Source organism: Canis lupus, chromosome 30 (assembly GCF_011100685.1).
Source record: "Canis lupus familiaris isolate Mischka breed German Shepherd chromosome 30, alternate assembly UU_Cfam_GSD_1.0, whole genome shotgun sequence".
Lineage (NCBI taxonomy): Eukaryota > Metazoa > Chordata > Mammalia > Carnivora > Canidae > Canis > Canis lupus.
The window spans coordinates 39,255,942-39,400,120 of NC_049251.1; the positions used below are offsets into that span (position 1 = coordinate 39,255,942).

The following is a 144,179-nucleotide window of genomic DNA, read 5'->3' on the forward strand; positions in this document are numbered from 1 at the left end:
ATGCACAGTCCTTCTGTCCCATTGCCGGGCATGTTAGCTCGTAACACGTGGCCAGGATGCTGTCTGCCAGGCTTCTTCCCTGTTAATTAAGAAGTTTAATGCACTTACCAATTTATAAATGATTAATATTTTGCGAGGAGGAGAGAGTTCGAGATTGTGTAAATATCCTCTTCCTCATGAAAACCTCAGCATCCGTTGGTGATTCTTCCCTGAATCAAATATTTCTGCAATGATTGCAAACTAGTGCTTTTCAGATTCCATGACCTCGTCCCTATTTTTCAGTCGGCATTCTATTCTAAGGAAGGGCTTTCTGTTTTTCCCGTGTGTCTATTCATTTACTTCTTTTTTTAAAAAAAGATGTTGTTTTTAAGTAACCTCTACACCCAACGTGGGGCTCGAACTCACAACCCGAGATCAAGAGTCACACGCTCCATCAACTGAGTCAGCCGGGTGCCTGTATTTATTTTTTATTTTTTATTATTTTTTTAAAGTCATTTTTTTTACTTTAAAGATTATTTATGATAAACAGAGAGACAGAGACACAGGAGGAGGGAGAAGCAGGCCCATGCCGGGAGCCTGACGTGGGACTCGATCCCGGGACTCCAGGATCGCGCCCTGGGCCAAAGGCAGACGCTCAACCGCTGAGCCACCCAGGGATCCCCGTGCCTGTATTTATTTACTTTTTTATGTTAATATGGAGTCATGGATTCTATCACTACTTATCTCGATGCTCAGATTGTCCCAGATTTGGCCATCAGAAGGCTTTCGAGTTGACGTCTGTGCCCTTTAAAAACCTATTTTTAATTGTAATAAAATACACATAACACAAAATTTATCATCTTAAACATTTCAGTGTGCAGGTTTGGTGGCATCGAGGGCATTCGCATTGTTGTGATACTATCACCACCATTCATCCCCTCACAAAATTGAAGCTCCGTACCCTTTAAACAATAATTCCCTATTTGTCACTTCCTCGGTCCCTTGGCAACCACCGTTCTACTTTCTGTGTCTATGAATTTGACCTCGCATAAGTGAAGTCACCCAGTATTTGTCCTTTTGTGACTAACCTATTTCACTTAGCATAACGTCTTTGAGGTTTATCCACGTTATAGCTTGTGTCAGAATGTCCTTCCTTTTTAAGGCTGAATAATATCCAATTATATGTAGAGGCCTCATTTTCCATCGATGGCCACTGGGGTTGCTTCCACCTTTTGGCTGTTGTGAACAGTGTTGCTATGAACACGAGCATACTCTGAGCTTCTTCGAGTTCTGCTTTTAATGCGTTTGGGTATCTACCCAGAAGTGAAAATGCTGGATCATACAGTAACTCTATTTTCAAGTTTTTGAGGAACCACCATGCTGCTCTCCATAGTGACAGCACCAACAGTGAATAAAAGCTCCAATTTCTTCACGTCCTTGCCAACATTTGTTATTTCCTGTTTTTTTTCTTTTTTTGATGATACTCATCGTAATTCATGTAAGGTGGTATCTCATTGTGGTTGTGATTTGCATTTCCCTAATGATTACTGATGTTGAACATTTTTTCATGTGCTTATTGACCATTTGTATATCTTCTTTTCTTTTTTCTTTTTTTTTTTAAGATTTTATTTATTTATTCATGAGAGACACAGAGAGAGAGAGAGAGGCAGAGACACAGGCAGAGGTAGAAGCAGGCTCCATGCAGGGAGTCCGATGCGGGACTCGATCCCAGGACCCCGGGGTCACGCCCTGGGCCGAAGGCAGGCGCCAAACCACTGAGCCACCCAGGTGTCCCTCTCTATGTCTATATATTGAAGAAAACCATAAGTCCTATGGATATCTCTATTTCCAACCCACCTCCACAGGATTCATTGTAGCTTCTTTTCTCAGTGAGAAATCTGGCTCCCACCATTCTCAATGCTCCATCCCTTTGTAAGTAGCCAATCTCCTGATCTCTTGGCCACCACTTCTTGGCCGTCTCCCCGCTCCACGCCAACCTTCTTGCTGCCTCAACATGTACTGGGGAAGGGGAAGGAGTCCTGATGGCTTTGGAGTGAATTACTCCATTATTCAGGAAGGAAGGAAGGAAGGAAGGAAGCAAGGGCAGTGCTGCCTTTTGGAGAGTGTGTGGGCAGCTTCTCCGCATTTCTGCCCCAGGTAACTGGCTGAAAGCTCAGACTTGCCTCTAAGCCCCTGGGGCTGTGACTTGTGCCTCTGCCTCGGTGTTCCCGGGAAGCTCCTGGCAGGCCCCGGCGCAGGGAGGCACACCGGACCACACAAGGAGCCAGTCTGCTCCTGCTCTACCCTTGTAAGGCAAGGCGCCTGCTGGCAGCTGCTGGAGGCGGCGACCCCACGCCGGGCCTGCCCAGCACTTGATCGCAACCCAGACACCAGGCACCTGACAGGCTCAGGCATGATGCGGGCCCTTGGGCCTCCCCACGCCAGCCCAGGGAACCCCGGCAGGGCCGTCCAGGGAGGTCAGGCTGGGAATTGGAACAGATTCATAACTGACGTGGAGCCTCTTATCTAAGAGCAACCTCCTTACCCGCAGCACGTTTAAGTTGCACTTTACCGAATGATTCAGAGGTTTCCCTTCCTCGCAGCCCCTGGACTAGGACGTGTGTTCCAGCCTTTCCACTGACACAGGGACACCCAAGAAGGGGACCAGCATCTCTGTCGGAAAGAAGCCGTGGCTTAGGCAAGGCACCAGGCCAACAAGTGCCAGGGGCGGCCTGGTGAGGGTGGAGGCTAATGTGCCTCCCTGCTTCTCCCACTTGTGCACATAACCCCACCCTCTCTTAGAATAATCTGCCCCCCTGCGGGTCTCTGGTGACCGAGGTCAACCCAGTTCAGAATACTTGAACAGAGGCGTCCTGAGTGGCTACTGCCTGGGTGGGCCTGGCTTGGATGCTGGGGGCGAGACCGATCCCTACCCTGGGCTCCAGCTGTCGCACTCGCCCTCGGGAGAGGGCCCGGCCGCAGGGGGCCCAGGTGGAGGAGGAGGGAGTAATCCTGCCGGGTCATGGGATGGCTTCCTGTCGAAGGAGGTGGAGAGGAAGACAGCCTCTGGCTCTTGGAGGTGAGGCGCACAGCCCTGTACGGTCTACAAGGCATGTCGGCGTGCGTACCCATCCCCCCAAGAGTGGATAGGGGAGTGGACGTTGCCATATCCCCATGCAGGGCTCAGGCCGGCAGAGAGAAGGCACACGGGTCACCTGTGCCAAGTGGACAAAGGGGCCTAGAGGCCGGGAAGCGGCTCCTCCCCGCGGGCCCGGGAGCCAGGCTGGGCAGGGGGCGATGGAGAGCTTTACTCAGGGCCTGAAGTCTGGAAAAGAATAAAGGTGCCCCCCACCCCCACTTCCTATGTTCACATTAAAATAAAGCTGCTCCTAAACCACAAAATAATAGAGTAAGGAAGTCCTCCCCTGGTCTGAGTTTTTCCATTATGACTCTAAAATGATTTTTTTGAAATGAATAATTCTTCCCAAACTTCTCATTTGGGTGTGTCCTGCTTTGGTGGTGCCAAGGCCTAGACCGGGCCTGGCCCGTCCTGGCTGGTGCCCCTCCCCCCGGGACTGCAGCGCGGAGCCGGTCACAGGACCTCAGAGGCGGGAGGATGTGGGCGGGGGGACGGCCAGCGAGCTCCAAGGTGACGCGGCCACTGAGCGGCTTGGCCGTCCCTTCAGATCCCACGGTCGGGTCTCCCCTGAGTAAAGGGCTGGGCAGCTTCACTGAGGGCCGTGGGGTAGGGGTGCGGGGTGGGGGTGCGAGGTAGGAATGTGGGTAGGGATGCGGGCTAGGGGTGCAGGGTAGGGGTGTGGGGTAGAGGTGCGGGGAGGGGTGTGGGGTAGGGTCATGGGGTAGGGCCACAGGGTAGGGCCGCGGGGTAGGGGTGTGGGGTAGGGATGCAGGCTAGGGGTGCAAGGTAGGGCCGCGGGGTAGGGGTGAGAGGTAGGGGTGTAGGGTAGGGGTGCAGGGTAGGGGTGTGGGGTAAGGGTGCAGGGTAGGGGGCGGGGTAGGGGTGCGGGGTAGGGGTGTGAGGTAGGGCCGTGGGGTAGGGCCACAGGGTAGGGCCACGGGGTAGAGATGCAGGCTAGAGGTGCAGGGTAGGGGTGCGGGGTAGGGCCACGGGAGAGCCTGGGGTGGCCTTGGCTTTTGCGGGGTCACCAGCCGGCACCTGGGCAGTGGAGGGCCGGCGCCGTGAGGCTGGGCGGCGGGCCCTGGGTCGGGTTGGCACCTGCCGCCGCACGACGGCCTTGTTCCTGCGGTGACACGGTGAGACGCAGAGGACTGGAGGCGGCGGCAGCACCAGGGGCACCTGCTGCGTTTCTCGGGAAGCTTTCTCCCGAGGGAGCTCAGACTCCAAGGGGAGCTTTGGGCGCCCCGAAGTCCTCGGCCCGCCCCCCCATCTGCCAGCGGGAGCCCACGTCCTCCTCCTCCCGCTGGTGTCTTCTCCGCGGAGGGCGCCCCGTGAATCCCGTCCGCCACCCCTCGCTCAGCCGCCACGGCCGCGGCCCCGGGAAGGCGGCCTTCTGGAGGGGCCCGTGCACCTGCCGCCTGGCCGCTGTGCCCCCGGGGTGGGGGCCGGGGCTCTGCAGCCTGGAGGGGAGCTGCCCCCGCTTCCCGCCGCACAGTGTGCACGAACACACGCCCGCCCGGAACGCCTGCAACAGCTCGGCTTCAGCAGAGCGCTCCGTGTGCGTGTGCGAGCCCCCGGCGGCGCGTGCAGCGGGCACACCCGTGTGCAGGTGTGGAGTCCGCCCCCGCGGGGGCCGGCCACGTGCAGCCCTGGCGCACCGGCCCTTCTCAAAGCCTTGGCCCCCTGCCCCCAGCTCCCGCTCTGGGGGGAGGAGGACAATACACTGTCCTAGATGTTCGGCAACAAAGGCCAAGCGGCTGAGCGGCCGCCGCCGCCCGGGGAGCCGGGGAGAGGACCTGACGCCCTGCCCGCACCCCGGCCCCTGGCGCCCAGGGAGGGGATCCTGCAGGCGGGGCTCGGGGCTGCCCCGTGAAGACACCCTGAACCACACTCGGGCCCCTGGGGCGTCCCTGGGCCTCCTCCGGCCCTTTGCAGAGGGGGCGCAGCCAGGACGGGCGGCGGGGTGTGCATGGGGCTCCTGGAGAAAATGCAGGACCCCCGGTTAGGTTTGAAGCTCAGAAAGCAACGGAGAATGTTGTCAGTGTAAGCTTGTCCCCACTATTGCATAGGATGTACTTACACTAAAAAATTACTGTTTATCTGAAGTTCAAACTTAACTGGGTGTCCTGTATTTATTAATTAACTAATCCTTTTTTTTTTTTTTTTGGCTAAATCTAGCAAAATGGTTGAAGAAATGGGACATTTATCCTGGCAGCTGGCAGACGCTGGGGACAGGTGCACTGGCTTTTCATTGCAGAAGAGGTGTCCGGGGAGTGAGTTAGCTTCTGTGCACCCCCGGTTCCGCCCCTGAGCCTCGGTCCCCGTGCGTCCTCCACGGCTGTGGCCCTGACCCCATAGGCCCCGGGGCCCACGGCAGCCTGCCCACTATCCCTATTCCCGCCGTGTTTGTCTGCCTGGTGAATCCCGGGTCGCCGTCCTGAGTTTCTGGAACAGCGGCCTGTTGGGGTGCGGTGCGCCTCTGGCCCCCCGGGTGCGGAAGAAGGGGTGCCCCCCCAGGGCCATGCACAGCGGCGTCCAGGCCCTCCCCCGTCCCTGCCCGAGGCGTCACCCTGGAAGGCTCTTGCAGGACCAAGAGGACCAAGCCCAGGAGCAGGCGCTGCAGCCTGGGCCTCGCTCGCTGCCCCGGGCTCCGCGCACACGGCCCAAGCCTCGGCGTCCGCGCACCGTGCCTGGCACCCCACGAACGCCCCGGCCTCACGCAACTGGCTTCAGGGAGGCTCCCAGGGCTGCAGGTCCAGCAGGTGTGCCGCTCCTGGGCCCGCCTGGACGCCCAGCGCCGAGCTGCCAGCCGAGCCGCCCCGCCGAGCGCCCGCGCAGAAGCCCTCCCCTGCGCCTGCCTCCTGGCGCCCTGCAGCGCCGCGCTGGCAGCTCCTGTGGATCCCAGCCCCCCCCCATTACGTCCTGTTGCCCCCCCAGCCGAGACTCCTGTGGGAGCCCCCGAGCCCCCCGCAGTTCCCCGGGAGGCCGGCAGCACCAAGCGCAGGCCCCTGCAGGGTGTCGGGCTCTCCCAGGCAGGCGCCGGCCGCACAACCTGGGCTGTGGAGGGGGCCCTGCGCACCCACTGCCCCGGGGCCTGGGGAACCAGGGGCACAGCTGCTGTCCTCTCGTTCCTCCGGGCCCCACAGGCCAGCGGGTCACCCGTGCGGCGCCCCCACCCCTGCACACACCTGTCCCTGTGTCTGCTGCGGACCCCTGGCCGGACGAGGCTCCTGATCCAGTTTCTCTTTCGTAAGTCTTTCCTGATCGGCCTTTCTCCGGATCCCAGGGACCATGGGCCCCGAGTGGAGGTTTTTGTTGCAAAGCCCTGGCTTAGCGTAGAGAACACTGTACTTTGAGCCAAAAACCTAAATTTGAGTCCCGGCTCTGCTGCCTTTGAGTCGCGTGCATGTCAGGGCTGCCATAGACAGCTGCACAGGCTGTGCACTACCTTGCTGTTTGCAGTGGGGTCCAGAGACCAGCAGCATCTATATCATTTGGGAGCTGGTTTAAAATACAGAATTTGGGCCCCATCTCAGACGGGCTGAATCAAAATCTGTTTTAGCAAGATCCGCAGGTGATTCAAACACGAAAGCTGGAGATTCGCTGATGTGTAAGGATGCCACGGAGCCCCACTCACACAGGCCATGGCGTGACCGGCACTCCCAGGACCGTGACCACCGGCCCTGCTCAGGCGACTCCTCTTTGGTGTCCTCTCCTGGCCTCCAAATGGTGACAAGGATGTCTGGTGCCCGAGTGGGCCTGGCTCAGGCTGGCACGGCCGCGTCTCCTGGCACGTGAGGCGCACTGACGGCTTTTAGGAGAAACAGGATCCTTATGTTTGGGAGCTAAAAAGGATTTCGGGGAATTCTCTGTTCTCGCAGATGTCCAATTTTCAGCCTATTTTCTAGACGATGACGCGGATGAAGGAGAGGTGGAATAGTGGAATGGAGGGTAGATGAGGGTGCCGGGACTGGAGCCGGGGCCTGTGCGCCCGCTGCCCCCAGCTACACCCCGCCTCCCAGCATCGATGCCCAGGCCACTACCCTGTCTTCAGCACCTCCTGGAGATACACTAGAGGGAACTTAGATAAAATCTGCATCTTCTGGGGATCACTGGGTGGCTCAGTGGTTTGACGCCTGCCTTTGGCCCAGGGCGTGACCCTGGAGTCCCAGGATCGAGTCCCACGTCGGGCTCCCGGTGCATGGAGCCTGCTTCTCCCTTCTGCCTGTGTCTCTGCCTCTCTCTCTCTCTCTCTCTCTCTATGTCTATCATAAATAAATAAATAAATCTTTTTTTTTTAAATCTGCATCTTCCTTCAAATTGAACACCTAAGTAGATACACGGCTCTTTCACAGGCTTGGACACAGGTTGTCAGGTAGATGAGACCATCGGGAAGGAGCATGTCGACCCCGACACCTACCTTCTAACCGCCGACAGTGTTGCCAGGCCGTGCCCTGGGCCCCGGAGGCAAGATGAGGACACACTGACCCGTCCTCACCTCCCTCCCAGGCTGGAGCGGACACATGACCTGCACTCCAGAAAAGCTAACCGTGAGGACAAGGCCCTGGGTGTGAGGTCCACTAACTGTATTCCTGGAGGGGTTAAGAGCAGAGTGAGAAGTCACCGGGTGAAGTAGACGTGGAAGCTTCTAGAAGACGCTCTATTGGAAAGGCCTGAGGGCAGGTAGGATTTGATAGAGAATAGAGAGCAGTGAGGACAAAATTGGAAAGTGCAAGGTATGTTTAAGAGAAGGGGAATGGCTTGATTCATCCAGAACCGGGGTATAACCCACTGGGGCTGCTGGAACAAAGTTCCACAGTCGAGGGAGCTTCTAAGCAGCAGAAATGTGTTTCTCACGGTTCTGGTGATGGGAAAATTCAAGATCAAGCCACTGGCAGATTCTGTGTCTGATGAAAGCCAGCTTCCTAATTCAGAAACGGGCTTTTCCCACTGTGTCCACACAGGGCAGAAGGGCTGAGAGATCTTCTCTGAAGTCCCTTATAAAGATACTAATCCCGGGTTTTAGAACAACAATAACAAAAAAAAAAAAAGGCATTAATTCCGTTCATGGGGGCTCCGCTCTCATGACCTGATTACCTCCCAAAGGCCCCATCTTCTAATATCATCACAGTGGGGGGTTAGGATTTCTGCATATGAATTTTTTTTTGGGGGGGGGCGGGGATATAAACATTCAGACTATAGCAAGAGGTCAGCGGTCTTCTTCTGTAGAAGTCCAGGGAAGAACTATTTTAGGCTTCGCAGGTCATATGTTCCCTGTTCCAAGTCCCCGACGGTGCCTTCGTAGCTGGAGAGCAGCCATAGATGATAAGTACACCAAGGCACATGGCTTGTGTCCCGCTACAACTTTGAACGTTGCATTTCATATAATTTCCATGGGTCACAAAATATCATCCTTCTCTTGATTTTTTCGCAACCATTTAAGGATATGAAGAACCATCCTTTGCTTGTAGGCTGTACGAAAGCACATGGCGGGGCAGATTTGGCTGGTGGACCATAGTTGGCCCATCTCTGGTCTCAGGGTGGGATGAGAGGCAGGCCGGGGCCAGGTCGTGGTGGGCATCGGATGCCGGGTTGAGGAATCGCTTTCCAAACCCTAGTCAGATGCAGGAAACCATGATATTTAGACTTCCCAGGTTGGAGCCCTCTTCCGAGGCACTTTCTTCCTAGATAAGTTGCTCCCAAGATCCCAGGAAGGGGACCCATGATGTTGTGCCTTTTACGGAAAGGAGCAGGACTGAGGGAGGAAAGTTTTGGCAGAGGAGACCGAGGACCTCTGTTAGCCTTTGAAAGCCCTGGTCGCTAAGCAGCGACTAAGTGCTTAACTGAAAGCACATAGGTTGTTCGATATTTGCATCCGGAGCCAGGAGCTGGACCTGGAGGTAATAGTTTAGACCCTGGGAAATGACACGCCCAGTCGGGAATGGGATGGAGAGAGGGAAGGGAAGGGAGCCAAGGACGGCGCCCAGGGCACTCGGTTCCTGGGGGTCCGCTGGGGACTCTGGGGATGCTGGGGACCGCAGGGCCTGGAGAGGCCCGGGAAGGCAGACTTCCCCGCCAGAAGCCACGGGGAGGAGGGACTAAGCGGTGCTAAAAGCCAGGGAGGGCGAGCCCAGAGCGTGGCTGGGGTCTGGTCACAGGCAGGGCTCTGGGGACCCTGGTAAGAGCGGTTCAGTGTGCAGCTGGGCGTGAAGACCAGGGAGCAGAGGGGACGCAAACCAGCCTTAGGAGACGTTCTAACCTTTGCAAAAGGGACGAAATGGAGCATGAGTCACAGGAAGGGTGAGGATTGAGGGTTGTACACCCGCCTCTGTGCCCCGGATGATGCCAGGCACTGAGGATGCGGAGCAGCACGGGGCGAGGCCTGCATAACCACACTCCAGTGTGACCCATGTCCAGATGGACGCAAACAACGAGCGGTGTTGGCGAAAGGGACGTTGGGGCCAGGGATTCTGTGTTCGGGGATCCGGAGAAGCATCCCAGGGGAGGTGTTCTCGGGCCTGGTGCTTGCACACGAGGAAATGTAAAGAGAAGAGGCCTGCCAAGTGGTGGGAAAGGGGATTTCAAAAAGGCACAGTCAGGAAGGGACGGGGGTCTGGGGGGCAGCCAGTGACCCCATGTGGCCTGATGGGTGGTGGGAGCAACAGGACACGGGCAGGGGCAGGGGACGCTTTGGGGACATGGGCCGGCCGTGATGGAAGGTCCCTTGCATCCTGCGGAGGAGACTGAAGTTGGTAGGAGGAGGAGTGAAGGGGCAGCAGTGGTCCCCCTTCCGTGTGCCAGGACCGAGCTAGCCTCCCTTTTGAAAAAACACAGGCTTTGCGGCATAGACCTGGGTTCAGATCCTGATTTTGAGCAAGGCCTAAGAGCTACGTGGCCCCGAGCCCGCCAAGCTAGCCAATCTCCGTTTCAACTGGAAAATGGGGAGGAAGGTGCTCATCGTACGGAGCCATCCGAAAGCTGCGGTAGGGCATCAAAGCAAAGGCAGCTGCCGGCAGGATGGTTTAGGCAGAATGATAGTCGCAAGCCCAGACTTGCTTTCTAGAAGCGGCGGCAGGCAGGACAGACCGGCCCAGGGTGAGGCCCAGGGTGAGGCCCAGGGGAGGCTGGAGCTGCGGCCCTGGGAGCTGCTGCAGAGGCGACCGTGGGGAGGGCTGCTCCAGGCCAGCTGAGCGCTGAGGGTGTCGCATGGGGCTGAGGTGGCCGGTGGGGCAGGATGTGGGGGCAGAGTGGGGGGGGGGGAAGCGGGCCAGGAGACAGGAGCCATGGGGAGGGCTAGGCCTGGGACGAGGGGGATGAGCCAAGGTCCACAGGGGGGCGGGGAGCAGGGCTGCTCTGGGGGGTCCCTAAGCTCCCGGGTTTCAGGTCGGGTGGGGACAGCCTGAGCCCGAGGACTTAAAGCCCGTGGGGTGCAGCCTGGGCCTCCAGCCCTGGAAGGGGCGGCTGCGAACCCCCTTGCACAGCGAGGAAAGCGTGGGCCTGCGGACGAGCAGGGCTGGGTGGGCCACCAGGGCCACCAGGGCCAGCCAGTGGCCACGGGGGGGGGGGGGGGGGGGGCGGGCGTCTTCCTGGAAGGTGAGGGCTGCTGCTGCTATTTTTAGACCCGCTGGAGCAGCACTCTGGGCCCAGGAGGCCCCGGGAATGCAGCCCGGAATTCAGACGCTCTTTATCGTATTTCCTTTTATCAGTCAAATGATTTTCCTATTTCCCACATAGATAAAGATCTCCGCTTAGAGCTCCAGCCCGTCGACCTTGTCAGGACCACTGTGCGGCTTGGAAATTGGTCCCAGAGAGGGAAGGGCTCGCAGTGAGGGGTTCTGTTCCGTGGGTTGGGTTTTTCTTCTCCCGGCAGGGAGGAGATTGGCCTGCGGTGAATGAATGAATGAATGAATGAATGAATGAATGAATAAAATTTAAAATCTCCCCCCACCAAAAAAAAAACCCAAGAGCTGATTGCTTTGTGCCTTTTTGCAAAACTGCAAGGTCGTCCAAGCAGTTTTTTGATTCTCCAGAGCCCCCACATTCCCACCTGAATACGCCCAGCATCTCCCTCTCTCTCCCTCTGTCCCTCCCTCCCTCCCTCCGTCCCTCCGTCCCTCGTCCCTCTGTCCCTGGCTCCCCCGCAGCAGCAAGCACAGCCCTGGAGCCAGCCTGGAGCCCACAGCCACTGCCGTGTCGCCGTGTGCCGTGTCGCCGTCCGGGCAGGCGCCCGCCCCGAGGCCCCAGGTGCCGGATGCTGAGCGGGAGCAGGTGCGGCTTCCCTGGGCCGGCAGCCGAGGGAGCCTGCGGGGCCTGGGCGGGGGCAGCCGCCTCCCTAGGCCGGGTGTGTCCCTGTCCCAGGCTGCCCTCACCGCCTGCCCCTGCCCGGCCTGAGACCAGCTTCCCAGGCTGCCCCCTCTGGGTCCCCGGGGGCCCGAGGACGCCCTGGGATCCTGGGGTTTCAGTATGAAGCCTTCAGGCTCGTTGACACCCCCAAACCTCGGGGAGCCCCGAGCCCGAGGGAGCCGGGCCGCACTCCCGGCGCGGTGCTCCTGACCCGACGGCAGAGGGCAGCGGCTCTCGGGCCGCACATCACACACCGGGAGCCGGGCCAGACCCGCCTCGCACGCACGCCCGGAGCTCCCGCCTCCTTGGCTCCTTGCTCCCGGGCCGGCTGCTGGACGGGGCGGCACGGAGTGGGGGGGGGCAGCCTGAGCGCAGTGCTCCCGGGATCACCTTGGTCTGAAGCCCTTGGCCTTGCCTCCCACGCCGAGGGCAAGAGAACAGGAGAGCCGGGCCTCCCACACCTTCCCCAGGGGACGGAAGCTAAAGACGCTGGGCGGCCGCGGGCTTCCCCGAGACACTGCCCGCCGGTGGGAAGCACATCTGACCCTAGGGAGGCAGCTCCCCAGCCTGCAGGCGTGACCCTGCAAGCAGCGGAGCTGGAGAGGAGAGGCGGGAGAGGACAGGGTGGCCAGGGAGAGGCTGGCAGGAGGAGGCCAGAGCCAGAGGCAGGAGGGCCCTGGCTACTGTTCCCAGATGCTCCCTCGGGGCCGCGAGCCGCGAGCCTCTACAGGCCCGATCCCCGCAGCAGCCGCAACAGCCACACCCCGGACGTCCTGGCCAAGCACACGTCAGTGTGGGTCAGTGCGGGGCGGCGTGCGGGAAGGCGCCGCGCTCCCCTATGCACAGAGCGTCACCACCACCTGGAATCAGTGTTTCTGTCCAGGACCACCACAGCCTGGCTTGTCTGCGCTGCTGCAGGTTTAAGAAAGGGACTTGGAGGGGGGGTGTCTGGGGGTTCCCCTTGCTCCTACCCAGAAAGGCAGGCCTCAGGGGCAGCCAAAGCGCCTGGCCTCGGAGCCCGCTGCGCCCTTCCTGCCCCGCTGCCCGGGCCCCTGGGCCTGCAGAGGAAGCCGCAGCCACAGCTGCAGCCGCGGTGGGGCAGGAGGCAGGACCCGGGCAGGGCGGAGCGGCGAGTGGTGTCCTGTCCACCAGGCATCCTGGCGCCTGCAGAGTGGAAGCTCACAAGACTCAGCAGCAAGTCCTTAGACAGAGACTTGGGGGCTGAGATGACACTTCTGGTGTCACAGTGGTGATGTGCTCCTGGCCAGGCAGTTACCCTCATCTGAGACAGCCGCGGGGACAGATGGGAGCCACGTCTCTTCTCAGAATGCTATACATTCCTCGGAGGTTTTTGGGAAAGTCCATGGAGCTCCTTAGGGTGTTTTTTTTTTTTTTTCCCCCCTTACTGCTATTTTTATTTGACTGCCTTTAGAAGCCAGTGGGGCTGCGGCCTGGAGTCCTCACCTTGCTTCTTACGTGCCAAATCCTCGCTTAATTATGAAAACCAAACCAAACACCTTTCTCCCTTACCCGGAAGAGTGCATTTTTGCCTGCACCAGGATCATCGGAAAACGTGAGCGACCCCTCCGCCTCCTGAACTGAACTGGGGCCTCATTTTGCAGAGCAAGCAGGCCCACTGCATCTCCAGCTTAGATGCTGAAGGGTTCCCCTCTCACAATAGCACTTGTCTCTCATTAAATGCCGAGCGTTTGTTACGGCATTACCTGCAGACAGGTCTCCACTGCCCTAATAGGCATGATCTTTAGGAAAGATCCTTTGGCTTCTGTATAAGACCAAAGACGTGATTAATATTGGCCCCATTTAGCTGTGGGTCTAAATGAGGCTACAGTGAACTCTTCTTTGCATGATCACAATTTATAATTTCCTAAAATTTATGGCCCTTTCTCCTGTGTTGTTAACATGTCTGGTTGTTGCAATTCACTCGGTCTGTCCTGTTTTTTTGTTTGTTTGTTTGTTTAAATCTGGTTCTAAGAAACAATCAGTAAATATCCCAATCATATTTGCTATAAAATCAGCAGTGATAAATAGACAATAATATTTCACTGGAAGGCACAAGGATGTTTATTTAGCATCTTTATAGATGCAAAGCTCCCCCTGCAGAAATCCTACGAGAGAAACCTGTGCTCTGAACACCTTTAGACATGCTGCCTCCTTTAAGAAGACGGGAAAGTTGCTCCCGGGCCCAGATGCTGTTCTGGTGTCAAGGACGGAACAAAAGAATAGTCAAAGCAGAGAGTAGGGCCAAGAATCCAGGAGTGAAATCTTTAACCAGGATGGAAAGGTTGGCGGGTCTGACCTTGTGCCCGCAGAGCAGTGCCAGGATCTGAGAGGGAGGGGCCTGACACTAGGGGCTCCTTAGGGATCTTTAGTAAGTGTCACCCCAAGTCCAGACTTTTCTTTAAGCTTTAGAATTGTTGCTGCAGATGCTTTTTTTTTTTTAAAAAAGATTTATTTATTTATTTATTTTTGATGGACAGAGAGAGAGAGAGAGAGAGAAAGAGAGGCAGAGACACAGGCAGAGGGAGAAGCAGGCTCCATGCAGGGAGCCCGATGTGGGACTCGATCCCGGGACTCCAGGATCACACCCTGGGCCAAAGGCAGGCGCTAAACCTCTGAGCCACCCAGGGATCCCCTACAGATGCTGATTTCACACCTACGCTCCCGCATCTCAGCCGCGCGTGCCTACCACGACCTCTGATGGTGGGCACCTGCCTGCCCGTCTGCTCCCCCAGACTTCCCATCCCAACAGTGGCACCTCTAGAGCCTTCTGAAGCCCGGGATCTGAGAGGTGCGAGCTGCCCCGTCCTTGCCCTTCCCCTCTGGCTGTCACTCACCTTGTTGATTCTCCAGCCCCCCCAGCTGTCCTGCACCCCCCCCCCCAGTCCTCTGTTGGGCCCCAGTGGGAGCTCCAGCACCAGCATCGCGTCCCTCCCTGTTTCCACGCTTGCTCCCTGCAGCCCACCCAGAGAGCCGCCGGGAGAACGGGAAACCACATCGGATTCTATCGCTTCCCTCTTCGATACCTTTGGCGGTGCCTCCCGAGTGCTCGGGGTGCTCGGGGTGCCCAGGACACCTGCAGGGGTCCCCTGTCTGCCCGTGGCTGCGCCCTGTGCTTTCTCTGGTCCCCCCGACTTTCCGTGAGCTCCTCCAGCGCTGGCTTCACGCTCTTTCCCTGACTCCTTCCCTAAGTCCTACTACTGTTCTAGGCTCATCTTAAGGGCCACTTCCTTGGAGAGGCCTTCCCTGACCCCATGATCTAAAATATGTCCCCACTCCTTGTCACCGGCTCTCCAGAGCCTCCTCTCTCTCCTGCACTGGAGCCCAGCGGTGAGCCTATTGACCTAGGCCTGCTCAATCCTGCTTCCCCCTCGAGACAGCACGCTCCGTGCGCCTCCCACCCAGGGCCATCAACACCACTGGGGCCAGTGACCGAGACCGTCTGGCCACCTGGACAGCTGCGTGAGGGTTGGCGTTAAAGGGCAAGCCTTCCTGAAGCTGTCGGGCCAGACCACATGAGCCCACACTCGTCCTCGAGGAGGCCCTCGCTGAGGTTGGGAGGAACCGAGTCAAATTCCCAAGTGTCTCCCCAATCCGCTCCTTCACCATCCCCCACCGCAGGTGCTTCTGCTTCCCGTCCCCACTGTTTTACCAGCCCCGTCACCAGGTGTCTCTCCGCTGCTTTGGATTCAGGAGTCCGGCAAGGACTGTGAACTGTGAACATGAACAGCGGGGAAAAGTTGCTTCCTGATTTTCATAAACCTCTGAAAGTTTGCACCTTTCTTTCATTATTTTACTTTCTTTTAATTTTTGAAAAGGTTTTATTTATTTATTCATGAGAGAGGCAGAGACACAGGCAGAGGGAGAAGCAGGCTCCATGCTGGGAGCCCGATGCGGGACTCGATCCCGGGACCCTGGGGTCATGACTTGAGCCGAAGTCACACTCTCAACCACTGAGCCACCAGGGGGTCCCAACTTTTTGGATTTTATATGTTGGCAATGGACCCAGTAGTACTGGCAGGCCCTGTGATTTTGCTGTGGGCAGAGTCCCAGATATTTTACCCCCACGTGTTGTCATTTATGCCATTTATGATCATTACTACTTTAAAATTGTGGTAGTTATTAAAGCTGCTGCTAGATTATGCTACTTAATCCTGTAAGAAACACAAATATTCCTGTGTGACTCATTTTTAATATTCTGGTAGCTATATTTCAATATAATTGGTTTTCCTTTGTAATCCCTTTTTTCTTACTTTTTTAAAATTTAAATTCAATTTACCGACAGATAATACCCAGTGTTCATCTCATCAAGTGCCCCCCTCAGTGCCCGTCACCCAGTCACCGCATGCCCCCTCCTTTGTAATCCTATGTATTTTATTTTCTGTGCTTAAAAACATTATTCTGAGAAGCGTCCACAGGCTTTACAAGATTGCAAAAAAGGGTTCATAACAGAAAAAATGTTAAGAACTTCTGGTCTATTATTTGTTCATCTCACATCACTGCCTTGCAAAAACAGCCTTGATGCCTTGCCCTGGGCAAGTAAAAGCTAAATCCCATAGAATGTCATTCAAGGCCCATTTATAGTCTACACTCAAAAAATCTTGCTGTCTTTATTATTATTATTATTTTCAAAGATTTTATTTATTCATGAAAGACAGAGACAGAGAGGCAGAGACGCAGGCAGAGGGAGAAGCAGGCTCCATGCAGGGAGCCTGATGTGGGACTCGATCCCGAGACCAAGGATCACACCCTGAGCCAAGGGCAGGTGCTCAACCGCTGAGCTACCCAGCCGTCCCTATCTTTATTATTTTTTTATCAATACCCTGGATTCCTGTGTTCCAGGAACTACTTGAGTACAGCAAAAATGTACTCATGTCTCTAGCTCTATTTTTAGCTTCTCTTAAAGAACTACAGTTGACCGTTGAACAATGTCAGGGGTGAGGGATACCCACCCGGTGCAGTTGGAAATTCACACACTGTGACTTCCCAAAAACTTCACTAATAGCCTATTGACTTGAAGCCTTATAACCAATAACATAGTCAATGAACACATTTTTTCTTTTAAAGATTTTATTTATTTATCCATGAGACACACACACACACACACACACACACACACAGAGGCAGAGACACAGGCAGAGGGAGAAGCAGGCTCCATGCACCGGGAGCCCGACTTGGGATTCGATCCCGGGTCTCCAGGATCGCGCCCTGGGCCAAAGGCAGGCACCAAACCGCTGCGCCACCCAGGGATCCCCTCATTTGTATTTTCCAGAACAGTTTGCTTACAGCCATTTGATAATTTATCAGGTCTTACTGTAGTTACCTTCCAGTTTTTTTCTTTGTTAAATTGTGAACTTCTCTTGAGGAGACGGACGTCCTCAGCTTTATACTCAAAACACACAGTATGTTTTTGGAAAATGTTTGAATGAATGACAATATCTAAAATATTTATTCTCCTAAGGGGTGACTGAAATCCACACTGACCACACTAGTTTGTCCTTAAAAGCAAGATCTTTTTCTGATAAAAAGATCCACTTAAAAAAAAAGTCTACTTAAACACAGCAGCCCCAAGAGTACGCGGTTGGTTCAGTTGGCAGATCGTGCGACTCTTGATCTCGGGGTTGTGAGTTTGAGTCCCATGTTGGGTGTAGAGATTACTTAAAAAGAAAATCTTTTTTATTTTTTTTAAACCCAATTAAAAAAAAAAAGAAAAAAAGCAGCCCCAAGGAAAAATAGATCATCTTACCATCCCAGAGCCTGGCCCCAGCTCCCTCTAGTTGATTTCTACCCTTGAAGATAGCACAAGCACCCCTGGCAGGAGCCCATTTGCTGATTCCATGAACCTTTTGGCTGAATCACCGAGGTCTTCTCACGTTACCCTTCTTTGAATCACGCCAAATATACCCGCCAGTCTCCTTCGTGCAGACACTTTCCATTACTTGCCCCAGGATTTTCTAGCCATTAGGTTACGGTATGATTTTTATATCCTTGAACATTTAGCTACTTTATGCCAACCTTCAACAAATGCAAATGCAAGGTTTGGAGAATTCCTTTCCTAAGGAGACTGAAGAATTAAAAAAGAGAGCCCATTCCTTAATTTCACAGTCCAACAAACAGCTTGAGTGGCTGGCCCTTGGTGCGTGCGCGCGTGCTGAGGCCGGAAGGCCTGTTCGCGAGCACTGACCTGAAGTTACTCTCCCAGAACCAGACTTACGAGCTGAAAGGGAACAGTCAGGGGCTAGCGGAGGGATCCCAGGGTCTTGTAGCTCATCTGCTGGCTGACTCTCAGATTTAGCAAAGCCCCACACAGAACTTTTTCTTTTTCCATCCTTAAGTCTATTCCATCTTCAGTAGTAGCATAACCCAGTTGCTAAAGCCAGAAAGATCTAGGGAGTTACTCTTAAAAAAAAAAAAAAAAAAGATTTTATTTACTCGAGAGAAAGAGAACGTGAGCGGGGTGGCGGGTGGGGAGGGGGATAGGGAGAGAATCCCAAGCAGACTGCGTGCCCAGCACAGAGCCTGACTCGGGGCTCAGTCCCACAACCCCGGGATCACGACCTGAGTGAGAGCGGGAGCTGGGTGCTCAACCTGCTGAGCACCCGGGGCCCCTCCTACGGAGTTACTCTCAGTTCCTTCCTTACATTCCCCACGTCCTCCTTACACCTTCTGTCCTTTATACTTTGGAAATATATTGTGATTTGCTCTTTTCTCTCCCCTCTGCCACCACTCTAGGGCAAACTACGGTCTCTTCTGTCTTGGACTCTTGCGCCAATATTCTTTTTTTGTTTGTTTGTTTCTTAGGATTTATTTATTTTGAGTGAGAGAGCGAGCACGTGGAGCAGGGAGGGCCAGAGCGTCTCCAACAGACTCCGTGCTCGGCGCAGGGCCCGACGTGGGGCTCACGACCTCGAGGTCCCGGCCTGCGCCCACCGGGCGCCCCCACGCCAACCTCCCCTGGGCCTTTGGGATTCCGCTCCTGCCTCCCCAGGTCTGTGAACAGCAGCCAGAATGGGGCGTGAGCAAACTGAATCCGCTCTCGCTGCTTGCTTGTGTAGGGCCCTCGGCACGCTGCGCTTCGAGTACAACTGAGTCTCTACCACAGCTTACAAGGCGCTGCGCGATCCGGTTCGTGCCTACCTGGCAACTTCGCAGCCCCTCGGCCTCTCTGGTCTCTGTCCAGCCTGATGGGTGGGGTTTCTTTTTCTTCTTTCCTTTGCTCTTGAAATCCCAGAGCTCATCCTGCCTCAGGATTTTGGCCTTGCTAGTCTCGAAGTCCTCACAGGCCTGGCCTCTTGGAGTCAGCCTGGTCCGTCTTTAAACGGTTACTTGTTCAGAGAAGCCTTTCCTCTACCTTAGTTGCCTCGTAGCATCTCATCCGGCCTGGGCAACTAGCCGGAGGGAGTTTGTTAGGATGTTTACGGTCTCTTTTCCCCTAGCAGGATACGAACTCCATTGGGACAGGGGTCCAGGATATCTCCTGACACAAGAAAGACAGTCAGCAAATATTGTTGGATGATTAGGTCCGGTTCTGGTTCTCAGGCCACCACACTATGCCGCTGCTCTGAACTCACGCTGGTCCCATCAAGTATCTCTAAGACGGTCCGGCTACAGAGGACTGCGGAAGCAGAATCATCCCGGTATAGATTTTTTTCTTTGTCTCTTCCCAGGTGCAAACTGCTTATCATCCTCGAGTCTTAATTTGCCTACCTGTAAAGTGGGTACAGTAGTCCTACTCTCTAAGGTTGTGGGAAGAATTAAATGACATAATTTGCATAAAAAAAGCAGGGTGCTTGGCCTATAGTATGCTGAGTGTTCTCATTTCTCGAGTCTTTCACGAATTACACTAGTGAACATCTAGGTGTCTATTCTGTGATAGGTACGTGTCACGTGGATTAGCTAATGTGATCCATATACAACTCTACACAACAGAAACTATAAACATCCCTGTGTAACAGATAAGACAGTTGACTGGTTTAAGCAACTTGCCTACAGTCTTGTAGTAGAAAACTGCGGACTCTGGCAAACTTGACTTCCACAGCTCCAAACTAACTCAGAGGTAGTGAAACATCGCTGGTAAGAAACATATTTTACATTCTAACCCAGCACATGTGTATGAACTAAAGTGGGAAAAAAAAGTTCCACAAAACAATACCCTTACAATATATATATATTTAAAAAGATCTTATTTATTCATGAGAGACCCAGAGAGAGGCAGAGACACAGGCAGAGGGAGAAGCAGGCTCCCTGCTGGGAGCCCGATGCGGGACTCGATCCCAGGACCCCAGGACCACGCTGTGGGCTGAAGGTAGAGGCTCAACCACTGAGCCACCCAGGCGTCCCTATATGTAGTGTATCCTGACAGTTTCTCTTCATTTTAATTAACTAATTAAATGCAGGGCTTGAACTCATGACCCTGAGATCAAGACCTGAGCTGATATCAAGAGTCAGATGCTCAACCTACTGAGTCACTCAGGTGCCCCTCTCTTCATTTATTAAAAAAAAAAAAAGTTTTTGATTTGATTTAATGGCTTATTAGGAAGTCAAAAGCACACTTTGAAAACCATTTGTCTAAGTTACAATTAACCCAACCACTCTTATTTTCCACTAACTCAACCTCTACTAGAACAACTGTGATGGTTATCAGCTAGACTTTTATATTTGTCAGATAAGGGTTTTGTTAGTTAAGGTGCGGATCTCTCAGGGCTCAGATCTACCCACTGCCAACCCTCCTGCAATTGTGGAAAAGTCACCTGTCAGGTGAGATCCAAGCAATTCTTTTACTCTCCAGGAATTATTTACTTGTATCAAAGCTTACTACAAGGTGCCCTGTGTTAGAACTTTTTACGTGGTTCCCTCCCGTAGACACACGTTCCCTACACTGAAATGGTTTCTGGACAAAGGGATGAACGCACATTGACGTTGTATCTGCTCTCAGTCCAGAGCTGGCACACGAGCTAGTGCTTACAGACACTCTGAGTGCACGGTCTGTATCAAAAGGCAAATAAATGGAACAAAGAAAAAGCCCTTGACTTGGAACCCTCAGTTGCAAGGCAGGAAATTCTTTTGGAGGGCAGGAAGTAGCTGCGAGCTTTTCCGCCGAGCGATGCTTCGATTCCCTGACCCTCAGGGAAAGTTTATCCCGGTGTTGTTTTAATCCAGCAGATGCTGAGCAGTTAGAGGAAGGGAGCGAACAACTGGGGGAAATATTACCAACTGTTTGTGTTGACTTTTACCAAACCGGACCGGCCACCAGCTGTTGGGGGGCTCAGGAGAAGCTGTGGTGGGAACAGGAAAGGTGAGCTCAGACTGGAGCTAGTTTTCGGCTTTCTCGTTGTTTGGAGGGGGAAAGTCCCAAGGAAGCATATGCCAACTGCCAGATGGCCAAGAGGCGCAGGCGCCCGGATACAGCAGGGCTGGCTGGGGCGCGCCCACGGGGTAATAAGTGACCGTCGGTTGCTTACTCCGAACTCATTTTCTCCTTCTTTAGTGACTGTGACTCGTGGACCACTGGGGGAAGGAACGTCCAAGGAGAGGGGACATTTCTTGGCCTCCTTTAGAGCGAGCTGCTGTCACGCGAGCGAGTTCTGGAGACGGGTGATTTCCAGGGAAGGCTCTTTAAAGGGTGCGGCCTCAGCGGGGTCTGCCCGTCCGGTCCTCGCCCTCTCCTCATGTTGCCAGGAATTCCAAATGGTGGCTGGCGGTCAAGTGGCTATTTTGGACCGAGAGGTGACCCGAGAGAGGAACCGTGTCGCGGTGCACACAGGAGCCACTACGCTGGGCGTGGACCGCCGGCCCTCGGGACACTCTCCCCTGACGGAGACACAGTTCTCGGTTAAGTTTTTGCTGATCTGGGTTTCTGTTAAGTGAATCGTCAAGCCCCTCCTAATGGAGTTGGCTCGGTAATTCTCGGCACTCACGTAACAAAACCTCGGTGTCCTCCAAGGGACGGTCAATTCTGTTCCCTCATTCTACCTTCCAGCAACGGTGCAAGGGAGCTGTGAGGCCTGGGTGCTGCCAGGGGGAGACCGCAGTGGAACACGGCAGGGCCTGCCCAGTGCAAAGCCCGGAGAGCAGCGGGCTTTGAAAGCCAGCTTACCTCACCCCTAGGATTTTATTTTATTTTATTTATTTTATTTAATTTTAATTTTATTTACCCCTAGGATTTTAAAACCATGGTGGAAATAGGTCACTGATTTCCTTTAAAAATGATTTTGATTGGTTAAATAGTGGTTATTTATAAAAGCAAGCATCTCCTAAAAAGAAAAAAAATAAAAATAAAAGCAAGCATCTAAGGACATCTAATTTCCTCTGTCAAAAGGAAGAACATCAGACTTCTTTCAAGTTGCTTCCAGAATACTACTGCTACATTAAAATGAATTACAACTCACTGTATTGTTATAACATACATTAAAAGAGTTGAACTCTCAAACAGGCTGAGACACATTTTGAATAAGCAATTAGTAAAATGAATGTGTTACTGTTTTAAAAGCATTACAGTCTTGATGATTAATGTAGAGTTGACAAAGTCTTTAAGATGAAAAGGCAGAGGTAGGACTTTTTTTTATTACAATGCAGGGAAAATTGAATGAGGTGGATTCAACATAGAAAAGTTTTAATGAGGCAAGTGTCAAGCAAGCATATCAACTTCTTCAAAAACAAAGAAAATCTAAAAGTTTAATTACAAAAAACACTTGTACAGAAAACTTGGCATTTCAACAGTTCCAAACACATACACACAAATTGTTTTCTTAAAATTTAATGTCAGAAATAAAACACTTTGTCTTACTTTCCTCAGCTGCTGCTTGTGTTTTAATGAAAGAAAAAAAAAAAAAAAGAAATCTGTAACACTGAATAGGCAACAATTTATTTCTTGAGACAAATCTGTTAAGTGTGCAGGAATATCTACAAGTTTACTGGGAAACATGAATTAGGTACAGTGTTAGCCTGTAACCTCACTTACCACCTCCTGGTTGAGCAACACAGACCTGCTTTACAGAATGTGACAGTTTTGTGGCAGCTAAATCCCAGCCACCAGAGTCAGGTGTGCAGCTACTGGGAGAGGTAGTATCTCAAAAGTAGGCTGTGTTATTTTGTGAAAATGGTTTTAGATTGTAGCCTCTTGCTAGATCTTGGGCTTTCCTGAATACGCAAATGTTTCACGTCAGTGTCAGATGGACCAGCTAGAGTCTGGAGAATGACAACCTCTGGACCAAGTTACAGCCTTTCTTGGTCAACAGCACTGCTAACAAAGGTGCACAAAACCGACACAAAGGATATCAGGAGGAAAGAAGAGGGAGACAAAGTGTCTGGCAGACAGTGGATACAAACTTCCAGAACTGGCTTGGCTGTCCTTCTGCCACACACAGGGTGTTCTAGCTTGGACTGAGCAGGCAAGGAGTCTGAGCGAAGTGACAGGAACAGCAGGTGAGGGCAGGAAAACAGGAAAATACAGAACAAAGCAGGCCAGGCTTATGGCGACAGATAATGATGGGCTCCTATTCTAAGAAGTTGCCAGGCAGTGGTGTGTGGGCTTCAGTGCATGGAAACTTGACATGTGCTCACATAACATTTTTTAAAAGGGTTGTTTGTTGTTATTTTATTTCCTTTGGGCTAATAAAGAAATCAGGTAAGGAGATGCTGGGAAGACAGGACGGTGCAGCAACACGACGGGGGTTTCTGGCTTGTACCCTGGCTCATGAGCAGATTGTGAGGGGACACACTTCCACCTGCCTCCGTGGCGTGGTGCCTAGACAATGGGCTCAGCAGGCCCCACTTTGGTTCCAAAGATCTCAGCTGCAACTGTCAGCCTTGTGCTCTAGAGCATCAAAACAAAAGAAAACAAAACCCTGAGGTGAGAATCAGAAACATTTCTTCCCTTTCGGTGTTAAAAAATATCACTTCCTAAGAGGAGAAAAGGAAGGGAAGCCTGTCCTTTCGACATCGATTTTGCGGTGATGACTACAGAGGGAGGACGAAGACAAACTCCTCCATGCCCTTGTTTGTCAGCTCAAGAGACGATTTTGAACGTTTCTCCCTATCCCTATCCCTGCATCAGTATACCTCAAGCAGACAAGGATTCCCTCAGTTCCCACTCATGATAAACTTTGGGTTTTTTTTTTTTCTCTTCAATGCCAAATGAGAAGCTACTTTTCCCATTCTTTCCTGTTTACCAATGACCTTTTCCTTAGCAAAAATGCTCCACAAGACATTGCCAACAGATGGGAACAGAAGAGCCTTGCTGGGGCTGGGACATGGTGTCTGTGCAGGAGCAATGCTTAGGAAACAGCAGGCAGTAGCAAGGGGGAAGGAAAGAGCATTCTCCTTCAGGGCAGCAATCACAAAGCCTCAGTGAGGGCCGGCACCCACTGCGCACCGTGTAGGGTAGGAAACACAGCCTTGCTCCACAGGACACTGTCAACAAGAAGCTCCTTTCTTTGGAGTCACAGCAGGACAATGATGGGAGAAGCCTGGGCCTGTCCAATGAAAGAAGCTCTCCTTCAGAGCCCTGCTGCACAACAGAGCCCAGAGGTCAGAAAATGGAGATGTCGAACTTGGTGGGGGTGAAGGAAAGAAAAAAAAAAAATCACCCCCAAAAGGTTTTAAGAAAAAAAGTGACAGCTAGGTAAGAAAACTGGAGCCATGATAAAAGGGTCCCATGTGGAGCGGAGCAATGAGAAGGCTTCCCTTCTGCTGCAGGAGATGTCAGTGTCAGGGCGGCCCGGTGGGCGGAATTTGTGGCAGACCCACTTTATCAGAAAGAAATGCGGGTGACAGGAAACTGAAGACCCGGGAGAGTAGCTGTACGCTTCCAAAGCTGCACAGGGACGGTTCCACAGGAAGTTTGTATCCATGGTCCTCTAGCTGCTCTCTCCTACGGCTTCCCAGGGTGAAGGCATTGAACTCCTAACTGACAGTCCTTTCCCAAGCACAGCAATCTGTACCCCCTCTCTTTCTCCACTCAGTTCAAATTTCCACGGATGGCTTCTCATTCCTCACAAGTAAAACCACTTACAGAACATCACGGAGCTCTAAGACCTGCAGGATTGGGAGCGAGAAAAACAATGGAGATACCAAAAAAGTAAGCACTGATCAGAAAGGGTAGGGCTATGAGTTGAAAACAAACAAAAACAAAAAAACTCTTCTATTTCCGGTAGGGTTACGGTGAGGAGCACGGTGGGTGTAAAGAAAAGAGCTCCTAAAGCTGCAAGCAGACAAGCTCGCTGAGATGTTTCAGATAACATTTCAACCAGCAACATGGCCCAGCTCCAGTTCAGCAACAATGGGGAGGTAGGGGAGGTAGGAAAATCGTCAGCTGAACACGGAAAAGCAACTATCAGGGCCAAATCTGATGATGGAAAATTAGTACTCCACTTTAGTCCAAAGAATGTATGATCAATCAAAACCACTTTTCTTCGAGTATAAATCTCAGAATCTTGGCATGTATATAGAAATGTATTGTGTGCACAGGATCAATAAATTTTCTTACATTGCTAAAAACGTAATCGCACAAGAGAGGGTTTTTAAAAATTTTCCAATTCCTCAAAGAGCCAAATATTTTTCATTTGGTTAAAGTGAAATCAAGCAACATATGGATTTTGACAGTTTATGTAACATGGTCACCTCTCAATGTGACACTGCCCCCATGGTTTCCTTCCAGCCCCACTCTTTAACTAGGTATCAGTCAGATACAGAGAAAGGTGACAGGTAGGGCAAGTCTTTCATTGCATGTCCAAAAGAAAAAATGCTTTCTAAACGGGCTGACCAAAATTTTATAACGTTATAATTATTGGATTGTAAGGTTTTCTATTTATCTCAATGCTCACCTTCCAAAGATTTTCAGTGCTTTCTCCTTACACTCGGTCCCTCCTTACAGAAATGTTTTAGAAACCCCCCTGAACCAGAATTTAGGCATATTTGTTCTAGAGTCTGTATTCATCTACGTATTTTTTGGGTAAGAAATTTCACTTCTTTGGGACCCAGTTTCTTCCCTATGTACAATGTTGGGATTTCTAAAGTTCCCTTCCAGCTCTAATATGCTCCTAAAACTGTAGAACACCGGCTTTCCTTCACTCATTGGCTCCTGACAGTGGATGAAACCTTTGCCAAGCTCACGTCAGAGTAATTAATTGCACCACGAATGTTGGGACGTCAGGCCTAGCTGTCTGTACATATTTGTATAATGAGGCCAACCTAGTATTAATCACAGTCTTTATAACTGTTTCATTTGACAGTTTTGAGGGGTGTGGGGAACTATCTACTTTTAGTTACGTCTGGATGGCTAAGATTCTAAGAATCTGTAGTAATAAAATTGTTCCAAATTCAGGTATTTATTTTTGAGCAGCAAAATGTAGGTTAAAATCAAGGATGATGGTAACATTTTAGGTTTTGGAAGACACTTCTGAAAGCTGATACTACAGTTCACATCCTGAGATAGGTAAAGCTTTGGGAGAGTTTTACTGGCAAAATGCTCAAAATAGAAAACCATTTTGGGCTCAAAACTTGCAGTAACTGCCTTATACCTACGTGAGGAGACACCATGTTATCAATTACTGTATTTTTTCACAATCTTCCACAGGTTTTCCCCGTTCTCTCTTTTCAAGCCTACAAGAGTGCTAATTGAAAACACTGTGTGAAAATGAGAAGGATGATGAGCTCCTGAAAATTCCAGGCCTAGATTTACAAGCTGTTCCCTTCATAAACAGCAGTAGTAATGCCACTTCTTTATTCTGTAGGGAGTCCAGCCATCTCTTAGAAGTATGGTCTGTTCCATCTGGCTACCCACTAGAAGGACAGTAATCCTTTCCCCATCAGAACATGGCTGAGGCTCAAGTATGGTGAATGGTCTTGCAGAGTTACCATCCGGTGGCATGGCCAAGAAGGACAGACACTATTGCTTTTGTCTCTGCTAGCAGATGTTGCCTCCTTACACAAAGAATCATGGGTTTTATTTATTCTCATACATTTTGCTTTACATGCTAGAATATGAGTATGTTTATGAGTGTGCTCGTGTACCTGCAGGACAAATAAATATTCAAACCCACGACTAGCCACTGTAAGGAGCATATCCTGTTGTCTACTTTTGTTTTTCCACCCTCACCATACGGTGCTAGGATTTCCACAGTGTGCTGGCATTGACCTAAAGACGAAGGGTTGCCAATTTGGTGGGATATGGCACATTACAGGGCACCCTAGCTCTAGGAATTTAAGTGAACACATACGAATTCTATTTAAGAAATGACACTTGATGACTATTAGTATTAAAAAATTTCTGGGATCCCCGGGTGGCGCAGCGGTATGGCGCCTGCCTTTGGCCCAGGGCGCGATCCTGGAGACCCGGGATCGAATCCCACATCGGGCTCCCGGTGCATGGAGCCTGCTTCTCCCTCTGCCTATGTCTCTGCCTCTCTCTCTTTCTCTCTCTGTGACTATCATAAATAAATAAATAAAAAAAAATTAAAAAAAAAATTAAAAAAAAAATTTCTATGGGCAGAGACTTTCTGGAAATGTACTTTCTTCCTATTCTATGAGGATATGACATGTACTACTAGTCATTTGTTGAATTTATTTTAGAAGGCTTATTTTCTCGCTCCTCTCTTTTTTGCTTACTGAGAGTTTATTTTTAAAATCGGTTTAAAGTCTTTTTATTTTTTATTTTATTTAAGTAAACCAACGTGGGGCTGGAACTCACAACCCTAAGATCAAGAGCTGTATGTTCTTCTGACTGACCCAGCCAGGTGCCCCCACCACCCCCTTTTTAAAAGTCTTAATCTCTTTAAATAGGGCAATAGCTGTTTCACTGTAAGGATAGTCCACATTAACATTTAACATACAATAGTTGCTCTGATATTGAGTGCTGAATGAAAAGCTTCTTACTTCCGTAGGTTTAGATACATACAATGTCTCAGTGACTGCTGTTGTAAGTTATCATTAGTATTTTCCAGGGAAAAGGAAGCTTAACAATTAAGTGATATTTATTTTGTTCTAAGTGCTGTTTTGGGGGTGATTTCCCTAAACTTCTCATCCACTCTTCCATTTTTTTTTTTTTTTAAGATTTTATTTATTCATGGGAGACACAGAGAGAAGTAGAGACACAGGCAGAGGGAGAAGCAAGCTCCCTGCAGAGAGCCTGATATGGGACTCGATCCCAGGACCCCAGGATCACGACCTGAGCCAAAGGCAGGCGCTCAACCACTGAGCCACCCCACTGCTCCCTCATTCACTCTTGAAAACCCTTTGGGAAACTAACCCTGGAGAATACAGCTAATAGCTAACAATGCTGGAATGGAGGTTCAACCACAAAAAAATCATGCTCTTTCCATTAAACCATGCTGAGGCATGCATTAGAAAGAAGTCTTTTCTAACATTATTTACTACATTTAGTAACCATGTAAAAGTAATTTTAATCAAGCCTCCAACTCATTTACTTGATGTAATGCCAGGGTTTTAGTAGCATTGAGAAAGTCTACTGTCTTCTAATTTTTGATGATGTGTTGGCACATACATATTGCATCAGTGAACACTCACCATTCCCTAACGATCAAGCCTGTTCACAACTTCTCGAACTGTAGCTATGAAATTTTCATTGTCTTGGGGATTAGCTAAAATAATACTGTGCAGTCTGTTCATATATGAGTCAATGGTGTCCACCGTAGGTGTCTCTCCACTTCCTGAAGTGAGATAAGGAGAGAAAGTAAGAAAATCCTCCCTCTTCAGTTCGACCAAAGCACACTTAAGTGACTCCAGAGTAAACCACTCTAATGTGGTCTGTTCCACAGATAAGATTTTCATTTCAGAAGAGAGACTTTTAGACCTCAAAGAAATGAAATTAATCCACATATCCTGAATAAAAAGATGGGCTATATAACTGTTCTACAGTATATATGAGTAGCTGCATATAACAAAAAGTTAGAGATGCTGTGATTATCCTTAACATGAGAGAGGATATAAAAAATACCAGTGTCTGTTTTCCTCTTCCTTCCTTTTAAAACAAAATTATAAAGCTATCAAACATATATAAGAAAAATGCTCTACTCAGGATTTATTACTCAGTTTCTACCATTCTGAATATCAAATTAACTTAAGAGAAAGATAAGTAAATTATATTAAAATATAATTAGAGAAAAATTTAAATGATCAGAGAGCCTGAAAATTTGGATGATTGTAACCAATACCGAGATACTATTCGAAGACCCACAGAAACCTCTGAGGAAAGAAAACCCTTATTTTATTGATTTTCCTCTTGGTGGGGAGACTTCAGCCTCACCCCACTAATCCCGAGCGACACAAGACAGCACCTGCTCCTTTCCCCAGCACCGAATGCTCACTCATGTGAGGGTGACATTACCAGGCAAGGGCATGCTGGCAAAGCTGCTGGTCAACACCTGCCGCAAGGTCTCCAGGTGCTGTTGCAAGACGGTGTTGCGGCTCCGCTCCTGGATCACGTCCACCTCCAGCTTCTCCACGGCTGTGCGCATGCTCTCCACGTGCTTTTGCAGGGCTGCATTCCTCTCCTCAAACTCCATGTTGGATTTCCGGAGCTGGCGGAGCTCGGCCTCCCGAGCTGGGGACACCCCCCCCGCACACGATACATGTAGCGCCGGGAGTCTCCGAGAGTCCCAAAGGCGCGTGCAAGGAAGTTCTGCTTAGCTGTCTAATTAGCTACCCCACCGCATCTCCCTATTCTCATTACAGCCTTCCAGATAGCAATTTCAGCAATAAAATGCCTGGTTCCCCAGAGCTATTTTAATTCTTAAAGCTGGTCATATTCCTACTTAAGATTGCAAGGAACAGTTGCAATTCTTGGTATTTGTTTATTTTGTTTTTAAAACCGCGCGGGGAGAAGCCTGAGGGGCTTCACAGGCGGACCCTGGGAGACGGAGCGAGCACAGCTGCGGGTCTCTATCTTTACTGCAGTGGGGTCAGCTTTGCTCTTCCTTATTTTGTATTCTGGATGCCCATGTAAGCTTTCATTTGTACAAAGGGTTTCAGGCTAAGAGTCTGAAAGCAACTGAATTAGTGATGCACATTTACTCCCTTTGATCCAGAGATTAAAGTAGCTTTGACAAAACTGGCCTGGCTTGCTTTCCTTCCCTAGTTTTTGAGTAGCTACCTTTACTACAAAGTGAAATAGAAACAGTTTTCTCCTTTCAGAACAGTCCTAGGGTCAAGAATATCACTACCACCAATTTTGAGCAATGAATCCCTCTGAGAATGAAATCTCACCCCCCCACCCCCCCCAAACCTGAGAAACACAAAATGACACTTTGGCAATTACCTTTGCTGTGGTTCAGGAATTCCTCTGTAAATATAGGAATGTCAAAAACAGACCGTTCCTTTACCTCTGTTTCTTTCTGAGAATCAAGAGTAACAAAACAGTTAATTCTTTTTCCCCCTTTACTCTCTTATTGAGGTAGAGTAGACAAACAATGTTACATTAGTATCAGGTGTACAATGTAGTGATTCCATACGTCTATATATTACACTGGGCTCACCACTAGGGTAGCTATCACCCCTCACCATTCAATACCATTACAATACCACCGACTACATTCCCATGCTGTATCTTTTATCCCTATGACTTATTCATTCCATAACTGGAAGATTGTGCCTCCTACTTCCCTTTACCCATTTTGCCCATCCCCCTACCCCCATCCCCTCTGGCAATCACCAGTTTACTCTATTTATGGGTCTGTTTCTGCTTTTTTCTTTTTTAGATTCTACATATAAATGAGATTATATGGTATTTATCTGGCTTATTTTACTTAGCACAATACCTTCCAGAGCATACGTCTTGTCACATATGGCAAAACTTCATTATTTTTTATGGCTAAGTAATATGTCACTGTATATGCATGTGTGTGTGTATCTTTTCTATCCATTCATCTACTAATGAACAGTTGGGTTGTTTCCGTATTTTGGCTATTGTAAACAATGTTGCAATAAACACAGGAGTACATATATCTTTTCAAGTTAGTGTTTCCACAAACAAGTTTTTTTTGTTGTTGTTTTTTAGTCATCACTAAGCCTAATGTGGGTCTCAAACTCATGACCCTGAGATTAAGACTCTCATGCTCCATTGACTGAGCCAGCCAGGCACTCTATACAACAGTTAATTCTTAAAGGAGCAGCTGGGTGGCTTAGTCCATTGAGAATGCAGCTCCTGATTTTGGCTCAGGTCATTATCTCAGGATCCTGAGAGAGAACCCGGCTTTGGGCTTGGTGCTCAATGTGCAGTCTGCCTGTCTCACTCTCTCTGTTGCTCCTTATGCTCCAGCTCTCTCTTTCATAGATAAAAATCCTTAAAAAAAAAAAAAATAAAAAAAAAACCTACATAAATTTCCGTAGTGGAGAATTTGGAAGCCATTTTTCAGCTCTGTGCTTTGAACAGTAAACAGTATATAGCTGTTAAAGTAGCTAAGTAGGAATAGAGAAAGGGAATTGCTAGGTGTTTTTTCAGTTGCTTCTGTTGGTTATGCATGTAAAATGCTGAGATTGGACTGTCCATTCTAAATTTGCAGAACAGACAGTAAGAACTTTCAGCAGAGATCTGTCAATCATGAGCAATAATAATCGCATTCTATCAGTACCAACAGTACCATCACTTCACTTACTTAGAGGGGCAGTCTATAATTGGGGATCTTTTAGATTTTCTTCAAACACAGGGAAAAACAAAACAAATCAAGAAGTCAGAAATAAGTAGGCTCTAAAAATGGGAAAAGTGAAGGATTATGTGAGACAAAAGAATTATGTGAGACAGAAAGCCTAAAATTAGTTCACCAATTTGGTAAATTTAAAAATAAAATTTAAGAAATAAGGTCTCACAAAATTATTGCAAAATATATCCCACAATGACCCTTAAAAATAAAGTCAATTTCAAGATGCTTTGGCTGCCAATGAATCTGAAGTTGAAAGCATTAGGAATATAAATCACGAGCATATTGGCACAATATTTAAAATCTTGCATGATATAAAGATGCTAAGGACGACAGTGGGAAATGAGTACTGAGAAATTATTAGTGAAATCTGGAGATTGAAAAAATATCTAAAGGCATTCCTATAAAAATATGTTTAAAGCCAGAGATGGAATATATCTTTCCTACTCTTGCCACCACTAGTCTTTTATCTTTTAACACAAATATGATCTGGTGCCCAGGAGAAAGCTAAGTAGTTAACAGTCTATGAGGGGATTCCGACGGCCAAGCTCCTATTTTCATATTGGCGTCTGCCTTGAAAGGAGGCTGGGCTGTGTGAACAGCCTGCCAATGGCAGCTGATCAAGACAGCCATCTAAGATGTTAAGTCTGAAAAATTATGTATTTACCTGAAGAAATTTTCAGAGCACTTGATTTTTATCTTTTAAAGAAGGCAAGCAATGTTTCCCAGAGCAATTTAAAAATAAACAACAAAATTATCAGTGAAAGTCCCAATTTCAACATGCAAAGCTCTACTTTGGGCCAGTTCCTTGTGGTTTCAAAGAGAACCAAAGTATGGGCAAGAAAAGTTGGCTGCAGAAGGGATCCTAGACATATTTCAGGGTGGCTTTCTCTTGGCTCTGCAGGGCTTACATATACTTTAACCCTGTTACTGGGTTGCTATAGAAAAACAGAAAACTTATGACATACAATTTCAATATGAACAAAGTATAACAGATAGAAGTCCACAAATGACTTAGTATAGCCTTATGACCTTATCATTCTACCTTGTTCAGTCTCCTGCTTAACTGCACAAGCTCATATGAGATCAGTCACCTAGTCACAGTTCTAAATAATCTGCCACTTTTAGATGGGTAGGGATGGATGCTTGGCTCCCGTTACCATGGTACCAAGAGCCCTCTCCAAGGCCCCCGATTCTCCTCACACTGGTAATTCTTTTCTTCTCTTTGCCAGAGTGGCCCAAACCAAGCTAACTTACATAAGCGCAGAGCACAGCACCTTATAGGTGCATTAACACACTGCCCCTTGGTACAGATTCTTAGAGTGCAAAATAAGAAACACAAAAGCAATTAAATCAAACGGTTCAGTCTCTGAAAGTCAACAGAGATTCTACTTAACGGAAGAGTGGTAATAAAAACCATCAGCACTCTCCCATTACTGAGTACATTACTCGGCATGGAGAGGATCCTCCTGGGGGCTCAGATAGACTTAAGCTGTTCCAAGGATCGCTCAAGGGATTAAAATCATAAGGATTTCATTACCTCTTCAATGAAAGGGTCTAATTTGTTCAGGCTGAGTGTCATTTTGTCATTTCTCATAAATTAAAGGAGAAACAGAATTATTGTTTCTATCTTAGTCCTCACACGGGATGCAGACACTTTCTTGAGTGTAACACTAGTTGACCCCTGTGTCTTGTGGGCTGGCTTTTGATCTGAGAGGAGCAAAAATGCTCTTCACTTTGGTTTTTCATTCTATATATTGAGTGGAGGGTAAGAGAACAAAGGCTCTTTTCAACTGAATCTATTTTGCTATGATCTAGGTTCAGGGCCAGAATTTCATAGAATGTGACATGCTTCTCTGAAGTACACTTTACCTTAGGGAGCACTCTTAATACCATGTACTGGGCTGAGTGCCCCACTGCTATGCCAAACACGCCAGCAGCGTTCAGGTCAGAATTTCTCTAGCTCTGGCATGTGCATATCTGCCATGGTAACAATGTCTTAGGAATCCAAGTTCCAGTGAGGAATGTAATAGGTTTCTTTACTGTGTGCAAACGAAATAATTTGTCTTACCTGGCAAATTTGGTGATGTTCCCAGTAACCAGGCCCATTTACACTTTCAACACTAGTTTGTTTCATGTGGCCTGGTATGTGGGGCCGAGAACGCCAGCCTGGGGTACAGAGACCTTCACTTATACTCTGCCTCTGATTCAGTAAGTGGTTCTGGGGATGTTCTTTCCTGTCTTAGGCAAGTCACTTTTCTCACCGGTAAAATGGGGGGATGGGGGGCTGGTTGAGAGAGTTTCTGAAGTTCTTAGTATTTTTGAAATAAGCTGGAAGACTGTCCCACTACATTTACCATTTTACCCCTAATAGGATAAGTAAAGGGAAATGAGCATGTATTTAGAATCTATGATGTTTTAGGCACTTTGCAAGGTACTTGCTCTTTTATTAACTTACTCATAACTGCTCAAGCCATTTCACCCACCTCAAGGTGTCCCTCACAAAACCTGGGGCATCTTTAAGGCTTGATTTAGTTCCTCCTTTCCATGGGCTTCCTGGTGGCTCCTTTTCACTCACAGAGCTTTCTTATTTTTCAGAACCATTATGCTAAGAATTTATATAGAAGGAAATCACTGTGTAACTATGTTTAAGAACTCAAACTAGTTTTTTTCTTATTTCAATTGTTTTGAAAGTACCTAGTTTAGGAAGCATAATATTCAATAAAAAGTAAAAACTGATAAAAGTGAAGGACATTATTTGGGTCAATAACCTTGCTAAGAGAACTTGATCTTGATGTAGGCATAGCAACAGACAGATTTCCAAAGCCTACTGTATACACAGTTGAGAAACTACTGCTGGCTCTCCATCTACTCTCCTTGTTTTCCTTTGATTTAACATAGGTCTAATCCTAAGACAGGGAAATCACATAGAGACTTATTCCTTTTCGTAAATCACAGAAATTCATACCATGCTAAATCATGTAAATAAAAATAAGATGCTTCATTTAATAAATAAAAAGCCTCATTTAATAAAAAGCTTCATTTCTCATAGCAGCAGCAGCAGCTTCTGTGACTGAGTAAATGTACTAAATCTTTCTTGACTAAAACTATCAACCTTACTGAAGACAAAATGCCACATATAACTTGGCCAGCAAAATTTGTAGTGATGAAAGGAGTTAGCTGTTGACTAGAAAGTGTGAGATCTACTATTTTAGACTATTGTCCAAATTCTCTTTTGTAACCATTAAGGATAGAGAAATTATAAAGGATGCCTGATATGAGAAAAAAGAAGTATGGAAATCTCATGATATTGGTAGGAGGGCACAGACAAATAAAGGGAGAAATAAGTAATTATACAAATATCTGTCAATATGGAAATCTTGAAATACTATTCAATTAGAATTTTACATATAAAGCATACATACATTTCTTAAATTTAAAAAATCTTAATATTTCACCCTAATTAGAGCACAGAGATGTCATAGATCTAACATTACATAGAATCTATTTGAAGAATAAAATGCTTTTATTGTGCTTCTTCTAATTCATGGACTGTAATCAATCTATTTTGTGAATCTAAATGTTTTCTCTATGTTTTAAAGGTCACCAAAGCTAAATTACAGACTGAAGATAAATAATTATTTTGAAGAAATTATTTCTTAAAAAACTAAATGCACACAAAAGTAGATCAGAAAATTCTTTTTTGTAACTTTCCACTGTTATTTCAACAAATGGGTTTTGTGTAAAAATAAGTATTTATGGAAGACTTCCCAATGCAAGGGCATCATGCTAGGTGGTATGGGGCGGTTCAAGATGGAAACTATAATCCTTCAAAGAGATTATAATCCGAGAGTGTGAATGACGGAAGCACTTCAATAACCTCAACACCTTAGCTATATCAGCTAAGTATGTATGCGAAATATACAGAGTTGTTGAGGGTTAAAGGAAGCTGGAGGACACAGGAAAAGCTTGAAGGAGGAAATGGAACTTGCAACAGGGCTGGATGGACGGATAGAATTTTGTGAGGTGGAATGGGATGATAGGGGAGAGGTGGTGGAAAAAATGAATGAGAGTGTTTTTGTGAAAGAAAGAATATGAGTGCAAACATGAGGCAGAAATGGAGGGGGCATGTGGAAGGCAGCAGTAAAGGTTTTTAAGCACATAAGATATACGTGGGAAATGTGGGAGTTAAGGTGTTTGGAAAGGGAATCTGGACTCAACTACAGAAGACTCAGACTTCTCGGGATTTGGTATGCGATGAAAAGTCACTGAGCATTTTAAAGCATAGAATTACCAAATATTTTATTTTCTTATAACCATATGTGAACCTTGGACTACATGTATACTTAAAGCTCTCTGCCGCAAAGCCAAGACACACAGGCCTAAATCCTATGGATGACAGGCTAAACCAAATGGAGGGGACAAGGCCAGGAAACGAGTAAATGCCAGTGAGCTAGGAACCAAGATACTGTCACTTGTGCTTGGCTGACACTGACACTGAATAGTTCATTTTATATTGGATTCCCTAAATCACAACTTTCTGAAAGTCAGAGTGATTATGACACACTATGACCAAGTTATGGCTTTCAGCTGGTCTTCATTTCTATACTTCACTCCAAATTCCAGCCATCTTTAGCATGTCAAGGCAATAAAATTCTTGAATCACAAAAAAGGACTGGAGCCCTATAGGGGCTATAGTTCAAGGACAGACTCATGATAAGTGTCTGTCATATAGTAAGAATCTTTGAGCAAAAAAAAAAAAAAAAAAAAAAAAAGAATCTTTGAGCAAAGGAACTCACCCCATCTAAATTATGGGATAGGAAATAGTCTGTCATTCATTAAAAAATGGTCCAATAATATGACAAACAGCAACACTATTCTATTTCTTTTTTAAATGAAAGAGCAAAAAATTTTTTTTAGATTTTATTTATTTGAGAGGAGAGAGAGAGAGAAAATGAATGGGGGAGGAGGTAGAGGGAGAAAGGGAGAAGCAGACTCCCTGCTGAGCAGGGAGCCTAAGTTGGGACTCAATACCAGGACCCGGAGATCATGATCTGAGCTGAAGGCAGATGCTTAACTCTTGGAGCCACCCAGGCACCCCTAGCAACATTATTCTACATAGATAAATGATACATAGACAGAAAGCTAATTACCTCATGATCATGAGTGGCCTGCCGGGCTGCATCTAAAAATATGAAGGAGTAAGAGAACATTAATTTGAAGAACAAAACAATAACAAAACCCAAGCAAATCAACTGTGCTACACTACAGTTAGTCTGACACAAGAGAAATAGCAGATGTAGATCCTACTTCTGAAGAGAGAAGAGTGGGAGAGCAGACAGGAGCACGCCACTGGCTGTTTGCACAACATCATAGTTTAGCAGGCGAGATGTCCGACTGTGGAGATGCAATGGCTAAGGCACGGCAGACTAGCTGTGGGTTGGGGCTGCTTTGTCAATGTCCCCTGAAGAAAGGGAACTTGAAGCAATACTTGAAGGGTGTGATGAACAATTTTAACAGAGGACCAAAGATCCACAGAGACTGAGGTCCTGTCTCTCTTGCTCACTGGGGCATCCTTAATGCCTGGGTGAAAACTTGATGTGTTCCAGGAGGTGCTCACTATGTACTGTTTGAGTACAGGAATACGTGAATGGATGGAAGAGAAGGATGTTCACTGTGGGCTGGTACAAATGGTGCATGAAGGTGTTTGAGAAAGGCAGGTATGTAGTTGAGTAGACAGACTTGTTTAGAGGCAGAGAAACGCCTAAACTGAGAATTAGAAGGAAAAAAAGCACAGGCAACTAAAAAGGGTCTTGGAACACAAGTCAAATTACTGATACTGGATATGGAAACCCAACTGAAATATTAAAATGAGCGCAATGTGATTTTAATAAACTTCCAAGGTGTTATTTGTAAGTGAATGTAGCATAATAGAGAAATGATGGAAACTTATCTTTTATATTTATCTCTCTAACAGTAGGCTTTGTGACACTCTATCATGCACAACAAACTACAAAAATGTGTTGTTCTGGTTCTGGTACCTTGCCTATGAGATTTTCCTTTCTGACGGTCCTGGGTTTTCCTGCTGAAGACCTTGTAGGCTTCAGTTTTCTGATACTGCTCCAGTTCCTTCATGTAACGCTCCTTATCTCGGTCAGCTTCATCAAGGTAGCGCTAGGAAAGAAATGTGCAATTATCTTCCAGAAACAGATGTTGTTTCGGTAAAATAGCAGTGAATTCCTTGAAGAAAATAGAGGACAATTAGAACGTGGGAAGAAAGTTTGTAAGGGAAGCTTTAAGGGAGAATCAAGAAATCATACGGATAGAATAAAATACAACCTCTCATTTGTAAAGAAAATAGGTGGTTGTGATTCTTTAGACTACTTATTGCCTTTTCTAACTTAATGAAGACAAGTTCTATTGAGATCATTCTCATAAAATATTCACAAGAAGGTATTACAGTTATTCCTCTAATCTGCACGTGGCCACTAGAGTCCTCAAGAGGACTGAAGACCATATAGGCACACTCAGTCTTCACAGGAGAAAGGATGGAATATTACTTTGTTTCTCTATCCCTAACCCACTGTAAGAGAATGATCTCATACATCAATTGGCCTTTTAAGAGCCAGAAGAGTAGAGCACTAAAGTCGAGAGGCATAAAGAACATAAAAAGGAATGACCTCATCCTATGGACCTAAAATGCACTACTATGAGAGAGCCTATATCTACACACTTTGTGCTATTAATTATTTAAACAAAGTCATTGATCTACCAGGATAATTTTGTTTACTGCCTTGTCCTTTTCATTCATCAACTCATTTAAGAAATACAGTATAAAAATAGTGCTTTTAAATGGACACAAACTAGAACCAGATACTATGTTAAAAACCTTGTCTTTCTCAAGAGCCAGACAAAAGGGACACCCAACTGGCCAAATCTGGGACAATTTAAGTACTCAAATACTAAAATAGAGTAATAAAATCATTAACCATTGGGAAAAAAGAAACTAATATGTTCATACCAACAATAAATAAGTAATAAATACATAAATTGGGGGGGGGAGGCCTTGGAGGAAAAAAGTGCTTAGATTAGAAGGCCAAGCACCAACTGGTAAATATGGAGGGAGGGCTGGAAGGGCCGGAGTTGGAACATTACCATTTTGCAACCCTCATGGTAAAAATTAGATCAAGCAAAAGTCATCCATTAGGATGCTCCATCTAAGGGGAAATCTGATATGGAACATACTTGCATGTTCTTAAAATGTTTCTCCACAGATTGCTTATTAATTATAAGGGAGAATTAAAAAAAAAAAACCTTATCAAGTTAGCAAAATTAACATTACCAAAGAGGAATAAAAGGACATTGTGCATCTGCACATGTGATACCTGGAGAAGGACACAACACTATATATGCAGTATTCTAAGAATGCATATCTCAATCTAATCACAAGGAAACATTAGACAAGTACAAAATGAGGAATGTTTGGTTAGAAGGAAACAAAAAGGAGGTGGATGAAGAGAGAGGGACTGCATTCTTAAAAAATACTGATGTCGTAAGAGACAAAGAAAGGCAGTGGAAATATTCCAGATTAAAGGAATCCAGAGATCTGACTACTAATTACTACAGTGTTAAAATAAAATCATTAGGTTGATGACGAAACTATAGTTGTGTAAGAGAATATGCCTATTTTTAGGAAATATACACTAAAAAAATTAGGGGTAAAGGACCATGAAGTATATAATTTACCCTCAAACGATTTCGAAAAAAAGTGTGTGTGTGAGAGAGCAAGCACATGAGTAGGAGTATGTAGGTACGTGTGTCAGTGAGAGAGCATGCGTGAGCATGAGTGCATATGCCAGTGAGAGAGCATGAGCATACATGCATGTGTGCGTCAGTGGGTGAGAGAGAGAGAGAGAGAGTGCATGCGTGTGAGCATGAGTGTATGCATCTGCACGTGCAGCTTGCCCAGGAGAGTGTGAGAGCATATATGAATGGGAGAAGTAGGGTAAAATGTGTTAATTATAGGTGAATATGGGTAAAGGCAAAGGATATTTGGGTGTTCTTTTTACTATTCTGTTTATAACTTTTTGTACATTGAAAAATTTTCAAAATAAAAAGTTAAAAGCAAAAACACAAAAACCCTTGCCCTACCTACCTAACAGCGGTTAGTTAATTCTGGAGAGGACTGCTGTTACTTTTGCTTTTTTTCTTTATGCACTTCTGCATTATCTAAAAAAATTTTAAACAATGAGCATGTACTAATTTTGAAATTAAGAAATTAAAAAGAAAAGAGTATGTACAGCTCAGGATCCCTTTATACATTAGAGCTGAAATAATGGAACTATACGCACTGCTTTCTACTTGTTTGCCACCACAAAGAGCTTCAAGTTGCAACTTAATATAATCTCCTCCAAATTTTCTGAATTCAGTTAATTCCCGAGAGTATTTTTCAATTTGGTTTTAGTCTGTTGGGAATCCTTTTTAAAGAGTCGGAGACATAAACGAGATATAGCTATCTTGTAGATGCTGCAAATTCTGGGAACTTTTAACCTCAAGCCACTCTCACAATCATTACAATTGCTTGGCTTTTGTGGCATTTCAACCAATTTGTGGCTATCTTGTCCTTAATTCCTCTCAACTGTAACAAATAGATTTGTTTCAGTTTGACAGTAGTGTTAGTTTCTGTCTTAGAAAAGAATTCAGATAGTTCTTGCTTTATTTTTCATAGGTTAGATTTGCCAGAACTCTAGTTAAAAAAATTTAAATAAAAATCTTACGTGAACAGGAGAATTTTATCAAATGACCTTTTCTCATTCAACTCATGACTTTTAATTTAATTTGGTGGAATAAATTATGTTGATATATTTTTTAATTTTGTAATATTGAATCAGTTTTTACAAAATTCTTATATGAGCACATAAATCAAATAAAAGCGGAGCTGCTTTAGGTTGGGGGTGGGGGTGGGGGTGGCGCCTAGAGTCCCTCCTGTTTGTGTCCCTGCAGCAGATCCTGAAACAGTATAAAAACCAATGTGCTAGAGAAAAGAACTATGGTGAATTCTGCTATTCTGTTCTCCTGGGCCCCATGACAAAACTGAAGAACCAATCATTCATCCTCTTTGCTTTTCTGATAGAAGTATTTATTTATTTATTTAATTTATTTATGATAGTCACACACACACACAGAGAGAGAGAGAGAAAGGCAGAGACATAGGCAGAGGCAGAAGCAGGCTCCATGCACCGGGAGCCCGACGTGGGACTTGACCCCGGGTCTCCAGGATCGCGCCCTGGGCCAAAGGCAGGCGCCAAACCGCTGCGCCACCCAGGGATCCCTAGAAGCTGTCTTTGAAGTAAAATCAAAACCAAGCAAAGATCAGGAATAGGAACAATTACCTGTTTTTCCTCAGGAGGCAGTTTACTCCATTCATTGCCTAACATCCTTGTGATTTCTGGAAATGGGACTTCTGGTCTCTTTGCTCGAAGCTGTTCTCGACGCTCGTTCATGAACCGAACATATCCTGTAAGGGGGGATTTGGGTGCGTTGCTGTCTCGAAGAGGTTTCTTCCTCTTTCTTCCTTTGGACCAACCTCCTCGCTTACTTCTTTGCTACAAGACAAAACAAAAAACCAAACACCAAATATAAAATATGGCCAAATAACAACAATAAAACAAACGAACTAAACAGGATACGAGTTGAATTTTCCTACTATTGAGGGACTGGATTTTCAAAGTTCTCCAAATCTGTCATAGGTATAAATGACTGCCATGCAGTCTTCAAGAAGGAATTCCAAATAGTTCACCTGCACACCCTTTTATGTACCACACTACAAACTGTTACATTAAGGGGCTAATCCTAATTGAGGAGAACAAGGGGTACCATGATCACTTAAGCTTTGGCCTTCATATGCACTTAACAAGTCCTGACTCCTGACAGGAGATATTCTAAATGAGAAATGCTGTGCATACATAGCACTGTGCCAGAGAAGCAGAATCTGTCACAGTAAATCAGAATAAGATGACATACGCACTGAGCAAACAAAGAGATTAGTTGTAGTACAGGGATTAAAAATCATTCATGAAGGATGTTTTTCATTGATACCATTCAAACACCAGTTCATTTCTTACAGCAGATAGCATATAGATTTTTATAAAGTCAGAGATCTTTATATGTTATTAGTTAAATCAAAAGATGAAATCACCTCAAAAAAGTTTAAAGAAAGGCCTGAGGTACTACTGATGTTTTACCACAACCCTTTCTCTCTGTCCCTTTTAATGAGATGCAAACTGCACCACACTTCTGTTTCATGATTTTACAAATACACACAACCTATCAGTTAATAGTGTTATGGATACAAGAATTCTTATTTCAGGGACGAGAAAGATAAGCAAAATGAGACAAAAACATCTAAATATTAATTACAGTACTGTACTCCTCAAAATATATATAAAATGGTGCAATAATTCATCATTGAGCAATTAGAGTATTTGGTATCAGCTTTTCCCCCCGTTTTTGTCTTGTAAACTTAGTAACATTAAAACTACTAAGGATTTTAAGATGTTTAAGAAGCTTCAAGCATTCATTATAATCTTTAAGGATGCTAACATGAAAAACATCAGCTCTTTCAAAATAAGAAAAAAGACAAAATTAACGGTGCTACTCTTTTATGGCTAAAAAAAAAAAGAGTGCCTTAAAACGTGGACAATATAATCAATCATTTGCAAGGAACACTGAAAGTTCAGAAAGGCCATGACTGCCTAGGGCCTAATGGACCTTGGGTGAATTAGGAAAGATGCTCTCTAGGGGAGGGTGAACATCTTGGGTAAATGGTGCGAGTCTTTTCAGTACATATGATTCCCTGCTGCAGGGCTTGGTGTGCAATGTGTGGCCTTGAACAAGTGCACAAGGCCTTGTCATTAATTACCTATTTAAGTCTTCATTCATTCAACAAGTATTTGTTGAACATCTAGTATGATGTAGGTGTAAATTTATTAAATAGGAGGGAAATAGAGTCTACTTGTCTCTAGGTCATTAAAACCGTTAGTATGGTTCTATGTGAAACCATTAATATAGTTCTATGAAGAAAATTCTGCAGAATGTAAGAAGGCCAGAGGATGAACACTTTGATAAAGTCCCTTGCTGACAGCTGATTTAGACATTTCAGAGACTGGTAACAGGAAGACCTGTTTCAGCTTACCTCATCTTCATGTCTCTGTTCAGGGCCTTCTGTTGTATTTGAAGCCTCATTCTGAAGCAACTGACCTTGGGAGAGATCCTCCACAAAATCTGGATTGTTGGTGGATGATGTGGCTCCACTGCTATATGGAACATCTGGGTGGGTTAACCTTAAAAATAATAGGCAGATGTGCCATCATTAAATTATCAACAGCATCAAAAATTCCTGTTTACCAAGATTCAAGACAAATTTCCCTGCCAGCAGAAGCAGAAGCCAGATTTAATTCCCCACCTCATTTGTGTAAATGTAAACAATGTCTCCAGAACAGTTAGAATTAAAAAAAAAATAGTTTCAGGGCTTGATTGACCTAGATATCAAATAAGATAGGCTAAATAGTACCTCCTAAATTTGAAGACCTGAAGATTGTTGGCAATTTTAGGGAGTACACTTTTAGTGGAATTATGGGAATAAAAACCAGATTATAGTGGGCTGAGAAATGAATGAAAGCCGCTGCAGACTGTACTGGAAATGAAAGAAATTATACTTTTCTGACCCTTTCTAGAAAATATAATAGACGATTTTAAGCAGGAGTTTCCTACATTTTTGAGGTCTTTGAGGTCCTCTGAAAAAGGCTAAGAGATCTATGAACTCAATGCCAATCATGTTCTCTGAAAAGAGGTGACATAAGAGACCCAGTTTGATCTCGGGAGCTTTGCTTCCCGGATATTTCAATCATTTGGGATGTCTTTGGCAACTTGTTCTCTCACTGTCATTCTTGTTTCAACAGTGCTATCAATTTTTAAGTTACTAATTCTTGTACATTCCTTACTTCAGTAAAATAGGAGAATGAGGTTAGGGAAAATGTACTGATCCTACGAACCCTGACTGAAATGAACAGGAACCAGAGGGGAGTGGTCACAGGTGTCAAATGCCTTGGAAATGGCAAGTTGGATTAAGACGGGAGGGGAAAAAAAGGGCCTTTTGTTCTTATGAATTGGCACACCCTTCCACTTGTGCCATGGACTCCACAGTGTCTAGCCCACTCAAAAACAGGTTCTCAGTGACTCTGTCTTCTCTGGCATTACCAATTCTTCCCTGTCTATCGGATCAGCCTACTAGGCCTACTAATGTGGCATTTTTACTCTTGTCTTAAAACAAAACAAAATGAAACAAAAAGCACTCTCTTGATCCCACTTCATTTGTCTCCCTTCCTTTGTAGAATTATTTATACATACAGTCCCCCCAAGTTAGGATGGTATGATTTATGATTTTTCAACTTTATGATGGTGCAAAAGTGAAACACACTCAGTAGACACCACACTTGGATTTTTGAATCTGGATCTTTTCCTGGGCTTAGCGATTTGCAGTATGACACTCTCCCATGATGCTGGGCAGCAGCAGTGAGCCTCATGATCACCAGGAAAATAACAGATACCCTTATGACTATTCTGTACCCATACAACTATTGTTTTTTCACTTTCAGTACAATACTCAACAAATAACGAGATGTTCAACACTTTATTATACAATAGGTTTTGTGTTAGATGATTTCGCGCTAATGTGGCTACTCATCTGGTCTTTCAGGCAGATCTTACTTGATTTATCTTCAAAATACACGTAGAATTCTACATTTATCATCAAGCCCCATCCCATGATCTTTGCAACCCTCTCCACTGAGGCTTCGCCCCTACTACTCTACCAAAAATACTCTTGTCAAAGTCACTAGTGACGTTCTTTAAGTCATCATTTCTTGCTTGAATTATTTTAGGAGCTTAACTCATCTCCTTGCTTCAGCCACTGTTCCCTTTATTCTCAATATAACAGGCATGGGGATCCTATTAAAAAGTTAGATCATATCATTCTACTTGAAATCCTCCAATACTTTCCCACCTCACTTGGAGTGTGAGTTAAAGTGCTTACTCTGATCTCTAAGATCCTACACAATCTAGTCCCTTGTTATGGGCCTCACACCAGTGGCATTTTGTTTTTGTTTTTATTTTTTAATTTTTTATTTTTTTATAATAAATTTATTTTTTATTGGTGTTCAATTTGCCAACATACAGAATAACACCCAGTGCTCATCCCCTCAAGTGCCCCCCTCAGTGCCCGTCACCCATTCACCCCCACCCCCCGCCCTCCTCCCCTTCCACCACCCCTAGTTCGTTTCCCAGAGTTAGGAGTCTCTATGTTCTGTCTCCCTTTCTGATATTTCCTACACATTTCTTCTCCCTTCCCTTATATTCCCTTTCACTATTATTTATATTCCCCAAATGAATGAGAACATATAATGTTTGTCCTTCTCCGATTGACTTATTTCACTCAGCATAATACCCTCCAGTTCCATCCACGTTGAAGCAAATGGTACACCAGCAGCATTGATATCAGCTGGGAACTCACTAAAATGTAGAACCTCTGGCCCTCACTCAGACTTTCTGACTCAGAAAGTACTGATGTAGCTCTCTATTACCTTTCCCGTGGTATACTCTGCTCCAGCCACACTGGCCTCGTGGCTATTTCTAAAAGGTAGAAACACTCCGAACTCAGGGTAATTTTTACATTCACTCCTCCCTCTGCCTCAAATAATCTTCCCCAAAGAACTACACACTAGCTACCTTACTTCCTTCAGGTCTTTATTCAAGCCACTTTTATTTATTTATTTTACATTTAAAAAAATTTAAATTCAATTTGCCAACATACAGTATAACATCCAGTGCTCATCCATCCCATCAAGTGTCCTCCTCAGTGCCCATCACCCAGTTACCCCATCCCCCCTACCCACCTCCCCTTCCACAACCCTTTTGTTTGTTTCCCAGAGTTAGGAGTCTCTCATCGTTTGTCCCCCTCATTTTTCCCACTCAGTTCCCCTCCTTTCCCTTATAATCCCTTTCACTGTTTCTTATATTGCACGTATGAGTGAAACCTTATGATGATTGTCCTTCTCTGATTGACTTATTTCATTCAGCATCATACCCTCCAGTTCCATCCACGTCGAAACAAATGGTAGGTATTTGTCTCTTCAGATGGCTGAGTAACATTCCATTTTGTGTGTGTGTGTGTGTGTGTGTGTGTGTGTGTGTGTGTATCATATCTTCTTTATCCATTCATCTGTTGGAGGACATCATGCTCCTTCCACAGTTTTTCAAGTCACTTTCAAAGCCTTTCTGAGGCCATCGTATCTAAAACTATACCCCAAGGCCTTCCTATCCCTCTTCCCTGCTGTATTTGTTAATCCACGGTTCTTAACAACATAGTATGTATTTTACTTATTTATCCTGCTTATTGCCTGGTGTCCCCAGTAGAATTTAAACTCTGCGGGGCTGGTATTTTATCTGTTTTATTCATTTCTTAGTACCCAGGATCTAGAACAGTGTATGGCATACAGGAGACACTCAGAAAAGTTTTCTTGAATGAATTGGATTTAGCACCTAGGCAGCTTTTAGAAAAGTCTTGGAGAGCTGTTTTATCTGAATAATAATGTCGGAAGGCAGGTATTAATGAGAAAAGAAATAAATCTGAAGGAAGGAAACAGAATTACAAAGTGTAGTCTATATTTAAAGAGCTCTATAGAATATTAAAATACTTCATCATAGGGATTAGCTAGCACTTCAATCTATTAGTGAATACATTTCTTCCATGGCAAATAACTTCTAAATAGAAAAGATAAAAATTCAAGTGGAACAGAGATTTTCAAGGGAAGAGGGACTATTGCTTTTAGCCCTTTTTTATATCACTTTACATATCTGTCCACAAATACCAAAGAAAGGAGGTGGAGGCAGAAAAGGAACAGAAGTTAGTCAGAGCTCCAGGCATCTTGAATAAAAGAGCCATATTAAACAAATCTGATCTAAAAAAAAAAATCTGACCTTTGGGGAAAAAATTATTTCAGTATCTGTGGGAACTCAAAAAGAAAATGAACTTGATTTTCAGAGCTAGCCCTGTGGCAGGTATGTGTTTAATTGTGACTATGTAATTCTCCTAACCGGGAGGAACCGACGATACTTCCCAGGTCCACATACTGTTGCTCCAGTTCACAGGAACCAGAGCACCACAAATGATAGGTGAATGCAGATCACAAAGCAGCTTACAATGGCTCTTGCTCTCTTTGTAAAGCATAACAAACATACCTTCTATTTTTATGGTATAAAAAGGTCTCTTTAGCACCTCACACATTGTCAGAGGCTGTGTTGTGAAGCCTAGGCAGACAGGCCCAGTGTCCCGAAGCAGCTGCTTACCCAGTTGCAGCCAGATCATTACTCTCCTTGGAGCCATCTTCATCTGCAAAAAGGGGTGGCAGGGTGGAGCTAGTCATCAAGGTTTCCATCTCTCTAAAAGGAAGAGGGAATAAGAAAATAATGATAATGTCTTAATTACTTCCAGTTGAAGTTCCATTAATTTAAGAGCCAGCCTTCCTTAAATTTATTACCTCAGCAGCAGAATTGAAAATGACCTAAATATTTATTTTCTTGACTTGGACATATCGATTTAAATTCTGGTTACTGGGTTCTTGACTTTGTTCTTACTGACGGACCAGACTAAAAACAGTCAGATTTTTATAAATGGGACCCAGTTTGGAAATTCTTTTTTGTTCATTCAGAATATCTTCAAAAGCATTCTTCATTTTCTGTAAAAATCGTTAAGTAGCATTGTAACCCTGAACAAGTTTTCAATGTCTTTGAGATACAGTCTCACCAGCTTAAACACAGTCAAAATTGCTGACTTGACCCACAGGGTTATTGTGAGGATTAAGCTGAAAGAGCTTCATAAACAGAGAAAGGCTAAGATCGTAAGTGCTTTGGGTATTATTAAAGCAAGGTATTGTTATTATAGCATTATCGGGTCTCTGTCCCAGATGAATCATCCTTAGATTAAATGGTAACAAACTGAGCCCTCCAAAAGGAAATAATGCACAGGAAGTGGAGGCTGGAAGGCATACTGATGTGGTGCAGAGTTAAAGAAACCACATTTCCAGGTCAGAAATATGCTTTTCATCCCCATGATGACCAACGGAAATAGCATGCACCTGGGTGCAGGAAACAACTGAGCTTAATTGAAGGAAACCAAATAAATCACAAGAACTTGAGGTTATCAGACTGAAAGGATAAAAGGACAAAGTGACAAAGAGAGTAATTTCATTTAGCACATCACTACAGAGAAAGATTTTTCCCTTTCAAGGCTTACCACGAAGGGCTTCACCCCACAGAGCTAAAAGCAGCAGCCTCCCATTCATCATTTAAGTGATATTCAAACAAAACATTCAATAGTGACCCCAAATAGTAGCCACTTCAGGGGAACTGTAAACCACTCAAGAGAAAGAGGGCCTCAATCAAACAGGGAGAATTGAGAAGCAAATTATGAGAATTCACTCAGGAGCTGCCTCAGCAGTTATTTCAGGGGCTGCTGCTAAGGAGACCTAGGAAACAGCAATGAAGGGGAAGGCACAGCAGCCCAGGATTCATCCCACAGAGGAGGAGACACCAAGCAGGTGCACATGACTCTGACACCAAATTCTACATGTGTAGTAGAGTCATTTACTTCCAAATTTTTACTTATTTTCTTGTTTTCCCCTCTAAATTTGTTGGTTAGCAGACTAAGTTTCATACACAGCTTAATGTGAAAACAACGCATCTCTGTATGTCTCTTACCCATTGCGGTGGGTAGAGCGTGGAAAGTAGACAGGAATTTTAGGCTCAATCAAAAGTTTATTCCACGTGCAGAGATGCTTGCTAACCCTTCTCAATCCCTTCAAGACATGGGGGCTTCTGAGGGGGCTCTTCACCTTACCCTGATACTCACCTAACCAAAACAAAACAAAACAACAAACAAACAAACCTCTAATCAATTAGATGTTATCCAGCCTAACTGTAAATCATGAGCAAACATTCAAACTGCCAGATATTTACTCCCAAACTTTATAAGGAAGGACTCTGGCTTCTTTCTAAAAGTCTCCCTAAACCTACAAGGCCTTTCAAGAACTTTAAGATTCAGCATCTGAAGCTCCTTGCATCCCTTACATCTCAAAGGCAGGGGGTGAATGAAGTGTCTTGGGATTCACGATGCCAATATGCCCCTTTTAGGGTGCTGCCCAGTTATCTGTAGTCATTGCTGAGATACTGGGAGGAAGCTGGACAGCACAACCTTAGCAACATATAAACAGATCATATAAACAAAGGAAGTTGAGAGAACACAAATTTCTTGCTTTTTTCCCCTTAAGTTTGTTTTACCTCAACCCATATGGCTTCAGATATATTTTCTCTAATGTTATTGAGTAGTCAGGCCCCTAAGAAATGAGTAATAAAGTGGGTGGAAGGTTAAAGGGCCAAGATCAACAAAAGGAAGGAAATGAGGAAAAAGTCCAGTGAAACCCAAAGGCCTCTAAACTAGTCCAGTAAATTGGAAAAGAAAATGATTCCCAAGAACACGGCTGGGATCCTGCAAGAATCTGCTTTCATATGGTCTGTGAGGGGGTGATTCAAACTGAATCACAGCTACTAAGCCACTGATTGCCAAAAAGCCTTTCAGTGTAGCATCTGTGTCTGATAATGTCCCAGTACAGAGGTCACACTGAACTCTGGAATTCTATGTGAAGCACTTAAGAAATGTAATGAATGCTGAGCTGGAAGGGGAGAGAGGAGAAATATGCACAAAGACAAAGCAATATACAAATCTGCAGTTTACATAAGTAAGCATTTCATGCAGATGTTTCCTTGCAGAAGGGACCTCCCAGTGAAGGACCTCTACCTAGAAGTCTCAAAAAACACTATTACCTTGGGGCTTACACTTCGAATGAGGGTCTAGACTGTAGCTTTGAAAATCCAAAAATTCCCTCTAACACTAGCCACTCACCAAAAAAAAAAAGAAAAAAAAAAAAAAAAAAAAAAAGAAAGTATAAAACATGGTGCCAGTTTAAGATATTTTCATGACAATTATAAAAATTGTAATAATTATATTAAGCACACTAGGTATTGGCCAATCAACACATTTTCTCCCTGTAGTAAACATGGGGAGCTAAATCACATTCAGAATATTGCTTTGGGGGACACCCGGGTGGCTCAGTGGGTGAGCGTCTGCCCTTGGCTCAGAGCGTGATCCCGGACACCTGGGATCGAGTCCCACGTCGGGCTCCCTGCATGGAGCCTGCTTCTCCCTCTGCCTGGGTCTCTGCCTTTCTCTCTGTGTCTCTTGTGAATGAATAAATAAAATCTTAAAAAAAGAAAGAATATTGCTTTAGTCAACACAGGTGGAGTTTAAGAACTGTTCCCAGGTAAGATTTTCCTACTAGCCCTCCTGACAATAGGGATGACGTCAATGGTGAGACTACCTTATCCCAAACGTGCTGGATGGTGCTGGGAGTCTGATTTGTACTGAGGTCCTCTGGGGTTGGCTCGTTTCAAGCGCCCCTTCCTTACTCTCACAGGTTCAGCCCACGTCCCGGAGTTCTCCTTGGAGACGCTCCACCTTCACTCTTCACCACACACCTCCAGAGCTGACGGATTCTGTCCCTCATTTTCCACGCTGAGAGTCTTATGTAAAACTTCCAGTTCTTTTAAAAATCATGCCGTTTGTCCAACCAACCTCAAATTCAAATATTTCTGACCACCATTCCCTACCATTTCAGCTCTCTCAATTACTTCTACTACCCATGACCTCTAACCACAGAAACCTCTATTCCCTGACCCTTGGTTTTCCCTTCTCTTCCAGCTTAGATTCCATGGCCACATTTCAAATATTCTTTTGTCAACACTCTCAAGTTCTTTGCCTTGCTACCCCTTCTACACCTCGGATGTAGATCAATTCTGAGTTTTAACTCAAGATGGTGTTGTGGAAAAAAGAAATCACAAAGTAAAGGGTGCTCTTGTAAATTTGTCCATCCACAACTAGCTCCTCAACGTTCTCAGCAATCACGTTACATTTTCTCAGGACCTTCTCCAACTGCCATATCAGCGCTGTCAAACTTTCCCAACCAACTCAAACCTAAGTCACCCAAACCCTCCCACTTACTCTCCTCTCTTATACTCCCTATCCCTGACTCAGATCAAGGGCCATCCTAAAGTTGCTTTATTTTTTTTCAAAATACCATAAAACTCACTCCTTAAAGAATACAATTCAGTGGCTTTTATATATTTACAAGGCTATACAACCAACAGCATAATTGACTTTAGAACATTTTCATCACCCCCAAAAGATACTTGGTATCCATAGCAGTTACTCCTCATTCTCCCCTTCCCCTAGGCCCGGGTAACCACTAATCTCCTTTCCGTCTCTATGGCTATTCCTATTCTGAATTATCTCATATAAATGGAATACACAATGTGGCCTTTTGTGTCTGGCTTCTTTCATTTAGCATAAAATTCTTCCAGCTTCATCAAACTGTAGCATATGTCAGCATTTCATTCTTTTCTATGTATGAATAATATTCCATTGCATGGCTATACTACATTTTGCTTTTGCATTTACCAGCTGATAGACCTAGGTTGTTTCTACTTTTGGTCTCTGTGAATAATGGTGTTTATGAACATTTGTGTACAAGTTTTCTTATGGACATGTTTTCAATTCTCTTGGGCATATACCTGGGAATGGAAATTACTGGGTTATATGGTAACTCCATATTTAACATTTTGAGGAATGCTGTTTTCCAAAGCATCTGTACCATTTTACATTCCTACTAACAATATGTGAGAATTCCAAGTTCTCCATATCCTTACCACACTTTTTAGGAATGCTGGGGAAATACCGACTCTAACTGTTCAGCTTTCCACATGGGCTAAGGGAAACCTACAACTCCAGCTCCTTCCAGCCATTCGGTCTTACCTAAAGGGAAAAAAACCTGAGAAACACTGGAGGTTATACTCCACAGGCACAGGCTCACCAAAAGACTGAGACCTAATTATAAGGTTATGAAATGCTTCTCCCTTTATGCCTTATCACTACATCACTGAAGGTATCACGAAATACCTATGTACCACAATTCCTTTTATCTAGTACCCTATGTCTATTTTTCAACAAAAAACTTTAAGGCATGCTAGAAGACAAAAACCCTGGTTTGAAGAGACTGACCAAGTAATATATAGCATGAATACTAAAGTTCTCAGACCGGAATATTTTTAAATTATACGTTAAGGGCTTTAATGGAAAAAGTAGACAACATGCAGGAACAGAGAGTTAATATAATATATAAATAGAGAGACAGACATTCTAAGACTTAATCAAAAAGAAATGTCGGAAATAAAAACCACTGTAACATAAATGAGTATTTTTGATGGGCTTAGTTGACTGTAAAACAGTGGAGGAAAGACTCTCTGAGCTTGATACTACGACAAGAGAAATTTCTATAACGGAAAAGCAAAGAAAAAATGGACTGGAGTAAAAAAAGGACAGATTATCCAAAAATCATGGAATAAATATAAAAGGTGTAAGATACATGTAATAGGAATAGCAGTAGAAGAGAGAAAGGAACAAAAGCAGTACTTGAAGCAACAATGACTGAGAATTCCTCCAAATTAATGTCACACAACAGAGTTCATAGATCCAAGAGGCTCAGAGATTATCAACAGTAAAAGAATAAAGAATAAAGTAAAAAACATACAAAAAAACTATACTAAAAACCTCTTAAACTTCAAAAAGTCAAAGATAAAAAAATCTTGAAGGAAGTCGGACCAGAGGGGAGGCGGAAAGAGGGCAGTGTAAGGGGACCTTCAGCTCACCTTGTCCACCCCCCTCCCCCGCCCCAGACTTGCAGAACAAACTCCACGACTAACCTAATGACTATCGATAGAGCACAGGCCACACTGAAGAGGGTAGGAGAGGCAGAGGTGTGGTATGGAGCCAAACAACTGAAGCTGTCTGCTGGGCGGATGGGAGGAAGGGGGTTTGCAGCTACAAGAGGGAAACAAACCATCACCCTGGGAAGCCTGCACGAGGAAGAGCAATCCCTACAACATTTGGCTTTCAAAGTGAGAGGGGCCAAATTTCCTGAGTTCTTAAAACCAGTGGGACTTGAAGCACAGAATTTAAAAAATCAATGGGCTCAGTTCTGGGAGAGCCCAGAGGGCAATAGGAAGCTGAGTCCCTGCCCTTAAAGAGACATCAAGACAAACAGCCAGAGGAAATATAGCACAGAAGCAGCAGTTTAACTTGTGGCATATGAGTAGGAGAGTAATTTACTCATTCCTAAGTGTGTTCTAGAGGGGCAAGGATCACTGTGGGACTTTTGGAGGAATAAAGGAGCTGGCAGGCACTGCAAGGCCACCTGCAGGAACCAGCATTGGCAGTCATACTCACTACTCACTACCTAACTTGCTTATACCAAACCCTACCTCCTTGTGCTTTGGTGGATCCACCCTTTCCAGTCAAGTTTGCCTCAGTCCCAGTATTGCAAGTCCCCTCCCCAAGGAGACGATGCCAACATTGTATCTTCTAACTCACCTCCTAAGCTGTGTGTTTTGTGGGGCCTCAGTCCTGGTGGCAGTGAAGGGCCTTGCAAGCCCTAGGTGCACCTTGGGTGCATACCGTCTGTAGACAAAACAGGCAAAGAGAGCCTCTGTAGACAACTGAACTGAAGAAAATAGTGGCCAGGACACAACAGAAAGATGCATGCACACAGGAGACACCCTTTAAAGCACCAGGTTCTGGTAAAGAGGACACTGCACTGCAGGGCACCACAGGACCTCGTCTTCATAAGGCCATTACTTTTGGGAGCAGAAGACATATAGCTGACTTTCCTAACACACAGAAACAGAAACAGAGCATTAGACAAAATGAGAGGAATATGTCCCAAATGAAAGAAGAGGACAAAATCACAGCAAGACACCAAAGCTAAATGAATTTAACTAATATGCCTGACAGAGAACTTATTTTATTTTTTTCAAGATTTTATTTATTTATTTATTCATGAGAGAGAGAGATGCAGAGACACAGGCAGAGGGAGAAGCAGGCTCCATGCAGGGAGCCCGATGTGGGACTTGATTCTGGGACTCCAGGATCATGCCCTGGGCCAAAGGCAGACACCCAACCACCGAGCCACCCAGGCATCCCCTGATAGAGAATTTAAAGTAATGATCATAAAGATACTCACTGTACCTGAGAAGAGTGGAGAACATCAGGGAGACTCTTAACAAAGAGATACAAAGAATCACTCAGAGATGAAGAGCACAATCAATGAAATTAAAAGTGCACTAGATGGAATAAATTGCAGGCTAGAAAAAAAAACAGAGGAATAAATTAACGATCTGGAAGACAGAGTAATGGAAAGTTATCAAGCTGAGCAGGTGAGAGAAAAAATATGCAAAATGAGAACAGACTTAGGGAACTCAGTGACTCCATCAAGTGTAACAACATTCGTGTTATATTCTCCCAGGAGAAGAAGAAAGAGACGAGGGGGCAGAACATTTATTTGAAGAAATAATTGCTGAAAATTTCCCTAACTTGGGGGGAAAAAGATATCCAGGTCCAATAGGCTGAGAGACTTGCCCCCATAAAATCAATCCAAGGAGGTCCACACCAAGACACATAGTAACTAAGATGTGAAAAAGTAGTGATGAAAAGAGAATTTTAAGAGCATCAAGAGAAAAGAAGACCGTTATATACAAGGGAAACCCTATAGGGCTATAAGTGGATTTTTCAGCAGAAACTTTGTAGGCCGGAAGAAAATGGCATAATACATTCAAAGTATCAAAAGGAAAAAATCTGCAGCCAAGAATACACTATCCAGCAAGGCTATCATTTAGAATAGAAGGAGAGATAAAGACTTTCTCAGACAAACAAAAGCTAAATGAGTTCATAATAACTAAACCAGCCCCACAAGAAATGTTAAAGGGCAATCTCTGAGTGAAAAGGAAAGGCCATAAGTAAGAGTAAGAAAGGTAGGAAATACAAAAGTAGTAAAAATAAGTCTATCTGTAAAAAAGAGATTAAAAAAATTAAAGAATGTAAAATATGATATCATATACCTAAAACATGGGGGAGGAAAAGGAGAAAAGACTGGGTTCAAACTTAAGCAACCATCAACTTAATATAGATTGCTTTATGCAGAAGATGTTATTATATATAGACCTAATGGTAATGACAAATAAAAAAACATAGATATGCAAAGAAGAAAGAGAAAGGAATCCAAGTATATCACTAAAGAAAGCCAACAAACTGTGAAAGAGAGCAAGAGAAGGATCAGAGAAGAACTACATAACCAATCACAAAAAAGTATCAAAATAGCAATAAATACATAGCTATCAATAATTACTTTGAGTGTAAATGGACTGAAGGCTCCAATCAAAAGACACAGGATGATAGAATGTATAAAAAACAAGACCCATTTGCATGCTGCCTACAAGGGACTCACTTCAGACCTAAAGACACATGCACATTGAAAATGAGGGGATAGAGAATCATATATCATGGAAATGGATGTCAAAAGAAAGTTAGGTAGCAATTCCTGTAAGGGACAAAATAGACTTTAAAACAAAGACTGTAACGAGACAAAGAAGGACATGCATATAATTATTAAGGGGACAGTCCAACAGGAAGGTATAACAATTGTATTATTTATGCACCAAACATCGGAGCACTCAAATACATAGAACAGTTAATGACAAACCTAAAGGAACAACTCATAGTAATATAATAAGACTAGGAGACTTTAACACTCCACTTACATCAATGGACAGATTATCCAAAGAGAAAATCAAGGAAACAGTGACACACTAGACCAGAGGGATATAACACATGTATTCAGAAATTCCATCTGAAAACAGCAGAATACACATTCTTCTGAAGTACACATGGAACAATCTCCAGAATAGATCATATATTAAGTCACAAAACAAGTCTCAACAAATTAAAAAATACCCAGCTCATACCATGCATCTTTTCTGACCACTATGAAACTAAAAATCAACCATAAGAAAAACATCTAGAAAAAGCACAAATATATGGAGGCTAAGTAACATGCTACTAAATAATGAATGAGTCAATGAAGAAATCAAAGAAGAAATAAAAAATTACAGAGAGAAATGAAAATGAAAATACAATGCTCCAAAAATTTTGGAATGCAGGAAAAGGAGCTCTAAGAAGGAAGTTTATAGCAATATAGGCCTACCCCAAGAAACAAGAAAAATCTCAAATACACAACCTAACCTTATACCTAAAGGATTTAGAGAAAGAACAACAAACAAAACCCCAAACCAGAAGGAAGGTAATAATAAAGATTAGAGCAGAAATAAATGATATAGAAACCAAAAAGACAATAGATCACTGAAACTAGAAGCTGGTTCTCTGAAAAGATCAATAAAATTGATACATCTCTGCAGCCTCAAAAAAGAGAGAGGCCTCAAACAAAATCACAAATGAAAGAGGAGACATAATAACCAATACCACAGAAATACAAATGATTTTAAGAGAATACTGTGACAAATTATATGTCAACAAATCACACAAATCTAAAAGAAATGGGTAAATTCCTAGAAACATATAACCTACCAAAACAGAATCAGGAAGAAATAGAAAATGTGAGCTACCAAATTGAGATTGACTACCAGGAATGAAATTGAATCAGTAATTAAAAAAACTCCCAAACAAAAGTCCAGAATCAGCTTCACAGGGGAATTCTATCAAACATTTGAAGAAAAGTTCATTCTTACTCATCTCAAACTTTTCCAAAAAATATTAGAGGAAAGAAAACTTCCAAATTCTTTCTGAAAACCAGTATTACCTGATGCCAAAATCAGATAAAGATACCACAAAAAAGAACTACAGGATGGTATCTTTGATGAGCACAGATGCAGATATCCTCAACAAAATACTACCAAACTGAACCCAAAAATACATTTAAAAAAGTTGTTTACCACAGTCAACTGGGTTTACTTCTGGGATGCAAGAGTGGTTCAATATTCACAAATCAATCATAACAATAAGAAGAAGGGTAAGGGTGCCTGGCCTGACTCAATTGGTAGAGGATGTGATTGATTTCGGGGTTGTGAGTTGCACCCCCTTCTTGGGTGTAGAGATTACTAAAAAATAAAATCTTAATGAAAAGTAAGAGAACAGATTAAAAAAAGGTCATTTCGGGCAGCCCAGGTGGCTCAGCGGTTTAGCGCTGCCTTTGGCCCAGGGCCTGATCCTGGAGACACAGGATCGAGTCCCACATTGGGCTCCCTCCTGCATGAAGCCTGCTTCTCCCTCTGCCTGTGTCTCTGCCTCTCTCTCTCTCTCTCTCTCTGTGTCTCTCATGAATGAAAAAAAAAAAAAGAAAGAAAAAAAAAGAAAAAAACCCCAATCATTTCAATAAATGCAGAAAAAGCATTTGATAACGTACGACATTCACTTATGATAAAAACTCTCAACAGGAAATATACCTCAATGTAATAAAGGCCTGATATGAAAAATCCACACCTAACATCTTACTCAATGGGAAAAATTGAAAGCTTTTCTCCTAAGGTCAGGAACAAAAAGAGGATGTCTATTTTTACCTCTTTTATTCAATATAGTACTGGAAGATCTGGCCACAGCAGTCAGACAAGAGAAAGAAATAAAATACATCCAAATTGATGAGGAAGAAGTAAAACTTTTACAAGTTGCAGATGACTCCACCAAAAAACAAAAATTGAACTGACAAATGAATTCAATGAAGTCACAGGATACAAAATCAAGAACTCTGTTGTATTTCTATACAACTAATAATGAAGCAGCATTTACAACTGCACCCCAAATAATAAGATACCTAGGAATAAACTTAACTAAAGAGGTGAAAGGCCTATACTTTGAAAAACATAAAACAGTAATGAAAGAAACTGAAGTTGATATAAAGAAATGGAAAGATATTCCATGCTCATGGATTGGTATATGTGCTGCTGAAGTGAGCACTGCTCATGGACTGGAAGAACAAATACTGTTAAAATGTTTATACCACCCAAAGCAATCTATACATGCAATATAATCTCTATCAAAATAGCAACAGTATTCTTCATAGAACTAGGACAATGCTAAAATATATATAGAATCACAAAAGACCTCAAATAGCCAAAGCAATCTTGCAAAAGAAAAACAAAACTGGAAGTATCTGAATTCCAGACTTCAAGTTATATTACAGAGCTACTGTAATCAAAACAGTATGGTACTGGAACAGAAATAGAACAGAATAGAAAGCTCAGAAATAAACCCACAATTATATGGTCAATTCATCTTTTATAAAGTGGCAAGAACATGAAATGAGAAGAAGACAGTCTTTTCAACAAATAGTCTTGGGAAAACTGGACAGCTACATTAAAAGGAATGAAACTGAACCACTTTCTTACAATATACACAAAAATAAACTCAAAATGGATTAAGGATCTAAATATGTGATCCGAAAAACATAAAAATCCTAAGAGAGATAGCCTTCTAGATATGTCTCCTGAGGCAAGGGAAACAAAAAAATAAATTTTGGGGGGGACTACATCAAAATAAAAAGCTTCTGCATAGTGAAGGAAACAACAAAACTAAAAGACAACCTATTCAATGAGAGGAAGTATTTGCAAATGACATATCTGACAAAGTGTTAGTATCCAAAATATATAAAGATCTGATATAACTCAACACCAAAAACCCCAAATAATCTAATTTAAAAATGAGCAGGGGATGTCTGGGTGGCTCAGTGGTTGAGCTTCTGCCTTCGGCTCAGGGCACGATCCTGGGGTCTGGGATCGAGTCCCACATCGGGCTCCCTGCATGGAGCCTGCTTCTCCCTCTACCTGTGTCTCTGCCTCTCTCTCTCTGTGTCTCTCATGAATAAATAAATAAAATCTTTAAAAAAAAATGAGCAGAAGACATGAACAGACATTTCTCCAAAGAAGACATCCAGATGGCCAAGAGACATACGAAAATTTGGTCAACATCAATCATCATCAGTGAGATGTAAATCAAAACCACAATGAGATACCACCCGGCATCTACCAGAATGGCTAAAATACAAAATTCAAACAAGTGTTGGTGAGGATGTGGAGAAAAAGAAACACCTGTGCACTCCTGGTGGGAATGCAAACTGGTGCGGCCATTATGGAAAACTATTGTTTTCCAATAATGGAAAACATTTGGAGGTTCCTCAAAATGTTAAAAGTAGAACTACCCTGTGATCTAATAATCACACTACTGGGTATTAACGAATGTGAAAACAGAAATTTGAAGGGATATATGCATCCCTATGTTTACTGCAGCATTATTTACAATTGCCAAACTATGGAAGTGGCTCAAGGTCCATCAATAGATAAATGGATAAAGAAGATGTGGTGTATATATACACAAAGGAGTATTATTCAGGTATAAAAAGAACAAAATCTCATCATTTGCAACAACATGGATGGATTTAGACAGTATAATGCTAAGCAAAATTAGCTAGAGAAAGAAATATATATGATTTCATTAATGCAGAATTTAAGAAACAAAACAAGCAAAGAAAAGAAGAGAGAGAGAGGCCAACCAAGAAACAGACTCTTAACTATACAGAAAAACTGATGGTTACCAGAGGGGGTGGGGGTGGGAGGGTTGGTGAAATAGTTGAAGGGGATTAGGAGTGCACTTGTCTTGATGAGTACAGAGTAATGTATGAAAGGTTGGGTCCCTACACTGTATACCTAAAACTAATAGAGCACTACATGCTAAGTACACTGGAATTAAAAAAATAAAATTGATCCTCTCACATCTCCTGAGGGGGAAGAAGGAAAGCCAGGCCCCTAAAAATATCTAACCTATAGAAGCAAATATAAGAATTATATCTAATCTCTCCTTAGAAAGTATGGAATGAAGAGAGTGGAGTGAAATACTTGAAGTGTTGAGAGGAATAAAAAAATAGCCTAAATTTCTATACCCTGTCATATCAACTTACAAAAGGGAGAAATAGACTTTCACAAAGAAAAATTAAAGGAATTTGTTTCCAGTATACCTGTCTTGAAAGCAGAGTTGAAAGCAGTACTTGAAAGTAAAGAAAAATAAAGTTCTTTAGAAAGAAGAAAAATGACACCAGTCAGAAACTTGGATCCACATATGGAAAGGAAGACCACTGGAGAATGAATAAGTGAGGGTAAAATAAGATCCTTTTTCTTTTCTTTTCTTTTCTTTTCTTTTCTTTTCTTTCTTTTCTTTTCTTTTCTTTCTTTTCTTTTCTTTTCTCTTTTCTTTTTTCTTTCTTTCTTTCTTTCTTTCTTTCTTTCTTTCTTTCTTTCTTTCTTTCTTTCTTTTTTCTTTCTTTTTCTTTCTTTCTTTCTCTTTCCTTTTTCTTTCTTTCTTCTTCTTTTTTTTTTACTAATGAGAGACAGAGAGAGAGAGGCAAAGACACCGGCAGAGGGAGAAGCAGGCCCCATGCAGGGAGCCTGATGTGGGACTCGAACCCAGGTCTCCAGTATCATGCCCTGGGCTGAAGGCAGCACTAAACCGCTGAGCCTCTCGGGCTGCCTTATTTTTTTTATTTGTAACTGATCTAACAGATAATAGCTTGTTTAAAGTAATAACAGCAACAGTGTATCTGATTACGTATGCTTACACACAAGCACACACACACACAGACACCTACGTACAATAAATGGCAGCAATGATAGAAGGGATGAGAGAAAAGAATTAGGAGTATTTTGCTATTATAAGGCATTTGAACTACCCATGAATGGTAAAAACCCTAGAATTAAACACCATGACCAAGTAAGACTTATCCTGGGTATGTAATGCTGGTTCAACATTCAAGAATCAATTAATGTAATCCATCATATCAAAGGATATAGAAGAAGAAGCACATGATCAGATACAGAGAAGTGTTTGATAAAAATCCAAAACCATTTATGCTAAAAATTCTCAGTAAACTAGGAATAGAACTTCTTCAAGTTGATAAAAAACAATAGCTAACACCATATTCATGTTGAGAAACTCAAAGCTTCTCCTCTAAGATCAGGGACAAGGGAAAGATGTCCACCCCTCACCTCAAAAGCTTTCCAACATCATAGTGTAAGTCCTAGTTAATGCAATAAGACACGAAAAGGAAATAAAAGGTATATTGGTTGGGAAGGAAGAAATAACTCTGTTCACAAATGACATGATTGTTCATATAGAAAATCTGAACAAATTGACAAAACCTCCTCAAACTAATAAGTAAGTATAGCAACACTGCAAGATATAAGGTTAATATCTAAAAAGTAATGCCTTCCGGGGTGCTTGGCTGGCTCAATTAGTTAAGGTCTTACTTTTGGTTTCAGCTCAGGTCATGATCTCAGGGTCATGAGATCAAGTCTCACATTGGACCTATGCTCAGCTTGGAGTCTGCTCTCTCTTTCTGCCCCTCCCCTTGTGCATGTTCTCCCTTTCTCTCAATAATAATAAAAAAAAAGACCTAAAAAAAAAAAAGTTAATTGCTTTCCTATATACCAGCAATGAATGAGTGGGATTTGGAATTAAAAACATTACGGGGCACCCCCGGTGGCGCAGCGGTTTAGCGCCGCCTGCAGCCCGGGGTCTGATCCTGGAGACCCAGGATCGAGTCCCGCGTCAGGCTCCCTGCATGGAGCCTGCTTCTCCCTCTGCCTGTGTCTCTGCCTCTCAGTCTCTCTCTCTCTCTGAATAAATAAATTAAAAAAAAACAAAACTTAAAAACATTACGATTTATATTAGCATCATACTTAGGATAAATTTAACAAAATATCTGTAAGACCTATATGAGAAAAACTATAAAACCCCAATGAAAGATATCAAAGAAATAATAAGTGGAGAAATATTCTATTTTAATGAACAGGAAGACTCAATAGTGTCAAGATGCCAGTTCTTCCCAGCTTGAGCTATGGATTCAACTCAATTCCAGTAAAAATCCCAGCAAGTTATTTCGTGGATATAAAAAAGGTGATTGTAAAGTTTACATGGAGAGGCAAAAGACCCAGAATAGCCAACTCAATATTGAAGGAGAAGAACAAAGCTGGGAGACCAGCATTACCTAACTTAAAGATTTCCTTTTAAGTTACAATAATCAAGATAGTGTGGTATTGGTAAAAGATCAGTGGAACAGAATAGAGGGCCCAGAAATAAATCCATATAAATACATTCAACCCATCTTTGACAAAGGAGCAAAGGCAATACAGTGAAGCAAAGATGATCTCTTTACAAATGGTGCTGGAAAAAACAAACATCCACATGAAAAAAAAATCTAAACAGACCTTATACCCTTCACAAAAATTAACTGAAAATGGATCAGAAACCTATATGTAAAGTACAGAACTATAAAGTTCCTATAGGCTAACACAGGAGAAAATCTAGATGACCTTGGGTATGGCAATTATTTTTTTAGAACAACAAAGGCATGATCCATGAAATATAGAATAGATAAGCTGGACTTCATTATTATGAAAAACTGTTCTTCTAAAAAAGACAATGTCAAGACAATGAGATGACAAGCAGACAAGCCACAGATTTGGAGAGAGTACTTAAAGAAGCCACATCTGATAAAAAACTATTATCAAAAATATACAAAGAACTCTTAAAGCTTAACAGTAAGAAATAAACAACTCATTTAAAAAATGGGCAAAAGACTTGAACAGACTTCTCACCAAAGAAGATATACAGATGGCAAGTATGCATATGAAAACATGTTCAATATTACATGTCACTAAGGAACTGAAAATTAAAAAACAACAATGAGATAATACATAGCTACTAAAATGATTAAAATCTATAACACTTGACAACACCAAATGCTGATGTGGATTTAGAACAAGAACTCTATCCAAATGAATGCAAAAATGGCATAGCCACTACGGAAGACTGGCAGTTTCATATAAAACTATTCTCACCAGCAATTGAGTTCCTTGGTTGTATGTATGTATGTATGTATGTATTTATTTTATTTTAATTTTTATTTATTTTTTAAAAGATTTTATTTACTTATTCATGAGAGACACACACAGAGAGGCAGAGATACAGGCAGAGGGAGAAGCAGGCTCCATGCAGGGAGCCTGATGCGGAACTTGATCCCGTGACTCCAGGATCACACCCTGGGCCGAAGGCAGGGGCTAAACCGCTGAAAGCCACCCAGGGATCCCCTCCTTGGTATTTATCTAAAGGAACTGAAAACTTATATCCACTAAAAATCTGCACATGAATGTTTAGGGCAGTTTTATTCATAACATCAAAATTGGGATGTAATCAAATGGATAAGCAAACTGTAGTAAATCCAGATAATGGAATATTATTCAGTGCTAAAAATCAATGAGTTATCAGGGTGCCTGGGTGGCTCAGTTCGTTAAGTGTCTGCCTTTGGTTCAGGTCATGATCCCAGGGTCTTGGGAAGGAGCCCCGCGTGCTCAGGGGGGAGTCTGCTTCCCCTTCTGACCTTCCCCCTGCTCATGCTCTTTACACACTCTCTCTCAAATAAATAAAATAAAATCTTAAAAAAAATAAATGAGTTATCAAACCATGAAAAGACATGGAATAAACTTAAATGAGTATTACTAAGTGAAAAGGCTACATACCATAGGATTCCAACCTTATGACATCCAGATTACACAAAATATGGAACAGTAAAAAGATGGGTGACTGCCACATTAGAGGGGAAGTAGGGACAAAGAGGCAGAACACAAAGGATTTTTAGGGTAGTGAAACTACTCTGCACAATACAACAATGGTGGATATGTATCATACGTTTGTCAAATCCCATAGAAGGTACAACACCAAGAGTGAACTCTAATGTAAACTACGGCTTTGCAGCTTCACTGCAAGACCGCAGTGAAGCTCACTGAGTGTACAAATGCATGACATTGGTTGGGGATGTTGATGGTGGAGGAGACTGTGGCATGTGTGAGGACAGGGAATATATGGGGATTCTTGTACTTTCTGCTTGAGTTTGTTGTGAACCAAAAACTGCTATAAAATACAAAGTTTATTAATTTAAAAATTACCATAAATATTATAGATTTAATATGTTATAATTATATAATTTATAATAAGATAGTCCTGCTATAAACATGTTTAAGAATAAATACAACTGATTTTTTTTTAATTTTTTATTTATTTATGATAGTCACACAGAGAGAGAGAGAGGGAGGCAGAGACACAGGTGGAGGGAGAAGCAGGCTCCATGCACCGGGAGCCCGATGTGGGATTCGATCCCGGGTCTCCAGGATCGCGCCCTGGGCCAAAGGCAGGCGCTAAACCGCTGCGCCACCCAGAGATCCCACAACTGATTTTTATATGCATGCAATTTAACCAGAGTAAGGTGGAAGCACAAAGACTTACTAGAGAGCTTACTAGACTTACTACCAGCTGTGAACATTAAGCTAAGAGCAGTCAGTAGGCTGTAGGCATTAATCAGTATGTTTTACAGAGGGAATAAGAACACTGGCTAATCCCATCAGGCAGTTAACTGGGGTTCAGTTAAGTGAAATTCAGTTAAGAACTCTTTCACTGTAGGTTTTGATATGGAAGACAAGAAGGAAAAAGATAAACACTTTTTTGGGGGATGGGGAAGTTAGTATGGAGCAGGTAACTGCAGTATACATATAAAGCTTAGGGTTACTTCAATCCCACGACCCCAGGATCATGACCTGAGCCAAAGGCAGAGGCTCAACCGCTGAGCTATTCAGGCGCCCCTCTATTCCTAAAATCTAGAGCCTAGGCTCCTGTAAGTATAAATATTACTTATAAATATATAGATACATATATATACCCCCACACATATATGTATATATACATATATTTAAAATTTATTTACTTTAGGGAGAGAGAGCGAGCGAGTGAGCGAGCGAGCAGGGGGAGGGGCAGAGGGAGAGGGATATTCTCCAATAGACTCCCTGATGAGTGTGGAGCTGCATCTCAAGACCCTGAGATCATGACCTGAGTGGAAATCAAGAGTCAGATGCTTAACCAACTGAGCCACCCAGGCACCCCTATTATTAATTTTTAAAAATGCTGGTAGGGTAGTGTAAGAATTAAACAATAAAGAAATGGATTCATTCACTCAACAAATATTTATTGAATATCTAACATTCTAGGCACTTTCTACGTATGGGGGATACAAGCAGTGATCAAAAGAGGCAAAAATCTCTGCCCTCACACAGCTCAGAGTATACTGGGACAGAGAGACAAAAAACAAGATTAAAAAAAAGTAAAATGAGTAATGCCACATAGTGGTAAGTACTAAGAAAAAATATATAGCCAGTAAAAAGGCCAGTAAGAGTGCAAGGGAAGAGTTTAATTGGAATTTTATTTTATTGTACTACTTTTAAAATAAGATTTTATTTATTTATTAGAGAGAGAGAGAGAGAGAGGCAGAGGGAGAAGCAGGCTTCCTGTGGATATGGGACTCAATCTCAGGTTCCCAGGATCATGACCCAAGCCGAAGACAGATGCCTAGCTACTTAGCCACCCAGGCGCCCCTTAACTGGAATTTTAGAAACCAGGAAAGACTTCACTGAAGCCCAAAGGAGATGAAGGAGAGAGCTACACGTGTATGTGAGGATAGAGTGGTCAGGGCAGGGGGAACTAAAGTGAAGGAGGATCCTGAGTGTGGCTAAAGGAGGCAAATGTAGCTGGACTGAAATAGAGGCAAAGATAGCAGATAGAGGTCTGAGAGCTGACTGGGGACCAGAGTGCATAGGGCTTTGTAAGTCATAGTAAGGACTTTGGCTTTTTACTCTGAGATGAGAAGTCACTAGAGGTGAGTAAATAAGATGTGGTATACAACATTTTTATAGGATCACTTTGGCTGCTGTTTTGAGAACAGAATGAAGAGTGGAGAGGGTCAAGCGTGGAAGTAATGAGTTCATTTGAAAATCTACTGCAAAAATCCATCTCAAAGATGATGGTGGCTTGGATCACAGTGGCAGTAGCGCAGGTGGTGAGAAGTGGTTAGATTCTTTTTTTTTTCTTTTTAAGATTTTATTTATTCATGAGAGACACACACACAGAGAGAGAGAGAGAGAGAGAGAGAAAGAGAGAAGCAGGCTCCACGCAGGGAGCCTGATGTGGGACTGGATCCCGGGACTCCAGGATCACACCCTGGGCCAAAGGCAGGCGTTAAACCACTGAGCCACCTGGGGATCCGCTATATTCTTGATATAGTTTGAAGGTAGAACCAATTTCTCAGTTCAAATAACTGAAAAAAAAAAAAAGGAATAAAGCCTAAAAGCTGTGGCCTGCATATATTTCAACTGTAGACTCATAACCTGTTTAGTGATAAAGGGTGGGCTATGCCAACAATATACTACTTGCAATTTTTATGAGTTAAATATTGTAGTGTTTTTTGGGGCCACAAAAGAAATAATCCGCCCTCATTTAATGCAAATGCTTGTAGAGTTTATATTTCACCAACAAATATTTGTGGAGCACCCTTACTGTGTGATCAAGATTGTGCTTGGCGTCAAGCGGTACGTAGATTTGCTTTACATAATTTTATAATCTGTTATGGTCCGTGGCCTAGAGATACTGTTCTTTTTTTTTTTTTTTTTTTTTTTTTAGTATTTTATTTATCTATTCATGGAGAGAGAGAGAGAGAGAAAGAGAGAGGCAGAGACCCAGGCAGAGGGAGAAGCAGGCTCCATGCAGGGAGCCCGATATGGGACTCGATCCCGGGTCTCCAGGACCAGGCCCTGGGCTGAAGTCGGCGCTAAAACGCTGAGCCACCTGGGCTGCCCAAGATACTATTTTCAAAACAACAAGAAGTGGAAGAAGAGGCCAAAAGTAGAAATAAATATAAATCTTCATCTTTGTGACTTTTGAGGTAAAAGTTTTACAAACTTCTGAGTCAGATATTTTCTTTTAAAAACACAGAAGTATTAGATCATCAAAGAAACCACTGTTTAGATTTCCTTCTAGACAGTTTGATTACTGTATATGAATTTTTCCCTTGCAACGGAATTTTGATGGAGAATTGTTATCATTAGGACACAGAATGTGTTGTGAGAAAAAAGAAGAAAACCCAAACATCTAGAAATAGTGTTTCCTAACAGGTGTAAAGCACTGCAATAATATAGGGAAAATAAACACTTACCTCTGCCAAAGCAAAAATCTGTCATTTTATAAGCAGGGTGTTGTCTTTTGAGTTCACAGTCCACCTACCCGGCTTTTTCATAGTGACTGTGGGTCTCAAGTGGCCCTTCCTACACAGACTACCTAAACACTGGTTTTATTTTATTTTTTTAAAGATTTTATTTATTTATTCACGAGAGACACACAGAGAAAGAGGCAGAAACAGAAACAGAGGCAGAGGGAGAAGCAGGCTCCCCGTGGGGAGCCCGATTTGGGACTCGATCCCAGGACCCCGGGATCACGCCCTGAGCCAAAGGCAACCACTCCACCCAGATGCCCCTAGGCACTGCTTTTATTTTTAGTAAAAAAGGAGGTAAATGCCCAAGACAGACAACTTCCAGCCCAGTACTGGAACTAAGAGTTAAAGTAATCCAATAAAACTTGGCATTACTTTCTCTGGGTAGAGTAGTTTGCCAAACAATCTCCTGGGACACTTGCGTACTTTGAAACAGTAAAAAAAGTAGGTGTGTATGAGGTGGGGGGGGGGGGGTTGGAGGGATAGAAGGAAGGTGGGGAAATGGAACACCATAATGGACATACTCCCGCTAAAAGGCTGTATGATATACAAAAAGGTATTTCCAACAATATGGAATGGCATTATCTAACTTTACATTTGGAAAACCAAAGCGATCAAGTATATAAAGTGCAGAAGATTAATGTTCCTGTTTGGTGAAGATACATATGTATATTTTTTCACTTACTTCTTGGTGATACTCATGGAGGGTGTATTAGAGGAATTTTATGTTTATCAAGAAGGGAAATGGGTTTTAAATGAGTTTGAAATCAGTTTTAGAGATGAAAAATAAGGCTTTCACGGTTTATAATAGGTAACTATGATATGCATTGAAGACACAGAGCTAAATAAGATTGACAAGAAATTCTTGTCCTTTTACAGTTCCTGACGTAGTGGGGGACAGATGGACAAACAGTAGAAAAAAATTAAAGGTTGTAGCTGATGTGTGTAAAGATATTTATTTAAATCTGTAGGAAAAACAGGGAAGAGACAAATGAATTGAACAGATGGAGTGACCAGCTAACTGCTCATTATCATAATAAATTCACAGATGCACTGGAGATCTGAAGGCAACAGAAAATACCAGCTGAGTAAACTCCTGGGAAGGAACACTTAGCGCAGAGTACTCACATGTTTGGAATCCAGTTTCATATCAGGGAGGTAGATAGGATTCCTTTCTTGCTCTAAAACAAAATGGTTCAAGCCTAGAATCTGAGGAAAGCAGTATATGACAGAGCAGGAGACACAAAGGTCCCTAGTATTTTGACCCAAACAAAAAACTTACTAGTTAACAGTTCTAGTGGAAGGGTCCTTGTTGGTTCAAGGAACAGTGCTCCTCTATTTTCTTATATCTTACACTGTTTTCTTCAGCTCAAACCTGCAGCTGTGAAACAAGACTGCAGAGAAAAGATGGAAAGAATGTTCCTTTCTATTACAGGCAACAACTCCCAAACCTTTCACCCTTTCAAAGCCGATGAATACTAACAGATGACATGTTTTGAGAAGGAAAATTGGAGATCATTTATAAAAACTACAGTGTAAAAAGAGGAAAGAGACTCCACCAAAGTGTTCTTCATTTTTAATCAACCCACAAATTAAATTCTCTTCCTAGGAAGAATTCCTAAAAGGAAAACAGAGAACTTTGGGTAGTAGGGAATTCTTCAGCCAAAAGTTGAAGGCAAAAACCAAACCAAAACAAAAATCCAAAACACTTTAGTTGTTGGGAGGCCAAGGAATAATAGTCTTCACTACTTTGAATAGTAAAATGAAATTCTGTTTTCCTCGCAAAACAAGTAAGACAATTGTAATGTGTTTAACAGAACAGTTTAATCTGAAAGGCAGAAAATTTGACAGAATTATATTTCTAGAATTTGATTTTAAATCTTAAATCTTCGCAATGCTTAAGACTTCAGAAAATAAACCAAATGGTGGGCACCAAATTCAACTTTGACATAGTCAATGCTCCAGAGGTACAGTTTCCTAGGGACACTGTTCCTTTAAATACACTACCTAAAATGATAAGGCTTTGCCTTTCAAACAACAGAGCCTCTAGGCTCTCACCCACCAAGGCAAGTCAGACCAAGTAGTTGGTCTGATAACCAAGTAGTTATCTTCCTGGTTTATTATAAGCTATTCATTTGTTTCCTTTGTTTTTAGTTAGAAAAACAAAAGGTTTAAAACCACATTATCTGTAACTCTGAGGAGTAACCAGACTAATTAAATCACCTTAAATAGGGGAGGAGGGCGGGGGGTGGGAGTGAATGGGTGACGGGCACTGGGGGTTATTCTGTATGTTAGTAAATTGAACACCAATAAAAAAATAAATTAAAAAAAAATCTTTAAAAAAATAAATAAATAAAATTAAAAAAAAATCACCTCAAATATTTGTGGTGTGTATTTACTAAAAATCTGATGAAATCTGTTTCCAGAGTTGCCTATTGGTGTTCAAGTACTCACTTGTCCAGTAAGGTGGGACTAGGTCCCAGGGAATAAAAATGTGCAGAATGATTTATTTTGCTCTTCTTTCTGCATTAAATGTACCCACCTGTTGTGTTACTGCAAGTTACTTCTGTCAAGAACAGAAATATACTATATTAGCAAGCAGAGGAATTATATGATTATCTGCTTTCAATACCTTTCAAAGTAAAACGCGGCTAATACTTCTCCATTTAACTCAAAGAGATGTGGTGAAGATGAAATAAATATTTCTTTAACTGCTCTACAAACAATAAAAGAATGTATAAAGTTGTTTTTGCCAATCATGTTACAAAGTTTTCAATGAAATATTTATGAGAAAGTATTCTATAGACTATAATTATATTAAAAGACTAGATACAAAGGAAAAAAAAAGATTGGAAGGAAACACACCACTCAAAGTAATTGTTAGGGTGGTGGAATTATGAGTAATTCTACTTTCTACTTCTGTTTTAACTCCCCAACATCTAGTCATATGGTTATGTTACTGTAAAGAAAGAAGTGCCAACAAGAATCATAGGCTTTTTAAATTTCAATTTTAATTTCACACACAATACTTCAGTATACTTTCTTTTTTTAAAGTTTGACTACACATAAAGCTAAAATTCTCTTTGACCTGATTTCCCGTTCCCCTCCCCACTCCAGAAAATATACTATTAGAGGAGTTAATAGCTTATTACTGAAAGGAGCCTTAGAGAGTTTCTAGTGATACAGTCATTCTCTCTCTCAAATCAGAATTAGCCCTACAGGGCAGAGAAGAGTAAACATGTCTAGCAGGAAGAGCATGAGGGCACAGTTTATGAGCTTAGCATTTTATATTAAAAAATTCATTTAAATTCTGCATTCAATTTTATAGAGCAATGTTTATTTCAACACATGAATGTTTGAAACTGCAGGAGACCAGGGGAAAGCAACTTGTACTCCTAAAACAATAATATATTCCCTTATGAGTGCAATACCACATAGCACAGATAGGCTCACTTTCCTGGCAGGTAACAGACACATTTTGATACTGAGAAAAAGAAGTGTTGTCACTTTCTATTCCTTCTCTACTATATAGCAATATGATGAGAAATTTCTACTATTGGCTAGGGATGTATGGTTAACTCAATTTATACTGTTATTTTTCCAGATAAAATTACATGATAACACACTGCAATTATCATATAAAAATCCCATTTAGTAATGGGAAAATAGCCCGTGACCATGAGTTTAATATGGCTTGGCATTTCCTTGAAAGGTTTAATTCTGAAAATTACAGTGTATCCGAGGTTGATCAATGTATATTCTTATGTTGCTGGTAGAAAAAGTAACAAGCTTTTTATAAAAAAGTTATTTTACTTCTAATATATCTTGAAATATACTTCAAACAGAATATACTTAATCCAGCTCTAATTCTACTGTCATCTCTTTCCCTTAGACTCCAAATTTGGTTAGATGAGAAAAAGCTCATCATTACAGTGGTTTTCCACAGAAGCATCTTCTCTGGAGGCATTTATTCTTATTACAAAGTCTCTCCAAATAACTATTTTGGCTCTGGGTGTTTAGTAACATTAGCATATTTAAAAGACAAAATTGATAACTTAAAATCAATGTGAACTATGAGGAAATTCTACAAATTCACTCACAATTTTGGAGTTGGAGAGGGGAGAAACCAAAGCACCTCAAAATTTTGAGGAAGGATTACGTGCTATGTGAACTCCTGGCAGGCAACCTGAGGCAGCAGAAATTGCTCTGGAGTCAGGGAGCCTGGCTCTGAGTTCAGGCTATGTCACCAAGTAGCTGTGTCTTCTGGAATCACTAGACTCCTCTGGCCCAAGTTCCTTCATCCACTAATGAAGGACAAAATGAATTCTAATTTGTTTGTCACACCATGAAACAGTACATTCAGTAAAATGATATGAATTAAAAACAATTCTACAAACTAGCAGAAAATAGGTATATGAAAAATTCAACATAAAATCACAACCATGAACATATATGCACATACATAAACACAAAGTTCTCTAATCACAGCATGCATTTCTGAATTCTTCTGTTAGTATTTATTTGCTATCTGGAAGTGAACCATGGTTAATCACAGTTAAACTGAAGGCTCTGAGATCAGACTGCCTGGATTCAAATCCCATCTTTTATTTTTCAGCTACGGAAGTTGGGCAAGTTAATATCTCTGAATCTGTCCTCTCATCTGTAAGTGAGGATAATAATAGTACCTACTGTAGAAGTTATTTGAAGAACTAATCCATGTACAGCAGGTAGTTTGCTGTCTATACATGGTAAGAGCCCAATAACAATAATGATAACAGTAATAGTAGCAACCATTCATTGAGTGCTTACTAAGTAACAGGCACTAGTCTAAGAGTTTTACAAGTATTATCCCATTCAATCCTCACAACTACCATGAGGTAGATACTATCATTAGCCTTTATTTTATAGTGAACAAACTGATCCATATAGAGAATAAGTAATGTAACCAAGTTAACCGTGGTAGTCATTATAGTTATTGACAAACATTTTTAGTTTTCCTTTCAGGAACACAGTAAGATCACACCATGCAACTCAGAGGGTCAACTAATAGTAGCAAGGATCCAAAAGCAATTTTCCATGTTTCCTTCCTCCATTGCAGTGATCACAAAAGTATATATTACAATGGAGTTTATATCAGCCTCCTTGCCTAACCAAAAAGTAGCATAGCCCCCTACCCCAACCCACTTTGGACAGCATGAGTGAGCAAAAAAAGCCACTGAGAGCCCGTAGTGGTCTTGTTATCATAGCAATAACCAAGTCTATCCTGAGAGTGAATTTCAGATTTGGTAGCATCATAATTACCCATTTATTCACAGCTAATGCTGAAAGTTTAAGAATTAAATTGTAGGAGAAAATTACACAATTCTATGCATTTCTTTCTTTTTTTGATGTGTGAACCAATGAAAGTTTACCATTATCTAATTCAGTATCAGAATTTAAGAATTATTGGTCAAAATGTCTTCGTAATCTTGGGCTAGGCAAAGATTTTAAAGAGGAAGCAAAAAGCACTAACAAGAGAAGAGAAAAATAATGAACTGGAGTTCACCAAAGTTAAGAACATCTGTTCATCAAAGGTCATGTTAAAAGAGTGAAAATGTAAGCCACAGACTGGAAAATAATATTTGTAACACATATATTCCCTAAGGACTCATATTCTGAATGGATAAAGAACTCCTACACATAGATGACCCATTTTTTTCTTTCAAAAGGGGATAAAAATAAAGCAAGTGCTTCATAAAAGAGACCATCCAAATGATCAACAACCATAGAAAAAAAATTATTCACCAAAATGGCTAAAATAAAAGACTGACAATACACAGTGTTGACAACATGAGGAGCAACTGCAATTCTCATATGTTGCTGCTAAGAATTTAAATATGCCCTATCACTCTGGAAAACAGTTTGGCAATAACTGCTAAAATAAACCTATCCTATGAACCAGCAACTGCATTCCTAGCAATATTACCTAGAAAAATGTATGATATTCACTAAAAGACATGTAATAAGGATGTGCATAGCCCCTTTATTAACAACAGCCTCAAAATGGAACCAACCCATGTTTTCATCAACAATGGCAAGGATACATTATGATATAATCCTACAGTGAAATCAGTGAAACACCTGCACAGATTGAACTACTGCTACATGCAACATGGATGAACTCACAGACATAACGATGTCAAAAGAAGTCAGGCCCAGAGAGTAAATATTCCTTGAATTCATTTAGGTGATGTTTAAGTACAGGTAGAACTACTCTTTGGTTACAGAAATCAGCATAGCAGTTATCTACAGTAGGGAGAGAGAGGGTAGTGACTGGAGAGTCTCTTGCAGTGCTGGAAATATTCACAGATACATATATGTGTATATATGCGTGTGTGCATGTGTGTGCGTGTGTGTGTGCACGTGTGTGTATGTATGTATATATGCACAAATTCATTGACTTGTTCACTGAAGATTTATGTGCTTTACTGTAAATACTGCAGTTTTAAAAAGTTAAAAGGAAAAAAGGAAACACTGGTTTAGATAAGAATTCCAAGGCTGAAAGTTTCAACAAAGATCACCAGGTCCAATAATACATTCAAGGCTCACATCCCAGCCTGAATGTTTCTCTTGGGAATGTATGAATAGCCCTGACCATTAGGTTTTTCTTGATTATGAACCTCAAACCTATTCCCAAGGAGCTTCCGCCCTTGGGTTCTCATTCTACTCTTGGGGACAAAGTACTCTTCTAAATCATATTCCCTCAGTTATCCCAAGACTAACTGATGAGACTCCCTTTCAAGTCTAAAAATTCTAGAATTCTGTATTTTTATTAGTTCACATTTCTTTCATTTGTTCTTTCTCTACATCTCTGTTGAACTTTACTCTTCTAACCAAAGTATTCTAAAGTTAAGCTTCAACCTGAGTAGATAACCAGCTTGTAGATTTTTACTCAAAATGTGAACTTCAAATGTAGGTCAATATTTACAGTATGTAGCTGGCCACATCTGTATGCTAGTGAGAGCAGGAAGGAACATCTCTCAATGCTTAATACATTAGAATACCAGAGTCCTTTATGAAAGATACTTAGCTCATTTGGATTTGGAGAAGGTTTACTATTAAATGTTTAAGATGGGAAGATAAGTATCTTTCTTTCTTTTCTTTTTTTTTTTTTTTTTTGGAAAAGTATATTTCTTAGACAAAGCATAAGTCAAGTCAATTTTGGTCAGTATATACCAAGTAAGGATGAATATATAGAAAACACTGGTTGTGCCTAAAGTGATGAATCAGAGTGTGCTTCATGAACAAACATAAAAGCATTTCTCTAATCTCAAAGAGCCAATTGAAGCATTCATGGAATTGTGTATTTTAAGGTATTCAAAAGTCTTTGTAAAGTTTAGGAGATAAATGTAAAACTGGAAAGAGATTTTTCTCATACTTCAGACATTCTGTTTAAAAAGTGAAAGGCCAAAAATTTTGCCTGTTTTATCATTTCACACCTATGATTGACCTTTTACAATGCTACAATCTTATATTCTTACCATTTTGTCCTTTATTACACAGACTAGAACAATAATCAAGACAGACTCAAGATTATCTACAGATAATCCGCAACATGAATTATGCAAAATAAAATGTATTCATTTCATGATGTTTTGAGGCAAAATATAAAGTAAGAACAAGAAGGAAAATTTACTAACAGTAATGCCTTATTGTAATCTGGGAGAGAAATTCTTGCATGGCTGTGCTCTCCAAGACAAAATGTGCCCTGAAATTGATGGTTTTATGGAGCTGGCTGAGAAATATGGATGGAATAAAAACCTGAAGACAGTAAAGGTCATGTATCAGCCTGAACCAGGGAAATCCTAAACACAACTATAGAGTCTCATCAGCAACAACTAACTGAAGGCTTAAGCTGCACAATGTTCAATGATGTACTGATCTACAAAGGAGAAAACTAAATGTGCCAGGATATCAAACTCACACTTTTCTGAACTCCTCTGGAGCTGCCAACTTTTTATTCCTCAAACGCTTGGCACTTAAACTCTATTATCAGGAATCTTCCCTTGCATGTGCTACAGGCAATTCACACTTCACAGCTAGAAAACTGAAGCCATAATCTTTTCCCCAAGATCTGTTCCATCCCACATGTTCTCCATGCTGAGAGTACTCTACTGTCACGAAGGCTAAGAACTTGGAGTCCTTTTCAGCATTTCCCCTGCTCTTCCTGCCACAATGAATCCCTTGCCAAGCCCAGTTGATTCTGTCCTCTTCTGTGTTCCTGTTTTTACTGTCTCAGTTAAAGCCTTTAGTTTTTTTTGGCCTGAGTACTCCAACTGCCTCTACCTGTCCCTCCTGACTCCAATCGGTTTCCACATAACTACCAGTGATCATTCTAGAATAAAAATCTGATCATGCATATCATTCCTTGCTTAAAATCATTCAAGAGGCTACCCACTATCTTCAGTTGATTTTTTACTTTTTTCATTTAAAAATTCTGTTGAAAGCATAAAAGTCATACTTGTTTTGAGTCTTTAAAGCTCAAATGTTTTACAATAAGGATATATTATTTTATCATTAGAATAAACAACACTTGGCCCCATAATAGCGAACAATCACCTTACACCAGTTTCAGGATCAGGAAAAGGAACCTTGACACTTTTAAATGAAAGAGAATATAAAAAATTTATAGGGCGCCTGGGCGGCTCAGACAGTTGAGTGTCCGACTCGATTTTGGCTCACATTTTGATCTCAGGGTTGTGAGATGGAGGCCCTCGTCAGGTTCTGTATTCAGTGGGGATTTGGCTTGAGGATTCTCTCCCTCTGCCCCTTTCCCTACTTGCACTCTCTACCTTTCTAAAATAGAAATAAATAAACCTTTAAAAAATGTATTAAAAACAACTATATCTTCCTTATATTGAATTTACATCTTTAGTACCCTCTATTTGTTCTTGCATGAAATATTTTACAAATTTATCCCCTAGGGTGTAAGATGCATCTGGCTTGCTAATAAGGGCTATTATATAGAGCTGGCAAATATTTGGTAAAAAAAAAAAATTGCAGCCCTGACCTTCTCTTTAAGTAAAAGAACAATAAAATCTATCAAATAGCTTGTGTCCAGGAAATAAACATAATTACAAAAAGATAAAATAAATGAGTATCATAAGATTTAATGCTCAATATGCATCCTTAGTCTTCTACCTGTGATGGAGTTAACTATTAGTTTTTCAACTGGGAAGATTATTTTCCGCAGTATCATATTTAAATACACGGTTTAGCTCTTCAAATTAACAAATTATTCAGACAGAGTAATTTCTAGTCTCTCCCATAACCCTTTTAATTACAGTGTCTATGTTATTTCCTGCAATACATTTCTGTTGCTATCAACTCCAAAATCTCTTGAGAGCAAATGCCATTCAGTTTTATTATACATGCATTACCAAGTAAGGCAGGAGAAGCTGTTGAACCAACTGAGATCCCATGATGCCAGTTTAATTTCAATCTGCCTTCCAGGCTCCCAAAACATGTCAGCACTATTGTAGTAAAGTAGGTTATAAGTTCTGGGTGATGTGATTTTCATTGAAAGACAAAGAGCAGAGTGTAGAGCAGACTATTATAGGTCATAGCAAAGTAAGTTCAGATCTGTAGCTATGATATATTTTTTTAGTATGCATATTTACTAAGTACTGAACAATAAACCTGAAAATCCCAGCTAACAGTTAAATATACCAGGTTAAACACATGCTTTTCCTACCTTCTAAGAGGGCACAGCTTCAAATTAAACAAAACAAAAAAACAAAACAAAACAAAAAAAAAAACAAAAAAAAAAGAAAGAAAGAAAAAGAGAAGGATGTAAATAACAGTGTGGTGTTTAGGAGGAAAGAAGCTCTCACAATCATTTTACTATACTCATAAAATGATGCACCGCTAAACTTAAATCCATTTAATGTATTTGAAAAACAGCATTTTGAATTTCAAATCTTTTAACTCAAGCCTTTCATCAGATGATCAACTGATAACAGGAGAGTGTCCTTGATACAAATATGGTTGCTGTATCATTGGCTAAGCATTTTCTACTTTTTAATAAGAAGGATGCAATCACACCAATTCATCCTTAGTCTTCCACCCAGTCCCACTGGAGCAGCAACACTCACCTGTAGGGTAACACTCTAAAACAGGATGCAGATAGAAATCAATTCCAATTCCATGCACCAGAATTATTTTATTACAGGAGAGACACACAAAAACTGAGCTGTAATTTCTAGTGTGGCAAGGCTTTACTTACCCCCCCCCCCCAAAAAAAAATATTAAGTCTTTTGCAGAAATAAACTCTAGAAACAGTGACATAGGGATAAAAGGGAAAGGCTGTAAATAATATATCTACTCTACTCCTTACCAATGATAGTGCTGAACAAATCAGAAAAGACACATAATCAGGAATGGCTGAAAGCTAGAAAGATATACTTGCCCAAGTTTTTCTTGGTACAATAAATCAATCTGTATACTATCCTCAGTATCATGTACTGCTGGAGAAAGATTTTAATTAAAACGCCAGGGAGAAGAAATCTGCCAATTAGAATTTTGCAAGTAGTTTGTTTTGCAAGGAAATAAATGGCTAGCAGCTGACATTGTCTTTCTGGCAAAATAAAGCTGCTCTTTCCCCTTTTTTTGAAATAAACATAAAAACCATTATGTTTATTTAATATACTCCTTAAACTGGTAATTAGCTTGAAAAGAGTGTTTTTACATACGGCAGAGTTCCCTCTACTTAAATCTCCCCACCTCCTCTATAACCATAGTGTACCATATTTGTATATTGCTATAGTACTACAAAAAGAAATGAAATATTCTTTTAATATATTATATCACTAGCTCTAAAGTCAGTGATCTACATTTTAAAAATCTGAAAAAGCCAGCAGTAGCAACCAGAGGATTATGAAATTCAGAAACGTATTTAGTCATACTCAAGAGCAGACATTTTAAAACTTCTATGAGCCCTAATTTCATTGATACGAAAATAGCTATGAATGTCTGGTAAATATGCAAATATCAATAAATAGATGAAGCTTTAAAAATTATTTCACCAAGAGAGAATTAACAATTTTGCTAAAGGTAGAATAATGATGATGTTGATGGTGATGCTGTTAGAAACTTGGATTTTCAAAAGCATTCAAAATTCTCATTCTTGTTTTACTCCCCTTCCCCACCACAGCCCTGAATCTGCTTATATTTACAAAAAACATCTGGCATGTTTTTTCAATTTATCAGAAAATTCTAGGCATGGTATCTAGACTTCAGAAATTAAGAATGTCTCATTTACTATACATTAAGAAATATGATGAATCCCTAAAATTGTTCCTCTTGAAATTTACTTAGTCTAAAGTTGGTACTAAACAGGCATTTTTAAATGTTCATGCTATTGACCTAAAAACTGTTTCAAGTTGTTGGACTTACCATTTTCTACCAAACATACAATGAAACATCTCATTTTACTGAAATTAACTTAAAAAAATTAAAATTTTAATTAAAAACTCAGTCTAAGATTAAGAAAAATACAAGCTCTTAAGAAAACGTAGAATATTTTGTAATATCAGATCATAACTCTGTACTGTTTATGAAACATATATGAAGACATTAGTGTTATGAAATGTTATTTTTGCCTGTTGTGATTAAAAGGGATGTCATATACTTATTGTGGTGGCATACCTATGTGACTGAATTAGCTTATAATCTTTACACAAACAATACTGTCAATCTCAGTAGTAAGCAAATGCAATTAGACCACCTGTCCATCCTTCTTAGTGCCCTATTAAAAAAATAAAAAAAAAAAAGAAGTTCTAGAAAAGACGACAAATTACTTAGCCAAGATTGCCACTGAGAACATCCTGTCTCTAGTTTTTTAGAGCTTCAATCTAAGAAATGTGGGTAGGTGTATTCTTCTTTGGGGGCTTAAATAAAATTTGCCCAAAAGTGACAGTTCAGCTTAGCATACAAACTATACATCACTGAGAAGGCTGACTTATCATCAAAAATGGTCTCCAGGCATTACAATGATTATGTGGTGCCTTTCTCAGAGAGCAATTCTGAAGAAATAAAAGACTAAACCCGAGGAAACAAATAACCCCTTCATGCTCCCAGGGCATAGGCACACATATGAAATGGTTCCTGACCTATAATTTACCTTAGGTGGCACGCTATCTTGTCTCATTTACCATATATTTACTAAACATAAAATAGGCATTTAGTTAAGATACCAGAACTATAACAGGGAGCAAAACAGTCGCTGTTGTCATGAAAGTTATGATTTGAGGTGAAAGACATCAAGCAAATATACCAATAAACAAAATTTAAAATCAATAAATTCTACGAAGGAAAACAAGACACTATAGAACGACAGTGGGAGTTGTCATTTAGATAGGGCACTTTTTGGGATGCCTGGGTGGCTCAGCGGTTGAGCTTGTGCCTTGGGCTCAGGGTGTGATCCGGAGTCCCAGGATCGAGTCCCACATCAGGCTCTTTGCAGCGAGCCTGCATCTCCCTCTGCCTCTGTTTCTGCCTCTCTGTGTCTCTCATGAATAAAGTCTTAAAAAAAAAAAATGACAGGGCACTTCTCTAAGAAGTGAGTTGAATGTTAAATAGGTACATTCCATGCTGAATAACTAGCTTATCAGGCCTTGAGGTGAGAAATAACTTGGTGCTTCAGAGGAAGTGAGAGAAGGCTAGGGCGGGCTGTAGAAAATGGTCAGGAGAGCAATAAAGAGGTAGGCAAGAGCTACATCCTGCAGAGACATGGGGACACATTAAAGGTTTGAGTTTTCTCCAAAGTCGGAGAACAAATCTTTGAAGAATTTTTTAAGGCACGATATATTTATGCTTTTGAAGGATTCTAACTTCTGTGTGAAGAATGGAGTGATGAATAGTAAGAATGGATCCAGAAGGACCAGTTGAGAAGCTACAGCTAGTCCACCACAGCAAGATGGTGGCTTGAAATAGCATAGTGGGGTAGAGATATAGCAGAGAGTGATCCAAGATGTATTCAGGAAGCAGGACTGATAGAATCTGGTAGTGGTCTGGATGAGTGTGTGTGTGTGTGTGTGTGTGTGTGTGCCTGTGCCATGTGCCATGTGTAAGGTAATGAGAGGTCTCTAGAGTGATTAAAGATGTCTAATTCGGAAGTTAGTAAATATTTATAGAGGTCACGAAGCCCAAAGATGATGGGGAAATAGAGAAAGAGCAACAGCTTAAGATTGAATATGTTCATTAAGATGCCTTTGAGACAAATATCAAGTTGGAAGCTGAATACCAGACCCTAGAGCTCAGAAGTCTGGGCTGGTGATAGAAATTTAGGAATTTTTAGCACATATGGTGGCTGGTATTTTAAGTCAAGAATGTAAGAGATATCCTGGGGAGAGATGGGAGAGTAAGGAAAGAGGACTGAGTCCTGAGGAATTCAATAGATGAACAGGAGTTTGCAAACCCTAAGAATCTTATGATACTGAGAAGACGTGAACAGAGGCCGCCAGAAAAGCAGGAGTGAGTGGTGTCAAAGGGTATTTGAAGAAATAAATCCAAATGTTGCTGAGAGATTAAACGAGAATGTGAAAGATGTCCATTTTTTGGCAACATGGAAGTTATCAGTTGATCTGGCAAGATGCTTCTGATGGAGTGGTAGTTGTAGATAAGCATATCATCTACATGGTTTGTGGCAGGGGGTATCTAGAAAAATAGCCTTTAAAGTAATTTGGAGGAGGTTCAGTAAACTCAATTAGAAAAAAAAAATATACAAATTATAAGTCCGTAGCTTGTGAAAAAGTATGACTTTCTCCCTTCCATTCACTATCCCCATGAAAGTCACTGGTGTGATTTCCCACATCATAAATTTGTTTTGCTTGTTTTCAAACTTTATCCATATACTACATACTCATTGGTGTCTGGCTTCTTTTGCTCAGTATTATGCTTGATGATCATCCATGTTGTTAATAGAATTTACTCACCCTTTCTACTTTGATGGATGTTAAGGCTACTAATAATTCTACTATGAATACTCTTGTTCTTTCTTATCTTTTGGTGAACATATGTATAGATTTCTGTGGGCCGTACACCCCAGAATAGCTAGGTTAGAGGGTATACACGTTCGCTTTTAGAATATACAGCCAAACGGATTTTCAAAATACTTTTAACGATTTGCATACACGCCTACCAGTAGCATATAAGTTTTCAGTTGTTCCACGACAACATACTTGATATTGTCAGTCTTTTAAAATCTCAGATATTTCTTAGGGTATGTAGTGCTATCTCACTGTGGTTTTGATTTGAATTTATTCAAGGACTAACGATAATTAGATACATATGTCTTTGGATGAACATAAGTTCTTGATTCTAATAAAAGTCCAGTTTAGCAATCTTCTTCCTTTTTGGATCCTCACCTTTTCCAATTGAAGGTGTCTTTTCCGTAAAGTTTTATCTTTAACATTTAGATCTATGATCTAACTGGAAGTGATTCTTGTGAGGTAGGAATCAAGACTCATTTTTTTCCTCTTCTCATGACCTAGCACTATTCACTGAAAAATCTGTTCTTTCTCTACTGTGCTGCAGTACCTTTGCTGTTGTAAATCAAGTAAACACATATGTGTTAGACTGTTTCTGGGCTCTTTATTCTGTTCCATATATCCATTTATCTATCCTTGTGTGAATATGACACTAATTACTGCAGCTTTTTTTTTTTGTTTTTTTTTGTTTGTTTTTTTTTACTGCAGCTTTTTAATAGATCCTGCTACCTGGCAATGAAAGTCCTCCAGTTTTGTTAAGATTGTCTTGACTACTCTTAGTCCTTTTCATGTCCATGTGGATGTTAAAACTAATTTGACATTTTATTAGGATTCTATTTAATCTATAGACCAATTTGGGAAGAAGTCAACCTTCATAGTATTGAGTTTCCCAATCTGACTAGATTATTAGCTCTTAATTTCTGTTAGTTTTCTGTTGAAAGGTCTTGCAAGACTTGTGTGATTTTTTTGGATTCCATTATAAATGGTATTGTTTTCATAAATTTCATTTTCTAACTTATGGTTGCTTTATACAAATTAATTTTGCATTTTGACCTTGCATAGAGGGAGAAGCAGATTCCCTGCTGAGCAGGGAGCCCAATGTAGGGGCTCAGTCCCAGGACCCTGTGATCATGACCTGGGCCAAAGGCAGCTGCTAAAACTCACTGAGCCACCCAGGCATCCCTCACATGTTATTATTTTATTTCATTTTTTTCAAAAGACTCTTTAGGTAAAGATGATTGGCATTATAATCCCATTTTATATGTGGAGAAGTTTGAGAGTCAGGATTTGGCCAAGCTAATAGAACCAAATTCCTAGATTTGGCTAAGGTCTTAGAGTGGCAGCCTGGAGGAGAATCTGGTGGCTGACTCTTGATCTTTAGTCTTGTTAAATTCATTTATTAATTATAATAATTTGTAGATTCTTTTAGATGTTTTACATTCCCAAATAATACATTTATGTTAATCAACAAGACTGGCCTGTAAATATCTTCTCTCAAAATATGATGGTTGGGTTTTGGCATCAAGGCTTTGCTCATTTCAGAAATTCTATGGAAGAACTTGAGTTAAGATTAGGGCTACTTCTTTAAACGCTGTAAGAATTCACCAGTGGGTGCTTGGGTGGCTTGGTTGGTTAAGCATCTGCCTTTGGCTCAGGTCATGACCCCAGGGTCCTGGGAAAGAGCACCAAGTCGGGCTCCCTGTTTAGCAGGGAGTATGCTTCTCCTTTTTTCAAATAAATAAATAAATAAATATAATCTTAAAAAAAAAAAAAAGATTCATCAATCAGGTATTCTAGGTATGTTGTTTTTGGTGACAACATTTAAATAATGGATTCAATGTCTCTTAACAGGTAAAAGCGGTATTTAAAAATTCTATTACTTCATATGCCAATATTGGTAAAGTATGTTTACCATTTCACCTGAGATTTAAGATTTGCTTGCATAAAGTTGTTCATAATATTTTCTTAACATTTTAACATCTGTAGAATCTGTGGAGAAATGTCTTCTTTTCATTCCTAGTATTGTGTTCTCTTTTATCCTGATCTGTATTGCTAGAGGTTTATGCATCTTACTGATTTTTTCAAAGAATGAACTTCTGGATTTGTTGATACTTCCAATTGTACATTTGGCTTCAATTTCACTAATTTTTATTTTATAATTTCCTTTCTTCTACTTTGGGTTTGCTGTTCTCCTAATTTCTTGAGATGGATATTTATCATTGATTTTTGACTTTTTTCTTTTCTAATATATTTATAGCTATAAATTTCCCATCCTATATAGCTTTAGTAGGTTCACATATACTTTATTTATTTATAAATAAAGATTTTATTTATTTATTCATGAAAGACACACAGAGATAGGCAGAGACACAGGCAGAGGGAGAAGCAGGCTCCATGCAGGGAGCCTGACGTGGGACTCGATCCCGGGACTCCAGGATCATACCCTGGGCCAAAAGCAGGCGCTAAACCATTGTGCCACCCAGGGATCCCTCTCTCTCTCTCTATATATATATATATTTTTTAACATATATTTTAATATACTGTACTTTCATTATCATTCTGTTGCAAATGTGTTCTAATTCTACAGTGCTTTCTTTCTGATCCGATGGGTTATTTGGAAATGTATTTTGGGAGGGGTTTGCTAGGTACTCTTTTATAATCCATTTCTTACTTAACTCTATTATGGTCAGATAAACATATCCTGGATTAAATTTGTTAAGACTTTCTCTGTGGCCCATCATATGATCCATTTTGGTAAAGGGTCCTTGTGAACTTGAAAAAACATTTTTGAAGCTGTATTACTAGATACATACAAACTTACAGTTCTTACATTTTCCTGATAGAATGATCATTTGGGGGTGTCTGGCTGGCTCAGTCAGTGGAATGTGACTTTTGATCTTTGGGTTGTGGATTTGAACCCCATATTGGGTGTAGATTACTTAAAAAAAAAAAAAAAAGAAAATCTTAAAAAAAAAAGACCCTTTTAGAATTACAAAATATTCTTATTTCTAATTATTCTTCTTGTATTGAAGTCTACTGTGTATTGCTATTAATATAATACATATTTTTGTTTAGTGTATGATATTTTCCATTACATATACTTTCAATCTTTCTGAGTCTTTACATTTATGTTGCATTTTTCATAACCAGTATGTAGTTAGACTAAAAACAATCTGACATTTACTGTCTCTTAAGCAGTCTTTAAGTATAATTTGGTTTCTACCTATTATGTTATTGTTTCTATATGTCTCGTCTGTTATATGTCTTTCTCTTTTCTTTCCTTCTTTTGGATTAATCTAGTGGTTTTTCATTCAGTTTTTCTCCTAGGTATACATTCACTTACTGTTCTTTTATTGGTTACATTAGAGATTACAACATACATCATTGACTTTAGTCTAATAAAACATTAGTAATTCTACTTCCCACACAATGCTAAGAGCTTAGTACATTTTATTTCCATTTACACTGATTCCACCTTTTGTGCTACAATTATCATACATTTTGATTTTGTATATATATTTAAAACCCCAAAAGACATTATTGTTGTTTTTATATAGTTAATATTAATATAGCTGTATCTGTGTTTTTATCCTTTGTGTTGCTCTTCATTTCTTTCTTGAACCTTCAAGTTTCCATCTAGGACCATTTTTCTTCTACTTGAAAAATTACCTGTAGGTGTTTCTGCTTTTTTCTTTTAATGAGGGTCTGTATGCACTATGTTGTTTTAGTTATTTTTTTGGTAATCTCTTTACATCTCATGTACTTCAGAACATTTTCATTGGGAATTGAATTTTAGATTGACAGTTATTTTCTTTAAGGACTTTAAATATTATATTCCATTAAAAAAAAGATTTTATTTATTCATGAGAGACACACAGAGAGAGAGGCAGAGACACAAGGAGAGGGATTAGCAGGCTCCATGCAGGGAGCCAGAGGTGCAACTTGATCCTGGGTCTCCAGGACCACACCCTGGGTGAAGGCAGCAGTGAACAATGGAACAATGGAACAATGGAACAATATTCCTTTGTTTTTTGACCTCCATTATTTCTGTTGAGAAGTCAGATGTCAAAAAAAAAAAAAATAAATAAATAAAATAAATTTAAAAAAACTAAAAAAAAAAAAAAGAGAGAGAAGTCAGATGTCAGTCTTATTGTTTCTTTGAATATGAAGGGTCTTTAATTCTCCAGCTAATTTTAGCAGTTTTACTACAAAGTGCCTAAGTTTGGCATTCCTTGTATGTGTGTATGTATGTATTCATTCATTCCTTGCATTTAGTCTGCTTGGGGTTTATAATACTTCTGAAATCCATGGCTTGAGGTCTTTCATCTGTCTTGGAAAATTCTGTCATTATGTCAAAAGTTTAGCAAAGCTACTCCATGGTATTGCTGCCTTGGTGTCCATTTTGTTTGGTCAAGCAGTCCAGGCGGGTGAGGGGAGCTTAAACTGATTCACCCTTCATCAAAGCAGATGCCTTAGATAAGAGCCTGCAGAGTCACACATAATTTAAGTCACACTTAAATTAAGTTCCTGGTATGACTTCCCGAACAGCCTTTGTGATAACAGTCTCTCCTGCCTCAAAGGACCTTCCCCTTGTGTACTGCCTAGGTTAAGATCCCCTTGGAGCTTACCAAATTCTGTTCTGTTGGTTTCAACTGACCAGTCAAGTCTTAGCCTAGGAACTGCAAAGCACTCCACCCATGGAGCCTCATAAAGGCATATGCCCCAGGTCCTGTGGCTCTCTTTTATCTGCACCCTGCCTTGATCTTCCTGTATGGTCCCTCAAGGTGTACAAGGTGTACTTCCTCTAGGACCTGTGAGAAATAATTTTTCTATTTTTCTCTTTCAATTTTTCAATTTTTCTATTTCAATTTCCTTATAGTCTTTTATTGATGTGCTTCACCACCTGACCCCCAGAGCTCTGCCTACCAAAGGTTAATAATTAGTCATAACACATTATCTCTTCAAACATTGCTTCCTCTAATTTTCTCTCTTCTTTTCTGGGACTCCAGTAACAAATGTATCAGACTTTTTCATCATTTCCCATTTTCATATTGCTGCTATAACAAATTACCACAGAACTAATAGCTTAGAGTAATAAAAATTTATTTTCTTATAGTCTGAATACTAGAAGTCTAAAATGGTTCCAAAGAGTTAGATTCATCTGGAGGCTCTAGGGGAGAATCCATTTTCTTGCCTTTTCCAGCTTCTAGGTGCTGCCTCCATTCCCTGGTTTACGGCCCCTTCCTCCATCTTCAAGGCCAAGAGTGTAGCATCTTCTCTTCTCTCTCACCTGCTTCTGTATATCTTTTTTCTATATCTCTTATCTTCTTGCCTCCTACTTAAGACCCTTCTGATTACACAGGACATATACAGAGAATCCAGGATAATCTTACCTTAAGATTCCTAATTTAGTTCTTTTTTGCTATGTGGGGTAATGCATGCACAGGTTCTGGGATTAGGATATGGACATCTTTCAGGGGCCATTATCCAGCCTCCCACATTTCTTTTATACTTTTTATTATATTTTCATCCTTTTTCTTATCCATGCTTCAATCAGATATTCTCTAAGGCTCTATCTTCCAATTCACCTCTTCTGGCTTGTTAAATCCTATTAATAGTTCTTAGTTTCAATCATTTTATTTTTTGGTTTCTAGAACTTCCAAATGATTTTTAAAATAAATTGTACTTCTCTAGTGACATTTTCTACTCTAGCATCTATTTTTAAAAACATATTAGTCACAGGGATGCCTGGGTGGCTCAGTGGTTGAGTGTCTACCTTTGGCTCAGGGGGTGATCCTGGGTCCGGGGATCAAGTCCTGCATCGGGCTCCCTGAGAGGTACCTGCTTCTCCTTCTCCCTGTGTCTCTGCCTCTGTGTCTCTCATGAATATATAAATATCTTTAAAAAACCCAAACATATTAGTCACAATCTGCGTCTGATAACTCCAATATCTGTATTACTTTATCTGTTCCCATTGTCTATATTTTCTCTCAATTCTATTATTTTCATATGTCTGGTAATATTTGGTAGCAAGGTAGATCTGATACATGAAAAATTATAGAAGCTTTGGATGATACTACTTCCTTCAAAGAGAAATCACTCTCTTCTCTGGAATGAAACAATAGACAGATCATCTTATTTAAAAATTTTTTAAGATTTTATTTATTTATTCATGAGAGAGAGAGAGAGAGAGAGAGAGAGGCAGGCAGAGACACAGGCAGAGGGAGAAGCAGGCTCCATGCAGGGAGCCCGACATGGGACTCGATCTCAGGGTCCCCAGGACCAGGCCCTGGGCTGAAGGTGGCGCTAAACCGTGGAGCCACTGGGGCTGCCCCAGATCATCTTATTTTAATCAGAAACTGAGCTGATTTGAAGTTAGGTGGTAATTTTTGTAAGGCTCTCTGTCTCTAGGTTGCATCCAATCCCACTTGAAAGTCTGGGATATTTATTGGTCCTTTCCTCCTTGGAGGGACCTGAATTTTATCTTTTGCTTCTTAACATCATGAGATAGACAAAAATTTCACTCTGCTTTTCAGGGGTTTTCTGCTTAGCTTCTTAGCCTTTGACTCTGTGCAGCAAATACCTTGAGGGGCAAATAAATTTAAAAAATCATTTCTTGGTGCCTAACCTTCTCTTTTAGGATTTTGGCTCCTAAGCACTGGCCACCTGGGGAATCCCTAAACCCCAATTTTTAAAAATAGATTTTATTTATTTATTCATGAGAGACACAGAAAGAGAGAGGCAGAGACACAGGCAGAGGGAGAAGCAGGCTCCATGCAGGGAGCCCCATGTGGGACTCGATCCTGGGACCCCAGGATCATGCCCTGGGCCAAAGGCAGGCGCTCAACCACTGAGCCTCCAAGGCGTCCCTAAACCCCAATTTTTATGTACCAACTCTACACTGGCTCCTCTGCTTCTAGCAGAAATCCTCTGCTAAGTTCTGTAACTTCTTCTATTGTCCTGTGAATTAAGCAAATTCCTAGAGGGGAAAGGAGAAGCATAGAACATAAGCCCACTTCTTTAAAGTTGCCTGGGCTCCATAATTTTGGTTTCTTAAGTTCTGGCTCCCTCAGTATGTCTCTGATACCCTCAGAATTCTTTTCTTCTTCTTCTTTTTTTTTTTTTTTGGATATTATCTGCCTTTTCATGTTATTCACAGCAAAAGTATTAGTCTGCAGCAATCTATTCCTTCAGAGCCAGAAGTGGAAGTGATGCCAGAGTTCTCAATCAAAACTCTACTACTTATAAGCTGTGTGACTTTGGCAAATTACTTAACCTAGATATTCAAACATTCTGAGCTTCAATTTTCATTTATGTGAAATGAAAATACTATCTTATAAAGTTATCAGGGTGTGAAGATGAAATGCATTTGTAAAATGTCTAGTAACAAAAACACTTAATGAAGGCTTACTATGTGACAGGCACTTTATATGGATTTAATGATTTAATGGAGATATGGTTTTTATTTCCCATTTCCTTTCCAACGTCACATACTGGTAAGTGATGGAGCTAGGATTTGACTCTAGAGCACTTTTCTTACCAACTACTCAATACCACTTCTATAATATTGCTTTCGTATTGTATCTGAAACCAGTTAAATGCTCAATAAATGTCAGTTATTATTACACAGAAAATATAAATGCTTCAGAAATATACACTAATCACATCAGTTTTTCTCTTCTTCCATTTATTTTTCCTTTTTTGAAAAAACATTTTTTAACATTATTTTATTTATTTTTTAAAGATTTTATTTATTCATGAGAGACACAGAAAGAGAGAGAGAGGCAGAGACACAGGCAGAGGGAGAAGCAGGCTCCATGCAGGGAGCCGGACATGGGACTCGATCCTGGGACCCCGGGGGGCCACACCCTGGGCTGAAGGTGGCGCTAAACCACTGAGGCACCTGGGCTGCCCTGAAAAACAATCTTAAAACATCTTTCTATAAATTTTAAAAGAAGCTATTGTGAAAAGTGTCTAATAGCCTACTGAATGGAGAAGTAATAATTTGCTTAACACTTACTTTATTGTTGGATATTTATATTTTTTAGACAGTATATATCAATACTATTAATATTTTGTGCCTTTACCTACTTTCCTTATTTGAAGTATTTTCTTAGAATAAAATCCTAGCACTGCAATTACCAGCTCAAGACTACGAATACTTTATTATTCTGATATAATAGAATTTTGCTGATATAACAGCTATCTCGTTTCCCCAAAGAATTGTGGTAATTGTGATGCTACCAGGAACAAATGAAGGGTTTGTGTTAGAATTGGAATTAAAGCTATGGAGTATAGAAATGAAAGAAATGTAGAGATGGGAAAGAGAAGATACATATTCTGAGGCTAAGAAAGAATGGAGTACCTGGATACTAATTCCTGTGAAAGAGGGTTATTAGTTTCACTTAAAGGACTAGGAATGGAAAAAGGACTGGGCTGTGTTGAAAATTCAAATGCTTCAATATAAATACACATACATATACATCATAATCTGGGACGCCTGGGTGGCTCAGCGGTTAAGCGCCTGCCTTTGGCCTAGGGCAGGATCCTGGAGTCCCAGGATCCAGTCCCACATCGGGCTCCCTGCATGGAACCTGCCTCTCTCTCTGCCTGTGTCTCTGCCTCTGCCTCTCTCTCTCCCTCTGACTCTCATAAATAAATAAAAATCTTAAAAATATATACATCATAATCGCTTATGAATAATGTTTCTGTGATAAAGTTTCAAAAGATATGCGTTTCCCACCCTCATCAATGCAATGTTGGATACAGATAAATATTTAGGTGTAATTTACAGATTGGCTATCTGATATACCTGGGTTTAACTTGCTCTTTAGTACTGCTTATTCTAACCTAACATTTAGTAATCTGGTGTGTGGATCTTTATTACTGCTGCTTGAAGATACACAAAGAAATAATCTCTCTTGAGGATAACATATTAAATTATAAAAAATTATGCATATAAATTACAAAATAACCCCACGTTACTGTTTTCTCTTTTAGCCAATTTAGTAAACCATACCGGGAAGCAGGTGGCCTGTGTTCTAGCAACCTGTTGTGTTATTTGCTTGGTGCATAATTTCGGGCCTTCATCATCTTACCTATATATTGGGATTGTATTTTATCTAACTATAAGCCAGTATTGGAACATGACATCTCTTGTTTAATATTTCTAATCTTGAGGTGCCTGGGTGGCTCAGTCAGTTAAATGTCTGCTTTCAGCTTGGGTCTTGATCCCAGGATCCTGGGATGGAGCCCCACATCAGGCCTCCCTGCTCATGGGTAGTCTGCTTCTTCCTCTCCTCTGCCCCTTTCGCCGCTCATTCTCCCTCTCTCTTAAATAATAAAATCTTTTGAAAAAGAATATTCCTAATTTTAAATATATTTAGCGAGTATATGATACTTGAATAAAAGTGGAAGAATTTTTCTTTTGCTAATGCCTACTACGATTTGAGTATCTTTTTAAAAAAATTTTTTGATCATCTTATTAACCTCATTACCAGGTTAGATTTGAAGTTATTATTTTAAAAGTCACTTTATGGGATTCTCTTAGGGCCATTTGTCTGCTCCTTTGACCATCAGATGAATCTCAATGTATATACTCAAGGGCAGTTGCTTTTCTATCACTGCCTTCCTCTTTCTCCTTTGCTCCTATTATAGATTTTGGGACAGTATGTACCTGCTCATCAGGGATAAACAGAAAGGGCCCTGAAATGTAGGCTTAAAGAGAGACCTTCCTCTCTGTCTATGCACTGTAACCTCCCTAAGAAAAACAATATGAAACAAACAAAAAAACTTCTCTGATTCATTATATGCATAGATAAGTGCCTATCTAAGTGCCATTTCTCTTCCAGCTTCTGTTAGCCTCTAGAAAATTTTAGTAGTGATAATGAAGGATTATGGAGTATGAGAATGATAACTTGCCTGAGAGGCATTCAAATGCTGTCCATATCACTTATTGGTTAAGTGATTTTGGCAAGTGACCTAAGCTCTCTAAGTCTCAATTTTTTCATAGGTAAAATGAAGTTAGTCAATACCCACAACATCCAATTATTAAAATTAAGTTAGTCAAATGGTATTTGGCATTATGGCTAACTTTGGTTTGAATACGAATATCTAGAAAATAAGGAGAGTGCCATAAAATAAAGTAGTTTTTAAGTTGATTCAAATTAGAAGCTGGTTTGGTTTCTAGGTTCTTAAAAAAATCCAATCCTTTAAAGAATCCGTTCTAGATGGGGGAGCAAATATAAAGGCTTTTAATTCTTTCATGTTCCAATAGATGCCAGTTCCACGGTATAGAAAGTGGTGTATTAAAAGCAACAGCCAAAATGAAGAATAATTTTGTATCTTTTCCATTAGACAAAAACTTGCTGGTGAAATTATGGGGAATACAACACACTCATACATTGCTGGTGACACCCAAAATTAGTACAACCTTTCAGAGAAATAATACAGTATTGTATCGAGAACTATAAGATGTCCAAACTCTTAGAACCAATAACCTCAAAAGACTTTATTTTAAGACAAAAATTCAAATAAAGATAACAGCTACAGTTTTACTTAACAATGCCTGGCACATAAAAGGTACTCAAGTACATCTTCAGATGAATACCTTTATTTGCACTGACCTCTTCAAATCATTGCCCTTGGTTCCCTCTCATTTAAGATTTTCTGATTTCATCATCTCAGTATAATTTTAGAATCAAATTCTTGTAACTTTGTCTAGTCTCTGTTCTCCAACCTTTTCCATTAACTTCATTGTTGATTGCTATCAACAATTGCTACCCCCTTAACTTCTGATACTTTTATCCTCTAAATTCAGTTGACCTTCACAAGGAAACCAAGTTGATGATACCACATCCTTGACCAAATCAAAAAGAAATCTGATGCTTCCTTCAAAATCCTAGGATGTTTTTCTCCTTCTAGTCTAATCAACTGCCTCACTGCCTGCTTTATTTAAGACACAAGATAGCCAGAAACCTTCACACCCATCCTCACCATATCCTTAGTCTTGTACCTAGCCACTTATATTTCCCTCTAGGATCTGAGGAAAAATTATCACCTCCTTGCTTCCATACTCTTGCTTCTTTCTTCCAGTTCCATCCAAAATCCAAATTCTTCAGATTTAAGTATCTCCTTTTTTTAAAAAACATATTTTATTTATTTATTCATGAGGGACACACAGAGAGAGGCAGAGGGAGAAGCAGGCTCCATGCAGGGAGCCCGATGTGGGACTTGATTCTGGGTCCTCAGGACCGAAGGCAGATGCTTAACCGCTGAGCCACCCAGGCGTCCCTCCTTCTTTTTTAAAGATATAATTCATATACCTCTTCAGTGTACAATTTCAGTGGTTTTTAATATGTTGGTTATACGAGGTGTTTTAGTATCAAGGTTGTACAACCATCACTATTATCTAATTCCAGAACATTTTCATTACTCCCAGAAGAAACTCCATACCCGTTAGCAGTCACTCCCCATCCCCCACCTCCAACCCCTGCCAACCTCTAATATACTTTGTCTCTATGGACATCTCATATAAGTGAAATCATACATTATATGGCTTTCTGTGTCTGGCTTCTTTCACTTGAGTGTAATATCCTCAAAGTTCATCCATGACATAGTATGTATCACTACTTCATTCCTTTTTATTGATGAATAATATTTCTTTGTATGGCTATACCTCACTTTATTTATCAATTGATGAATATTTTGGTTTGTTTCTATTTTTTGACTCTTATGAGTAATGCTGTTGTGAACAATATGCAATATGAACACTTGTATAAAAAGTTTTTGTGTGAATATATTTTCAATTTTCTTGGGTATGCAAACTATGAATGGAAATGCAAATTAAGTACCTCTTGATATCCAAATCTATTGTTTCTGAGTTCGGATAGCTTGGGTTATCGCTCATAATGCAAACAATTCTATACTGACCTCTCCACTGCACTTTCAAACACCTGAAGTCTTCAGTCTACACATATTAATTTTAACTTCTTTTCAATTAAATTGAGGACAGGGATTAATTCTTACAGTTTGATCATACAGTAGTTATTTAATATATGCTCATTGCTACACTGACACCCTGAGATGCTCACAAATGTGAGAATAAGGAGCTATTCATTCCTTCATTTGGCAGATATTTGAGTTGTACACCGTCACTGTGTTTAATGTTGGGTATAAATAGTGCACAAAAGTTACTAAGTTCCATCATACCCCAAGTGCCAATTCAACTCCACAATATGCACTGGATACTTGTGAATAGCACTGTGCCACGTATTTCAGCTGCCACGTATTTCAGCAGACATGGACAGGAATAAGATAAAATGCAGCCTTTTATGGCAGCAGATAAGCTCTACATTAAAAAAAAAAAAAAGCAACGACAAAAGCCAACACCAGCAGCAGCACTGGGTATCAAATGGCATAAGGAAAGTACAAAAGGCTCTGGAGGGTCAATGAGCAGAGCATATATGCTTGAAAGAGTGGAGAAGGATAGACATCAGAAAATACTTCCCAAAGTACTGAAGATGATAGAGCCTCCAAGATGATGGCATTTTGATAGGTAGGGATTCCTAGGAAAAGAGAAAGTGTTTCAGGAGGAGGATAGCAAGAACAATGATTGTAAGGCTGGGTACACTACAGAATTTTTTAAAGAGACCAATCCAGTTAGGAATGTGTAGATGGGTAATGAGTGAAGGCTCTTGAATGTTAGGCTTAGTGACTAAATAGGTTAAGAATGAAGTGCCTGGGTGGCTCAGTTGGTTAAGCATCTGCGTTCAGCTCAGGTTCTGGCCCAGGGTCCTGGGTTCTAGCCCCATATCCAGCTACCTGCCCAGCGGGTTGCCTGCTTCTCCCTCTCCCTCTGTAGCTCCCTCTGCTTGTTCTCACTCTCTCTCTCTCAAATAAATAAAATATATATATATATATAAAGTAGATTTAGAAGAATCATTTGAAAGTCTTTCTACAATTCAAATTACTTTAGTGATTCCCTAATCTTTTCTTGAAATTTTTCTATTATGTATATTTTCTTTCTTTCTTTTTCTTTTCTTTTTTCTTTTCTTTCTTTCTTTTTCTTTCTTTTTTTTTAAATTTATGATAGTCACACACACACAGAGAGAGAGAGAGAGGCAGAGACACAGGCAGAGGGAGAAGCAGGCTCCATGCACTGGGAGCCCGATATGGGATTCGATCCCGGGTCTCCAGGATCGCGCCCTGGGCCAAAGGGAGGCGCTAAACCGCTGCGCCACCCAGGGATCCCTATTATGTATATTTTCTAAAGTGATCATGGAAATTAGAGATTTCTCCTTTCCACAAGGAATAAAAAGTAAAATCTGGATTGCTAAACAAGCTGCTGGGGGAAGGCATAATTTCAAAAATTCTAGCACTGCATCTCCATACTTTTGAGGACATGTAAGGTTTAAAACACATACACAGGCAAATCCTAATAGCCAAAATAGCAGAAGAGACTGGGAATAAAGTAATTACATTCATTAAGCTCCTAACTCTAGGCATTGTGCCAGGTGATTTACACAGACTATCCTCAGTCCACCAAACAACCCTATTTAGGTATGGCAACTGAGGCTCAGAGAGATCAAACAAATTGTTCAAGGTAACCAAGCTAGTAAGCTCAGCTAGTAAAAGGTGGACATCAGTTTTGGAACTAGGCCTCTCTGATCCCCTATTTTCTGAATTGCTCACTTTTGTTTTTACTACATAAAGGAGGCCAGAATGATAAGTTCATGATGCATGCGCCAAAAAAAAAGCACTAAATCTTTAACAAAGGAGCTTTAATGGTCTGGAGAAAAATTACACTGAAATATTCAAAACTGGGTTTAGAATGGCTTGGAGATCAAGATCAAGAGAGATGAAGTTTAGGGCTGCTCTCAATTCAGTACGAACAATGATTATACGATAGATCTTATTTAGGGATACCAAGGGAGCACTATTCTACTTTTTATTTGGAGACTAGAGAGTAAATTCCAAGAGAATATGGTTATTTGTCTGCATTCACTGACACATCACAAGTTCCCAGAATAGGGGTCTATCCCACAGTAAGCACTCAATAAACTTTTGCTGACATAATGAAAAGTCACGTAAGGGGTATTTTCATTTGAATCCTCTTGAAGTTCTTGAAATAAAGACAGCAGAAAAAAAAGAAAAGACAGCAGAGTAGTAAGTTTAAAAACCATTCAAGTAGTTAGGATACTTTCTTCAACACTCAACCCCATGGCCAAAACAAACTACCAAAATAACAAACATACAAAAAGGTAATTGGTGGACACTGGGGGCCGGATGTGTGTGTGTGTGTGTGTGTGTGTGTGTGTGTGTACTCAGATCATTAAGCATCTGCCTTTGACTCAGGTCACGATCTCAGGATCCTAGGGTGGAGCCCTGCCCCCCACCCTCCTCAGTGGGGAGTATGCTTCTCCCTCTGCCCCTCTCTCTGCTCCTGCTCTCTCTCAAATGAATAAATAAAATCTTAAAAAAAAAAAAAGAGAGAGAGAGAGAGAGATGGACAAAAGAAATTAAAAGACACTTTTGCACTTAATATAGTACCTAGCAGGATGCCTGAGTGGCTCAGTGGTTGAGTGTCTGCCTTTGGCTCAGGGCGTGATCCTGGAGTCCCACATCAGGCTCCCTGCGTGGAGCCTGCTTCTCCCTCTGCCTATGTCTCTGCCTCTCTCTCTGTGTCTCTCATGAATAAACAAAATCTTAAAAAAAAAAAAAAATAGTACCTAGCACTCTGGATAATCAAATTTCAGTGAAATGGAATCCAGAATTTTAACTTATTATTTTAATATTTTAAACTGTTGTGAGCAGTATAACCAATGGCTGTTTCTGGAAAAGAAAATGGTTTCTTTGGAAAAGAAAAACCTAATCTGAGTACGGACAATTTCTTGCTTATAGATAGTAAGAAATGGAATGTACGGACAATTCTTGCTTATAGATAGTAAGAAATGGAATGAAAATCTCAAAATCATTAACTCTAAGGAGTAATGGAGTTCACTTCCCTAAGTCTTTTTCTAATTTGTAAAAAAATTTTAAATTATTTACTTGAGAGAGAGCAGGAGCAGGAAGAGGGGCAGAAGGAGAGGGGCCAGGAGGGCAGAGAATCACAGTCCTCACAAGGCAGGGAGTCTGACTGCGGCTCCATCATGACCCAAGCCAAAGGCAGACATTTAACAGACTGAGCCACCCAGGCGGCCCTATTTTTCTAATTTTGATTCTATTAAAACATACAAAGAAAACTGCAACAGAGAGCACAGAGGGGAAAAAAAAATCTTTGGAAGATAACAAGCCTTTCTAAAGAAACACTTTTTAAAGATTTAAAGAAAATAAAAGCCAGGCTCCATGGACTTGCTCTCTGTTTTTCACAGGCTTTTCTAATATTTCTTCTTTGATGGGACCAATGAAAAACTGCCACTTGTCACAAAATGTCTTCTTTCAGATATGTGGTGTATATATTACTTTCTTCAGAACAGACAGTTCTGCAAGCTGCTTGTCTTTCAGCTGCAGCAAATTTTCTTCTGTTACACTGCAATTCTTCCATGGAATAGCATAAAGACCCAATTAAAAAAAACTCCTTTGCTCTCTAGTTTCCTAAAAGCAATACTACTGTATCTCAATCAATATTTAAACTACATTTTCTCTATCTTTTTCATTTAAAAGTTCCACGATCTTTGCTTACTGCAGTAATTCCTAATACTATAGTTTAATTTGTCAGGGTGATCGTATCACATTTTCTTTTATACTTTAATAATATGGAAGACAGTGAACACTTTCTGTCCAATCAATTAATTAATACTTGCTTGAGGCAGTCTACATGTCCCTAACCTTCAATTAATAATAACATAGACATTATCGTGTCTTGCCTTTTCAATTACTGCAGAAATTCTGTAGTCTTTCAAAGGATAACTCACTGATTTTAGGGTCTTAGATTTTTTTCCCCCAATGTTTACATAAGGTTAAAACATGTATTTTTTCCCTTACTGTAATATTTAGTTTAAAACACATTTTTTCAGGGATCCCTGGGTGGCTCAGCGGTTTAGCGTCTGCCTTCGGCCCAGGGCATGCGTGATCCTGGAGATCCGGGATTGAGTCCCACACTGGGTTCCTTGCAAGGAGCCTGCTTGTCCCTCTGTCTGTGTCTCTGCTTCTGCTTCTTTTTTTTTTTTTTTAATTATTTATTTATTTATGATAGTCACAAAGAGAGAGAGAGAGAGAGAGGCAGAGACACAGGCAGAGGGAGAAGCAGGCTCCATGCACCGGGAGCCCGACGTGGGATTCGATCCCGGGTCTCCCGGATCCCGCCCTGGGCCAAAGGCAGGCGCCAAACCGATGCGCCACCCAGGGATCCCTCTGCTTCTGCTTCTGTCTCTCTGCCTCTCATGAATTAAAACAAACAAAGAACCCCACATTTTTCTAATAAATAATAATGGCTTTTTCAAAGAACTAGAATTAAGACAATTGCAAATTCAGAGGATAGAATAGGTAACAAATCCCAAAGGAAAAAACAAAACGAAACATGGGCCTTATGCTTTTAAAAATCCTTTAAAGACCTTACAGTTTACTTGATATTCTAAAATCACTACAAAAAAAATTAAAATAAAATCACTACAGTTGAGATTTCATAGGCTCCAAACGGATGGATTCCATTAGTACAAACACACACACCTGTGATACTTGAAAGGAGAAGACAAGAAAAATTGAGTGTTTATTACCACTTTACACATTGCTTCTTATAATAAAACACTGACAACACAGGAAAAAAAAAAAAAAAAGTCCTGTCTTACCCATCTTCTGTCCTCCGTGAGCCAAATGCCCTGCTTGCTTAAAACCTGAGTACCATGATCTCCGCAGCATGGTTTGCAAACAGAAAGGGCAGATACCAGGTTTTCATCGGGGCTGAAATTACTTAAATTACAAAGGTGGAGGGGGCGGGGGAATGTATCGACCTACAGCTGTCCCAGGAGCTCCGTGACAGGGACAGGTAAGAATTTTCAGGCCTGAGGAAGTAAGTGGTTTTCAGCTACAAGGCGAAAGCTGCCGCCTAAAATCAACAGGTGTAGGAGCCGAAGAGCACTCGGTATGGGTTAAGGGGACACCAAAGGCTTCACCCCTGCCAGGTGAAGATGCCTCCCCGCTCTGAGCCAACGCGAGAGTCCTGGGGGCAGGCGTGGGGCCGGCGGTCGAAGAGGCTGGGACACTTGCCTCGGGCCGGGACACCTGCTTCCGGCTGGGGCCAGGACACCTGCCTTGGGCTGGGACACCTGGCTTGGGCCGGGACACCTGGCTTGGGCCGGGACACCTGCCTCTGGCTGGGACACCTGTTTGGGCCAGGACACCTGGCTCAGGCTGGGACATCTGCTTCAGGCTCGGGCTGGGACACCTGGCCCCAGCCGAGGCACCTGGCTCCAGCTGGCTCAGGCTGGGACACTTGCCTTGGGCTTGGGCCGGGACACCTGCTTCGGGCTGGGACACCTGCTTCGGGCTCGGGCCAGGACACCTGCCTCTGGCTGGGACTCCTGCTTGGGCCAGGACACCTGGCTCAGGCCGGGACACCTGCTTGGGCCAGGACACCTGGCTCAGGCCGGGACACCTGTTTGGGCCAGGACACCTGGCTCAGGCTGGGACACCTGCTTCAGGCTCGGGCTGGGACACCTGGCCCCAGCCGAGGGACCTGGCTCCAGCTGGCTCAGGCTGGGACACTTGCCTCGGGCTTGGGCCGGGACACCTGCTTCGGGCTGGGGCCAGGACACTTGCCTCGGGCTGGGACACCTAGCTTGGGCCGGGACACCTGCTTCGGGCTCGGGCCAGGACACCTGCCTCCGGCTGGGACACCTGCTTGGGCCAGGACACCTGGCTCAGGCCGGGACACCTGCTTCAGGCTCGGGCTGGGACACCTGGCCCCAGCCGAGGCACCTGGCTCCGGCTGGGACACTTGCCTCGGGCTTGGGCCGGGACACCTGCTTCGGGCTGGGGCCAGGACACCTGGCTCAGGCTGGGGCACCTGCTTCAGGCTCGGGCTGGGACACCTGGCTCTGGCCGAGACACCTGCTTCGGGCTCGGGCCGGGACACCTGCCTCCGGCTGGGACACCTGGCTCGGGCCGGGGGCACGGAGGGCGCGCGGACGTGCCGGAGCCGAGGGGGTCTAACAGCGCCCTGCGAACACCTGGGGGAGGAGCTGTTCCCTCCTAACGCGGGGAGACAGAGCTCCCGGATCCGGGCGGGAGGCGGCGGGCGGCGGGCGGCGGGCGACGAGCCACGAGCCACGAGCCACGAGCCACCGCCGACCCTCCCGCGGCGCACACGCCCCCAACCTCAGGACGCCGCGCCCGCCGCGCCGCGCGCACCACGCCCCCGCCCCCACCGGAAGCGGCTCCGGCCGCCCCTCCCCCACCGGAAGTGGGGCGCCCCCGTTCGGGCGGCCTCAAGCCGAGCCGAACCGGCCACAACGGCCAAAGGAGACGGCGTTGGGGGGGCGCGGGGCCGCTCGGCCGTGGCCACCCCGCAGCCCGCCCTGCTTACCGGCCTGCTGGCGGCAGGGGCAGGCGGGGACGGGGCCCGCAGAGGCCCCCGCACGGAGGACAGTCCCCTGAGCCCCTCTCGGTCGCCTGCACTCCGCTCGCTGCGGCGTCTCGCGGCGGGGGAAATTCCTCCGCAGCACTTTCTTTCGCTATCTTTCCTTTCCCTTCGCCCGGCCGCTGAGCCACCTCCCCCGACGCAGCCTTCCTTGTCGCGATGGCGTTTAGAATTGCTCCGGCGAGGAGGAAAAGGGACTATTACCCCCCGTACCTTGAGAAAAACGAAGGGATTATTTTGTTCCAATGCGGCGAGGGACTACGTGATGACGCAAGGTGAGGCCGGCTTTCGCGGAGCTTCCTGGGAGATGTAGTTTTTGACGTCGCTAAGGCCTGCAGAAAGGACTCGGTAATTACGGGATGCTGGGGGCCCTTGGAAACACGTGTTTTGCACTCGACGGCAGGCTGGCCAGGGGGCTTCGGCACCGAAAGGGCGAACGACCTGCCGCCCTTTCCGTCTGGGACGGAGCGGAACCCGAATTTCCCTTGGCTTTAGCCCAAGGGCCCGGTCGTCCCGCCCTCTTCCCTCGGCCACGCCCCCGCCGGTCAGTCTGGAGCCCTCATAGGCTGATGGTCCGGAGGTGGGCGGGGCCCCGCGGTGGCCCCTCCCCCGGGCCCGGGGCGAGCCCGGGGAGACGGCCGAGCGGGGGCTCGTGCGCGTGCGCGTGCTCGCTCCGCGGGGAGCCGCGGCGGGTGCGCGCGGAGGGGCGGCGCGCGGGCCGGGAGGAGGCGGGCGCGCGGGCTGGTGGGCCGGGCGGGCGGCGGGCGGCGGGCGGCGGGAGCGCGCGGCAGGCTCGGCAGGCTCGGCGGCGGCCAGTAGTTAGTTACTTGTTAGTGTCAGTTGCTCGGCGGCGGCGGCCGCGGTCACCGGGCGGGGGACGGGCCGGCCGGCGATGGTGGTCGCCCCAGCGGCACGCGCGCCTTCCAGGTAACGGGGCCAGGGCTGCCCGCGTCCCCTCGGTCCCCTCCCCGGCGCCGGCCGGCCCGGGGGGCGAGCGCTGCCCCGGCGGAGCCCGGGCGGGGCGCGCGGGGTCGTGGGGCGGCGCCACGGGGGCGCAGGCGGCCGGTGCGTCCTGCCCGGTGCGGGCTGTGCGGCCGCCCCGAGCCCCGCCGCCCCCTGCAGCCCCCCCGACCCCCCTGCACTCCTCCCCGGGGCCCCGCCGCTCCCCTGCAACGCCCCCCCCCCCGCTGCCCTCCCCGCCGTCCTTCCCCCGTCCCCCTCTGCACCCCCCGCCGCCGTCCCGAGCCCCGTCCCCCCCTGCAGCCCTCCCCGCCGCCCCCTGCACCCTCCTCGCCTCTCCCCTGCACCTTCCCGCCGCCCCCCTGCACCCTCCCCGCCGCCCCCCTGCACCCCTCCCCGCCGCCCCCCTGCACCCCCTGCACCCTCCCCGCCGGCCCCCCGCCCCCCTCCCCGCCGTCCCGAGCCCCGCCGCCCCCCCCCTCCGCCGCCCGGAGCCCCGCCCCGGAGCTCCCCCCGCCCCCCGGCGAGGACGGCCGCCCCGGTCGCCCGGCGCCCCCCAGAGGAGGGAAAGTTGGAGCTGGCGCAGGGGCGCCCCCGGGCGCGGCGGGGCTGCCGCTGGGGAAAGTGCAGCTGCGGGGGCTGGACGCGGGCGCTGCTGCGTGTCGGCGGCCCCGCTCGGCCCCGGAGGCTCCCCCGCCCGCCCGCTCTCCTGCGGGCCGCGGCGGCTGGTCTCGTCCCTCGGTCGCCCGCGGGCTCCTGGGTCGGGGCTACTTTGCGACCCGCGGGCGGGAGGGCGGGCAGCCCCCTCCCCCCTCCCTCCCCTCCCCTCCCCTCCCCCCCCCCCCCCCCCCCCCCCCCGCCCCGGCCGGCCGAGGGCACGACTTCGGTGTCGGCCCCAGCGCTGCCCCGGACGCGCGTGGAGGCGCGGAGCCGGCCTCGTGGTGGCGGCCTCGCCCCTGGAGCCCGGCACGCCCGGCCCGCTCGCGGATCGGGGACTTCCACCCGGGCCGCCGACCTGGGCGCCTGCTGCGGGCCGCGCCCGCCCTCCCCCTCCCCCGCGGGGACCCCGACGCGCCCCCCGGCTCCGGCTCCGGCCCCCGGCGTCCGCGGACACTCGCGCGGCGCCCCGCCCCCCCCCCAGCCCCCCTCGGCGCCCGCGGCGGGCGCTCCCGGCAGGTGGGGCCGCCCCCGGCCCAGGCCCCCGCCCGGGGACTCCGGCGAGCGGGAGCAGGGTGCCTGCCATTGCCGGGGAGCTGGGCCATGACCAATTCACCAAGTATGCGAAAAACAAACCTCTTTCCGTAGCTGTCAGAAGGGGAAATATTTTATCATGTCTTTATTTTGGAGACTGTAGCTTGATTATATTACATGGGGGGGAAAAGCCTCAAGCCCTTTTCCTTGAGGCTGGTGATGTGTGGTCCTTTCCATCCCCTCTCTGCCATTTAGGAGCTGGTATTTCTGTTTGGCTGGGTCCCAGTAGGGGAAGAAAATATTTGGGCGAAAGGACAAGAGAAGATTGCTTCGAGCTGTTATGATGAGTATTCACTTTACCCAGTGATAGTGCAGAGAAAAACTTCCTTGCTGATGTTTGGGCCCCATTAACATTCTGTCAGAATCCATTTTTAAGAGTCTACCCTGAGGCCCATAAAGAAGTAATGCCACTTTATAGCTGTTTCTGACAATCACATTAAAAAATGTGTTCCTGGAATGCATTATATGTGTACTCATATAAACATTTATCTTTGTACATTTATGGTAATGTAAATATTTAAGTCGGAGAGCTTAAAAACTTTTATTTGCTTATTTGCATACATGTTTTTCAACATCTAGCAGTGCCAACCTTATTTGCCAAATAAGCATCAGCCATAAATTCATGCTTTGGCACATTTCATATAATAACTCTTCTAAATTGCTCCATGGTGAAGCATCATGAGATTAGCATTTGCTTCATGAGAGAGATTTGTTGTTGTTTTTAACTGTAATGATGTGCTGTTTAAGTGGAACAGGTGCTGGGCTCTAGCTGTTTGTGTTTAAACCTGCCAAATCACACTCTTTTTGTTGGTTGGGTTGTTTAAGTAATTTAGGAACCAGACTGTGGCCCCTGGCTTGCCAAGAGTGAGTTCAAGGTTCCATCTCACTGCTGCAGATCCCTGTCTCCACTGTGACAGGCAGGTGTGTGTCATGAGCTTTACTTGCTCCTTGCTGTTCTCTCTGTAATTCCTACTCCTCACCACCATCCCAGTCCTTTCCTTACTAGAGCTCCCTGGAAAGTCTAGGCTCCTTCATTGCTGGTTTGCTTTCCTTGTAGAACTAGAAATTCTAGGAACTTTCAGGCCAGGAACAGATAGTTCATGTTTCTTTGACAAATATTTTGATTGCTTTTCAAGTGATAGGCATGATAGGCCCTGAGCATATGTAGAATGATGTGCCTTTTTGCATGGAGGAGAAGATAGTACCGTTTAGGAGGAGAAGATAGTTGATAACTGATAATTAACAATATGATGTGATATATGACACAGGTATAAGTAGATTCCTCTGGGTGGAAGCATGCAGGAGGGGTAGTTGATTAAGACTTGGGGTCTTGGGGAGGGAGAGTCCTGGAATGCATCCTCATGCGTTACCTGAGCTAATCTTCAAAAATAGGACTTAACTGGGTTCAGCAAAAGGGAAAGGACATTTAATATTTATTTGTATATATATATATATTTTTTGATAAAACGCCAGTCTATTTTGCTCAACCTGTCTGGCATCCCCCCTTCCCTTAACCCTGTCACCCTGATATATGGTAAAGGGCATGTTAGACTAGTGCTGTCCTGTGAACATATAATGGGAGCCACAAATATGTTATATGTATTTTTGAATTTTCTAGTAGCTGCATTAAAAAGTGAAATTAATTTTAAAAGTGTATTATTTAACCTGATATAGCTAAAATGTTATCATTTCAACATGTAATCAGTATTTTGAAAGAATTGGAATATTTAACATTACCTTTTTCATACTAAGTCTTCAGAATCTGGTATGTATTTTAAATTTAAAGCACATTTCAATTTAGTCACATTCAAGTAATCAGTAGCCAAAGGTGGACAGCACAGTTTTCAAACAGGGGCCAGTGAAGTGGTAAGACTCACTGAAATCACTGAATGCCTTATCAGCCAAGTTAAGGAGCTTTAACTTTATCCTGAAGGCTGTGAAGATTTAGTGGGGGGAAAAAATGCTGTGATGGAATCAGATTTGTGTTTTAGACCTATCATGTTGCCAGTGAAGTGAATGCTGGATTAGAGAAGGGCAAAACTGGAAGCAAGATCAGTTAGGAAGCCATTCCTGAAAGTATGAGGGATATAAAGGAGGGGGGTGGATGTGTAAGAGATTTGGGAAGTATTATCAACAGTATAAGGTAAATAATCAGATGATAGAGCTGAGCAAGGTTGAAGATATAGGATGATTCCTACATTTTTGTTGTGTGCTACCGTATGGGGCAGGCAACTGAAGAGAAGCCAACCATCTGTGCCAGACGGACCCAGGATGGAAAAAAAGCAAACTATGCATTTAGGGGGTCAATAGTGAACAAACTTAGCTACTTCGGTACAAATACAGTGTTTTTAACAGATAACTGAAAAAAAGAGTATAGATGGAGGGAGATAAGGGGATTTAGAGAAGTTTACTCCCTCCTCTTTTAAATTAAGAGGATTTGGGGCATAGATTCATATGAGATGGAAAAGAACCAAAGTTGGGGAGAAATGGGCAGGGAGAGAGGGTGAGAGGTGATTGATGGAGTCAGAGATTTGTAAGCAGTGAGCGGGGGGTGGGATCCAAGGCATATGTAGAGAAATTGGCCTTGGGTAGTAGGTGATTTTCCTTTTCCAGTGAACAGAAAGGAAGGAGGTAAAGTCAGAGATAAAAGTTTCTGATAGGGGCAAGAAGGAAAATGAGTTGATAACATGTATCATGTTTGAGTACCTGCTAAGAGTGAAGGAGAAAGTAGTGGAGTAAGAGTTCTTAAAAAGAGTATGTGAGCTTATAATAGCTTCCAAGTGAATGAGAGAGGGAGAGAAGGGCAGACACACTGACACAGACATGACGAGAAAATGAAGGATTGTTAAGCAGCACTGAGGGCCCATTTGAGATCGTACACCTTGGATCCGTGGGTTTTTTTTTTTTTTTCTCCAGCATGATCACTCTGTGTATAACTAAAGAAACTGCTTAATACTCCTAAGAGCTCATAAAGTAGTAACTGTTAATCTCCTTAATTGTAAGATGAACAGCTGGGCCTGCAAAGCCTGGTAGTTCAGTTTCAGAACCCAGGTTGGTAACCAATGCTTTGCAGATGCCTGCTTAGGAGAGATTCCTGAAGGACGAGGAAGTTAATGATATCGAGGGTTGGAGTCCAGGCTGGATCGTGAACAGGAATACTGGAAAGGGTGATTTCATTGGGAGAAGATGAAGGGCATGAAGGGCTAGGTAGATGTCACTGTGAAGCTGAAGAGCTAGTGAGGAGGAAGCAATACTATTAGCTTTTATTTATGGGGTACCCACTATATGCTAGACACTTTACCACCTTGCTCTACAATGTGTTATTAACAGAGTCTTCCCTTTGTCATTCTCCATCAGATGAAGAAACAAGATTAAACAGTTTAAACAATCTATCCAGAGACATACACTATCAACTGATGAAACCATGATCCAAAGCCTGTTTTTCTGCAAATCATACTCCTTTTCTTCTTCTTCTTTAATAGTTTTTATTTTTTAAGTAAGCTCTAGGCCCAGTGTGGGGCTCACACGCACACCCCAAGATCAAGAGTTGCATGCTACATCACCTGAGCCAGCCAGGCACCTCCAGATCACATTCTTCTTAAGGAGATAGGATAGAAAACACAATAGTGTTGAAAAGTGGTTGAAATACACTGGGATATTTAATTTAGGATTTCAGGGGTATATCATTCATTTAACAAATGTTTGTTGAGCATTTAGTACATGTATCAGGCATTATTCTAGGTGCGCAGGTTCGAATAGTGAACCAAACACAGAATTGTTGCCTTCATGAATGTTGCATTCTAGACAGGGTGAGACAGACATTAAAATAAGTGAGAGTTATTGTTATATGAGAAGGTGATAAGTGCTACAGAGAAAAAGCAAGCAGGAGGGATAGGGATTCTACAGAGTATGAATGAGCAAAGACTTAAAAGAAGTAGGGGTCATACTAGGTAGCAGAAACTTGTTGCATTGGTCCTGAATCAAAGGTGTGCTTGGCTAGTGTACCTGCACAGGACTGAACAGAAGAGAAGATGGTAAGGTCAGAGAGATAACTGGGTCCAGATCTTGTAGAATTTGTAGGCCATTGTAAGCACTTGGTTGTTTACTTTGTGCAGTGGAAACTATTACAGAGTTTTGAGTAAAGGTATGACACGATTTAAAAACTTCGCTTTCAAAGCGAAGTTAACATGCTTTAAAAACTTAGCTCTGGGGCAGCCCCAGTGGCTCAGCGGTTTAGCGCCCCCTTCAGCCAGGGCCTGATCCTGGGGTCCTGGGATCGAGTCCCACTTCGGGCTCCCTGCATGGAGCCTGATGCTCCCCCTGCCTGTGTCTCTGCCTCTCTCTCTCTCTCTCTCTCTGTCATGAATAAACGAATAAAATCTTTAAAAAAAAAAAAAAAAAAACTTCGCTCTGGGCCAGTGTTTTGAAAGTAGTCTAAGGAGGCACAGAAAAATCAAGAGGACTTGTTGGGCGGTTCTCCTAAAAACTCCAGTTGAGAGACCAGGGAATTGAGAAGCGATTGAATTGGTTAGATTTATAAGAGAGTTGCACAGATGGTACAGTGAGTTCTCTTATACCAGTGTTTCTTAGTCTCCCCACTATTGACATTTTGGACTAGATAATCCTTTCTTGTGGGGGGTTGCCCTATATACAGTAGGATGTTCTATAGAATCTCCTATCCTTTATGCCAGTACCATCTCCCCAGTTCTAACAATCAAAAATGTTTCTAGACATTGCCCAATGGCCCTTATTGGGGATATTGCTCCTATTAAGAACCACTACCGGGCAGCCTGGGTGGCTCAGCAGTTTAGCGCTGCCTTCAGCCCAGGGCGTGATCCTGGAGACCCAGGATCGAGTCCCACGTCAGACTCCATGCATGGAGCCTGCTTCTCCCTCTGCGTGTCTCTGCCCTCCCCCCTGTTTCTCATGCATAAATAAGATATTAAAAAAAAAAAAAAAAGAACCACTACCATATACCCTTCACTCTGTTTCCCCTAATGTTAACATCTTACCATAATCATGGTGTATTTATCAAGCTAGGAAATTAACATTGGTACAGTGCTTCAGCTGAACTCCTGATTTTATTTGTATTTTATTTTTTCACTAACATCCTTTTTTCTATTCCATTATTTAAACCAGGATATTGGGATCCCTGGGTGGCGCAGCGATTTGGCGCCTGCCTTTGGCCCAGGGCGCGATCCTGGAGAGACGGGATCGAATCCCACATCGGGCTCCCGGGGCATGGAGCCTGCTTCTCCCTCTGCCTGTGTCTCTGCCTCTCTCTCTCTCTCTCTCTTTCTCTTTGTGTGTGTGACTATCATAAATTAAAAAAATAAAAAATAAATAAAAATTAAACCAGGATATTATGTTGCTTTTAGTTGTCGAGTCTTCTTTATCTCTTCTAATGTATGACAGTTTCTTGGTCTTTTCTTTTATGACCTTGATACTTTTAAAGAGTACTAGTTAGGTATTTTGTAGACTGTTCCTCAGTTAAGGTTTGTCTGATGTTTTCTTGTTTGAGTGGCGTTATGGATTTTGGGGGGGAAGAACACCGTAGAAGTGTGAAGTGCCCTTCTTATGTCATATAGGAGATACATGGTACCAACATGATCTATCACTGATGATCACTTTGCTAAGGTGTTTTCTGGCAAGTTTCTCCACTGAAAGTTATTTTTCCCTTTCCATACTCTGTTCAGTAGAAGCTGGTTGCTAAGTACAGCCTGAACTCAAGCAGAGGAGGAATTAAACTCCTACTTCTTGGGGGAGGAGAATCAAGAACTTGTGACATATATTAAAACCACCACAGTAATTGGTAAATATTTGGGGATGAGGGGATTACTTTGAGGCTTTGCCAGTATCCTGTTTCTTCTCACTAATTTAGCATTCATCAGTAGATCATGCCTACAGTAATTATTGCTATTGTGTTCTGAAAGTACTTCTTTATTTCCCTCATTTTTTCTGTGTTTATTAACTGGAATCCTTTTGTAAGGAAGACTTGTCCCTTCTCATGTGTTTTTCTGTCTACCTGTTTAATCATTTATGTCAATTCCAATTCAGGATATTTATTTTATTCTTAGGGTTATAGTTCAGTGCTAGCATTATTTATTGATCAGATTATCCAGCTTTGGCCACTGGGATCTCTTTTAGGTTGATCGTGTGTCCTTTGCCATACTCCTATCCTTTGTTTGTATGTATACGTGTAACTTCTCTATTGTCTAGTACTACTAGATGCTTCAGGCTCATCTTGTATTTTTCCTGCAATAGCCCTAGTCTCATTTTTCTCAAGAAGTTGTGGCTCCTTTTACCAAAGAATGGTATTTTGAGGCCAAGATCTGGACGCTAGGTGTGCTTGTTGCTGCTAGAGTGTCACTGCTTCTAGGCACACTCAGTGGACCAAGAGCTAGGAAATATATGTATGTATACTAATCTGTATATGTATTTATTTTTTTGTATATAAAAGTAGGCCTGGGTTTATTTTTATGTGGCTCCAGTTGACTGTGTTTTGGTCCAACTACCTTTGTTGGTGGATTGGATGTAGAATGGGAAAAGAGAGTTGTTAAGGATGGCTCCAAGGTTTTTGGCTTGAGAACTGGCAGGATGGAGATGTCATTAACAGAGATGTGAAGACTGTGGGCAGAGCAGGTTTCTGGGAAGAGTTCAGGAATTCTTTTCCAGCCTAGCTAAGTTTTTGAGATGTCTAATAGATATGGTAATAGAGATGTCAAGTCAGCAGTTGAACAAATGAATCGCGGTCAGAGGAGAATGGTCCAGGTTGGATACATTTGGGAGTTGTCAGTAGAGGTGAGATGGATGCCTGAGGAGTGAGGGTTGATAGCGAAGGAGTTCAAGGACTGACCCCTGGGGCATACCAGTCAGAGAGACGAGGAGCATTTCTGCAAAATGGTAAGGATTGGGGTGTAGCCATACACTCATCATTAATAAACACTTATTATGGGGATCCCTGGGTGGCTCAGAGGTTTAACGCCTGCCTTTGGCCCAGGGCGTGGTCCTGGTGTCCCGGGATCCAGTCCCGTGTGGGGCTTCCGGCATGGAGCCTGCTTCTCCCTCCTCCTGTGTCTCTGCCTCTTTCTCTCTCTCTCTCTCTCTCTCTCTCTCTTTCTATGTCTATCATAAATAAATAAATCTTAAAAAAAAAAAAAAACCACTTATTATTTTCAAGGCACCAAGCTGTTTTGGGGGTTAACCTTGCTTCCTCAATAAATTTACAATCAAGGATGGGACAAATTACAGACTGCAAAAGAGTAGCAGTGGAAGGCGGCAAGTACCAGATAATAGCATAGATACGACATCCTGGAGAACCTTGTCAGAGGACACAGACATAAGAAATGAACCGGAAGTGTGCCAGCTGCATGTAAACATTAATGTAAGCATGCATCAGTCAGGAAACCTGCCAGGGGTTCATGCACACAACTAGTAATTATGGACAAACAGAAGCTCCTCCATCTGTTGACCTTGGTTTCTTAGGTTGCTTCTGCTCCTGGTCCCCTGTCAGGGTAAGTTTTCTTTTTTTCTTTTTTTTTTTTTTTAAGATTTTATTTATTCATTCATGAGAGACAGAGAGAGAGAGAGGCAGAGGGAGAGGCAGGTTCCACACAGGGAGCCCGACGTGGGACTCGATCCCAGGACTCCAGGATCACACCCTGAGCCGAAGGCAGGAGCTAAACCGCTGAGCCACCCAGGGATCCCCTATTTTTTTTTTTTTTAAAGATTTTTTTACTTATTCATGAGAGACAGAGACACAGAGAGAGAGAGAGAGAGACAGACAGATAGGCAGTGAGAGAAGCAGGCTCCGTGCAGGGAGCCGGATGCGGGACTTGATCCCGGGTCTCCAGGATCATACCCTGGACTGACTGCTGAGCCACCCGGGCTGCCCCAATGTAAGGTTTTAAGTTGGTAATCGTACCTATGGTCGTTGGCTATCAAGCCACTCAGTGACCTGGTCAGGAGAGTTTCTGCTGCATTTTACTTTTTAACTTTGGCTTTCCTCCACCATTTCATAATCAGTGGGATTCAGATCAAGACTGCTTAAGATAAAATATTTCCATGTAAAATCAAGCAGCAGTGGTCTTACCTCCTTCTGTGAACATGTTTTTTTTTTTTGACTGCTTCTTAGAATGTTTTAGACATTCCCACTTACCAGTTGACTATTAAGGTTGTACCCAAAATATATTTATAGAACTTTAAAAGTAATTTAAACTTCTAACCTAGTAAGCCAAGGTTTTTAGTAAAATATTTTTTTCATTTCCTTTGTATTAAAAATGGACAGACTTTTCATTGCCTGCTGATAAGAGTGAGACAGATTAATAGTACCTATTGAGTAATTATTTCTCAGTCGCTCTTAAGGAATTAAAAGAAAAATAAGGCATTTATCTGCTTTATAGAAGAGGGGACAGAGAATTGCAGGATTCCATACTCAGTCCACTGAATTGTTTGGCAAAGCTGTTATCCTTTTATATATATTAGTGTTTATTAGTTGTGGGAAACTTGACCATATGTTGAGTGGAAAGAGACCCTGTCACCATGTCTTGTTAGCATGGTCCCTCGCACATAATGAATATTCAGATGATCGTCAGATGAAGGAAGTACATAAGATATTTGAAGACATGAAGGAAGACATAAAATAGGACATGAAGAGTTACTCAGAAAAGTTAGAATACTAAAAACTTTAGTTGTCTAAGTCAGAGTTAGGGCAAAGTAAAATAAATCTGTATGGTAACATCCTAATTTTAGACTAAGCCAGACAAATACATTACTCTAAAAACATGATCACTGTTTTTCAGGTAGTCCATAATCCTACCCTCTTGTAGTTGAGTTCTTCTAGTTAGGAGTCAAACTGCTTGAATTTGAATCCTGCTGAACTACATACTAGATGTTTGACATTAAGTTTATTTCTTAACTGTTCTTCAATTTCCCCATTTGTAAAATGAATATTTCTATCTACGTTATGAGGTTGGCAGGTGAAGTTCTAGAAAACAAGCACAAAGGGGCAGCCTGGGTGGCTCAGCGGTTTAGCGCCACCTTTGGCCCAGGGCCTGATCTTGGAGACCCAGGATCGAGTCCCGCGTCGGGCTCCCTGCGTGGACCCTGCTTCTCCCTCTGCCTGTGTCTCTCATTAGTAAATAAATACAATCTTTTTTTTTTTTTAAGTTTTGCTATATGTTGTGTTCAGTTAATTTTAACTGTTATTCTAAAAATGCTGAAAGGCTAGTACATTAAGGTTTTTCATTTTCTAGAAAATCATGTATGCTGAGTGATAATTAAAAGGGAAAAAACCAAAAAAAAAAAAAAAAAAAAAGGGAAAAAACCCTACAAGAAGAAGGGGAAAAGACTGATGGGAAGTATACTAATATATTCATGGTGATGTGTCGGAATTCTAAATAATAGGTTTTCTGCTTTTTGCTATCTCCATTTTTTCCCTCTTAATTTGTTTACCAGATTTTTGTTCAATATTTAACTATAAGCCAAAAATGGGCTTTCGGGGGCATATTACTTTTTGAGAGTCAGCACTGCATTATGGTTAAGAGTATGGATTCTGGACCTGGGATTGAATCTCATCTCTGCTGCTTATTAGCTATGTGATCTTGGGAAAGTTACTTTATTTCTCTATGCCTTAATCTTCTCATCTGTAAAATGAGGATAATGATAGTACCCAAGCCAGAGGGTTTTTAATGAGCTAATATTTACAAAGTGCTTAAAATATGCCTGGGGCATAGGAAGTATCATGTATTTGCTGATAAAATAAAAGATGGTAGAAATACTGCATTTAAAAATTAATGAAAGATTTTAGCTTTCCAGTATATTAATAGTTTAATCCACAAGTTTTCCTAGAAGTCTCCTACCTTTACCTTCCTGAACTGCTTTGGTTCCATTGATGGTGGAAAAGCAGGAAAACTATTTTTCTCATAAATTCTTTGTATGACAGGAGCATTTTTCCTTATTTAAAGTTAGGATCTAACCCCCTCACCCTCCCATAATTTTCAAATAGATAAAGTTACTTTGGTTACTACAAGGGAAGATGCCATGGTACACCTCTTAAATATTGTGGAATAGTGAGTGAGTTCAATATTTCAAATGCTGAGAAACTGCCTTCTTCCCAGGTGTGCAACAGTTTTTATAGATTTTATTTGGGTATGAAGTAGGAGTAATTGTGGGAGTTAGTGTGAAAGAAGATTTAAGGCATTGGAGATGCAATAAAAAAATTTTTTTTCCTAATGCCAGTTCTCTCCTTGATTTGAAAATTCTTTTAGCAGCAATATCCCCAGACTTTTTCAGCATTTGCCTTATTGGAACTGGCTGTATTTACAATATCAAACCTTACAACTAAATACTTCAGGTAGGCTGACCTCTTAATTCAGCACTTCATCCTGAAGTTAAAAGAGGTTATTGGTTTCTAGGTTCAACGAGGAAGTTAGTATAATGTAAGAGTGATGGGAGGTCCAGAAGAGAATCCTGTGGTTTGATAACCTTTTTTCTTCTATACAGTGTAAGAACAAGTTTACTTTGTTTCTTAATATACTCTTTCTGTACAAATGTAGCTTATGGAATGATTAGCATCAGTGAATATATAAATTGTACCATCAGTGGTACAATTCCTAATTAGTAGTTCCTAATTTAGGGAGTTGAACTTTTATTATTAACTTAGATTTTATTTCAAATGAATATTTTTATTAAACATATTCAAATAAAATTTGAATCTTACTATAAATGCAACTTGCAGTTGGCAGTTTTATAGTCCAAAAGTATAATAAAAAATGTCATCGAGAGAAGGTTGTGCTTTGTATTCTTTTGTAAAAGGCAAATATAGGGCTTTGTAGCTTTGTAGCTACGAATAGTCTTATCTGCTATAGGACTGTGTGGTCTGCATTTTCATGGACTGGCTGGCTGACTAGGAGATGGAGTCCTATACGCAATGATTTCCCTCTAATTCTCTTTGTCCTTTTTAGCTCTAAATCTTTATTACCTGTAAAACTACATATCTCTAAAAATTACAAGCTTTTATGATAGGAAAAAAGTTACCTTTTATTATAAAAAATAATTGGAAAAATATAGAGTAAGTTAAAAAGAGTAGACCTGCTATCCTATCATCCAGAGATAACTGGTACTAGTAAATGGTGCCTTTTGCCTCATTTCATTTGCATGTATGTAAAGATTAAAGCATGCCTAATTGATGTCCTACTGTGTATGGTAGAGCTACAGCTTCTGTGTCAATTGTAGTCAGTGTAGAAAGCTGGTCATGTTGTGAGAGGTATGTAGGAGCAAAAACACTTCTAGAGGAATTAGTATTTTTTTCTTTTTCATATTGTTAGACCAAATTTGAATAACTTACATGCATGTTTGAAGCAGCTCCACTTTTTAATCTTATATCCTGCTTTTTTTCTGATGATAAATTCTGGACATTTTCCTATGTTATTAAAAAATCTTACCTCTTCACCACCCCATACTCACTTCCTGATAGATTGAAGACTGACAATAATATAGGGTATGCTAGTTGAAATAGGCTCTTGATAGTCTCAGAGAATATGTTTCAAATCTCTTAGGCATATTGTAGAACAGTGCTGTTCGATAGAAATAATGGCTACCACAAATGTAATTTCAAGTTTTTTAGTAGTCACATTTTTAAGATTATAAAGAAATAAGTGGAATTAATTTTAATGATTCATTTTATTTAGTATAAATATCACTGCAACATATATTCAATATAATAAATTATTGAGATGTTTTACAGTTTTTTTATCTAAGTCTTCAAAATCTGCTGTATATTTTCTACTTACAGCAGTTTCAATTCAGACTAGCCACATTTCGAGTGCTTAGGACTCTCATGTGATTAGTATTAGCAGTCTTAGAGCATATAATTTCTCCCATAAAGTAGAACCAAATAGCACTTTGCAGGTACTTTGGAGCAGGTTAGTATGAGAAGAAAACTGCAAAGCTGGGGATCCCTGGGTGGCGCAGCGGTTTGGCGCCTGCCTTTGGCCCAGGGCACGATCCTGGAGACCCGGGATCGAATCCCACGTCGGGCTCCCGGTGCATGGAGCCTGCTTCTCCCTCTGCCTGTGTCTCTGCCTCTCTCTCTCTCTCTCTCTGTGACTATCATAAATAAAAAAAAAAAGAAAAAAAGAAAACTGCAAAGCCAACTTGCACTGGGGATACTGAGCACTTATTTTGGTGTCTTAATGAAATTTTAAAGCTTTGCCTCAATAAAGTGACATACTCCTATATTTATGGATCTCCATGTCACAAAAATATTGTAGTGGGGCAAAGGTTTACTAGGTATACTTACCCGTAGCTATTCTCAGAATAGTCAGTAAGATCAATTCCATATTCCAAGGATTTTGGATAACTAAGAGTTTGCAAGTACACCTCGCGGTTTAAGACCTGAAGACAGATGTATCCTTCCTTGTAGAGAGTGATTTTGTGAAATGAGTTACAAACATGTATCCACATGTACATATGTTACATATGTGTTTATAAATTATGTATATTATGTACACATGTGCACACATAATCCTCATCATTACTCTTAAACAGTAGCAATTCTTTTCTTTTTAAAATGAATTTGTGGCATAAGAAAGAGATGGCATGATCATGAAGATCCCTAAGTTTAGTGAATATATAATATATAGTAGAACAGTATAGAACAAGCTTTGCTGTTTAATTTAGCTTGTGTTCATGTGAAAAATTGCTTATTTTGTTCTGTAGAATGGAGGTAATCCTGCCTTTTTTTTTCTTAATATGATTTTGATTATCAAATGGGATGAATAGAGACTAATGGGACATGTCTTATTGATCTTTATGTTCCCAGGACTTAATATAGGGTTTGATACACTGGCACCCAGTAAATATTGTATTCAAAGTCTGCATCTGTGTAAAAGAACATTGTAACTGAGAGTGCTACCAGCAGAAGCTATTATTATGTTTACTTGGTTTGTACTATTTCTTTATTTTCTTGACCAGAATATGAGAAGTGTAATAATATTTCTCCATATACTCAATAAATAGGATTGTGTGTTATAGTTGTATTTTACTTACCATTATTATTTTATTCACTAAATCTTGTCTGTAAATAAGTATTTCTCTGAAATACGTTATAATTATCTTTTTTTTTTAAAGATTTTCTTTATTTATTCATGATAGACACACACACACAGAGAGAGAGAGAGAGAGAGAGGCAGAGACACAGGCAGAGGGAGAAGCAGGCTCCATGCAGGGAGCCTGAAGTGGGACCCGATCCTGGGACTCCAGGACCACGCCCTGGGCCAAAGGGAGGCGCTAAACTGCCGAGCCACCCAGGGATCCCCAATTATCTTGTTTTAAAAGATACCTAGCACTTAAGTATCTTGACCTGTTTAGCATTAGCAGTTAATAATTTTTTTATTATTGTGAGATGGGACTGTTTTCACCGTGGTCTATCTCTGTCAGCTTAAAAATCAGCCTGAGACACAAATGCATGCTTATTAGATGTCAAAATTGTTGAGGCAAGGTCGCAACATTTTAATTCCCACATTGTGGTCTAGTAACCAGAAAATGCCCCCCCCCCCCATAGAATGGCTTTTTAATTTATATAATGATGGGAGAAACTCCACCTTTTTCCTCCAGAGGGGATCCAGCACTTCGTACATACCTAGTATAGAAGTAAAACAAAATTATGATGCAAGAGCCAATAATGTGCACCCAGAACAGTATTTCAAAGTGATCTTCATGAAGACATTAGCTTTTTCTAGCATCAGCTATGAGTTTCTCTAACTGCCCACTCACTGAGTCATCTGTAGCAATTGAAAATTTGGATATTTCCCATTTTTTAAGGATATATTTTTTGATAAAGTGGCTTCCTTTTTATCTCATGAATGAAGTAAGCAGACTTATGTAAAATAGCATGTGCAGTGTGACAGTATGGCTCATTGTTTCCTGGGAATGAGGAGCTTTAGGAAGCAGTTGAATATTGTCTGTGTGCTAGGGCACCATTAACTAAATGATAAGCTCCAAGAGTAGTTGGCAGTTTCTGTTTTCATTATATTCCTTACTTCTACCTTCACCCAACACCTTTGGCTATCTTTAGATGTTTAGTGACAGAAAATCAAATCAAACTCGACTTTTTTCTTTTTCTACACGTGACAGTAAATGTTAAAATTATTGAAATGAAGAAATATACAGGGGTGCCTGGCTGGTTCAGTTAGAGTGTGTGGCTCCTGATCTCAGGATTGTGAGTTTGAGGCCCACACTGGGTGTAGGATTACTTGAAATAAACTTAGAAAAAAGAAATATAGTACATATTAATGAAAGAGATATATGCTGGGACTGTGTAGACCGTTTGACCAAATGAAAACTGAGTGATCTATTGATTGAATGAAATGATGAGCCTCAGTTAAAGGCAGAGAAGAGATAACTTGTTCTTTTTCTTGCCTTGTTTGATCTTTCTCCCTAATGTCTAGGCTAGGTATGCATTTTTTTTTTAAGTGATTCTATTGCAAAAAAAAAAAAATATCCTCTGTTTATTTCTATTCCATTTTGAATTTTACTGTTTGGTATCTTGCTCAGATGAAAGGGAAAAAGGATTGAAATCTTGTCCTTTTCCTTTAATTATGCTTTTTATGTGTCTGCTCATTCTTAGCTTAGAAAATCCTAATGATAATTGGTTAAATAAGACGATCATCTCATGACTACTTTTAGTAATCTAATTCTGAATAATTTTTATCATTAGGCCCTTAAATATTCCAGTCCATGTCAGCAAAAGCTCCCTAGGAAAGTAAAACCGACACCTTTAATAGAGACCAAATTGTTACTCATGCATTTGACGATATGCTCGGCATTCATTTTTGGTTCTTTCATGTCAGTATCTGATTGATGAAGTTCAAATGACTAATAATCTGTGGAAGATTAAAAGGTATGTTCAAAGCTGATTTGGGAATTTAGTTGAGACATGAGCTACAGTTTTTTTTTGTTTTTTTTTTAAAGCAGTACAAGAAAAGGGGCATGATTTTACTTGCATAAGTACTTCTCATACCCTTAACAATTATATTGTGGCTAGTGCAGATTGGCTCTCACTTGATATTTCAGTTTCTGGTCCTTGGGTATCATTTCAGAGAAATCTTAAGAGAGCAAGAAGGCTGGATATTTTTAAGGTTTAGTGCTACAGTTGAACCACTGCTTGAATTGCCAGCAAATTGAACTTCAGGAGGAAAGGAAATGGTATGTATAGCAAAACTTTTCTTTAAGGAAGAAATAAAAGTTGCTCATATTTGTAAGATGATTATTTTGGAGATCCTGGTTTGCAATTTGAGGATATTGCAAGTTGTTAATATGTAAAACAGTATAATAAATGAATTACAGAGTGTGTATGAAAGTGTTTATAGTATCTGGCCTAGTTCCAGTGGCTTAGAATATCCATTTTCAGAGCGTAAGATTTCTTTGTTCTGACCGTCTCCTTTTAGAATTTAAATTTTTCAAGTTCATGCCATTTATTAGTATAAGTGTTTTTTGGGTCTGAATGCCATGTCAGTTATTCTAACTGTTCAAACAAGATTTTCGTTTATTTTTTGTAGTGTTTGGAATTAAAGACCATATGCTTAATATTGGATGTTTATCTGGTTTTAGAGCTGGTTTCTTTAAAAATGTTCCTAATTAAACAAGTTACAGATGAATACTATCTCAAGAGAAATCAAACAGTATAGCAATAAATAGAGAAACCAAATTCCTTCTGCATCTCTCTCCTTCTGTTTACCTCCCAGGAGCAAATAAATAGTAATCACTGTATAGTCAGCTTGATATCCTTCCAGATCTTCTATTCTCTGTGCCTGTCTATGTAGTTTTTTTTTTTTTTTTTTTTTTTTTTGCGCATTCCATGTATGGGTCTGCATTCTGTCCTCTAACCAAAACGGTGTATATCTTTTCATGTAAGTATAGTCCTGTCTCTGTCTTTAACTGCTACATAGTATTCCTTTGCATAGAGCTTTCATAGTTTTAGTTCCATTGAAGAAAATTAAAAGCAGTGCTCTTGTACTTGTTTTACACGAGCTTACCATTGTAGATCTGGAAGTTGTAAAGATCCTTTGGTTTCTTCAAGTTTGTTTCCTAAAACTGTGAGAGGAAGCAAAAATTAGTTAAGCAGTTGGATTATTTCCACTTTAAAAAATGCCTGGATTGTGTTGTAGTGTTGTAGGCATATGATTTCTTGCAGTTGAAGTGGCATTGTGGCTGCATCGCTGAGCTCCCACTTGCAGTTGGAAAGAACAAAAATGATGACAGTTTTTCTGCAGTGAGATAGGGTGGGTAAGAGCAGCTGGCTTACCTTAGGTGGCACAGATCTCTGATGACTGTAACCAGAAAGCAAGATGTTCACTGAGGGTAGGCGCTCCGTGTTCTCCTGTTCATTGTTAGATCCCACGCACCCTCCATTGTGCACAGTGTGACCAAGACATGACGGTGTAGGAATGAATGAATGGTGCACAAGGGTCCCTCATGTGACGCATGTCCATCTTCGGGCCATGAGTTGAAAGTAGAAGGCTGCCGAGATTGGCCTTGAATTGCATTGGTATTAACACATCTATAAGACTGAGCATTTACATTTCTTTTTTTTTTTTTCCCAGAAGACCAATTTTACTTTTACCCATTTATAGTAATATTTGCAGTGTTAGAATGTACTTAATATATAATTAAGTAAATCTGATCATTTATCCAAGAGCTTGTGTTGTTTTGCTCTCTTGTTGTCTTTACTTTCTTATATAAGTAGTGTTTCTGTCTGTCTCTCTCTCTCTCACTCTTTCCCTCTCCCTCTCTCTTTTTCAGGTGGTTTAGCATTAAGTTATTATCTAAGTTTCTTAGGAAACTGTGGCCAAACCTTTCAAAATGAACGGCTCTGATGAGTAGTTTTTAGTGCATCTCTCGCCCGTGGTTCCTGTCTTGATTGTTTCTATATTGAGGATGCTTGCTGTTTTCAGTTCAGTTAGTAAGCATTTGCTGAGAGCCTACTTTGTGATGGACCTGATTCTGTGCTGGGGGTACAGAAATGAATAAACTGTGGTCCTGACTGACCCTCCTGCATCTCAGTGCTCAGAGGGAGAATCCAAGAATAAGAGTATCCGTGTTATGTGGCAAGTGCAATTATAGGGGTATATGCTGGACCATAATTTTGTGCTTTGGCATTAATTTGGCCATTCTGATGAGATTGAGACCATCTGTAGACTAGGAGGTTAAAGTATCTCAATGCTTCATTATGCTTCATATTATTATGCATTATTACTTTTGGAGAATCTACAGTTGAATAACTAGTTTTTGGGATGTGTGTAGCATTCTTCCCTCCTTCAATTTCTTGGATGGAAGCTGCTCTGTTAGAGCAAAGGACTGAAAACTATCTCTGGCCTCAACTTCTACTTGTTGCTGGAAAAAACCTCTTCTCCCATAATTGTTTCTTTTTTTGTTTGTTTGCGGTTGGATCTTTATAAAAGTCTATATAGACCTGTATTTCCATCCCACTAGAATGGAAATAGAATGTAATCTCTATGATTGTAGAACTTTTTTTTCCCCACAGATGTATTCCAGCAATTAGAATAGTGCCTGGCGGGCGTATAGCAGACTTGCAGCAAATACTGTTTAATGAATGATATGTGACAACACCCTATCTAGAAGACTGAGTGAATCTTTAATGCACAGATCTTGTTTGAAAGCAAGGGGTTGTGTTCCGATTCTTTATGTGTAGCTTTGTTGATTCCATGTAGCTTGGCAGCAGCACCTCAAAACCTCATAACCAGTATCATTTGCTGGGGTTACTGAAGATTCGTACTGCAGTGCTTACCCAGGGCTAAGGAGATAGGCCTTAAATGAAATCATCTTCGGGGCCTGCGACATTAAAGTAAAATCTTGGTGGAGGAGTGAACCCTCACAGTCCCAGGGAACTTTTTGGGTATATCCTGTGGAGGCAGAAGTTCTTCCCTTTTTGGTTATGGCATCATGGGAAGAGCTCTTGGAATTCCCTGGGACACCTGTCTACTAGGTCAGGAAAGCTGAGAGGCAATTTATTGTTGTGTTTAAGAGCTGAGGATCTACAACCAGACTCCTTGTTGGAATTTTGATACTGCCATTTCCCTATGTGTAATCTGCAGCAAATTACTTATTTTGTGTTTCAGATGCCTCATCTGTAAAAATGGGAATAAAATAGTACCTAATTCATAGTGTGGTTTAGGGATTAATATAGGTAAAGAGCTTAGAACATGCCTGGTACAGAACACCAGTGCTCAGTACTCATATTTACTTACTGGGTACAGAAGGAATGCATGCCTTTTTACTCATTGGTATTCTAATGTGCTTTCCTGAGAAGTGTGAGAAGGCACAGAGGTATAGCTGATGTTCTGGGAATTTCACAGAGGCAGGGTGTGGAGGTGTATGGAGGCTGGTGGGAGGTGTGTTGAGCATTAGGTGGCACATTGCATCAGCTCCTAAGGCCCTCATCCAACACTGTGTGTCAGGTGGAAAACAGGTGGAGAACCTTTGATCTGGAGAGCTCTAATTCTCTCCAAAGTAGGCCATGCTCAATTTGATAGTGTCATGATTTTTAATAATTGAAAATTCCAGAATTGCTGCTATGGGATATAACCCTTTCTTCTTCAAACTCTCTCCTGCGTTTGCTTATACTGTTGAGTGAATAGGATGCTCCACCTCCTACACGATGCACAAATAGCTCTTACTGCCAAACTATTTATTATCTTACTTATAGCATGTAACTTACTGACATGATATTGGGTGCTTGAAATTTTCAAGCACCCCGGATTTGAATCCCAGTTTTGCCAAGCTTCAAGTTTTTTTGTTTGTTAAATGGGTTAAATGTGTCCACCTCATAGGATTGTTATAAGTATTAATAAAAACAAAATACTTAGCATGGTACCGAGCATGCAGTGTTTCAAATATTAGTTGTAAAGTTAATATATTTGTCTTGATTGGCATGGTGGTCATTATTGTTCTGTGTTTCAAATCAGCAATAAAATACAAATTTGCCCCAATCTTCATTTCTGCTTGGAACTGGAAGACTAAATGTGCTATAACACTTCCTTTTGCAGTCAAGATCTTACTAGCTTCAAGGGCATATAGGGTTCCATGCTGGAACACAGTAGGTCTTGAGAGTTGACTTTTCTGGTCTTGTATTCTAGTTCCTGTCTGCCAAAATGTAGTCCAGATTTTTATTACACATTTCCCTTGGTGACTTCTCTAATAAAATTGCAGTAATGTGATTTGCATTCTGTCCTTCAATTGAGGCCAGAATTAGGAAGTACATTCAGTGCTTTTGGTAGCAAAATTCTTTAGTGGTCTATGAAATAATTATGTTGGTAATAACAGACAAATTTTTATAAAGTAAAACCTCCAGTTTACCCCTTGCCCTAAACATATTGCATTTCTTTTCCTTTGATCTGAAAAACATCACTGCTGATAGGTGATATCATCTCTCCCTTTTTTAATTGAGAAAACTGAGGCTCAGAAAGTTGAAATAACTTGTCTAAGTGGTATATAGCTGTTCAGTAAGAAAATTGAGTCACCTCACAACTTTTTTCTCTCAGAATTAGAAAGCTGAATCCCCAAATTAGGGTCAAAATATTTCCTGGAGAAATTTATAAACCATTTGGCTACATACAGAGCTTAAGCAAAAGAAAGTAAATAGGTGGAAAGAAGGTATTGGAGAAGGTTGAGTTGGGCCAACTACCAAGATAAGAAGCAGAGAATATAATTCAAGCACTTTTGGTATTGAACTAATTCATAAAGGCAGTTGCCCTGATGGAGACTTTTTTTGGTAGTGTCACATTTTAACTTGGAGATTCAAAATTCAAACTTAAAAATATATCTAGAAGAGAGGGTGAAGATAGTTTCAGCGGAAAGAAAAATGTAGCACTAGAAATGTTACATATATTTAACAGAAAAAAATGATCCAGATGAAGTTAAAGATATAGGAGCTAGGGCAGCCCGGGTGGCTCAGCGTTTTGGCGCCGCCTTCAGCCTGGGGTGGGATCCTGGGGACCCGGGATCGGGCTCCCTGCGTGGAGCCTGCTTTTCCCTCTGCCTGTGTCTCTGCCTCTCTCTCTTTCTCTGTGTCTCTCATGAATAAATAAATAAAATCTTAAAAAAAAAAAAAAAGATATATGAGCTCAGGGTAGATATGGTTCAGAGAAGGCTAACTGCAGATATTCTTTGATTCGGGCAGAGAGGATTCAGATAAGCTTTCTGGAGTTGTTGCCATAGTATTAAATTATGTCTTTCTAGAAACGAGATCCCAATGTGAAAGTTTTATTTGTTTGGAATTTGTTTAAGCAGACAGAGTGCATGGAAGTAAACCCTGAGTACTCACTGCAACTATCTGAGGAGGTGGCTGGGACACGTTTCAGGATCTAATGTGAATTTCATTAGCTGTGTTTTGCTCTGTCCTGTCTGTCCCTCTGAGGCTTTAGCTTTTACCTAAGAAGCTGGCCTTGTTTAACGTTTTCACTTGTTTAAACCTGTGTAAGAGGCTTGAATTTTGCATCTTCAATTTACCTATAAACCAGCTGCATATACCTAAGACCTACTAAATATACCTACCTGCTAGCATTCTCTCCCGCAGGATAAACTGGCCTTACCTCCCTTCGTCGTCAACTTGCTCTTCTCAGACTCTGGGTTGGTCAGGGAGGTCCTCATCCACACGGTTGCCCAGGCACCAAAATGTTGAGGTCACTTTTGATTCATCTATTCCAGTCTTGCCAAATCTGGTAGTTCTTTGGAATTTGGAATGTATGGTTTGTCCCTTTTTCTTCATCACTACTACTTAAATGTTTTCCTTTTTTCACTAGAGGAGCAGATCATTGTTTCTTAGTTTTTTCAGAATTCCCATAAGGCTCTCCAAGTAATTTTTGAAAGACATTTTCCTGGATAGTTTCTGTTTCGTTTATTTTCGTTATTTAACCAATTTAGTTTTGCAACTAGCATATGTCACTGGAGAGGTGGCTCCCTGTTGGAACAGTAAGTTTCAGTTGTGCTGAAAGAGCTCGTTTGCATTAGTCAGGGTGGCTTTAGAGGAGTTGAAACATTAGCTGTTAACAGTAATAAAATCACTTTCCTTATATGATTGTTTTGAATTTGAACAAATCATTCATGTTCAAATAAATAGAAGGTAAAATGTGTTTGAAGACAAATATTTGCAACTCATGATGAGAGAATTCCTACCTCACAAAATTATTTCAGGAACAAGCTAATTATATTTACACCGGGCCAGTGAACATCCAGTCATTTGAGAGAACGACAAAGTATATGATCTTTCACTATTTTAAAAGTGTGTTGATGGGCTTTTTTTTTTTTTTTTTTTTAAGGAAGAATGAATTTTATGATTTATTAATTTAACATTCTACAAATGTTTTTGTAGAAAAGATTATCAGGAATGTAGTCAGCCCTTAATGGCAGTTTCCTTATGGGAAATGTTAAAAGGGAGGGCATAGTTTTTGTTTGGGAGTTACTCTATGTTGAGAACACTGAAACAGTTCAGAAGAGCAGTAGAAGCATTAGTAAATTTATGTCTGCATTTGTTTAGTCAGCAAGTTGACTATGTTTTGTTCAGATAGATTATTTAAAGATCTTTGGTAAAAGACTCCTTCCCCATCAACTGATTTCCAGTATATTTCTATTGTGCAACAACCTGTACATGTTTTCAGTTGGAAGTATCATATTATTGAGAGGCATTGAGTTTGCAGTTCAGTAGGAATCAGACAGAGTGGTGTAGTAGAAAGCTTTTCCTGCAAATTGTCTGACACGATGGAAAATTAGCTGTGGGGTATGGGGAAAGCCACACTTCTCTCTCGGCTTTGGTTTCCACTCTGTAGAATTAGAGAGTTAGACTGAGGTCCCGCCTAGCTCTGAATTTCTGATTTTTGTGGTGCCGCCCAAATCACTTCTGAGCGGTTTCTTAGAGAAAGGGGTGTTTGTTCCATAGCCTTTTCTGTTCTTTCAAAGCTAGCCTACGTGTTCTGAAGTTTGGGAAATATTTTTTTTTCTCTGAAGTTAAGTGACCTAAACAGATAATAAATTTTGACAGTAGTGTTATTAGTTTTATGCTACTAACAACATTTAGCAACAGAACAGGATTGTTTCCAAATTAGAAACCTATTAAAATTCAAATGTTGATGAAGAAGGGCTTTAAACACTTTGTTTACATGGAACCATTCGTAGGGTTATCGGGTGCTCATTCTAATAACAACAGCAATAAATAATAAGGTCGTTAAGAGCCTGGATCCTGGGGCCTGTACGACCTGGATCCACATCTGGCTCTGCCACTTACTCCTTTTGAGACCTTGGGCAAGTTATAATAATAGCACTTACCTAATAGGTTCACTGAGTAATATATGCCTGGCCTGTGACTCCTTATATGTGTACCTGCTATTTTGAATTTATTAATTATTTTTTACATTCCAGGGGTCAAGTCCTCCTCTGATCCCCCCTTTAGTCTTCATAATAACCTGTGTAAGTGGTACCATCATTATCCTTATGAAGAGACTGAGGTTAACTAAGATTAACTAACTTGTATCACATAAGAAGTAGGTGCTAGAGTCATGATTCAAACTAGGTTTTTCTGACTCATTCTCACCCAGGTTCCTTACTCATTCATATACAGTTGACTCTTGAACAATGCAGATTTGAACTGCATGGGTCCACTTATCTGGGGCTTTTTTTTTTTTCCTATACAGTATAGCACTGTAAATATATTTTCTCTTTCTTATGATTTTCTTAACGTTTTTTTCACAAGTTCTAGTGTAAGAATACAGTATATAGTACATATACAAACTATGTGCTAATTGTTGTTGGTAAGTCTTCTTGTCAACAGTAGGTTATTAGTAAAGTTTTTGAGGAGTTAAAAGTTTTACTTAGAATTTTGACTGTATGGGGATGGGAATGGGCAACCCTAGCCCTTGGATTGTTCTAGTCAGTTGTATACTGCTGTAAGTCTAGTCCGTTGGGAACTGTAAATGCTCTTAATGATTCCCTGGACATTGACTTCTGGAGGCAGTTGGTGTTGGAAGACCAAAAGCTCATACAGTGTTTGAATGCCTCCTATGACTAGGATAAGCGGATTTTGACTGCCTCTCTCTCTTTTTTATATCTGGGTCTTTCAGGCCTCAGGGCTTTCTGTGAACTGTTTTCATACAATGTGATTTTATTTATTTCTGCAGACTGACCCAGTGTTGCTACCCACTTCCCAGTTCCTATGACATTGGCCTTGAGTTATAAAACACTACTTTTTTGCGAGGTCTACCTCCTTAATGGAGGAGAGTGAAAATTGTAACACACAATTATAATGAAGGTAATAACCTGAGCATCCACATAACTCTCCCTTTATTCGCCAGATATTTACTGAATATCTAGTGTATGGCATTTTAACCTGGGGTTTAGCTCTTGTATTTTTTGCTTGGAAATTTAAAAATGGCTTTCCAGTGGAACAACGACACTGAAATGTAACATCAGTTGTTACTTATTTACAAAACTTTAGAGTACATTCATTTCAACTACTCATAGTCACTTTTTTTTTCTCTTGAAAATTCTTTTAGAAATAATGGTACACGAATAGGCCTTTGTCATTACTTAACCTTCTTATGACATTACCATATTTAATGCTGAGTAATGTGAATTAGGGTGGGGCCGGGTGTAGACATTTTGAATTTTGAGTTTGGGGTTTTAACTTGACCTGAAATGCTGAGTCAACTTTGTTCAGTATTTCGGAAAAGTATCTTTAAAAAAAAAAAAAGAGATTTTATTCATGAGAGGGAGAGAGAGAGAGAAGGCAGAGGGAGAAGCAGGCTCCCTGCAGGGAGCCCAATGTGGGATTTGATCCTTGGACCCCGGGATCACAGGGATCACGCCCTGAGCCAAAGGCAGATGCTCAACCACTGATCCACCCAGGCATCTCTTCAGAAGTATCTTACATACTATTTGGGTTTCAAATAGTATAACTCTAAAAAGTTAATTGTATTTAAGAAACTCTAAGAAGTTCTGTAAGCACCCTATGAGCTTTATTTTGTAGATAACTGAACAATGTAGATAATGTTGAAGTAATTTTATCCATTTTATTTCGAAAAAAATCTTGGTGTTGGTAATTTTTGTTTGTAAAGGGCCAGATAGTAAATATTTTAGGTTTTTGGGGGCCATTCGCTCTCTGTCACAGCTATTCCACTCTGCCAGTGTAGGCTACAAGTAGCCATAGAAATACAACTCTTTGGGCATGACTGTGTTTCTATAAAACTTTATTTATGTAGACCTAGTTTGAGAATCTTGAATGGAGTCCAGTGAAGAAGGCACTCCTTAGCCAACAACAGCTGTTTAAACTTCTGGTAGAATTGGCTGCTGACTTAGAGGAGTCACAATAGTGTTTATATAGAAGTAAAAGCCATGGTTTGAAATATCACAGACTGCTAAGAACCACTCTCATTCGGAGTTCGCTTTCCAAAATGTCATGATTTTGCTTTCAGTGAATGCATACATACAAGAGTCTTGTGTAATGTATTATTAATTTGGAAGCTATTACTTGTTCAGCTACATGTGCATATTTTAGTTTTCTTTGTACATTTAAAAAAGAGAGATGGAAAAATTCAGTACCATTCAAGAGAGGAACTGCTACTCAATACTTAGGTAGTTATTTGCCAAATCACATTTTGGATTAAGTTTCTATTTTTAACTGACATACCGCCTTAAGTTTGCCAAAATCTGATTGCATTTGGAAGGAAAATGGCATTGTTGCTATTTCCTCTGCATGATAACATCTAAAATAGGCAGCAGCCAACAGAGGAAGAGTGAAGGTAAAGGGAAAAAATATAATACTCCTTGAGCTTGTTTTTTTTTTTTTTCCTCCAGCAAATTTCAAATCTAGTTAGATTGTGCTTTCCTTTACTCCGATCTTTAGAATACCTTATTTATTTTCTGCATTCCATAATCCCCCTCAGGTAAATATTTTTTTGTATTTTAATTAATATGAGTTTACTAACATCTGTATTATTGAGGTACGATTATGAACCATTTTGTTAGAATTTAACCTTCTGATCACATTGACTAATGTTTTTATTCGCAATCTATGTTTTATAGTGTTTCAGTCTATTTCCCCTCAGTGAGTACTTCTGTTTTAGAGCAGGAGTATAACTGACATAGGTGTAACAGGTGGCTTAGGAAATGTTTTAAAATAGTAACTTTACAACTACCTTTTAGAGCTTAAGAAATAGAAAAGGTTTAAATCGTCCAGTTTTTAATACTCTGAGTATTTTGTTTTAGGTCATGTTTTTGTGCACCCTAGTATTATAAAAAATGTATTGTATATGGGATTACAAACAGATTTGGGGTTTGTGACCAGTTTGAGTCTCTAACTGGATGGTGTTTTGCTCAAAGTTTCCTTTATGTTTCTTTTACATTAATAGTGTCAGGATGCTATGCAGTCCCCAGTCTGAATCCCTAGGAGGAAAGTTTTGAACAGGGTTCTAAAAAGTGTGGTTATTAGATTTTGATGTATCTTTTAACATTTATCCCACTTAAAAAGACCAAGAGAACGTGGGATCAAGATGTTGCAAATTTTAACTCTGATGTTTCTTTTCAAAGCAGGTATTTCCTAATACGATGTGGCTATCCTTCTCTATTTAAAATAATGATATAACCTGATTTCATATTTCAACTTTTTGGTCATTCATAAACTGTTGCATGCATACATTTTCCAAATAGATACAATGAATATTTTAAGTGAAATTCATTTTCCTTTATTTTAGGAGCATTATGAATATTCATAAAAGTTCATTTTTGGTCAGATTGATCCATTGAACCCTATATGAAAAAACTTCCATTTGTATTTAATCTTAGTGGGATTCCCTTTCAAGAAGTTAGTAGCTGCATTCTAAGTGTATTTAAAACTGTTAGGTTAATAGGAAGAATACTGACTATTGTTAGACAAGAAATCAAAATAGAAGAAGGAAAACCCCTAGCTGTATATCTCCCTGATGGAGTAGATGGAACACTATCCTACGGAGAAGACACAGAGCTGGGAACTAATGATCATTTTAGCAACTGTAATGTGGCAGGCATTCACTTCTTTGGGAATTGATAATACCCTTTGTTTACCATAGAAAGGGGGAAATAAAGGAAGCCTAAATCAGACTCGGTATGGGTAGGGTCCAAGGGAGGATGTCAGGAGATCATTTCTTTTCTTTCTTTCTTTCTTTTTTTTTTTTTTTTTAAGGTTTTATTTATTTATTCATGAGAGACACAGAGAAAGAGGCAGAGACACAGGCAGAGGGAGAAGCAGGCTCCCTGCAGGAAGCCCGATGCAGGACTCGATCCCTCATCCTGGGATCATGCCCTGGGCCAAAGGCAGATGCTCAACCACTGAGTCACCCAGGGGTCCCTGGGAGATTATTTCTAAGAGAAGAATGTGAGCTTAACATAGCCAGGCAGGCAAAGGAAAAGAGTATTCTATGAAAAAAACAAAAAAAAAAAAACAAAAAAACATTGAGCTATGGCATGGAGGTATGAAAGGATGTTAAATGTTAAATATTGGTATCTCTAGGTATCTAATAGAGTTGATGAATGAGGGAGTGGAAAGTGGTGGTGTGAAGGATCAGGTTGGAAAGGATTGTTGAGTTTTAAATATTAAGGGCACCAGACTATAGAGTCAGAACTTTGTTCCAATGATGACAGGGCATCCCTGAAGGAAGCTTGGGGTTTGTATCCTCTTTGATTTATTAGCTGTGTCTATTACCACTCTTGTGCAATTAATGTAAAAGAAAAAGAAGAGGATGGAGTCTAGTTTGAAACCTCTGTGAATTTTCTTATTAGGAAGAATTTTTTCATATTGTATCCAGAAGCAGAGAAAATATGAAGGTATTCTTAATGCTCTGAGATTAGGAATTTAAAACCTTTGGTTCTAGTTCTGGTTTCTTTACTAATTTTGGCAAAGCATCTAATCTCTTCTAGTCTCACTTCCAGATCAAATAAAATTAGGTTCTTGGACCTTTGTTTTTGCCCAGGCCTTTTTTTTTGTTTTGTTTTTTTTCTTTTATCAAGGTGAAGGTGAGGATGGAGGTGGATGCCCATGAAGAAGGCAGGCAAGCATGTTGATTGGCCTCAAAGCAGCAATTATGGCTAAATGAGTACTGCTGAAATTATTTCTTCTAGGGTATTTTGGCAGAAAATGCCAGGATAATAGGGTGTTGTCATTGAAAACCTGATGGTTGGATTTCAGGCTCTCTATAGTCTGGGTGGAAAAATGAAGATCTTAGGACCTCACAAGTGAACTCAGGCCCCCTGTATTCTGTGAGGCAAAGTAAGAAAATGATTACTTGCATCCACCTTACTCCCAGGATAAACTGAATCTGTGATAGAGAAAGGTGAAGTTTGTTGGCAATGGCAGGTTCAGCTTTTCTTTACTATTACAACAATCACTGCTTTATTCTGTATGGACCAATTATCTTGTGTTGAGTTGGTCTTTTTGCTTTCATTATATCTCAACTGCAGTCTCACATTATCTTGTCGTGTTTATTAACCTTAAAACACAATTTTCATCATGTTATTTCCTTAATTTAAAATTCCACAGTACTACTTTGCCATCTGGGTTTCATAGAATCTGTAGAACAATCTCTCTGAACGGAGAGAGGAGTGCTTGGGACGTGCTAGAGATGTGTCTGACTTAATAACACAAATCATATTATTATTGTGTATTGTCCAAATAAAAGTCGTATTTAGCAAATTTCTCTCACTGTAATTACCCAAGGAATAAGGTCCTCATAGAAGAAGATGTGATTGAAGGTACATAGTCTTGGGTTGGTGAATGTGGTGTTCCAAGATTTCCAGCAAAACATTTATTAGTCTGCCATTTGTAATAGTAGGGGGATGCCTGTCTTTGAGGGACAAACCATTGTTACTTAATAATTGATTTTCTCTCATCTCTGACAGTTGAACTATGTACGTGATAAGCAGGAAGAAGATAAAAAGGAAATTTGTCTTTAAAAATCACTTATGTTCTACCTCCTAACATCTTACTTGTCAGTACTCAGAGAACTGCTGCAGTATAGTGATACTTGTTATCCGGCAGATTTTCAGGTGCACCAGTGGCATGACCCAACCATCAGTCAGATTTATGAGCTTTCCCAGCCTGCGTTACGTACTGATTGCCGGGGCAGAACCTTGTTCACAGCACTAGCTCCTGGGCCAGTTCTGATTGGCTTTTGACGGAGGAAGGGGAAAGAGTATCCTTGAAATGTCAGTGTGTTAAGAATAAAACAAAGACCATAGGGTCTAAAAACCAAAACGAAACAAAATAAAACCGAATTTATTCATTTCGCAGGCAAGGAAACCTAGTAAAGAAATTATCAAGAAAGAAATGCCTGTTTTTTTAGTACTAGAAAGAGCAGTAATGGTGGTTATTCTAATTTAGAGTTGAAAATTAGCATTTTTCAGTAGGATGGAATGAATTTGTAGATCTGGGTATAATTGGTTGAACAGGTCCCATTGTAGTGACCAGCGTTTTGTTTTCATATGTCCTAGGCAGGTACTGTTGTACATGGAAAACTTTACTTTTATGAGCTTCTAGGCTCTGTTCCAAAGCTGATTAAATCTCTTCTGAATGTTGTGGACCAACCTACCCTTTCAAGGGTCCCTGTTGGTGTGGTCTAGAGTTGAGTAAGCTCTTGGGTTGGCAGTGAACAGTTGCCACTTTAGATATACTTCTAGAATATTTTCACAGGAAACCCCTGGATCTGTGTATGTTACATGTGGGGAACTGTGGTGCAGTACGTTCAGTTAGACTATAGCTTCCCTCAGCATTTGCCCACCTTCCTAGAGGGTACAGAATTGTATGTATGAGAGTATTTGATACCTTATTTTTGTTAAGTCATACAAAAGCTTGGGATGGAGATATATATAATATATCTCATATATATATTTTTCTAGATTAAAAGGTTTCTTTAAAAATTAATTTCTCTTAATACTTAAATACTTTGACATTTTATTCTTCAACACACTCTTCAAGACTAATTCTCATTCTCTTAGGACTTTCAGCTCCAAGTGAATATGAATTACAGAATTCTCAGAAGGTCTATTAGATAATTTTGCCCTTATTGGAAGGCCTTGTTATGGACACCCCCAAATCTTTGAGTTTCCATTTGAAAAGCGTGGTACTCAACCATTTATTTTTTTGGAGAAAGAGTTTGTGTGACCTCTGATTCTCAGCACTGTTATAGGTTGCTTTTTTCTTATACCTTGTTACCTAACTGAACACAGTTAATTCATTGCTACTCCAAACTTGTCACCCACTGAAGAGGGTTGGCATGATTTTTGGCAAGGATCATTTAAGCAGTTTTATCTCTTTAAAGACAAGTCAATTAACATTAAAGACAGTCTTAGCTAGAGTTGTCTCTTGCAGATCAAGGAAAGATGAGGAGAGGAAAAGCAAAATCCTTGAAACGTATACAGTCCATCTCAGCAAACATGTTTGTGCTTGGGAATGGACGTGTTGATGACCTCTTTTCTGTGAATGGTATGTGAATTTTGAAACAATGGTATTCTCCATGGTAGCAGAGATTGAGGGTCTTTTTGTTCTTTGACTCAGATTTGGTCTTTGGGAACATTTAATAACATTTCAAATATATCTTGAAAAAACAAACAAACAAACAAAAAACAAATATATCTTGATTTATTTGCTATTTCTAGTTGAGTTTTCGGCGTGTCTATTTCCTGGGGCTGAGGAGAATTGGCAATGTGATTTTTAAAAGGATTTATTTATTTCAACAAGTAAGTATGCAATGGTATTGGCATTCCAAAAACCACTAAGGCATAAAATGTTATTGTGATAAATTCATACTGCACAGTACAGTTAAAAATGCATTTAATGTCAGCAAAGGGAAAGATTTTGTTATTTTTCCAATAACTTTAAAATGCAACCAATAGGCCCTATATACGATAACCCTAATTAAACATGGTTTGTAATGTAAATAAGAGCTTAAAATAGCAAGATTTCTGGTGGCTGAATGATTGAATTCCATACTCTAAGAAGCAAGAATTTCTTTTTTTTTTAATTAAAAATTTCCTCCCAATTTTTATTAAATTCTAGCTTGTTAATATACACTGCAGTGTTGGTTTCATGAGTAGAATTCAGTGATCATCAGTTACATACAACACCCAGTACTCATTATATCAAGAGCTTTCCTTAAAACCCATCACCCATTTAGCCCATCCCCCACCCACCACCCTCCATCACCCGCCCCCCCCCCCCCAAATCAGTTCTCTATCTTTAAGAGTCTTTTATGGTTTGTTTCCCTCTCTCTTTTTTCTTTTTTCTCCCCGCTCCCATATGTTCATCTGCTTTGCTTCTTAAGTTCCACATATGAATGAAATTATCTCATCTTCAAATAGTGCAAGTTTGACTTCTTCCTTGCCAGTTTGAACGCCTTTCATTTCTTTTGGTTGTCTGATTGCTGAGGCTAAGACTTGCAGTACTGTGTTAAATAGTGATGGTGAGAGTGGATTTCCTGGTCTTGTTCCTGACTGTAGGGGAGGGGCTCTCAGTTTTTTCTATTAAGAATGGTATTAGCTGTGGGTCTTTCGTATATGGCCTTTATGATGTTGATTTATGTTTCCTCTATTCCTACTTTGTTGACAGTTTTTTCTTTCTTTATTTTTTTGTTGACAGTTTTTTCAAGAATGAGTGCTGTATTTTGTCAGATGCTTTTTCTGCATCTATTGAAATGATCATATGGTTCTTATCCTTTCTTTTATTAATGTCATATATCACGTTGATTGATTAGCAAATACTGAACCAGCCTAGGAATAAATTCCAGTCGATCATGGTGAATCATTCTTTTAGTGTACTGTTGAATTTGATTTGCTAGTATCTTGTTGAGAATTTTTTCATCCATATTTATCAGGAATATTGGCCTGTAATTGTCTTTTTTTAGTGAGGTCTTTGGTTTTAGAATCAAGGTAATGCTAGCCTTGTAGAATGAATTTGGAACAGTTTGAGAAGAATAGGTATTAATTCTTTTTTTAAAAATCTAGTAGAAACATTTAAAGAAGGAATAATACCTATTCTACTGAAGCTGTTTCAAAAGATAGAAATGGAAAGAAAACTTCCAAACTCATTCTGTGGGGCCAGCATTACCTTGACCCCAAAACCAAAGACTCCATTGAAAAGTAGAATTGTAGACCAATATCCCTGATGAATATGGATATCAAAATACTCACCAAGATACTAGCCAATAGGATCCAATAACACATTAAAAGGGTTATTCACCAGGACCAGGACCTAATGGGATTTATTCGTGGGATGCAGGGTGGTTCAACATTTGTAAATTAATCAACTTGATAGATCACATTCATCAAAGAAAAGATAAGAAGCATATGATTCTCTCAATTGTTGCAGAAGAAGCATTTGACAAAATACAGCATGCTTTCTTGATTACAATTCTTCAAAGTGTAAGGATAGAGGGAGCATACCCCAATATCCTTAAAGCCTCTACAAAAAGCCCACAGTGAATATCCTTCTCAATGGGGAAAAACTGGAGAGCTTTTCCCCTAAGATCAAGAACACGACGGATGTCTACTCTCACCATTGTTGTTCAACATAGTACTAGAAGTCCTAGTCTCAGCAGTCAGACAACAAAAAGAAATGAAAGGCACTCAGATTGGCAGAGAAGAAGTCAAACTCTCACTCTTCACAGATGACATGATACTATATATGGAAGACCCAAAAGACTCCACCCCAAGATTGCTAGAACTCATACAGCAATTCAGCAACATGGTAGGATACAGAATCAATGTACAGAAATCAGTGGCATTTCTATATGCCAACAGTGAGACTGAAAAAAAGAGAAATTAAGGAATTTATCCCATTTACAATTATACCAAAAACCATGAGATACCTAGGAATAAACCTAACCAAAGAAGTAAAAGCTATAGTACACTGTAGTAAAAACTACAGAACACTTATGAAAGAAGTTGAGGAAGACATAAAGAAATGGAAAAACATTCCATGCTCTTGGACTGGAAGAATAAATATTGTGAAAATGTCTATGTTACCCAGAACAGTCTACACATTCAGTGCAAACCCTATCAAGATATGATGGACTTTTTTCACAGAGTTGGAACAAATAATCCTAAGATTTGTATGGAACCAGAAGAGACCCCAAACAGCCAGAGGAATGTTGAATAAGAAAACCAAAGCTGGGGGCATCACAATGTCTGACTTCAAGTTACATTACAAAGTTGGGATCATTAATACAGTGTGGTACTGGCACAAAAACAGACACATAGATCAATGGAACAGAATAGAGAATCCAGAAATGGACCCTCAACTCTATGGTCAACTCATCTTTGACAAAGCAGGAAAGACTATCCAATGAAAAAAAGTCTCTTCAATAAATGGTGCTGGGAAAATTGGAGAGCCACGTGCAGAAGAATGAAACTAGACCATTCTCTTACACCAGACACAGAGATAAACTCAAAATGGATGAAAGATCTAAACGGAGACAAGAATCCATCAGAATCCTAGAGGAGAAGACAGGCAACACCCTTTTTGAACTTGGCCACAGCAACTTCTTGCAAGATCCATCTAGGAAGGCGAGGGAAACAAAAGCAAAGATGAACTATTGGGACTTGATCAAGATAAAAAGCTTCTGCACAGCAAAGGAAACAGCAAAACTAAAAGACAACGTACAGAATGGGAGGAGATATTTACAAATGACATATCAGATAAAGGGCCAGGATCCAAGATCTATAAAGAACTGATCAAACTCTACACCCAAAAACCAAACAATCCAGTCAAGAAGTGGGCAGAAGACATGAACAGACATTTCTCCAAAGAAGACATAGACATGGCCAACAAGCACATGAGAAAATGCTCATCACTCATCATTAGGGAAATATAAACCAAAAGCACAATGAGATCCCACCTCACACCAGTGAGAATGGGGAAAATTAAGAAGACAGGAAACCACAGATGTTGGAGAGGATGTGGAGAAAGGGGAACCCTCCTGCACTGTTGTTGGGAATGTGAACTGGTGCCACCACTCTGGAAGACTGGAGGTTCTTCAAGAATTGCAAATAGCTACCCTGTGACCCAGCAAATGCACTACTGGGTATTTACCCCCAAAGATATGGATGCAGTGAAATGCCGGGACACCTGCACCCCAATATTCATAGCAGCAGTGTCCACAATAGCCATACTATGGAAGGAACCTCAGTGTCCTTCGACAGATGAATGGATAAAGAAGATGCGGTCTGTGTATACACAATGGAATATTACTCAGCCATCAGAAAGGATGAATACCCACCATTTACATTAACATGGTTGGAACTGGAGGGTATTATGCTAAGTGAAACAAGTCAATCAGAGAAAGACAATTATCATATGGTTTCACTCATGTGGAATATAAGAAATAGTGAAAGGGACTGTAAGGGGAGGGGCGAACTGGGGAAAAATGAGAGAGGAAGACAAACAAACCATGAGAGACTCTTGACTCTGGGGAACAAAGGGTTGTGGGAGGGGAGGTGGGCGGGGGGATGGGGTAATCAGGTGATGGGCATTAAGGAGGGCACGTGATGAGCATTGGGTATTATATGTTGGCAAATTAAATTTAAAGAAAATAAAAATTCATTTCTAATATACCAATAAACTAAAAATAAAAGTCTGATAGAATTTCCTTGGGAAGACATCTGGCCCTGGACTTCTGTTTGTTGGGAGATTTTTTTTTTAATTTTTTTTTTTAAAGATTTATTTACTTATTTGTGAGAGGTGGGGGGGTGGCGGCAGAGACATAGAGGGAGAAGCAGGCTTCGTGCAGGGAACCCGATGCGGGACTCGATCCCAGATCCCGGGATCACACCCTGGGCCGAAGGCAGATGCTAAACCGCTAAGCCACCCAGGTGCCACTGTTGGGAGATTTTTGATTAGCGTTTTACTTCTTTACTCATTATGGTCTATTTCTTCCTGTTTCAATTTTAGTAGTTTGTATGTTTTGAAGAATTTATTCCTTCCAGTTTGCCTGGTGGCATATAATTTTTCATAATATTCTTTTATGACTGTATTTCTGTGGTGTTGGTTGTGATCTCTCTTTCCTTTCATTTGTGATTATATTTGTTTGGGTCCTTTCTGTTTTCTTTTTGATAAGTCTGGCTAGGTATTTATCAGTTTAATTTTCTTTCAAAGAACCAGTTCTTACTTTCATTGATCTGTTCTATTGATTTTGTTTCTCTATATATATCTCTATATATATATATATATATATATTTTTTAAGATTTTTATTTGTTCATTAGAGATACACACACAGAGAGACAGAGACACAGAGGGAGAAGCAGGCTCCTCACCAGGAGCCTGATGTGGGACTCTATCCCGGGACCCAGGGATCATGACCTGAACCAAATGCAGGTTCTCAACCACTGAGCCACCCAGGTGCCCCTGTATTGTTATTTCTGTTCTCATCTTTATATTTCCCTTCTCCCGCTGGCTTTAGGCTTTATTTGCTGTTCATTTTCCAGCTCCTTTAGGTGTAAGGTTAGGTTGTGTACTTGAGACTTTTCTTGCTTCTTGAGGTAGGCCTGTATTGCAGTATACTCCCCGCTTAGGACTGCTTTTGCTGCATCACAGAAGTTTCGGACGGTCATGTTTTCACTTGATCTTAGCCAGAGGTCCAAGAAGCAGTAGGACTTTCATCTTTCCATTTTCATTTGCTTCCATGTACCTTTCTGTTTCATCTTTAATTTCCTGGTTAACCCACTCATTCTTTAGTAGGATGTTTTTTAACCTTCACATATTTGTGATCTTTCCACATTTTTTCTTATGGTTTCTTTCAACTTGTATAGTGTTATGGTCTGAAAATATGTATGGTATGATCTCAATCTTTTTTGTAAAGTTGAGGGCTGATTTGTGACCCCAGTCAGTATGTGATCCATTCTGGAGAATGTTGTGTGCACTGAAGAAGAATGTGCATTCTGCTGCTTTAGGATGAAATGTTCTGTAAAATCCATCAGGTCCAGTGTTTCCTTGTTGATTTTCTGCTTAGGTAATCTGCCCATTGCTGTACGTGGGGTGTTAAAGTCCTTTACTATTATTGTATTAGTACCAATGAGTTCCTTTATGTCTGCTATTAATCGTTTTGTATATGTGAGTGCTCCCATGTTGGGGGCATAAATATTTACAATTGTTAGATCTTCTTCTTTTTTTTTTTTTCTTAAATTTTGTTTATTTATTCATGAGAGGCACAGAGAGAGAGGCAGAGACACAGGCAGAGGGAGAAGCAGGCTCCCCGTGGGGAGCCCGATGCGGGACTCTGGGATCACTCCCTGAGCCGAAGGCAAACGTTTAACCGCTGAGTCACCCAGGCATCCCTACAATTGTTAGATCTTCTTGATGAATGGATTCCTTAATTATGATATAATGCCCTTGCACTCTTGTTACAGTCTTTGGTTTATTTAGAAAGTTTTTTTTATTTTTTATTTTTAAGGATTTTATTTATTTATTTGCAAGAGAAAGAGACAGAGAGAACATGAGCAGGGGGAGGCAGAGGGAGAGGGAAAGCAGATTCCCTGCCAACCAGGGAGCTCAATGCAGGGCTTGATCCTAGGACCCTGAGATGACCTGAGCCAAAGGCCGATGCTTAACTGACTGAGCCACTCAGGTGTACCCCACAGTCTTTAGTTTAAAATCTAGTTTCTGATATAAATATGACTACTCCAGCTTTCTTTTGGCATCCATTAACATGATAGATTGGTTCTCCATCCCCTCACTTGCAACCTGCAGATGTCTTTAGGTCTAAAATGAGTCTCTTGTACACAGAATATAGAAGACTTAAAAAAAAAAATCCATTCTGATACCCTATGGCTTTGGATTGGAGCAGTTAGCCCATTTATGTTCAGAGTAATTATTGAAAAGTAATGAATTTAGTGCCATTGTGTTACCTGTAAAGTTGGTGCTTCTGGTGATGTTTTCTGTTCCTTCCTAATCTTTATTGCTTTTGGTCTTTTTTTCCCCCACTCAGAGTCCCCCTTAATATTTCTTGTAAGGGTTGGTTAAAAACTAAGTTTTCCTTCGCCATCCATTTCTTTTGTTTACTTACCTCTTCTTTGCAGCTTCATTATTTCCAATAATTTTATCTTGTATATTACTGATTCATTCCTCTGATTTGTCCATTCTTGTTGTTATGGCATCTGTTTGGCTTTGCATCTCAGTTATAGCATTTTAAATTTTGGCTTGACTAGCTTCTAGCTCTTTTATCTCTGCACTAAGGATTTCTCCAGTGTCTTCTATGCTTTTTTCAAGTGCTGCTAGTATCCTTATAATTGTTTTAAAGTGTAGTTCAGACATGTTATATCTGTGTTGATTAAACCCATGTTTGTTATTTCTGGTCTTTCTTTTGGGGTGAATTCCTCCATCTTATCATTTTGGGGGGTAAAAAAAGCAAAATAAAATTTAAAAAATTTAAAAAAATTGGGAAGCCTGGGTGGCTCAGCGGTTGGGTGTCTGCCTTTGGCCCCGGGCGTGATCCTGGAGTCCCGGGATCGAGTTCCACATCGGGCCCCCTGCGTGGAGCCTGCTTCTCTCTCTGCCTAGGTCTCTGCCTCTCTCTCTTTCTGTATCTCTCATGAATAAATAAATAAAATCTTAAATTTTTTTTAAATTAAGGAAGATATGTTTTGGTCTGCTTATTAAACTTGATAGAAAAAAAGAAGAAATATTAAAAATTAAAAGAAAAATTAAAAATTACTCTTTCTGTATCCAAAAATACCAACCAACCAACAAACCTAAAGCAGGCTAGATCCTCTTTACCCTAGAGCTCAAGCTCTGCAGCACACTATGATCCGTAGACTTGGTGTTGGCGACAGGTATGTTCTGGTCTTCTGGGGGAGGGGTCTGCTACTCCGAGTCTAGGTGGACGTGCCCTAGTAGAGATGCACCTGCGGGACTCAAGGCGGCGGGGCGTGGTGTAGTGGCTCCGGTCTCCACTTGGTGGCAGTTTAGCTCACTGAGGTGGATCCGTACTGGTGGGAGGGCTGAAAAGGACTTTTGCCCACTTTCTCTTACCTGGATTGGGAAAGTGGGGCCCAGCACTCTTCAGGAAGCCCTCACAGACACTCAGATGATCAGCCCTCCTGTGTCCTCACTTTCTGGCGGATCCCGGCTTCACCCTGTCCTTGCCTGAGCTGTTGGCCTGCCAGGTGTGCAGTGCTCCTGGGTTTAATCTCCGGCTTGGCTGTGGTTCAAAAGCCCCACATTTCAGAAATCCCATGGCACCGACCTGCGCTGATCCTGGCGGGGGGTGGGGTGGGGGGTGGTGGTCCTGCTGCACTGTCAGCTTGTCCCAGGATACACTCGCGCCACTGTGTAGCCTTTGTGATAAATAATGAAATACGGCTGGCACCGGGTTTGCTGCCCTGAGCTGGCATCTTTGTTCCAAAACAGGTGGACGAGGCGGCTCGAATGTGCCAGTGGAGTCCTTTGCCCAGGGAGGGGCCCTATCACCCCTACCAAATGCATTCCAACCTGGGGAACCGCTTCTTCCTGTGCGACCCAGGGGATCCCCGGGCTGTGTTCCTGGTTCCGGGGCCCACCCATCTTCCCCACTGGGGCGCTGCCGTGCGCCACCCTCGTTATGATGCTGACCTTCAAAGCTTAGGACTGTGCACTCCGTCGTTTGTAAAACACTGGCAGTATTGAAACCTCGTTTTTTCCCATTCAAGGTTTGAGGACCAGTTTTCTTGTGCAGTTTCCTGTGTGTTTTCATTCTTTTTCCCCCAACTCTTTCTCATTCTCGTTCTCTCTCTGCGCTCCCTCCCCTGTGCAGCACCTGGCTCTTTTCTCCCGGGAATCCACTCCCCACAGTTCCTACCTTCCATGCGTGGTTTTTCTGTTTGTAGACGTGCAGCTCTGTTCTCTAAGACTCTTGATTGATTTCAGAAGCTAGAATTTCTGTGGATCATTTCATTTAGCCTTTAGTTTATGACTTACACTTGTTCATATGTCAAAGAAAGGGAGATTAGCTTTTAATAGTTTGCTGAAGAAATTAGATACTTCATAAAACTGTTATATGGCTGAGCTTTTCACAAGTGAAATAGGATCTACAAATTATTCGCCTCATTTTTATGAGATTATGTACAGTATTACCATATCATAGTCCTTAGGAGCTTATAGTTTAGGAAATGTGACAGGCAGGCAAATTTTTCTTTTTAAATTCATATGTACAATAGTAGCATATTCAAATTATAGGCTAGTTCTTTGGTACAATAGGGAGAAGAGGTCACCCTTGGTCTCAAGTTGTCTAATCATAGCATTGTTGTGTTAGAGGAAATACACCATGCACAGACCTGATGTGTGCAAGCTCAGCAGGTTTTACTAGGTCAAGTAAACGACTTGGGTTGTAAGGCGATGTTTGAATTGGCAAGTGATATAGTAGATGTGGGAGGTGATCTCGAGGTTAAAGAGTTGTAAATAATACAGTTTTTGTTAAAAACGCAACTTCTATAAAATAAAAGGTAGAAAATAACACACATAGCAACATCTTTTGAAAACACCCTCTTCAGATGTCTCTCTTTATGAAAGATGCCTGTGTTTTCAAAATTAAAATTGTGTCTGTGGTATACAGTATCCTTATTGCATCAGTGTTCCTGTATCAAAAAAAAACCTCAACATTTTTCAGTATGCTAATTAAACATTAATATTCAACTCAGAAAACCAGGGGAAACAGAAATATTGACCCTCAAGATATCCTCTGTGATGTGGATGGATTAAAAATATTTTTAGGGCAGCCCGGGTGGCTCAGCGGTTCAGCGCCACCTTCAGCCCAGGGCCTGATCCTGGAGACCCGGGATGGAGTCCCAAGTCGGGCTCCCTGCGTGGAGCCTGCTTCTCCCTCTGCCTGAGTCTCTGCCTCTCTCTCTGTGTCTATCATGAATAAATAAATAAAATCTTAAAAAAAAAAAAGTATTTCTAGAAAGAGGGTGTTGAGGATAAGGGAAGATGTCATTTGGATGTGAAGCCTTCTTTTAGGAGAGAGGAGTTATTTTGGGGAGCACAATATAAGGAAGAGATTCCTCCCAGGGAACTTGTGTTCTGAAGTGGGAGATACTATTTACTTGAGAAGGAGCTTGGAAAAAGGTCAATTTTTCCCCCTTAGTTTTTTTTTTTCTTCCCCATTTTCACTTTTACTCCTCATTTAGCCAGACCTTTACTTTTCATCAGACATTTGTTTGTGTGCCTTATTAGTTTGTGTAGTAATTTTTTATGTATCAGTTTACTTATGGTCATTTTTGAGAAGAGAGATATTCGAGATGACTGCCTTTTTAAAATCAGCAGTAAATTTTCTTTGTGATAGGTGCTCACAAAACATGGGGAAAGGTTGTTTTTCAGCACTTTTAGTAGAACTCTTATTTTTATTATCTTATATGTCATCCCCATCTCTCCTATTATCCTATCATCCTGTCCTGATTGAATTTCATATTTTTTCCTTTGTTTATAATGACCATGGATTTTGGGTCTCATCTTTGGTTCTTTGTCATGAATGCTTATATCCCATTTAGACTTCTTAAAATTACTTAGATTCTCTTATTTGATTCCCCCCTCCTCTGTATTTGACTGTTTCTGCATCTAAATATTCAGTAATTTAAAAAAACTGTTTATATAAAAGTATGTTTAATGAAGATAGAGTTTTGTGACAGCCCTTATGGTAATGGCAATATCCTTGATATTTCAAATCAGGGTCAGAAATACAGTTACTCAGTTATATTGTTTTCCTTAGGTATTTGGATGGTCACATCCATTGGGATAGTGAATAGTGAACGATAGTCTTAACTTCATCCATTTAGAACAGCTAATATACTGTGGAGCTTCATTACTAAATTGGCTTGCTCTAATCCATTGAGACCATCTGTTCAGGCAGTGGGGTATAGCAGCCAGCACAGAGGGTGTGGAATAGTAGTTTGAATGTTTATTCTTCCACTCATTTCTAGCATGAATTCACTATGAGCAAGGTGGCTGTGAAAGTAAGTTTACCATCTCGGTAAAAAAGCTTGTATTCTGTCTGGTATAATATATAGGTACTTAATAAATGGTAGCAACTGTTACTATTACCTGCCTGTGAACATTTTCTGTTCACTCATAGGAGTGCTAATAGCCAAGGTAATTTACATCGTTGTTTTAAATTAGGAATAGTGACACTTTCAAAGCTTTTGTTAAAAAATGTTAACGGTGTTTATTTTTCTCGTTTTTAATTTATTTATTTTTAAATTATTTTTACTTTTTATTTATTTATTTATTTTTTAAATTTTTATTTATTTATGATAGTCACACAGAGAGAGAGAGAGGCAGAGACAGGCAGAGGGAGAAGCAGGCTCCATGCACCGGGAGCCCGACGTGGGACTCGATCCCGGGTCTCCAGGATCGCGCCCTGGGCCAAAGGCAAGCACCAAACCACTGCGCCACCCAGGGATCCCTATTTTTACTTTTTAAAAGATTTTATTTATTTATTCATGAGAGACACAAAGAGAGAGGCAAAGACATGGGCAGAGGGAGAAGCAGGCTCCACGCAGGGAGCCCGATGTGGGACTTGATCCTGGGACTCCAGGATCACACCCTGGGACTAAGGAAGGCCTTCAACCACTGAGCCACCCGGGCGTCCCATCTTGTTTCTAATTTAGTAACTACAAAAAAAAAAATATCAGGCTGGTCTTCCTTGATTTATTCTAAAGAAACACGATTCTTCTTGTTTGAGATTTTGTCACCTTCTAGAGTTTTTTGTTAGCATAGTGTGTAGTATAGTATTTACTAAAAATTGATTAATGGGACAGTGTTGAAATTAGATAAGCTTCTTTTTTCAAAGAGGTTGCTGTTATTTTTTCCCTTTGTGGTTAGTTTTAATATTTTGATTGGATAGCTTTCTGAAACTCTCTATAGCAAGCATGATTGAAAGATGATTTTTCTACCAGAAAGTGAAGAGCCTAAAATGATTATTATATCACCATTTATAAGTTCAAAATTCTTACTGAAGCTGCATATTCATCCTTCTTTCAGCTATATATCTTATCCTTCTGGATTTTTTTTTTTTTTTTTTAAGATTTATTTATTTGAAAGAGAGACAGAGCATGAGCAGGGGGAGGAGCCAAGGGAAAGGGACAAGCCAACTGACTGCTAAGAACGGAGCCTGACATGGGACTCTATCCCAGGACCCTGAGATCATAACCTGAGCCAAAGTCAGATGTTTAACCACCTGAACCACTCAGGTGCCTTGTCCTTCTGGATTTTTAAAAAATTCTGTCACTACCTCGTAGTGCTCAGTGTAACTTGATTTTGATGTGTATTTTACTGATGACTTTCAAAATAATGATCATGCACTATTAAATAATTATTAAATTATAAAAATGATTTAAAATTGGATTTTACATACTCAGTAAATTCCTTTGATTAGAGAATTCTCTCTGGTTTTCTATTTATAATTAATCTACCAAGTAAAAATAATTAGAAGTATCTGAAGCCCCGAGCAAAACCTGTGATTAGACATGTGATTCATAATTAACTCTTTTTATTCTTACCTTTTCTTCTGCTTGCATTAATCATTTGTGTTCTTCCATAGTGATATCTAAGACACAGTACTTGAATCATATGCTGTATAAATAATCACATTGGAGATTTTCACCCACATTATCAAATCACGCCTTTATCTTATGCTAAAGGCAAGAAAATAGAAGTAGGCCATAGGTGGACTTGTTCACTTTTCCTATCTTGTACTTAAGGACCTAGATTTTTTTGCCAATCTGATTATTGTCTGTATATGTTTGATGGTATGCCCACTGGCCTTGGGTCATTGAATAGGATTGGTATTCATTATTTTGACAAAGAATTAATAGTATATTATAGATCTGTTATATGTTAGTATTCTAGGTTTGGGCATAAAGAGGTAGGGGTGATATTCAGCGTATTTAGCACTTAACTACAACATAGGCACCAATTAATCAAGATGGCCATAGCACTGGATTCAGGGTCTTGAAGGACCTATCCATCTTTTATACTGTATCAGGCTTTGATGCTTTTGTTGATGAATGGTGGTGGTGGCGGTGGTAAGACTGGGCCACGGAGTTCAGGGCAGTGACTGCTTGCTAGATTACATTTCAGAAGTATTTTAGTAGTTCATCCCTTAAGGCTGTTTAGTGTGTACTAGCTGACTATTAGCTCTGCCAGGAGTTGTTCAGTTCTTTATAAGAGAGTTAACCCAGTTTGAGAAGTACTTGTTGAAAGTATGTAGAAGGTACATAGGGAAAGGATTGCACGAACCTATTTTGGATAACCAGCTAGTGAGCAGAAATTCACCACAGTCATTTGAGGAGGAGGTTGTAACCACGCTGAGGGGAAAACAGCATTTGCAAAGGCATTTGGAGCCTGAGATAGCATAGTGGATTCAGAGATGAACAAGTAGGAGAGATGGAAGAGGATGATGTTTTTCTCTGACCCTTGCTTTTAAGCTGAATAAATATATATTAAAATCACATTTGTATCCTTGAAATTGCCCCATTTTTGGTAGAGAACTGCTAGACTGTGTAGTTTCTTCAACTATATCTAAAATATTTTAGGCATTGGGTAAGAAGGGAGACTAGAAATTTGTTATACTTCAGGGCTGTACTAAACATGGATAGAGCAAGAGTACAAATAAAACCTCTCTATTCACTGAGAGGCTTCTAATGAGAAAACACAAATTCAAACAGATTGCACATGGTAGTTCTTTTAATGATATAAAACTGTTGCCTATGAGGTTTTTTGGCTGGCATCATGAAACTAATTTTGCTTAATGGCTATGGAGGCCTACAAATTCAGATGTGCAGAAAATGCAGTAAATTACTGGCCTGTCAGATTCCTGTTGCCTGTCATCTTTTATCTCAATAGCAGCTTTTGTTTCCAGACTGTCAGGGACAAGTATGGGGACCCCTTCAAGGTTGTATTTGTATATGCTTGAATAATTCAATTCAGAGCCGTCTAAATATAGCAAATTGACAACAGTGAAATGAATGTGTCT

The 144,179-nt window shown here is 41.6% G+C and overlaps 2 protein-coding genes across 4 annotated transcripts; one reads left to right on the forward strand and one right to left on the reverse strand.

Annotated features, from left to right (window-relative positions):
• Positions 1 to 22,007: 22,007 nt before the first annotated feature.
• Positions 22,008 to 99,423, reverse strand: HMG20A (high mobility group 20A). Of its 3 annotated transcripts, none has more exons than XM_038581056.1 (10): positions 99,150 to 99,423; positions 46,537 to 46,629; positions 42,326 to 42,473; positions 40,524 to 40,736; positions 37,173 to 37,305; positions 36,285 to 36,316; positions 29,754 to 29,829; positions 28,824 to 29,039; positions 28,004 to 28,146; positions 22,008 to 24,514 (listed from the first exon to the last, which is right to left on the reverse strand). In XM_038581056.1, exons 2-9 carry the CDS (start codon positions 46,623 to 46,625, stop codon positions 28,010 to 28,012), a joined length of 1,044 nt encoding a protein of 347 aa, XP_038436984.1. In that variant the 5' UTR covers positions 46,626 to 46,629; positions 99,150 to 99,423; the 3' UTR covers positions 22,008 to 24,514; positions 28,004 to 28,009. The 3 variants fall into 3 exon arrangements, with proteins under 3 accessions (XP_038436984.1, XP_038436985.1, XP_038436983.1); XM_038581057.1 differs by having other exon boundaries at positions 22,008 to 23,294; positions 98,883 to 99,423; XM_038581055.1 differs by having other exon boundaries at positions 98,883 to 99,423.
• On the forward strand, positions 95,182 to 101,965 carry LOC119877742 (synaptojanin-1-like). The gene is made up of 4 exons (XM_038579895.1): positions 95,182 to 95,277; positions 97,282 to 97,343; positions 98,373 to 99,211; positions 101,343 to 101,965. Exons 1-4 carry the CDS (start codon positions 95,182 to 95,184, stop codon positions 101,429 to 101,431), a joined length of 1,086 nt encoding a protein of 361 aa, XP_038435823.1. The 3' UTR covers positions 101,432 to 101,965.
• The last annotated feature ends 42,214 nt before the right edge of the window (positions 101,966 to 144,179 follow it).

Excerpts from the sequence above, each read along its gene's own strand:
- HMG20A (XM_038581056.1), bottom strand. The coding sequence starts at position 46,625 with ATGGAAACCTTGATGACTAGCTCCACCCTGCCACCCCTTTTTGCAGAT. Across the intron at positions 36,317-37,172 it reads AGGAAAATCTCATAGGCAAG|ATGCAGCCCGGCAGGCCACT; the intron begins GTACCAGAACCA and ends TCATATTTTTAG. Across the intron at positions 29,830-36,284 it reads AGGCCACTCATGATCATGAG|AAAGAAACAGAGGTAAAGGA; the intron begins GTAATTAGCTTT and ends CTTGATTCTCAG.
- LOC119877742 (XM_038579895.1), top strand. The coding sequence starts at position 95,182 with ATGGCTGTTTCTGGAAAAGAAAATGGTTTCTTTGGAAAAGAAAAACCT. Across the intron at positions 97,344-98,372 it reads GAGCTCCGTGACAGGGACAG|GCTCGGGCTGGGACACCTGG; the intron begins GTAAGAATTTTC and ends CACCTGCTTCAG. Across the intron at positions 99,212-101,342 it reads GGACTACGTGATGACGCAAG|GAGCTGGTATTTCTGTTTGG; the intron begins GTGAGGCCGGCT and ends TCTGCCATTTAG.